This window comes from Alnus glutinosa, chromosome 12, assembly GCF_958979055.1.
Source record: "Alnus glutinosa chromosome 12, dhAlnGlut1.1, whole genome shotgun sequence".
NCBI classification, from domain to species: domain Eukaryota; kingdom Viridiplantae; phylum Streptophyta; class Magnoliopsida; order Fagales; family Betulaceae; genus Alnus; species Alnus glutinosa.
This window is the reverse complement of record NC_084897.1, coordinates 24,002,790-24,129,383: the sequence shown is the minus strand read 5'-3', so window position 1 is coordinate 24,129,383 and position 126,594 is coordinate 24,002,790. Positions and strand designations below refer to the sequence as shown.

The following is a 126,594-nucleotide window of genomic DNA, read 5'->3' as shown; positions in this document are numbered from 1 at the left end:
AGCTTCCTATAAATGAAGGCGTCATCATATGAGTGGCCACGCATAAGTTCTAATCTAAGGGTTCAACGCTCAATTTTCATAGTTTACAAGTGCAATTGAGACAAGGGTGGACAACTTAACATATCAAACTAAATGAGTTAGACACATAGCTCATCATGTCAAACACTAGAGCTACCAATGTCACCACCCATATAATGCTAAGGCAATCCTCCATGTTTACTGTGGACAAATGCGTCACCAATAGAAATGGTCACGCACGTTGATTTTAAAGGTTTGGTGCCCAAGATCTTCCTCAATATACATCCGAGTGTAGCTCCCCACACACTACATTGGGCAACGATAGAGTTGCTTTGAGTCAAAGCGGCTAACATGGGACATAGCTTTACGAGATGGCCAGGTTTACCACATCAAAATCATATCTATGATTCAACACAACACATACACCAAAGTGTGGCTTCCCACAATTGGTGCACAGCGTGACACCAAAGCAGCTCGCAAAGACATCCTCTTCTCCAAGGAACTTAGGCCACAACTAATAAGTTGCTTCTTCGGCAGTGAGGAAGCATGAGCTCCCAATGGTAATGACCATTTTCTACTCAAATGATTCGTGGTCAAAGGTCCATTAATGAGGAGTGCCTAAAATCACTACTAACAAACAATTTTCCCGACAAAAGGGGAGGAGGAGGTAGAGGCACCTAAAATCGCTCTCACCTTTATTACCCACTAAGGAATCCTCTTCCTCAATGCGTATTGACATTGCTTGTCTAGGCTGCATGGCTTGTCTATACAATGAAATACCACATAGACAATACTGCGTAAAAAAGATTACATGCATCATAATACTCATACAATGCACCTAAAAAGCTTATTTTAAACCGTTCCCCGTCTAAGCGATATACTCTACACAATCACATTGAAGTTAACCTATAATGTGAAAGTGAGAGGTAAGCTAACTATATGTAAATCAAAAGATATGCATCACAAAATCCATGTAATGCATATGGAGTATTACATTTTAATTTCCTATCATTGTTGAAACTTTTAAGATTTTCTATAGCTCTTTTGTTACACTTAAACTCTGACACAATCTTAGGTTTCCGCTTTCCATTTTTCCTATCCAATCCTGAATTTAACTGCTCTGATACCATTTTTGTGACGACCCATTTTTTTTTTTTAATGGCCGTATGTGTATTTATGTTAGGTTTGTCTTTCATTTACTCTTCTTGTCTTTTAGTCTTGACTTTTCCTCACATAGCTCTACATTTTTCTCTTTTTGCCGACATGCCATGTTTCTCTTTTATGGTCTTTGTTTACTTTATTCATTTTCTCATCTAATCTCTCTTTTCCTTTTAAACAATCTTTTGTTTAGTTTCTTATTATTTCATTTATCTTTTATAATATTTTCTCATTTTTCTCTTATATATAATTTATTTCTTTGGATCATAAAATATTATTTGCGCTTCCTATTGTATTTGCTAGTCGTCAAATTAATCTTAGTCATTTGACTCATTTCCATTGAATTTTATTCTTAAAATGATAAATAATATTCGGGACATTACACTCATAGTTAGCCTATTGAAATTTAAGGCGCATCTTTAATCACTGTCGCCAACTGCCTCAGTCATCGTCGTCAACCATCAATAAGGAGGAGAAAAAAAAGAACTTATTGTAAACTCAAGCTTCCAAATTGTTCAACCTTGAGTTTGAGGAGATGTTAGAGTATATTAGGGGATTTTATTTAAGAAATTTATTATAATTATTATTATCTCCTATAAATCAGATTTGAAGGTAATCAAATATGATTGATTTGATTGTAATTAGATTTGATGGTAATCAAATCGCATTGATAAACTAGCAAGAGAAATAAGATTTTAATGTAGTCCTTTGAGCTTTATCCTGTGGATATAGTCATAGACCGAACAACGTAAAATTTTTTATCTCTATTTTATTATTCCACACTTTATCTTTAATTTCTTTTAGGTTTATCTTTTCTTTCAATTATTTAATTATATTTTTAAATGGCGCCAAACTATAAACACTGTTATGTAAAATAAGATCATAAAATCTGGATAGTGATTTCCTGAGCTAAAAAGCTACATTAATTCCCATGATCTCCTGATATGATTATATATACAAATTGCCAGTTATGTAAATTTCTCTTCTTTCTTTTTTTTTTTTGTATTTTTTTTTTTTAAGTAATGTAAATTGAACACAAAAATAAATGGAAAGGTTCATAAATAAGTCCAAATTATGTTTCACATATTCAACTCCCGATTCCCATTAAAAAGCAAAACAATAATTAAAACACTTTTACACGAACTTGTGTATTTCACGTGTACACGTACTATAATGGATACACACACAATACGAATTCTAAATGGCACTTAACTAATTAAGCACACCTACTCTCCCTTAGAACCAAACACGCAGTGTTCTTATTTTGCATCAAAGGGTCGTCACTCATTAACTAGCGGCCGGGTAAACAAAGCCGCAAAGAGAGACTAGGTTCTAGAAGAAGACGAAGAAGAATAGGAGACCTCACCTACAGTGCAAGTTGATAAGCCAGCAAGGAGAGAATTATAGTCGCTGATGATCTTCATGCGTTTAACGACCCGCCTCTTGAAGGCTTGTAGTGATCAAAGGTTCACTGGAGCCGACTAATGCTATCGGTACATGATACATGGGAGCAGGCATCTGTGTTGGAAGATTTGGTGTTGTTGCATCAAAATTAAGAACGTGAATTGCTTGCCTAATGGAGGGCCTCAGACTTCGATCAGGGTGAACACACCAAAGTCCAACGATCATCAAGCACTCGACCTGTTTTTCGTCAAAATCATTTTGCAGCTTCCCATCCACTGCCAAAAGAAGATCTCCTCTCCCATAATGATTCCATACCCACTGAACCAACCCTACGTCAGGGTCCTCTTCCATAGGATAACCTGACCTTCTTCCAGTAGCAATCTCTAATGCAACCACCCCAAAGCTATACACGTCCGACTCTTTACTAGCCCTACCAGTGCTTATGTATTCTGGAGCCATGTATCCTAAAGTTCCGGCCAATCCGGTTGTTTGGGGACCTAGCTCGTGATCCATAAGCCGGGCTAACCCAAAGTCACCAAGCTTGACAGCGAAACTAGAGTCTAGCATCACATTACTGGATTTGATATCCCGGTGCACCACACATTGCTCCCACTCTTCATGAAGATAGAGCAACGCGGAGGCCAACCCAAGAGATATCTTGTATCTCACTACCCAAGGGAGAGGACTCCTCTTCCCAAAGAGGTGAGCATCAAGGCTACCATTTGGCAGACAAGTAGGAACTCACCTCTGTCATGACACCATCCTATGAGTTGCACAAGATTCCGGTGCCTCAGCCGGCTAATGATCTTCACCTCGGTGATGTATTCTTTCTTCCCCTGTTTAGACCCCCTTGAGATTTTCTTCACAGCGATTGGCATGTCTAAATCAGTTAAATACCCTTTGTAAACGGCACCAAACCCTCCTTCACCCAACTTCCTCTCATTTGAGAAGTTGTAGGTAGCTGAAGCAAGCTCGTTATAATAGAACCTTCTTGGTCCTACTCCTCTTTCTAGGTCGTCGTTTATCGATATTACGTTCACCGTATCTGCCGTTCCCTTCTTCTTTCCCTTCCATGTCCACAATATTACAAACGTTGCAATTGCCCCTGCTATGATCATAACACCACCTGAAACTGTTAAACCAACCACTAATCTCTTCTTTTTTGCATTATTTCCATTTTTTTCCTTAATGTCTAAACTTGAACTGAATTCCCATGATTGAATTTTAACTCGTTCTCCATACTGACTTGTAGCGGCTGAAAATCCAACTGTGACCCACTCAGGAAGAATTTCCCTCAGATCAATTTCATAAAAAAGACCGGTATTCTCCCAAGTATTAGAGGTCGTTTGGTACTTCCAAGAGACACTCAAATTCTTGGTAGAAGCATTGTAGGTGATCCATACATCAGCAGTGTCTCCACTGTGCAAGCTGGCATTCCATGGGGTGTAAATAGCAGAAGCAATTGAGTTGGTGTTAATCCCCACATGCTCAACTGGAGGATCCCATTCAGGGTTCGGGAATGAGTCGAACTCAACAAGAACAATTTGGTTCCGAGATGAATCAGTAGATTCAGTACTGGTTGTGGTGTTGAATAGGCCTAGAAATCCACCAGATGAATTTGGCGGGATTTCAAACCCAGCAGGAGCCAAGAAGAATGCTAGCCCACTGGCATAATGGGGAGCGCCTTGGGTGTTGATAGTGAAGGAGTAACGTGAAGTAAAGTTAGTGAGCTTTCTCGTATCAGAGTCCCAGAGCGGCACCCTCTTAGCATAGATGGCCCAACCTACTCGGCATACATATCTATATTTGTTGATCATTTCAATGGCTCCAACAGAAGGTACAGCATCACCCAGATACAGTATGTCGGTGGCAGTGGGTTCAAATCGAGTTATTTGGAAAGAAACTGGATAAGCGGTGGGAAGAAGTATAAGGAAGAAGAAAAGAGGCAACATAGGTATGTCCATGAAAGAGATGGCCACGGCTTGGGAGGGGGAGAGAGAGAGAGAGAGAGAGTAAAGGCAAGTTGGAAGCGAGTAATCGCGTGGAAATGACACCTGAACATTCTGTTTATATCCTGATCGATGGTGCTAAAGTTCCAGCCACCAGCTTTATTTATTTATTTATTATTATTTTTTTTTTGTAGGTACATTGAAACCGAACTACAAACAAACTTAAAAGCATACAAAAGTACTATAAACCTAATAAACTAGTGGGAGGTGGATCTTTCCCACTTACAATAGGAACAAAAGAAAGAGGTGGAAGAACAGTGGGAATGCGGCTAGAAAAAGATCTGGCTGCGGCCCAATGTGCTACTGCATGAGCACAGAAGTTTGCACTTCTATTGACTTTCCTAGCACTCCAAGAAATGGATACCGGGATAGAGCCAATGATATCATATATAATAGGAGAAATGCGCCAGTCAAGAGGGTTCTGAGGATGTTGCAGAGACGAAATAACCACCTGAGAGTCGCCTTCAATAATATAATTATTGGAATTTAGAGAGCATGCCAGAGAAGCAGCTAAGCGTGCTGCTAAGGCCTCACCATAATTGGGAAGACAAGGAGGGCTTATTTGGGAGATCATATGTAAAATATGACTTTGATGATTTCGGCAAACCACGGCTTGAGCTGAGAAGGTATCACGTATAGCAGTATCAAAATTGAATTTGCAACTAGGAAATACTGGAGGCATCCAGCGTTCCACATGTGATGGGATTTGATTCCAGGCTGTGAAGTGCTCCAATGAAACCTTATTGATATGCTGAGAAACTTGAAGAGCAGTAAATGATAAAGCATCATGGAATGCTTTATTTCTGTAATACCATAGAAGATCACAAGACACTGCTGCAAAAATCTGGAATTTATGACAGTCAAGAGAAGGAATCCCTAACATATTAGGAGAAATTATCAGCTTGACCCAATCTATTGTATTAGAGAAATTAAGAGCAGCAGAATCCAAAGGCCAAGGCGAATTGCGCCATATAATCCGAGCAAAGGAACAGTTGAAAAATAAATGCTGAAGAGAGTCTGTTGCCGATTTACAAAGCGGGCACTCTGACTGAATAGAATATGGAAGAACAGCACTTATACGGTCCTTTGTCGGAATAATGTTCCAGGCAATTTTCCAAAGGAAATTACGAAGCCTATCATTGAGGTTAAGCTTCCACAAAGATTTCCAAAATTCTGAGGTAGCATTTAGACTGCAAACAGGCCAATGAGATCTTACAAGAATAAGATAAGCTGAACTGATCGAAAACTTACCCGAGCCAGATGGAGTCCAAATGTATTGTGGTTTAGAATTTTGCATAATTCTCATTTTAAGAATTTCTCTAGCACTGATATCATCAAATACAGAATTAACAACCGAGGGGTTCCATTGTGAAGTATCAGCCACAATCAAATCAGAGATAAACAAGGATGGTTGATGAAAATTGTTTGGATATTTTGGGGATGGTTTAAAGGAAGGAATAGAAGGAATCCAGGAAGATGTCCAAATAGGCACATGTGAAGTCGTTGATACCTGAAGGCAAGCATGAGCTTGAAGCAATGGCTTACTCTTTAAAATTCCTTTCCAAATCACAGAAGCATTTGAAATTGCAGATGTAGAGAAAAAATTACCATACCTAATATATTTTTCTCGAAGATGCCGAACCCAAAGACAATCCATATCAGAGAGAATTTTCCATCCAAGTTTGGCTATGAGGGCTAAATTTGTCTCTTTCATAAGACGAAACCCTAATCCCCCAAGTCTGCGAGGGGTACACATTGAGCTCCAGGACTTTAGACATAGATTCCTTGATTTACCTTTGGGAAAGCCCCACCAGAAATCTTTAAACATTTTATCTAGTGCTGAGCAAACAGAATCTGGAAGAAGAAAAGTACTCATAGTATACGACGGTATAGTAGAAGCTGTTGCCTTTATAAGAACTGCTCTTCCAGCTTGAGAAAGAGTTTTAGCCCTCCAACCATCAATTTTCCCCAAAACCTTAGTTAGCAGAGGTTGAAATGCTTCCATTTTCGATCTCCCAATTAGCAGAGGCAGTCCTAGATAATGAGGAACAGATGCTGAAGGCTTAAAAGGAAGAATACCTGTGATGCTAGAGATTGTGGTAGGTGTAGAATTTTTGCTGAAGAGAATTGAAGATTTCGAGCTGTTCACAGCTTGACCTGACCATTGGCAATAAGAGTCCAAGCTTGACTTTATAGCAGAAGCTTCTGTAGATGTGGCCTTAGCAAAAATAATAAGATCATCCGCAAAAAGAAGGTGAGTAATTGGAGTACAATTCTTGGCAATTCGTATACCCTTGAGAAGACCAATGGATTCCTGATGATGCAAGAGACGAGACATAACCTCAGTGCCAAGGATAAAGAGAAAAGGGGATAAAGGATCTCCTTGGCGTAATCCTCTAGCCGGAGTAAATAAACCAAAAGGGCTGCCATTAATCAGCACAGAGAAGGATGTAGAAGTGATACAAACTCGAATCCAGTTGATCCAAATATCACTGAAGCCTAATTTATGTAATATAGCCAAGAGGAAAGACCATTCCATTCGATCAAAGGCCTTTTCCATATCAATCTTAACCGCCATAAGACCTCCACGACCTCTTTTTGATTTGATAGTATGCAACAATTCATGTGCCAAGATAGAGTTATCTTGTATACTTCTAGAAGGGACAAATGCAGATTGATAAGGAGAAATAAAGTGATGAAGCAAACCTTTAAAACGATTAGCCAGGATTTTGGAGATGATCTTGTAGATAATATTACAGAGACTAATCGGCCGAAAATGACTGACTGAAGATGGTCCCAATTGCTTTGGAACAAGAGCAATAAATGTGTGATTTTGCTCCTTCAGAAGATGATTTGTTGAGAAAAAATCCCAAACACATCGTAGAACCACATGCTTAACAATATCCCAATATTTCTTGTAGAAAAGCGCTGTAAAACCATCCGGGCCAGGAGCTTTAGAAGATCCAATACTTGAGAGAGCAGACAATATTTCCTGTTCGGAAGGAAGGGTACAGATTTCTTGGTTCTCTTCAGATGAGATAGAAGTATCAAATAAGTTCAATAGATCATTATCAATAGTAGGCTCAGAAGAAGTAAACAGTGAAATAAAATGATTTGTAAAGCTGCTACCAATAGTAGCACGATCTGAAACCCAGGCACCAGAGGAAAGTTTGAGAGTACTGATAGCATTCCTCCTCCTTTTAATCAGGGTGGATGTATGGAAGAACTTCGTATTTAAATCTTTGCATGTGAGCCATGTTTCCCTGGATTTATTTTTCCATAAAATTTCTTCTTGCAGGAAAAGATTAGTCAAGTCTTGTTTAATTGAAATTTCAGCTTGTAATGACTGATCCGAAGAGGTGGATTGTTGGATAATATCCAGCTGCCTAGTGAGCGAAGAAATCCTTGATTGGATATGACCAAAATGATGCTTATTCCAGATTTTGAGAGCATTTTTAGTAGCCTTCAATTTCTTTGTAAGAGAATAAGCTGGAGAGCCAGCAAATACAGAGTTCCATGCAGTGGATATAACATTTCTACAAGAGGGATCCTTAGTCCAAAATTCCTCAAATCTAAAGGGTCGAGGGAGGTTATTTAGTGGAGTAGCAGTTTGCAATAGTAAGGCATTATGGTCAGAAGTGATGGCAGGGAGATGTTGTACAGAAAAAGATGGAAATAGATGAATCCACTGGGGTGATGCTAAACCTCTATCTAGCCTTTCTTTAATAAGATGAACACCATCTCTATTATTGGACCAAGTAAATGGATTACCAGAAAAACCTAAATCTACCATTCCATTATTATTAATGAACATACGGAATGGATCTGAAGATGAGCAAGCAAAGGGTCGCCCACCGAATTTTTCAGATTGATCTACTATCATATTAAAATCTCCTATACACAACCAAGCACCATTATAATATTCACCTATTTTTGAGATAGAATCCCAAAAATCACATTTATTTTCTCTGTACGGGGGGCCATATATACAAGACAATAACCATGGTTTATCAAGAGGATCCGAGTAGCACCAAGCATTTATCATATTATCAGTAGTCAGAAAGCAAGCAAAATTTACATCATTGTGCCATGCCAACAAAAGGCCTCCCTTAGAACCAGTAGGAGGGGCATGGGACATCAAAAAAAACCCCAGTTGGTTTAAGATTACACAAGCAGTAGTAGGAGATGTTTTTGTTTCTGTCAGAAATATTACATCAGGTGAAAGCTTTCTAACCTTAACCCTTAAGCTACGAACTGCCGAGGCACGGGTCAACCCTCGACAGTTCCAAGATAAGAGTTTTATGTTGGAGGAGGTGGCCCTGCTGGGCTCACCTCTGTAGAAGTAGACGATGCAGTTGATGCAGAACCTGAGACTTTCTGGAAAACATCAGAAGATATAGCTGGATAATTCCTCCCACTTGATGACCTAAGAAACCTGCGGCGAATGAGGGGTGGATCCACCATCAGTGCCTGAGTAGAGGTGACCACTTGAACAGATGGAAGAGCTCCTTTCCCTGGCCTGTTCAGAAACCCAGAATTGGATCCAAAATGAGTGAGATCCGATGATAGATCAGTTAGACCAGGTTGGAAAGGAGGAGTAGCACTAGTTTCCATAGGTAAATTTGAGTATTGCATCGCCGTTAAGGAAATAGCAGCTAGTTCCATTTGGGAAGGAGAGTCAGAGTGAGATTTGCGGCTGATTTTGGGTTTCTTCAAAAAAACAATAGGCTCAGTGTCTTCAGTGTATGTGGAACGTTTCTTTTTGATAAGTGAAATATCAGGGGACAGTGGGGGGGAAGGTGCTGGGGGAGGGGAAGTAACCGAAGCCATAGGAGGGGAAGAGGGTTGGCTGGATGGAGAAAGAGACTTAGGGAAAAAAGGGTGAAAGCGGGAAATCTTTGAAGCTGGGGTAATGGGTTTTTTATTGCAGATGGGTTGAGGTGATAGACTGAGATGTTCGGATTTTTGGCTAAGAGAGACGGTCGGTTCAGATGAAGAAATGATTAAGGGTGATGTTGGGCTTGAATGAGATTGTGAGGATTGGGCTAGGACAGGAGTGGATTGGAGTTTTGCTGGATTGGGCTTTGGGAAGTCTGGAGATAGAACCATGGGCTCCTGTTTCTTGAGGCAAGGAGGATTTTCAGTGATAGAGAGGCCAGGCCTTGTAAAAGGGTTGGGCTTTGAAGGAACATTGGCCCAATGAGAAAGAAAATCCTGGAATTGGGCTGATTGAGGTGGTTCAAAATGAACTAGATTAGATTGGATTTGGGTGACAGTATGCTTGGCCGGGAACAGGATTGGATAAGCAAATTCATCTGCATTGATTAAAGGATAAGGCAAGGGTAATGTTGTCGGTGATGTGGCATACAGGAGAGACTTACCTTTAGCAGACGGTGTGGGGGTTGTCGGATACTGTGTGGGAGGACTCCATGCAACTGTGGATGTGTCCATCTGGGAATGGCCAAGATCAAACGGATTGGAATTCAGGGGCACCAGACGAGAGGATCCAGTCGAAAGCCTGGAGTTTTGATAGGGAGATGCCACGTGGTGAGCAAAGGATGCTTTTATAATTTGCCCTGCAGTGCAGCCACTACTATTGCCGGGATCGGAGAAAACAGGGCTTGCCGGTGGAACCACATCAGACGTGTTTCCAGAACCAGAAGCCTCAAAATTCCCTGTTGAAACAGGACGAGGGCTTGTAGAAGCCACGACCTTGAGTGACATCCCAAAATTCTCCAGGGGAATATTAGAGATTGCCGTAGGACAGTAAAAATTTCTATGACCTATGAGTCCACACAGAGAACAATAATCTGCCAGCCTTTCATACTTAAAGCTTACCCAAAGTGGTTCCTTATCTGGGCGAGGAATGAGAAAGCCTGGAACCAAAGGAAGGTCTGTGTTGAGAACCACCCAAAGACGTAGATGTTGTCTACAGATCAATCCAACAGAACCTAGATTTTCCACTTCCAGCAATTTCCCAAGAGCTTTCCCAATTCTAACAGCATTCCGACGATTCATGTTATGCATAGGCAACCCATGCACTTGAATCCAGAAAGAACATGAGTGTAAATCAACCTCCTCCAAAGCTAGATCAGCAGCCCAAGGTTGTAGAATCAAAAGGGAACCACGAATATTCCAGGGCCCCTGCTGGGTTATACGGTCTACATGGCTTTGTAATGGAACAGCAAAGAGGAACTTGTTTGGGGCTAAAGTCTCCACTGCAAGAGGGGAGGCAAAGCTCCAAGCAGAGGCCATTGTGGTGCGAACAAGCTGAGCATGAAGTGGTTTAGGAGAGATAATCTTACCAATGAGAGCAAAACCCTCATTACCATGAAGATTATCTTCAACATCAAGTTGTTCAGGAGAATCCCACTTTAAGGCTTCAGTTTCTTCAATTAGAGCTTGGAGATCAAGCTGATCTTGATTCATGGCTAGATGAAAGTGGAAGGCGGGGGCTGAAGATAAAGTGTGTAGAAGAGTGGAGAAAGATGGAGACAGAAGAAATGAAGTGTTTAAGAAGGAGAGTGTCGTAGAACAGTGAGACTACCAGATAAAACAAATCTAATAAAAGACTGACACCGGAAATTCAATCTCACAAAAATTGACACCGGAAGAACAAATCTCTGAGAGACTGACAGAAGGGGCTTAAATTATAATTTAACCTTTCAAATGGTCAATTGTTATGCAAGTGGCTTTATGAACCGTTAAGGCTTTGAATTTTAGCTGCTTAAACTATCAAAAAAAAAATTTAAAAATGCTAATTTTGTCGAAATAATACTCCTGTCATATTTAATTTTTCAATTAAAAAATAAAAAACTAAAAATTTAAAAACTAAAAAAAAACTAATTTATTTTTTAAAAAAGAACAAAAAAAAAAAAAGGTGTTTGGGGGTGGCTCGCGACCACCCCCGGCCCTAGGGGGTGGCTCTTGTTTTCTTTTCTTTTTTTTTTTAAAAACAAAAAACAAAATTAGTGTTTTTTTTAGATTTTTATTTTTTTAATTTTTAATTGAAAAATGACACGTGGGAATGGTATTATAGGCATATTTAGATAAAATATGACTTGTTAAAACTTTTTTGTAGTTTTGGGGCCAGAGTCCAAGCGTTGGCAGTTCGTAGACCTACTTATAAAACGGCTAGCAGTATGAATGGCTAAATTGTAATTTTTTCAAACATAAAACAAAACAATTTTAGTGATAACTTTAAACATTTTAAGTACCCAGTGATTACGTCTTAAGCTTAATTAGGTGAATGATAACCCGTAGGCCTTAAATAATAGAATGGGAAAAATATATATAGTTTAGCCTCTTAAATTATTACCATATTTTCATTTACGTTTCAAAAATTTAAAAACTAATAGCAGAGCCCCCATGCTACTACTGCGTATTAAATTAGATGCTTTTACATTTTTATTCTAAAATACACTTGAAGTTGTTAAGAAAAAATTGAAAAATAATTAAGGGGGTTAATGTGAAAAGGACAACCCGTATTTGGTATTTTTAGTTTTCCTTTTTTGATTAATTTTTTTCAAATGGTAATTTTTTATAACTTTAAGCGTGTTTTGTAGAGAAAAATGCAGAAATGTCTTAGAAAAATGCAAAAGGGTATTTTGACTCGCAGCAGTAGGGTTTTTTTTCTTATTATTTATTATTATTATTATTATTATTATTAGAATCGAGCGCAACTTGTAATAAACTAACCATTTAAGCACATGCAATGTTCAACGTAGATAATATTATAAATATATTGAAAAACTTCCTTTACGAGACGGTGAGCCGCAACACCGATCTAAACCCCATGGCCAAATTGATAAATACCAAAAAAATAAGTGGTCTTTCGGAAGTTTGAAAGATGAAAGACAAAAAATGGGTGAACGTTGCCCCGACAATATTGTTGTCAAAGTCATCATCACTAGTGGGTAGAGTACTCCTGATTTTTAGATCCTAGGTTAGTGCTAAAGTCGTATAACATGGGAGTTTCAAAAAGTAGCAGTACTATTCTGATCACGATAATTTTAAATTTTCTAGAAGTTCTTCAAACATCATTACGACTGACGTCATTGCATTTGAACATCTCCACCATATATATATATATATATGTATATGCGTATTTCTACACGGTGTACGCGGTTGCACATGTTGCATAATTTCATGGAAATTATGGCATCTCATAAATCAGATCGAGGTGATGTTCACCGTATGGAAGAAACCGGCCATCGACTGATGAATTTTTGAGAATACATCAATGTAAGAAGTATACTTGGACTGACGGAGACCATATTGTAAGAATTAAGTCCAGTGGCACGTACTGTGTCTTTAGCATAATAATGATTTCTTAGTGACAATTGTAAAGTTTGATGGTTCTTGGCCAAGTTTAGGAGCATCAATAAGAAGAAGGAGAAAAGGTCTTTAAAACGTTTCTGGAAGCATTGAAATGTTACAGGGATATTACCGTTTAATTAAGCTAGATCTTGTCTTGAATTTTCTAGGATTATAAAAAATAAAGCAATGCTCTTTGCTTAATTTCTTGGAATTGCTCATTTAGAGCTAATGAAATTAATTTGGGATTTACTTGGATGAACAACATGACTGAGGATTGGATTTTCCTTTTAAATATCATCAAACATTCTAGCATACGATGTATTGCAAATTCTCAAACTCAATATTTTCATTCAAGCATTGAAGATTCTGCCTTGACTTTTGAAGAACACTTCTCACATCATAATTAATGTTGATGTTTTAATAGATCAATTGAAGCCCTCTCTAGCAAGGTAATTAAAGGCCCATCAAGACCATGTACGACAAATGATCAATTGAGAACGACAACATTAATTAAGTACTCCCTCCCACGTTATTAAACCGAAAATCTTGTTGTTTATCCGTGATTTTGCCTCCAAACCGCAAGGAAAATAAATCACAGGCTTCTCTGAGTTCTCTACCCGATGGCTGAACCAGGGGATCGACCGCAATTTGCACCTTCAATTGCAAACCAGGCTCAAACAAGTCCCTAATCAAAACTCTAAATCAAAGCTAGACATTTTTTTCAAGGTTCAAATACGTACAGGATGATTCTCAAATCACCAATAATTGAAAGAAGAATTAGAAACATGTTATTAATGGTAATATCAACCACCTATTAAAATTGGTGTATCTGATACATAGATGCATGTGTATTTAATCTTGGTGTCATTTTCAATGATGTCGTTTACAAAAAATGACGCCAAATGGAGGACTTTACGTCCTTTAATATATAACAAACTGCGTTGATTTGCGTCGCATTTAACAAAATGAAACGTATTAAAATAAAGATATATGATTCACTGTCAACTTTTTACACAACTATCTTATGTGGCAGGGAATCATTAGCTCTTTGAAGAAAAAAAAAAATCACAACTATTCTACGATTTCCTGCCACATAGGATAGTTATGTAAAAAGTTGGTAGGGAATCATATCTCTAAAATAAAACGACGTAAAATTATTATTTTTTTCTCGTCCATCCTCACTTTATTTGCATCGTTTGTACAATAATCGACGTGAATCAAATTAATAGCATCGTTTAAAATTTAAATCATAAACGACACGAATCTTTGTTGAAAATTCGCACAGCTCAAGAATTTTCTCCCATCCCTCTCTCTCTCTCTCTCTCTCTCTCTATCTTCGCAAACCATCCACCGCCTACGTAACAATTGTCGTCGACTCCATCACCTACAACGTTCCGGCTGACCACCTACACGCCCCCACCCATTTCAAGCAAGTCCGGTTCTCTCTTTCTGTCTCTCTCAAGCAACTTCGATTGATGAGTGTTTAGGTTTAATTTTTGAATTTTATCTTGTAATCCTAGTTTGTTTTATCTTTAAATTCAGCGATTGAAGTTGGTCTTGTTTTTAGTTTAATCTTCTTGGTAAATATTGGGTTTATTTGATTAATTGAATCTGGTTCGAAATTGTAGTGCTAGAGAGGAAAAAGTTGTCACATTGCAGGTGTTTAGGTTTAATCAACTTCATTTGCAAAAAAAAGAATCTGTAAAAATTTACAATTTTCTGCAATCTCTTACCCTCTCAAAACTTTAAGCCTTTAATCTTATACAAAAAATTTGTTAATTACTGTGAGGTTCACCTTTTCTGTAGAAACAGAATGCTAACATTGTTGACAAAAATAGAGTATCTAATAAATTTAATTCATTTAATAATCAAAGAGAATATAAAATAATATTCTTGTTATGAATCCTAAATTGTATTCCTCATAGAGAAGCAGTTGTAGGCAACACAAGAAATACTCTGCTTACTAGATGTGATTATGCTAGTTTTGAAATATTAACCCTTACAGATGTATCCATATATAATTAAAACAGATATATCTCATTTACCTCAATTCTAATTCTAGCCAGGCTAAACTGATTATGCTAGTTTTAAAAACCAAGATGGTTCACTTGTTCAACGACCATGCTGAAGGCTTGAAGTTATGGAAGGTTCAACAGAACTGACTGCTAGTGTAGGTACATGATACATGGGAACAGGCATCTGTGTTGGAAGATTTGGCATTGTTGCTTCAAAATTAAGAACGTGAATTGCTTGCCTAATGGAGGGCCTAAGACTTCGATCAGGGTGAGCACACCAAAGTCCAACAATAATCAAGCACTCCACTTGCTTTTCGTCAAAATCATTTTGCAGCTTCCCATCCACTGCCAAAAGAAGATCTCCTCTCCCATAAAGATTCCAAACCCACTGGACCAACCCTATGTCAGAATCCTCTTCCATACGATCAGCTGACCTTCTTCCAGTAGCAATTTCTAATGCAACCACCCCAAAGCTATACACGTCCGACTCTTTACTAGCTCTACCTGTGCTTATGTATTCTGGAGCCATGTATCCTAAAGTTCCCGCCAACCCGGTTGTTTGAGAACCTAGGCCGTGATCCATAAGCCGAGCTAACCCAAAGTCACCGAGCTTGACAGTGAAACTAGAGTCTAGCATCACATTACTGGACTTGATATCCCGGTGCACCACACATTGCTCCCACTCTTCATGAAGATAGAGCAACGCGGAGGCCAACCCATGAGATATCTTGTATCTCACTACCCAAGGGAGAGGACTCCTCTTCCCAAAGAGGTGAGCATCAAGGCTACCATTTGGCATAAACACGTAGACAAGTAGGAACTCACCTCTGTCATGACACCATCCTATGAGTTGCACAAGATTCCGATGTCTCAGCCGGCTAATGATCTTCACCTCGGTGATGTATTCTTTCTTCCCCTGTTTAGACCCCCTTGAGATTTTCTTCACAGCGATTAGCATGTCTAAATCAGTTAAATACCCTTTGTAAACGGCACCAAACCCTCCTTCACCCAACTTCCTCTCATTTGAGAAGTTGTAGGTAGCTGAAGCAAGCTCGTTATAATAGAACCTTCTTGGTCCCGCTCCTCTTTCTAGGTCGTCGTTTATCGATATTAAGTTCACAGTATCTGCCGTTCCCTTCTTCTTTCCCTTCCATGTCCACAATATTACAAACGTTGTAATTGCCCCTGCTATGATCATAACACCACCTGAAACTGTTAAACCAACCACTAATCTCTTCTTTTTTGCATTATTTCCATTTTTTTCCTTAATGTCTAAACTTGAACTGAATTCCCACGATTGAATTTTAACTCGCTCTCCATACTGACTTGTAGTGGCTGAAAATCCAACTGTGACCCACTCGGCAAGAATTTCCCTGAGATCAATTTTATAAGAAAGACTGGTATTCTCCGAAGTATTAGAGGTTGTTTGGTACTTCCAAGAGACATTCAAATTCTTGGTAGAAGCATTGTAGGTGATCCATACATCAGCAGTGTCTCCACTGTGCGAGCTGGCATTCCAAGGGGTGTAAATAGCAGAAGCAATTGAGTTGGTGTTAATCCCCACATGCTCAACTTTAGGATCCCATTCAGGGTTCGGGAATGAGTCGAACTCAACAAGAACAATTTGGTTCCGAGATGAATCAGCACTGGTTGTGGTGTTGAATAGGCCTAGAAATCCACCGCATGAATTTGGTGGGATTTCAAACCCAGCAGGAGCCAAGAAGAATGCTAGCCCACTGGCATAATGGGGAGCGCCTTGGGTGTTGATAGTGAAGGAGTAACGTGTAGTAAAGTTAGTGAGCTTTCTCGTATCAGAGTCCCAGAGTGGCACCCTCTTAGCATAGATGGCCCAACCTACTCGGCATACATATCTATATTTGTTGATCATTTCAATGGCTCCAACAGAAGGTACAGCATCACCCAGATACAGTATGTCGGTGGCAGTGGGTTCAAATCGAGTTATTTGGAAAGAAACTGAATAAGCGGTGGGAAGAAGTATAAGGAAGAAGAAGAGGGGCAGCATAGGTATATACATGAAAGAGATGGCCACGGCTTGGGAAGGTGAGAGAGAAAGAGAGAGAGAGAGAGAGAGAGAGAGAGAGAGAGAGTAAAGGCAAGTTGAAAGCGAGTAATCGCGTGGAAGTGGATCCTGAACTTTCGGTTTATATCCTGATCGATATCGATGGTGCTAAAGTTTCAGAAACCAGCTTTATTGTCATTGAAAACAAAATAGAGAGAATTTAAAAATATGAATATGATTATGATACTACTATTTTTTTTAAATAAATTATATTTTTTTTAATTTTTTTTTAAAATAAATTATATTTTATTCAACTTTTTAAAAAATAAATTATATTTTATTCGATTGTTTCTAAACAAATCATATTTTATTCAATTTTTTTAAAAAAAAAAAGTTAAACCTCAAAATTCGAACACTAAATAAAAATTAAATTCTAATTTCAAAAATTCAACCTCCATACGCATTGTAATGCATGCATAGTTTCCTTACCAGCTAGCACAACAATGTCAACACATTAAAAATGAAGATAAATTATTCATCTCATTCTAGCGTTGTTTAGTATCCTTCTCAATCATATGAATTTAATAAAAAAAAAAAAAGAATTATCTCAAAAAGTCACATAAGAAATCAAATTTTTTAAGTTAAAAAATTAAATCAACATATTCTAAAAAGACAAAAAAAAAATAAAAATAAAAAAGAAAAAAAAAAGGCTAAAAAAAGCTATAACATTTTTCAATAATTAAATATAAAACAAAACAATTGTAGTGATAACTTTAAACATTATAACCCAATGGTTACGTCTTAAGCTTAATTAATTAGGTGAATGATAACATGTAGGACTTGGGTTCTAGCGGTGGCGGAACTAGGATTTTGGTTGAGGTGTGGTCAAGATTTTATTTTTTTCAATTTGATAAATGAAAAAAAAAAAAAATTATGAAGTTAATCAAAAAAAATTAATATGTAACTTACAATTTATTTTGTCATACCTAGTGTTCATTTATTCAGTTTTCCTCTACGAACCTTCATATATACCTTGAAATTGTTACATGATTTATTCATTGCTAACAGTTTTAAATATATCATTCTCAGTATATGTAACCAAACAATTATTCATCAGACTTTTAATAGAATTACATCAGAACACTTCAGTAATCTCATAACTGTGTACCTATAAATAAGTTGCTGCCTAGGTATAAAATTACTTTCTAATCTCTGAGTTTACTTTACTCTCAATACTCTCAAAATTATCTTTTAAAACTGACTTAGGCATCAAAGTGCATCAGAGTGGGGTCAATCGACATCCCTGACAAGCTGTTTATTATTTTACAGATCTCTCAAAAGACAATAAGGCACATCAACATACCAAAAACCTTATCAATATCAAGCAATATATATTAAAAAGAAGTGACTTCCTTTAACAAAGTTTTGCTTTAGACAATCAGAGATTCCACGCCCCTCTTTTTCAACCAAGATATATTAAAAAAAGTGACTTTTTTTTTAAAGAAGCCTTGCTTTAGACAATCCATGTCCCTCTCTTCTTTTTCTTTTTTTCTTTTTCTTTTTCTTTTAAAAATTTAACCTTTGACAAATCAAGTTTTACGGCTTTATTTTTTAAAATTAAATAATATTTAATTTTAAATAAAATGCCTCACTTAAACTTTTTGCGTAAAGTCTCAAAATATATCGAGTCGGCTCTGGTGAGCAAGTAGTAAGTCTAATATATTTTATATAACTAAGTGACTATAATATAAGTATAATATATAACTATTGTTAATAATGTGTGATGTGATATGTGTCTATATGAATAATTTCACATGTGCTATAAATTTTCATCAAGTGTCCATCAAATAATGATGTGACTTTTAAAATTATCATTTGATTAAATTCACTATTTGATCAATCACACATCAAATGGTAATTTTAAAAGCCGCCTCATTTTTTTTTTTTTTTGAACACTAACCGAAGCTACTTTCATTACTAAACAAAGCCAGAATACATTATAGAGACAGAGAAGAGGTACAAGACCCTTACATCCTAAGCTAGAAACAAAGTCTGACTTGAAGCAGCTGCCTAAACAATACACAAATATTACATGAACACCATTTTGAGCCTCTCTTACAAATTAGTCCAATAAACATTTGTGCATTACAAAGGCACATTGTGAAAAATAAAAGAAACTAGGGAATAAACACAAACAACAGTAACAACATCACTGCCAACATCGGAGGAGAAGCTGTAATGCCCCAGATTTTAAGAGATAACGTCTTAAACAGAATTTAAGACTCGTGGCGATCAATCCACACTTTTAGTCGCTCAATCGATCGACCGATCGGTTGATCGACCACTTCTACCAATCGATCGACTTATTGCTCAACCAATCGCTAGACCGACAATACCTGTCGCTTGATCGACATGTCGAACGATAGTCACGTTCTGTCGCTCGATCGACATTGCTCTGATGAGAGCATAACCATGTGCCACTTGTCCTACATGGTTGTATGATTAATCATTACATGCTATGACTCATGCAATGACTCACACCCAGCAACTAAGAATATTATTATACTCTAATAAATATTACTGAGTTATTAAATAGACAGATTGATTATTTAAGTGACCAAATTAATAATATTATTGGTATATAATATTACTATATAATATTTATTATTGACACAATATTATTTAGTATAATGATATTGTCAGTAATATAATATTATTGGGATAATAATATTTACAATAAAATGAATTAGACTCAAAACAGACTTACAATAATAATTTTAGTGAGACAAACTAGATAAAAAGGACGCAGTGTAAAATATTCACAGATTAATTGTATCTGTGGATTAACTTTACAGCACATCAGGGAATATATTCCTAACTCTACGTGACTCACCCTCAGTCATGATTATTATCATGACTCACAGATTCTGTTATTCTCTCTTTCTTTCTTCTGATTGGTCTTTCTTTTTCTATAAATCCTTTTTCCTTTCTTATTCTTTCTCGGATAGAAACAATTTGTAAGGAATTTCATACGACCTATATATAAAATTGACATGTGTCCTTTAAATATGTAAGAAAATACATGTTATTTTAATAGCATGAGAGAACTAACATTAATAAAAAAAAAATATGTGCTTCTCACATGTTTAAAGGACATATATAAAATTGACATGTATCCATTGGCATGTGAGAAACCCATGTTGATTTAATAGCATGTGCTTCTCACATGCTTTTTTAATAGCATTAATAAAAAAATATTTGCTTCTTACATGTTTAAATGACAAATGTCAATCTTATATGTGTGTTGTAGGAAATTTCCTACAAACCGGTTTGTAAGAAATTTTTGTCCAAAAAATATATACTTTAGCCTCATGAATTATTATCGTATTTTTATTTACACCTCAAAACTTTAAAAACTAATAACAGGGCCTCATACTTTCACCGAGTGTCAAATTATATATTTTTACATTTTTATTCTAAAATACCCTTGAAGTTATTAAGAAAAAAAATTGGAAAAAAAAAAAATTAAGGAGGGTTAATATATTTGAAAAGGGCAACCCCTAGTTTTCCTTTTTTTTTTTGTTTAATTTTTTTCAAACAGTAATTTTTTATAACTTTAAGCGTATTTTGGGAGAGAAAAATGCAAAAGGGTATTTTGACACGCAGTGATATGTATATTTTTTTTATTATTATTATTATTAGAATTTTTTGAAAGGAAATACTTCCATTAAGAAACAAAGTCATTACAGATAATAGACCAAATCTCTTTAGGACAAACATTAACCCACACATGATTACTGTAAAGGGAAACAGCTAATTTTGCTAACTTGTGGGCAGCCTTGTTTCCATCACGACGCACGTGATTTACACTCCAAGAGCTAAAAGACTCTAAAAGACAACGACAATCCAGGAGCACATTGTGCAGTCTAGCACTACAACCAGCTGGGTTCCTTAAACCTAACACAATCTCTTTTGCATCACCTTCAAGCACAATAGAAGGGAACCCCATCTTCTGACCCAGAACTACAGCCTGGCGAGCTCCAAGAGATTCAGCTACAGAGGGATCCGAAACATAGGGCAAGGAAGAACACAACGCTGCCTTCCAAGCACCTGTAGCATCCCTGGCCACCACCCCTACGCCCATAATCTTCTTCGAAGGACACAAAGCTGCATCCCAGTTAATCTTAACCGTACCAACACTCGGTTTGACCCACTGAGAAGAGATGGCAAGGCGATCAATTGCAATGCTCGACGCTGTTTTCTAACTAAGACGAAAATCTTCCAGCATTTCTGTGGCCCCTTTCAACAAACAGGAAGGAGGCAACACCAAATCATCAAACAAAACTCTATTCCGACGGAGCCAAAGCTTATAAGCTATGACTACAAACAGCTCTAACATCTCAGTAGAAAGCCTGTTACTCAGATACTCAAAAATGCTCAAAAAACTATCAGAAAACACCACACTCTTCTGTAAATACCCTCCACTCAAACTCCACACCGCACGGGCCGACTCACACCACCATAAGATGTGACCACTCGTCTCAGGTTCCAGACCACACATCGGGCATAGAGGATCAGGAACAATCTTCCGTTTGAACAGATTACCCCTCGTAGGAAGGATTTTATTACAAGCTCTCCAAAAAAACACAGTGACAACCCTTGGAATTTTCAAACTCCAAATTCTCTTCCATAAGGATGAAGAAGACAAGGCATTCGAAGGACCGCCCTGTTCCCGACTCCTGCGATCAACCTCCAAATGGTATGCACTCCGGACAGAGAAAATGCCCGATTTGGTTCCTGCCCATATCAACTGGTCCTCCTGGGATCGAGGACAAATGGGGATGCTACATATCCTCTCTACCGTATCCGCCGGGAAGATATGCTCGATTAAAGGTATATTCCACCAATTTTGCTCCACATTTATAATTTCCGCTACCTTTGCATCACTGGATAAAACCCTTATAGGATCTTGAATTTTTTGAGAAACAGAAGATGGAATCCATTTGTCTTCCCAAATCTTAACATTCAAACCATTCCCCACTCTCCACATAATCCCTTCTTCAATCAATGGTTTTGCGTTCCAAATGCTTCTCCAGGCGAAAGAAGGCCTTTTGCCTAACCTTGACATCAAGAAGCTTGACTTCGAAAAATATTTCTCCTTAAGCACTCGGGCTGCAAGAGAATCTGGAAATTTCAATAATCTCCACCCCTGTTTAGCTAGCAATGCCATGTTAAAACAATCCAACTCTCTGAAACCCATCCCACCAACCTCCTTCTTTTGTCCCAATTTCTTCCAAGAGCACCAAGAAATTCTGTTGAAATTATCTTTAAAGCTCCACCAGAATTTACTCATCAGAGAATTAATCTCTTTAGACAAAGTTTTTGGAAGACGGAACACACTCATTGTGTAGGTAGGGATTGCTTGAATGACTGACTTTAGAAGAATTTCCTTTCCAGCATGTGTAAGAAGCTTCTCCTTCCACCCATTAAGCTTAGACCAAATCCTCCCCTTTATATGATTAAAAGAAGAAACCCTAGAACGGCCAATGAGGGTCGGTAAACCCAAATACCTTTCAAACTGCTTGGAACAACCAACACCAATCTCCTGAGAGATAGCCTCCCTCACCTCCTGTTTAGTGTTCCTACTAAAAAACAGGGCAGTCTTCTCTCTATTAATCTTCTGTCCCGAAGCAGCTTCATAGGTGGAAAGGACCCCTTGAAATCTCCTCCATTCTCCCATGTTGGCTTTGCAAAACAGAAGACAATCATCTGCAAAATATAATTGATTAATACGAATTCCTTTTCTAGAAATAGGGATTCCGTGTATATCACCATCCATCACAGCCTTATTAATAGAAGAACACAGAGCCTCAGCACATAAGATGAACAAATAGGGAGATAAGGGGTCTCCTTGTCTGAGACCACGGGATGGATTAAACTGACCATTAGGCCTACCATTAATAAGAATAGAAAAGGACACCGATCTAACACAAGACATAATGAGATTGATCCATTGATCTGCAAAACCTAGCTTCCTCAACATTGCCTCCAAGAAGTCCCATTCTATTCTATCATATGCTTTACTCATATCGAGTTTCATCGCCATAAAACCCTCCTTACCCGAAAGCCTAGAAGCCATGGTATGAAGTGTTTCAAAGCCCACTAGAACATTATCAATAATTAACCGGCCCGGAACAAAGGCACTCTGCTCCGGAGAAATAATATGAGGCAAAATAGATTTCAACCGATTAGCTAACACTTTAGAGATTATCTTATATAAAACATTACAAAGACTAATAGGCCTGAAATCAGTTATCTGAGAAGGAGAGCTCACTTTAGGAATAAGGACAATATTAGTAGCATTCAAACTGGGATCAAATTGACCACCATTTAAAAAAGATAAAACTGTACAACACACATCCTTACCCACGATATCCCAATTCTTTTGATAAAAGATTGCTGGGAATCCGTCTGGCCCCGGAGATTTTAGAGGGTGCATCTGAAAAAGCGCTGCCCTTACTTCATCATCTGAGAAAGGATGTAGAAGCCAAGCGTTCATCTCCTGCGTAACTTTAGGAGGCACTGATTGTAAGCATTCTTCACCCCGGATTGAACCTTGAGAGGAATATAGACTCTTAAAATACCCCACAATAACCCTGCTTATATCTTTATACTTTCTCCAAACCTGCCCCTGCTCATCATAAATCCATCGGATACTATTGATCTTCCTTCTATGGTTAGCCCAAGAGTGGAAGAAAGCTGTATTTCTATCCCCCTGACTGAACCAATGCTGTTTTGCTCTTTGTTTCCACTTCATCTCTTCACACTCCAGCAGGTCATCAAGTTCATTTTGAAGCAATTTAATCTGATCAACTCTAGAAGGTAAAGCACTTTGCTGCAATGCCAGCAATTGTTCAGACTTCCTTTTAATCAAGTCCTCTACATTACCAAACTTGCCGCAACTCCACCTAGACAAAGCCTCTTGACAGCCCGCCAAACGGTTCTGAATAGACCTCATAGACACTCCCCCTTCCGCCCTATTACACCATGCTTCTTTGATAACTTCAAAGCTCCCCTTGTCTTTCATCCAACAAGCCTCAAATTTAAAACCTCTCCCAACAGAGCACCTCTCAGGAGGGCACTCCTGAAACTTCACCACGATGGGGTTATGGTCTGAAGATCTAGCGGCTAGAATCAACACCGAGACAATGGGGAAAATGGAACACCATTCCATGTTTGCCACTGCGCGATCTAGTCTTTCTCTAGTGAATGTATCATCCATCCTTCGATTAGACCACGTAAAGAAAGGCCCAACAAAGCCTAAATCACCAAGTTGACACTCCTCCAAAGTTTCCCGGAATTTAACCATCTGAGCCTCCCTCCTCACTGCAAAACCCTCCTTCTCTGACTGGTCTACTATTTCATTAAAGTCACCCGCGCAAAGCCACGGGATCGGACCACAGAGCTTCAAATGTTGAAGGATGGCCCAAGACTCATCTCTTTTGGAGCTGTCAGGGTGACCATAGAAGCCAGTCATCTTCCAAATTGGCTGTCCCCCCACATCCTTCACAACAGCATTAATGTGCCTTCTAGAATAATTAAACATTTCCAGATTATCCTCCTTATACCACAATAACGCCAGACCACCACTCCTACCTACAGGGTCCACCACAAAGAGATTATCAAAACCAAGTCTCAATTTGATACGGTCCATATACTGCTTTGAACACATAGTTTCCATCAAGAAAACAAAATTGGGCCTCCTTTCCTTCACCATCTGGTGAAGATCCCGAATTGTCCGGGGGTTCCCAAGCCCCCGGCAGTTCCAGCTTAAAAGATTCATTTCGGTTGGCTGGGCTGGAGACCAGCCACCGCCAAATCCCAATTTGAATACTCTTCTTGAACCACCCTTCCCTTCTTGACTTGCGTCTCTGCATCATCCCCACCAGAAAGAATATCTTCTATGTTCCTTTTACCCCCTTTTGCCAACCCCTGAGATTTTAACTGAATTCTGGTCCTGCGAACCCAGGTCTAAGGGTGAGCACCTCCATCTTTGGATTTTCCAGCATTATCGTCAAAACCAACAGTGGTCACACCATCTTGCTGAAGAACCATCTCCTGTGCCCTGCTGATCTCTGAAGCTAGCTTAAGTCCATCCCCTGTCGACTTTACATTTTTACCCTGATCCACCTCATAATCCTTAGCCAAAACAAGCATAGGATATTGATTTCCTGCTTCCACTAAGGGTATATTTGGCAAAGAATCCAAGTCTTTTGAATAGTCAACTTCGTATACCTTAGTACTGGAATCTATTAAATGCATTAATTCACCTTGTCGACTTATACTCTGATTCTGCCCCTCCACCACAGAACTCATCTCTTGTGACTTCTTTTCATCAGTTTCTCGTACATCACACCCCTCCACACACATTCCAACACTCAAAGTACCCTCCACTCTTGGAATTACCGTTTCTAGAGGCTCCCATCCAGCTTCACCCCCCTCACTCTCCTGTTCACTACTCCTCCTCCCATCCCCGGAATCTCCTCCGCCTGAATTGAACAATGCACCCCTCCTCTGCCAATCAGACCTCCCTCCACCAGTCCAGAACTGTCCTTTATAACTCCTCAGATCATCTGCCCGGAGCCATGAACCCCATTGCCTCGATGAATCCCCAGCATTCTGTCTAAAACCCCTTTTACCATCACATGACTCCTTATCATGGACAATTCTTCCACAAAAATGACAGAAATAAGGTAATTTTTCATATCTAAAACTGACCCATATTGGTTTACCATTAAGGTCAAGGACACGGCCACGCTCCAATGGCTTGGTTATGTCAACTTCCACCCGGATTCTCAAGCAACGACCCCAACCAACTCCCTCCCCAGTAATGTCCACCTCTTCCACTGCACCTATAGAAGCTCCAATCTTGTAACCCACTTCCCTATTCATACAAATAAGAGGCATATCATGCACCTGAATCCAAAACAACGAACTAGAAAAATCCATTTGGACTGGAGCGACATCTTCAACAACCTCCTTCAAAACCAAAATATTCCTGTCAAATAACCAAGGTCGACCCTCCAAAATTCTACGTTTATCATCCCCATTAGAAAACTCAATCAGCCATAGATTAACATCTAACTCTTTAAAAGTAACATCCCCACGCGTTTTCCACAACCTAGCCATAAGCGTTCTGAAAGCTTCCTTTTGGATTTTCCTTTCGGACATAATTCTTCCAACAAGACATCTGCCACTCCTCATTCGCAACTCTGCAGTATCATCTTCAGTAATCAATATTCCAGCCTTTTCCTTTTCCAGTAACTTCATACTACTGCACACTCCTTCAATTAACTCTTCCATCCCTTCTACGGAAAGAACCAGCCAACACCAATACCCTACTGTCGATCAGAAAAAAAAAAACCAACACACCTAGTTAGCACAAGCCTAACCAGGGACTACAACACTCACCTCTCAGAGAGAAACACTTAGAGAGAGGACTTTAAACTACGCAAGAGTTATTATTAGAATTGAGCCCAACTTTTATTAAACTAACAATTCAAGCCCATGCAATGTTCAACGTAGATAATATCATAAATATATTAAAAAAAACTTCTTTTGCGAGAGGGTAGCTGCACCATATATCCATCTAAACCCATGGCCAAATTGATAAATACTAAAAATTAAAAAAAAAAAAAAAAAAAAAAAAAAAAAAAAAAAAAGGTGAACGTTGCCATGACAATATTGTTGTCAAAGTCATCGCTAGTGGGTAGAGTCCTGATTCTTAGATCCTAGGTTGGTGCTAAAGTCGTGCCCTAACATGGGAGTTTGAGTTTCAAAAAGTGGAAGTATTCTGATCACGATAATTTTCTAGATGTTCTTCAAACATCATTTCGACTGACGTCATTGCATTTGAATATCTCCACCTTATATAGATGCCTATTTCTACACGGTGTACGTACGCGGTTGCACATGTTGCATAATTTCATGGAAATTATGGCATCTCATAAATCAGATCGAGGCGATGTTCACCGTATGGAAGAAGTATACTTGGACTGACGGTCGACGGAGACCATACTGTAAGAAGTCCAGTGGCACGTACTGTGTCTTTAGCATAATCATGATTTCTTAGTGACAATTGTAAAGTTCGATGGTTCTTAGCCACGTTTAGGAGCACATATATAGATAAGAAAGAAAAAGTCAAACGTTTCTGGAAACACTGAAATGTTACAGAAATATTATCAATTAATTTAGTTCGATTTTGTCTTGAATTTTTTAGGACTACAAAAAATAATGCAATGCTCTTTGCTTAATTTCCTGGAATTCCTCATTTAGAGCTAATGAAATTTGGGATTAATTAGGGGGATGAACAACATGACTAAGGATTGGTTTTTCCTTAATTTTAAAGATCATCAAACATTCTATAGTATGCTGCATTAATTGCAAATTCACAAACCCAATATTTCATTCAAGCATTGAAGATTCTGCCTTGACTTTTGGAGAACACTTCTCCTAACTAAAAGGAATTTCTTTTCATTTTTCATTTTTTTTGAAAAAAAAAAACAAAAAACAAAAAATTATTACGTGTAAAAATTGAATTGCATTAGCACCCCACCCCAAAAAATTAAGTTTAAGAAAAACAACTTTACCATAGGCATTTTAGAGTTGAAATGTCATGTGCGCTTGAAGTAATTTCAATCCAAGCAGACAGAAAAACTTAATGGATCAAGAGTGCAAAGTGTTACAGTTTGATAATTTGTAGAGTTCAATTGTCAAATTTTAAACTTTAAAGATAAAAATGTCAAAGTAGTAATACTTAAGGAGGCAAACTGTATTTTCCCGCAAAATGATCAATAATGAAACCAAAAAGGCAATAAAACTATATACGGAAGTTATGATCTTAATTAATTAACAAGTTCTAGAAACTGATGTAGGAGCAAAATACCAAAACCTCGGAGCATTTTGTTGGGATGCCAATTTGTTAGTTCTCAGTAGATCAATTGAAGCCTTCTCTGGCTAGCTAGGTAATTAAAGGCCCATCAAGACCATCTACGACAAATGATCAATTGAGAACGACAACATTAATTAAGTACCCCCTCCCACGTTATTAAACCGAAAATCTTGTCGTCTATCCGTGATTTTGCCTCCAAACCACAAGGAAAATAAATCACAGGCTTCTTTGAGTTCTCTCCCCGATGGCTGAACCAGGGGATCGACCGCAATTTGCCCCTTCAATTGCATGCCAGGTTCCAATATTTAAACAAGTCCCTAATCAAAACTCTAAATCAAAGCTAGCATTTTTTTCAAGGTTCAAATATGTACAGGATGATTCTCAAATCACCAATAATTGAAAGAAGAAATTAGAAAGACGTTATTAATGGTAATATCAACCACCTATTAATCTTGGTATATCTGATACAAAGATGTGTATTTAATCTTGGCGTCGTTTTCAATGATGTCGTTTACAAAAAATGACGCCAAATGGAGGATGTTACGTCCTTTAATAACAAACTGCGTTGATTTGAGTCGCTTTTAACAAAATGACGCGTATTAAAATAAAGAGATATGATTCTCTACCAACTTTTTACACAACTAAAAACATAACTATCTTATGTGGCAGGAAATCATTAGCTCTTTGAAAAAAAAAAAAAAAAAAAATCACAACTATCCTACGATTTCCTGCCATATAGGATAGTTGTATAAAAAGTTAGCAGGGAATCATATCTCTAAAATAAAACGACATAATTTTTTTTTTCTCGTCCATCCTTACTTTATTTTGCATTGTTTGTACAATAATTGACGCGAATTAAATTAATAGCATCATTTAAAATTTAAATCATAAACAACACGAATCTTTGTTGAAAATTCGCGCAGCTCAAGAATTTTCTCACATCCCGCTCTCTCTCTCTCTCTCTCTCTCTCTCTCTCTATCTTCACAGACCATCCACCACCTACGTAACAACTGTCATTGACTCCATCGCCTACAACGTTCCGGCCGACCACCTATACGCCGCCACCCATTTCAAGCAAGTCCGGTTCTCTCTCTCTGACTCTCTCAAGCAACTTTGATTGGTGAGTGTTTAGATTTAATTTTTGAATTTTATCTTGTATATCCTGGTTTGTTTTATTTTTAAATTCAGCCATTGAAGTTAGTCCTGTTTTTAGTTTAATCTTCTTGGTAAATATTGGGTTTATTTTTAAATTCAGCCATTGAAGTTGGTCCTGTTTTTAGTTTAATCTTCTTGGTAAATATTGGGTTTATTTGATTAACTGAATCTAGTTCGAAATTGTAGTACTAGAGAGTAAAAAGTTGTCACATTGCTGGTGTTTAGGTTTAATCCACTTCATTTGCAGAAAAAGGAATCTGTAAAAATCTACAATTTTTTGCAATCTCTTACCCTCTCAAAACTTTAACCCTTTAATCTTATATTAAAAATTCGTTAATTGCTGTGAGGTTCGTCTTTTCTGTAAAAACAGAATGCTAACATTCTTGCCCAAAATAGAGTATCTAATAAGTTTAATTCATTTAATAATCAAAGAGAATATAAAATAATATTCTTGTTATGAATCCTTAATTGTATTCCTCATAGAGAAGCAGTTGTAGGCAACACAAGAAATACTCTGCTTATTAGATGTGATTATGCTAGTTTTGAAATATTAACCCTTACAGATGTATCCATATATAATTAAAACAGATATATCTCATTTACCTTAATGCTAGCCAGGCTAAAGTGATTATGCTAGTTTTAAAAACCAAGATGGTTTACTTGTTCAACGACCATGTTGAAGGCTTGAAGTTATGGAAGGTTCAACAGAACTTACTGCTAGTGTAGGTACATGATACATGGGAATAGGCATCTGTGTTGGAAGATTTGGCATTGTTGCTTCAAAATTAAGAACGTGAATTGCTTGCCTAATGGAGGGCCTAAGACTTCGATCAGGGTGAGCACACCAAAGTCCAACAATAATCAAGCACTCCACTTGCTTTTCGTCAAAATCATTTTGCAGCTTCCCATCCACTGCCAAAAGAAGATCTCCTCTCCCATAAAGATTCCAAACCCACTGGACCAACCCTATGTCAGAATCCTCTTCCATACGATCAGCTGACCTTCTTCCAGTAGCAATTTCTAATGCAACCACCCCAAAGCTATACACGTCCGACTCTTTACTAGCTCTACCTGTGCTTATGTATTCTGGAGCCATGTATCCTAAAGTTCCGGCCAACCCGGTTGTTTGAGAACCTAGGCCGTGATCCATAAGCCGAGCTAACCCAAAGTCACCGAGCTTGACAGTGAAACTAGAGTCTAGCATCACATTACTGGATTTGATATCCCTGTGCACCACACATTGCTCCCACTCTTCATGAAGATAGAGCAACGCGGAGGCCAACCCATGAGATATCTTGTATCTCACTACCCAAGGGAGAGGACTCCTCTTCCCAAAGAGGTGAGCATCAAGGCTACCATTTGGCATAAACACGTAGACAAGTAGGAACTCACCTCTGTCATGACACCATCCTATGAGTTGCACAAGATTCCGGTGCCTCAGCCGGCTAATGATCTTCACCTCGGTGATGTATTCTTTCTTCCCCTGTTTAGACCCCCTTGAGATTTTCTTCACAGCGATTAGCATGTCTAAATCAGTTAAATACCCTTTGTAAACGGCACCAAACCCTCCTTCACCCAACTTCCTCTCATTTGAGAAGTTGTAGGTAGCTGAAGCAAGCTCGTTATAATAGAACCTTCTTGGTCCCGCTCCTCTTTCTAGGTCGTCGTTTATCGATATTACGTTCACAGTATCTGCCGTTCCCTTCTTCTTTCCCTTCCATGTCCACAATATTACAAACGTTGTAATTGCCCCTGCTATGATCATAACACCACCTGAAACTGTTAAACCAACCACTAATCTCTTCTTTTTTGCATTATTTCCATTTTTTTCCTTAATGTCTAAACTTGAACTGAATTCCCACGATTGAATTTTAACTCGCTCTCCATACTGACTTGTAGTGGCTGAAAATCCAACTGTGACCCACTCGGCAAGAATTTCCCTGAGATCAATTTTATAAGAAAGACTGGTATTCTCCGAAGTATTAGAGGTTGTTTGGTACTTCCAAGAGACATTCAAATTCTTGGTAGAAGCATTGTAGGTGATCCATACATCAGCAGTGTCTCCACTGTGCGAGCTGGCATTCCAAGGGGTGTAAATAGCAGAAGCAATTGAGTTGGTGTTAATCCCCACATGCTCAACTTGAGGATCCCATTCAGGGTTCGGGAATGAGTCGAACTCAACAAGAACAATTTGGTTCCGAGATGAATCAGCACTGGTTGTGGTGTTGAATAGGCCTAGAAATCCAGCGCATGAATTTGGTGGGATTTCAAACCCAGCAGGAGCCAAGAAGAATGCTAGCCCACTGGCATAATGGGGAGCGCCTTGTGTGTTGATAGTGAAGGAGTAATGTGTAGTAAAGTTAGTGAGCTTTCTCGTATCAGAGTCCCAGAGTGGCACCCTCTTAGCATAGATGGCCCAACCTACTCGGCATACATATCTATATTTGTTGATCATTTCGATGGCTCCAACAGAAGGTACAGCATCACCCAGATACAGTATGTCGGTGGCAGTGGGTTCAAATCGAGTTATTTGGAAAGAAACTGAATAAGCGGTGGGAAGAAGTATAAGGAAGAAGAAGAGGAGCAGCATAGGTATATATATGAAAGAGATGGCCACAGCTTGGGAAGGTGAGAGAGAGAGAGGGAGAGAGAGAGAGAGAGAGTAAAGGCAAGTTGAAAGCGAGTAATCGCGTGGAAATAATGGATCCTGAACTTTTGGTTTATATCCTGATCGATGGTGCTAAAGTTTCAGAAACCAGCTTTATTGTCATTGAAAACAAAATAGAGAGAATTTAAAAATAAGAATATGATTATGATACTACTATTTTTTTAAAAATAAATTATATTTTATTTAATTTTTAAAAAAATAAATTATATTTTATTCAACTTTTTAAAAAATAAATTATATTTTATTCAATTGTTTCTAAACAAATCATATTTTATTCATTTTTTTTTTAAAAAAAAAAGTTAAACTTCAAAATTCGAACACTAAATAAAAATTAAATTCTAATTTCAAAAATTCAACTCCAAGACACATCGTAATGCATGCAGTTCCCTTACCAGCTAGCACAACAATGTCAACACATTAAAAATGAAGATAAATTATTCATCTCATTCTAGCGTTGTTTGGTATCCTTCTCAATCATTTGAGTTTAATAAAATAAAATAAAAAGAATTATCTCAAAAAGTCACATAAGAAATCAAATTTTTTAAGTTAAAAAATTAAATCAACATATTCTAAAATGACCAAAAAAAAAAAAAAAAAAAAGGGCTAAAAAGGGCTATAACATTTTTCAATAATTAAATATAAAACAAAACAATTGTAGTGATAACTTTAAACATTATAACCCAATGGTTACGTTTTAAGCTTAATTAATTAGGTGAATGATAACATGTAGGACTTGGGTTCTAGCAGTGGGGGAACTAGGATTTTGGTTGAGGTGTGGTCAAGATTTTATTTTTTTTCAATTTGATAAATGAAAAAAAAAAATTATGAAGTTAATCAAAAAAATTTTAAAATAAAATTAATATGTAACTTACAATTTATTTTGTCATACCTAGTATTCATTTATTCAGTTTTCCTCTACGAACCTTCATATATACCTTAAAATCGTTGCATGATTTATTCATTGCTAACAGTTTTAAATATATCATTCTCAGTATATGTAACCAAACAATTATTCATCAGACTTTTAATAGAATTACATCAAAACACTTCAGTAATCTCAGAACTGTGTACCTATAAATAGGTTGCTGCCTAGGTATAAAATTACTTTCTAATCTCTGAGTTCACTTTACTCTCAATATTTTCAAAATTGTCTTTTAAAACTGACTTAAGCATCAAAGTGCATCAGAGTGGGGTCAGTCGGCATCTCTGACAAGCTGTTTATTATTTAACAGATCTCCCAAAAGACAATAAGACACATCACCGTACCAAAAACCTTATCAATATCAAGCAATATATATTAAAAAAAAGTGACTTCCTTTAACAAAGTTTTGCTTTAGACAATCAGAGATTCCACGCCCCTCTTTTTCAACCAAGATATATTAAAAAAAGTGACTTTTTTTTTTTAAAGAAGCCTTGCTTTAGACAATCCATGTCCCTCTCTTCTTTTTCTTTTTTCTTTTTTCTTTTTTCTTTTTTCTTTTTTTTTTCTTTTAAAAATTTAACCTTTGACAAATCAAGTTTTACTGCTTTATTTTTTAAAATTAAATAATATTTAATTTTAAATAAAATGCCTCACTTAAACTTTTCGCCTAAAATCTCAAAATATATCGAGTCGACTCTGGTGAGCAAGTAATAAGTCTAATATATTTTATATAACTAAGTGACTATAATATAAGTATAATATATAACTATTGTTAACAATGTGTGATGTGATATGTGTCTATATGAATAATTCCACATGTGTTATAAATTTTCATCAAGTGTCCATCAAATAATGATGTGACTTTTAAAATTATCATTTGATTAAATTTACTATTTGATCAATCACACATCAAATGGTGATTTTAAAAGCCGCCTCATTTTTTTTTTTTTTGAACACTAACCGAAGCTACTTTCATTACTAAACAAAGCCAGAATACATTATAGAGACAGAGAAGAGGTACAAGACCCCTACATCCTAAGCCAAAAACAAAGTCTGACTTGAAGCAGCTGCCTAAACAATACACAAATATTACATGAACACCATTTTGAGCCTCTCTTACAAATTAGTCCAATAAACATTTGTGCATTACAAAGGAACACTGTGAAAAATAGAAGAAACTAGGGAATAAACACAAACAACAGTAACAGCATCACTGCCAACATCGGAGGAAAAGCTGTAATGCCCCAGATTTTAAAAGATAACGTCTTAAACAGAATTTAAGACTCGTGGCGATCAATCCACACTTTTAGTCACTCAATCGACCACTTTTAATCGATTGATCGACCGATCGGTTGATCGACCACTTCTGCCAATCGATCGACTTATTGCTCAACCAATCGCTAGACCGACAATACCTGTCGCTTGATCGACATGTCGAACGATAGTCACGTTCTGTCGCTCGATCGACATTGCTCTGATGAGAGCATAACCATGTGCCACCTATCCTACATGGTTGTATGATTAATCATTACATGCTATGACTCATGCAATGACTCACACCCAGCAACTAAGAATATTATTATACTCTAATAAATATTACTGAGTTATTAAATAGACAGATTGATTATTTAAGTGACCTAATTAATAATATTATTGGTATATAATATTACTATATAATATTTATTATTGACACAATATTATTTTGTATAATGATATTGTCAGTAATATAATATTATTGGGATAATAATATTTACAATAAAATGAATTAGACTCAAAACAGACTTACAATAATAATTTTAGTGAGACAAACTAAATAAAAAGGACGCAGTGTAAAATATTCACAGATTAATTGTATCTGTGGATTAACTTTACAGCACATCAGGGAATATATTCCTAACTCTACGTGACTCACCCTCAGTCACAATTATTATCATGACTCACAGATTCTGTTATTCTCTCTTTCTTTCTTCTGATTGGTCTTTCTTTTTCTATAAATCCTTTTTCCTTTCTTATTCTTTCTCAAATAGAAACAATTTGTAAGAAATTTCATACGACCTATATATAAAATTGACATGTGTCCTTTAAATATGTAAGAAAATACATGTTATTTTAATAGCATGATAGAACTAACATTAATAAAAAAAAAAATATGTGCTTCTCACATGTTTAAAGGACATATATAAAATTGACATGTATCCATTGGCATGTGAGAAACCCATGTTGATTTAATAGCATGTGCTTCTCACATGCTTTTTTAATAGCATTAATAAAAAAATATATGCTTCTTACATGTTTAAATGACAAATGTCAATTTTATATGTGGGTTGTAGGAAATTTCCTACAAACCGGTTTGTAAGAAATTTTTGTCCAAAAAATATATACTTTAGCCTCATGAATTATTATCGTATTTTTATTTACACCTCAAAACTTTAAAAACTAATAGCAGGGCCTCATACTTTCACCGAGTGTCAAATTATATATTTTTACATGTTTATTCTAAAATACCCTTGAAGTTATTAAGAAAAAAAAATTGGAAAAAAAAAAAAATTAAGGAGGGTTAATATATTTGAAAAGGGCAACCCCTAGTTTTTCTTTTTTTTTGTTTAATTTTTTTCAAACAGTAATTTTTTATAACTTTAAGCGTATTTTGGGAGAGAAAAATGCAAAAGGGTATTTTGACACGCAGTGATATGTATATTTTTTATTATTATTATTATTATTAGAATTGAGCCCAACTTTTATTAAACTAACAATTCAAGCCCATGCAATGTTCAACGTAGATAATATCATAAATATATTAAAAAAAACTTCTTTTGCGAGAGGGTAGCTGCACCATATATCCATCTAAACCCATGGCCAAATTGATAAATACTAAAAATTAAAAAAAAAAAAAAAAAAAAAAAAAAAAAAAAAAAAGTTTAAAGTTGCCATGACAATATTGTTGTCAAAGTCATCGCTAGTGGGTAGAGTCCTGATTCTTAGATCCTAGGTTGGTGCTAAAGTCGTGCCCTAACATGGGAGTTTGAGTTTCAAAAAGTGGAAGTATTCTGATCACGATAATTTTCTAGATGTTCTTCAAACATCATTTCGACTGACGTCATTGCATTTGAATATCTCCACCTTATATAGATGCCTATTTCTACACGGTGTACGTACGCGGTTGCACATGTTGCATAATTTCATGGAAATTATGGCATCTCATAAATCAGATCGAGGCGATGTTCACCGTATGGAAGAAGTATACTTGGACTGACGGTCGACGGAGACCATACTGTAAGAAGTCCAGTGGCACGTACTGTGTCTTTAGCATAATCATGATTTCTTAGTGACAATTGTAAAGTTCGATGGTTCTTAGCCACGTTTAGGAGCACATATATAGATAAGAAAGAAAAAGTCAAACGTTTCTGGAAACACTGAAATGTTACAGAAATATTATCAATTAATTTAGTTCGATTTTGTCTTGAATTTTTTAGGACTACAAAAAATAATGCAATGCTCTTTGCTTAATTTCCTGGAATTCCTCATTTAGAGCTAATGAAATTTGGGATTAATTAGGGGGATGAACAACATGACTAAGGATTGGTTTTTCCTTAATTTTAAAGATCATCAAACATTCTATAGTATGCTGCATTAATTGCAAATTCACAAACCCAATATTTCATTCAAGCATTGAAGATTCTGCCTTGACTTTTGGAGAACACTTCTCCTAACTAAAAGGAATTTCTTTTCATTTTTCATTTTTTTTGAAAAAAAAAAACAAAAAACAAAAAATTATTACGTGTAAAAATTGAATTGCATTAGCACCCCACCCCAAAAAATTAAGTTTAAGAAAAACAACTTTACCATAGGCATTTTAGAGTTGAAATGTCATGTGCGCTTGAAGTAATTTCAATCCAAGCAGACAGAAAAACTTAATGGATCAAGAGTGCAAAGTGTTACAGTTTGATAATTTGTAGAGTTCAATTGTCAAATTTTAAACTTTAAAGATAAAAATGTCAAAGTAGTAATACTTAAGGAGGCAAACTGTATTTTCCCGCAAAATGATCAATAATGAAACCAAAAAGGCAATAAAACTATATACGGAAGTTATGATCTTAATTAATTAACAAGTTCTAGAAACTGATGTAGGAGCAAAATACCAAAACCTCGGAGCATTTTGTTGGGATGCCAATTTGTTAGTTCTCAGTAGATCAATTGAAGCCTTCTCTGGCTAGCTAGGTAATTAAAGGCCCATCAAGACCATCTACGACAAATGATCAATTGAGAACGACAACATTAATTAAGTACCCCCTCCCACGTTATTAAACCGAAAATCTTGTCGTCTATCCGTGATTTTGCCTCCAAACCACAAGGAAAATAAATCACAGGCTTCTTTGAGTTCTCTCCCCGATGGCTGAACCAGGGGATCGACCGCAATTTGCCCCTTCAATTGCATGCCAGGTTCCAATATTTAAACAAGTCCCTAATCAAAACTCTAAATCAAAGCTAGCATTTTTTTCATGGTTCAAATATGTACAGGATGATTCTCAAATCACCAATAATTGAAAGAAGAAATTAGAAACATGTTATTAATGGTAATATCAACTACCTATTAATGTTGGTATATCTGATATAGAGATGTGTATTTAATCTTGGCGTCGTTTTCAATGACGTTGTTTACAAAAAATGACGCCAAATGGAGGACGTTACGTCCTTTAATAACAAAACTGTGTTGATTTGCGTCGCTTTTAACAAAATGACGCGTATTAAAATAAAGAGATATGACTCTCTACCAACTTTTTACACAACTAAAAACATAACTATCTCGTGTGGCAGAGAATCATTAGCTCTTTGAAAAAAAAAAAATCACAACTATCCTACGATTTCCTGCCACATAGGATAGTTGTGTAAAAAGTTGACAGGGAATCATATCTCTAAAATAAAACGACATAAAATTATTTTTTTCTTCTCGTCCATCCATACTTTATTAGCATTGTTTGTACAATAATTGACACGAATTAAATTAATAGCATCATTTAAAATTTAAATCATAAACGACACGAATCTTTGTTGAAAATTCGCGCAGCTCAAGAATTTTCTCCCATCCCGCTCTCTCTCTCTCTCTCTCTCTCTATCTTCACAGACCATCCACCGCCTACGTAACAGTTGTCGTCGAGTCCATTGCCTACAGCGTTCCGGCTAACCACCTATACGCCACCACCCATTTCAATCAAGTCCAATTCTCTCTCTCTGACTCTCTCAAGCAACTTCGATTGATGAGTGTTTAGGTTTAATTTTTGAATTTTTTCTTGAATATCCTGGTTTGTTTTATTTTTAAATTCAGCCATTGAAGTTAGTCCTGTTTTTAGTTTAATCTTCTTGGTAAATATTGGGTTTATTTTTAAATTCAGCCATTGAAGTTGGTCCTGTTTTTAGTTTAATCATTTGGTAAATATTGGGTTTATTTCATTAACTGAATCTGGTTTGAAATTGTAGTACTAGAGAGGAAAAAGTTGTCACATTGCTGGTGTTTAGGTTTAATCCACTTCATTTGCAGAAAAAGGAATCTGTAAAAATCTACAATTTTTTGCAATCTCTTACCCTCTCAAAACTTTAAGCCTTTAATCTTATACAAAAAATTTGTTAATTACTGTGAGGTTCGTCTTTTCTGTAGAAACATAATGCTAACATTCTTGCCCAAAATAGAGTATCTAATAAGTTTAATTCATTTAATAATCAAAGAGAATATAAAATAATATTCTTGTTATGAATCCTTAATTGTATTCCTCATAGAGAAGCAGTTGTAGGCAACACAAGAAATACTCTGCTTATTAGATGTGATTATGCTAGTTTTGAAATATTAACCCTTACAGATGTATCCATATATAATTAAAACAGATATATCTCATTTACCTTAATGCTAGCCAGGCTAAAGTGATTATGCTAGTTTTAAAAACCAAGATGGTTCACTTGTTCAACGACCATGCTGAAGGCTTGAAGTTATGGAAGGTTCAACAGAACTGACAGCTAGTGTTGGTACATGATACATGAGAACAGGCATCTGTGTTGGAAGATTTGGCATTGTTGCTTCAAAATTAAGAACGTGAATTGCTTGCCTAATGGAGGGCCTAAGACTTCGATCAGGGTGAGCACACCAAAGTCCAACAATCATCAAGCACTCCACTTGTTTTTCGTCGAAATCATTTTGCAGCTTCCCATCCACTGCCAAAAGAAGATCTCCTCTCCCGTAAAGATTCCAAACCCACTGGACAAACCCTATGTCAGAATCCTCTTCCATACGATCAGCTGACCTTCCTCCAGTAGCAATTTCTAATGCAACCACCCCAAAGCTATACACGTCCGACTCTTTACTAGCTCTACCTGTGCTTATGTATTCTGGAGCCATGTATCCTAGAGTTCCGGCCAACCCGGTTGTTTGAGAACCTAGGCCGTGATCCATAAGCCGAGCTAACCCAAAGTCACCGAGCTTGACAGTGAAACTAGAGTCTAGCATCACATTACTGGATTTGATATCACGGTGCACCACACATTGCTCCCACTCTTCATGAAGATAGAGCAACGCGGAGGCCAACCCAAGAGATATCTTGTATCTCACTACCCAAGGGAGAGGACTCCTCTTCCCAAAGAGGTGAGCATCAAGGCTACCATTTGGCATAAACACATAGACAAGTAGGAACTCACCTCTGTCATGGCACCATCCTATGAGTTGCACAAGATTCCGGTGCCTCAGCCGGCTAATGATCTTCACCTCGGTGATGTATTCTTTCTTCCCCTGTTTAGACCCCCTTGAGATTTTCTTCACAGCGATTAGCATGTCTAAATCAGTCAAATACCCTTTGTAAACGGCACCAAACCCTCCTTCACCCAACTTCCTCTCATTTGAGAAGTTGTAGGTAGCTGAAGCAAGCTCGTTATAATAGAACCTTCTTGGTCCCGCTCCTCTTTCTAGGTCGTCGTTTATCGATATTACGTTCACAGTATCTGCCGTTCCCTTCTTCTTTCCCTTCCATGTCCACAATATTACAAACGTTGTAATTGCCCCTGCTATGATCATAACACCACCTGAAACTGTTAAACCAACCACTAATCTCTTCTTTTTTGCATTATTTCCATTTTTTTCCTTAATGTCTAAACTTGAACTGAATTCCCACGATTGAATTTGAACTCGCTCTCCGTACTGACTTGTAGTGGCTGAAAATCCAACTGTGACCCACTCGGCAAGAATTTCCCTGAGATCAATTTCATAAGAAAGACTGGTATTCTCCGATGTATTAGAGGTTGTTTGGTACTTCCAAGAGACACTCAAATTCTTGGTAGAAGCATTGTAGGTGATCCATACATCAGCAGTGTCTCCACTGTGCGAGCTGGCATTCCAAGGGGTGTAAATAGCAGAAGCAATTGAGTTGGTGTTAATCCCCACATGCTCAACTGGAGGATCCCATTCAGGGTTCGGGAATGAATCGAACTCAACAAGAATAATTTGGTTCCAAGATGAATCAGCTCTGGTTGTGGTGTTGAATAGGCCTAAAAATCCAGCACATGAATTTGGCGGGATTTCAAACCCAGCAGGAGCCAAGAAGAATGCTAGCCCACTGGCATAATGGGGAGCGCCTTGGGTGTTGATAGTGAAGGAGTAATGTGTAGTAAAGTTAGTGAGCTTTCTCGTATCAGAGTCCCAGAGCGGCACCCTCTTAGCATAGATGGCCCAACCTACTCGGCATACATACCTATATTTGTTGATCATTTCAATGGCTCCAACAGAAGGTACAGCATCACCCAGATACAGTATGTCGGTGGCAGTGGGTTCAAATCGAGTTATTTGGAAAGAAACTGAATAAGCGGTGGGAAGAAGTATGAGGAAGAAGAAGAGAGGCAACATAGCTAGGTATGTCTATGAAAGAGATGGCCACGGCTTGGGAGGGGGAGAGAGAGAGTGAAGGCAAGTTGGAAGCGAGTAATCGCGTGGAAATGACACCTGAACTTTCGGTTTATATCCTGATCGATGGTGCTAAAATTCCAGCCACCAGCTAGCTTTGTAGTCGCTGAAAACAAAATAGAGAGACTTGTATATATGCAGATCCCTCGCCAGCACATGCAATAGCGTCAACACATTGAAAATGAAACATAAAACAAAACAATTGTAGTGATAACTTTAAACATTATAACCCAATGGTTACGTCTTAATTAAGCTTAATTAGGTGAATGATAACCCGTAGGCCTTCAATAATAGAAGGGGAAAAAAAATAGTTTAGCCTCCTGAATTATTACCATATTTTTATTTACACCTCAAAACTATAAAAACTAATATATAGCATGGCCCCCATATTACAACCGCGTGTCAAATTAGATGCTTTTACATTTTTATTCCAAAATACTCTTGAAGTTATTAAGACAAAAATTGAAAAAAAAAATTAAGGGGGGTTAATACGAAAAGGGCAACCCCGGCCTTTTTGGTATTTTTAGTTTTCCTTTTTTTGTTTAATTTTTTTTTATAACTTTAAGGGTATTTTAGAAAGAAAAATGCAAAAGTATCTTAGAAAAATGCAAATGGATATTTTGACACGCGAAATTAACCGAGCGCAGCTTTTATTAAACTAACAATTTAAGCACAATTTTTAACATAAATAATATCAGAAATATATTAAAAAACTTATTTTGCGAGAGGGTGAGCCGCACCATCTATCTAAACCCATGGCCAAATTGATAAATACTAAAAAAAATAAGTGAACGGAAGTTTGAAAGAAGAAAGACAAAAATGGGTGAACGTTGCCATGACAATATATATTGTGAGTAATGTTACATATTATCTCCTTGTCCTCCTTTTATCCTTCCAAAATTGATGTGGCTCTTGAAATCACCATTGAATTTATGATAGATATATCATTATTGGATTTTGATCCAATGGTGATTTTAAGAGTCACATCAATTTTGAGGAGACAAAAAGATGATATGTAGCACATTACTCCAATATTGTTGCCAAAGTCATCACCAGTGGGTAGAGTCCTGATAGTTAGATCCTAGGTTGGTGCTAAAGTCGACAGACTCGTAACATGGGAGTTTCAAAAAGTGGCAGTATTCTCACGATAATATTCTAAATGTCCTTCAAACATTGCATTTGAATATCTCTAGAGACTGTTCTTCAAAGAAATAATGTTCACCGTCTGGAAGAAACCAGCGACCGATGAATTTTTGAGAAATATTCATCAATATGTAACTTATGTAAGAAGTATACCTGGACTGACGGTCGACGGAGACCATATTGTAAGAAGTCCAGTGGCACGTACAGTGTCTTTAGCATAATCATGATTTCTTAGTGCATGACAATTGTAAAGTTTGATGGTTCCTGACCAAGTTTAATTAGGAGCATAGATAAGAAAGAAAAAGTCTTTAATTAAAACGTTTTTGGAAACACTGAAATGTTACAGGGATATTACCGTTTAATTAAGCTCGATCTTGTCTTGAATTTTCTAGGATTACAAAAAATAATGCAACGCTCATTGCTTAATTTCTTGGAATTGCTCATTTAGAGCTAATGAAATTAATTTGGGATTTAGGTGGATGAACAACATGACTAAGGATTGGTTTTTCCTTTAAAAGATCATCAAACATTCTAACGTACGCTGCATTGCAAATTCTCAAACTCAATATTTCATTCAAGCATTAATTGAAGATTCTGCCTTGACTTTTGGAGAACACTTCTCACATCATAACTGTTGGAGAAATAATTAGCTCCAAAGACATGTGGGCCAAGCCCATCGGGTCAGCCCAGCAAGATTAGACCCAATTTATAAGACCATTCGTTATTTCCAAAAAGACGTATATCCCGAGTATATCAAGATAGACTCCTATCCCATCAAATATGGGATAAGGTACCTAATAGAATGACATTAGCTAAAGAGAGTGTCATATCCAGTTTGGACTCTACTACCCAATTTGAATTCTATGAAGATTAGACTCAAGACTATGTGATCTAGGACTCAGACTCCTAATTAGAAAGATAAAATTAAAGACTATGTGATCTAGGACTCATACTCCTAATCAGATTATGCTCCAACTATTTTAGCAGTTTTATAACTGTGAGCCTATAAATAAGACTACTACGCCAGGTATTAAAGAACAGATTCTCTGAACTCTTGAGATTACTGATATTCTCCTGAAAATAAGTTTGAACTGACTTTGGCATCGGAGTGGGGGTCCGGTCGGCACCCCCGACGAGCCGTTTGTTATTTTGCAGATTACGAGCAGAACGAACATCGAGGAAGGCAACGAATCACAAGGCAACACGTCACCGTACCGGAAACTGTACCAACAGTTTGGCGCCGTCTGTGGGAAACGACGAGTCGTTTCTTGCAAAAAAAAAAAAAAAATATCCGCAACGGTGACTACGCGATAAATCATGGCTGAAACTGGCCTGTGGTTTCTTCCTTCAAAGATCATCGCTAGACCAAGACAAATCTATATAGATCTACAGTCATACATAGTAGATCACGTTCAACTATGACATATCAGTATTCAATTGGCATCGAATCAGTGCTCGCCTTCGTCAGAAAAACAAGATAAGTCCATACTTTTCTTTTTATTTCGATTTGTTAAATTGTGGAAAGAAATTTTGGGGTGTCAAATCTGAAATTCTCTTAAGACCAAGATCAATAATTATTGTGGCCTTGTACGTTTACAAGCACTTCGTTAAAAAACATGAAGCCTTTCAACTATACTGTGAGTTTTGGTTGGAATGGTGTTTCTCTTCTAATACTTGTTGATTTTTGATATTTTTTATTGGTACTACAAGACAAATAATTGGGTTTATAAAAGAAGAAAAAGATTATTGTGATGATAGATCGGAATTTGATTACACCAAATCGATGCTGACAGTAAACAGATGTTCTAGATTTATATTCAGAAGTAACGACTATACATGGGTGCACAAACTCAAGAATTTTTTCGGTGAAGATGGGCCAAGAGGCAGGGAGTCGGCCCAAAACAAAAAAAAAAAAAGAAGACAAGAAGCAACCTTGATTGCTCTGAAGCTACATCAACGGCCCAAAGGAAAAAGAAGAGAATCCACGGGTGCCTAAGTCCTAACCCGATCCGGTTCATGCTTTCTTCTTCGAAGAAGACGCTGGGTACGAGCTCCAGGTCCTTGTCAAGGGAAGATCCACTCTGGCTCATTTCAGTTCAAGTTCAGATCCTCTCCAATGGGGGATTCGCCACCGTTAAGGTCCAGCTTTGGATCCTCCCTGCTGACTCCGAAACCACCGAAAGCCCTGGTGACCGGAACCACAAGATCGACAAAGATCCGGACCTCCGAGACGACGGCGACGGCGACTCTCCACTCCACTCAGAATTCACCGAGTCAAGAAGCCCTTGAATCCCTCGTGTCATCCGAGGCCGACTAAGTCGACCAATCCTCCAAGACTCGCAGCATCTACTAGTCTCCATCAAGCCGTGTTCCCTGACTTCCGAGGCAGAAGCAACGAAGAGATTCCACTCAGAATCTACTGAGTGGAGTCGGTGGACCTTAGGCCCAAGCCAGACGTCGGACGGTGGACATCTCCGACCTGCACGAAGATGAAAAGGATGAAGAAGACGGTTTTGCGTGGGTTGCGTCGGCCATAGGAAGGGGGTGGTCTCTGCCAGTAGGGGTTCAGTGTGCTTGTGCTCACCACTAGAAGCTCCAGGAAGCGAATTTCTCAGCTGTGTAAAAAAAAAAAAAAAAAACCAAGTCACCAAAGATCTGGAACCCGTGGCGGCCCTAGATCATAGTCCAGGCATCCCTTATCTACCGAGTCATGGTTCTGGACTTCCAAGGCAGCGGCGACACAATGTAATCTAAGACTCCCCTCAAAATCCACCTCTGTTGTTCGGCCAACGCCCGGAGCAGAACCTGCATGGCACCGGCACCATCGGAGTGTCGAAGGGGATTCAGCGTGATCCACTCCCACCAACTCTGTGACCATCGAAAGCCCCGGTGATGTGAACTACCGAGGCGACAGTAGATCCTCAAAAACCGGCCTTTGAGTTGGCTAGAACCGGTTCTTCCACGAACGTTGGACTCAGTCTCGAGTATCTGGCCCAAGCTAGAAGTCTGATCTTAGCCGCTGGATATCAAGGTAGCGGTAACCAACTTGTCTCCACCGCAAATCGGCAGTAACCTGGTGAAGAAGAAGAAGTGTGGTGAGAGTTAAGAGATCACGTGGTTAACAGCCACGTACCATTCAAGTTAAAGAGAGAACAGGTGGATAAGATGCTAGAAGAAAAGTCAACCGAAAAAGGAGAAGATGGGTTAAACAAAAACAAAAACAAAAAAAAAAGTGGTAACAACTGAAAACAAGCGGTGTAGTCGTGGAGGGCCCAATTCAGATGGACCAGCAACGTGACAAGAGCTCGGGTCTTTGCCAGAGGACCGAGGAATTCACTCTCAAAGCCTTGAATGGCGTGTGCCCGTACTCAAAATGTTCATATTTAACAGCGAACCAAGAAGTAATCGAGCTCTGGCTGTGACTCGCCAAAGCCTGAACCAGATCCGGAACCGCCAATGTCTTGAAGAGATCGGACAGTGCGAGATTTAAGGAAGATACTCTTATTAAAGCAAGACAGAAAGAAGAACAAGCTTAAAAAAGGGAAGAAAGTATACTCCGAGGCAACAGTAACGGAGAGACTACCAAAAGGTTCTAGACCTTTGAGGCAGACCTAAACTTCCGAGACAACGAGAGACTTCCCCAAAAGTTTCTAGACTTTCGAGGCTTCCTTGTCAAAAAGAGAGCAGGATGTCATTAGAAGGGAAGCTTTGCTTAACAAGGAACAGCAAGACCTACTTATTTTACAGGAAAAACTTGCAAGCAAAGAATCTGCCAAAGTCCAAAAAATCATTGCCAGTCATGAGAATGCTTTGAGAACAAGGAAGTCAGAATTTAATGCTGAGCTGGAGATGAAGCGAAAATCTATTGAAGATGAAATCGAGACTAAGAAGCGGGCTTGGGAGTTGAAGGAGATGGATCTTAGGCAAAGGGAGGACCTAATGTTGGAGAGAGAACATGACTTGGAGGTTCAGTCAAGGGCATCGGCAGATAGGGAGAAAGAAGTGGCAAAGACATTGAATCTGCTTGATGAGAAAGAAAAACGCCTAGGGGCTGCTGAAGAGGAGTTTGAGAAGAAAAAGAAGTAGAGCTTCAGAAGTCATTGGATTCATTGGATGACAAAAAGAAGCTGGTTGATTATGCAAAGGAGAAGTTAGAGGCCATGAAAACCGAAACAAGTGAGTTATCAGTTTTAGAGATGAACCTTAAAGAAGAAATAGATATGGTTAGGGCTCAAAAAATGGAGGTCCTCACTGATTCAGATAAGTTGAAAATAGAGAAGGCAAAGTTTGAAGCTGAATGGGAGTTAATTGATGAAAAAAGAGAATAGCTACGGAGAACGAGTTGGTGCCTTGAGCATAGTCTGCAAGACTGCTGAGTTATGCCAAGAACATGGGACTCTACGGAGAACTGTTTTGAAAAAGACGTGAAGAATTAGAGAGTGATTTGAGGGAGAGAGAGAAAGCTTTTGAGCAAGAAAGGAAAAATGAACTTCATTATATAAGCTCTCTCAAAGTACAAGTGGAGAAAGAGTTGGAACAGGTTGCTTTAGAAATGAAAAGGCTCGAAACTGAAAGAATGGATATAAATTTGGAACGTGAGCAAAGAAACATGGAATGGGAGAAGCTAAATAATTGCATTGAGGTTCTTAAGGTCCAAAGAGAGAAAATACTCCAAGGAGTGTGAAAAGTTAGATCTGAGGTGTTTTATTGAAGCTGAAAGGTAGATCCGAGGTGATTTATTGAGGTTGGAAAGTTAGATCCGAGGTCATTTATTGAGGCTGAAAGTTAGATCCGAGGTGTTTTACCGAGGCGAAAAGTTAGATCCGAGGTGTTTTACCGAGGCGAAAAGTTAAATCCGAGGTGATTTATTGAGGATAAAAGTTAGATCCGAGATGATTTATTGTGGTGAAAAGTTAAATCCGAGGTGATTTATTGAGGCTGAAAGTTAAATCCGAGGTGATATACCGAGAAGAAAGTATAATCCGAGAAGTTTGATCCGAGGGTATTCTACCGAGGCGAAAAGTATGTACCGAGATGACACATACCGAGAGTATTATTCCGAGGGTACTATCCTGAGGAGACTATGCCCGAGCTCCTAGTTCCAAATAGCACACTTTGAGGACCCCTCCAAATTTGCCATCCTCCGAAGTGCACAGTCACATGCCGAGGAATCAATCCGAACCGAAGGTCCAGCTTGAGGAACTCTCCCAAAGAGCCCCATATCGAGTGGCGTGCAAGATAAGGAACTCCAAGTAAGACGGTTCATCTTCATCGAATTCACCAGATAAGTTCATACTCTTCTTTTACAAACATGATTTATGGATAAATGTTGGTTTTTACCAACCAGGAAAATATATATATGAATGCACTTGTACGATTTGCCGAAATATATATATTTTGATAAAATAGACTCATGTGTTGAGGTTTCACTCCTGTCGTGAGTGAAAGGATCACAAAATCATCCCGACGGATAAAAAGAATATATGGTGCTACTGTGCATTCTGCTATTTTTAGTATATGCAGTACTTCGTTAACCCTTTTTGCAGAAAAGATACGGGGAGACAACCCCTACAACAAATTAAACAAGGAAAGTCTCTCGGTCAGTCCAACACCGAGAGCCAAGGAGACAACCTTGCAGAGAAAACAAGGAAAGTCTCTCGGTCTATCCAACACCGAGAGCAGGAAAAGTCTCTCGGTCAGTCAACACCGAGAGCAGGAAAAGCCTCTCAGTCAGTCAACACCGAGAGCAGGAAAAGTCTCTCGGTTAGTCCAAAACCGAGAGCAGGAAAAGACTCTCGGTCATTCAACACCGAGAGCAGGAAAAGTCTCTCGGTCAGTCAACACCGAGAGTAGGAAAAGTCTCTCGGTTAGTCCAAAACCGAGAGCAGGAAAAGTCTCTCGGTCATTCAACACCGAGAGCAGGAAAAGTCTCTCGGTCATTCAACACCGAGAGCAGGAAAAGTCTCTCGGTCATTCAACACCGAGAGCAGGAAAAGTCTCTCGGTCAGTCAACACCGAGAGCAGGAAAAGTCTCTCGGTCATTCAACACCGAGAGCAGGAAAAGTCTCTCGGTCAGTCAACACCGAGAGCAGGAAAAGTCTCTCGGTCAGTCAACACCGAGAGCAGGAAAAGTCTCTCGGTTAGTCCAAAACCGAGAGCAGGAAAAGTCTCTCGGTCATTCAACACCGAGAGCAGGAAAAGTCTCTCGGTCATTCAACACCGAGAGCAGGAAAAGTCTCTCGGTCATTCAACACCGAGAGCAGGAAAAGTCTCTCGGTCAGTCAACACCGAGAGCAGGAAAAGTCTCTCGGTTAGTCCAAAACCGAGAGCAGGAAAAGTCTCTCGGTCAGTCAACACCGAGAGCAGGAAAAGTCTCTCGGTTAGTCCAAAACCGAGAGCAGGAAAAGTCTCTCGGTCATTCAACACCGAGAGCAGGAAAAGTCTCTCGATTAGTCAACACCGAGAGCAGAAAAAGCCTCTCGGTCAGTCCAACACCGAGAGCAAGAAAAACCTAACGGTTAGTCCAACAAAGGATACAACGGCAGGATTGCAGGTTTTCGGAAGGACAAGAACATCCAAGATAGAATCGGCCCGAGTCCTTTCCTCGGACGACCCGAAATGGTTATGGAAAGGACACCAAGACAAGAAAACCTCTCGGTTGGAGGTCTCCAGACGTTAAAAGATTGGAGCATTCAGAGATAAAGAAATTAAAAGGTAAAGATTTCCGAAAAGAAAGGTAAAGCTCAGCGACCTGACTACCCACCTCGAACGACTTAACCTGCTGTCGCAGACTAAAGTTATGGGGGGTAGCTCAGAAAGGTAAACAGGATAATAAAGCTTCAGAAAGAGTTTCAGTAAAGATTCAGGAAGACAAAGCTTCAGGATGATAAAGCTTTAGGAAAACAAACAGGAAGGTAAAGGTTTAGAAAGACAGATCTTCAGGAAGGAAAAGGTTCAGGGAGATAAAGTTTCAGAACGACAAAGCTTTAGGATGACAAAGCTTCAGAATGAAAAAGTTTCAGGAATGAAAATCTTCAGGAAGGTATGAGGATAAAACCTCTTTAAAAAATCATCAAGTAAGACTCAACAAAGTTAAAGCTTCTACAAAGGGAAAATCACCGAAGCTACACCAAACTCTCAAATTAAGATCTCTCAGGAGCAACTCGAACAAAGATACGGGGAGACAACCCCTATAACAAACCATACGGGGATATCACCTCTACAAAAAATAACCAAGTGAGTTCATCGCTTCTAAAAGATTTTTTCATATCCTCCTCGGTCATAACTTACACAAACCGATTGTTTGTTTAAGTTAAGGAGGATAACTCAAAGTAAGATTTTTCTCTCCTAGTCACGGAGGTTAAAACAAAAGATTTTTTCTCTCCTAGTCACGGAGTTCAAAACAAAAAGATTTTTGAAACAAAAGATTTTTCTTACCCTCCTCAGAGTTAACTTACGCAAACCGATTGTTTGTTCAAGTTATTAGAGGATAAATGAGAATTGATTTGTCATGGAAAGTTTTTCCATAACAAAGAATTCAAACATTACAAAGTTCGAAAATAAAGATATTCACAGGTGAGACCAAGCTAGATGGTATTCAGATTAGAAGATTCAGTACGCCAAGCACAAAACCTCGGGCCACCAGAAGCCCCTAGTCGTTATAAGTCTCGGACAACCAAAGCCTCAGCGCTAGTCTGGGCCTCCGAAGCCCCCAAGAGAGATTTTTGTGGAAGCGGTCTACGAAGCGCTACCGATGAAGAAGCTTCGGAGTGGCATTTCACCACAATCTTGGTGAAATCAACTACATCAGTCCGATCCATCTCCTACCGAGAGTAGGAAATCATTTTTACAACTTTGGCCCGACCGACAATATTATGTAGAGGCATTTATGAAGAAGATATCTATGAGAAGTTGCTATTAGTACTATGACAGATTACAAGTTGGATCCACTCAACCCGATCCAAGGAGGAGATAAACATTTAGCAACTACTTTAGGGAAATCAGGTATCAGTTATCCCTGGTAGAATTGGGATAGGACTTATGGTCCAATCAGATAAGAAGAATGATCAGATCAGAAGTCTAAGAAGATATCAGATTAGAAGTCTAATAAAGGGTCAGAGTCCAATTAGAACTTTGACAGCAGTTCTAGATCGACAAGGAGCAGGAATTCTAATCCTTCCAGAGATTCGAGGAATTATTCGTCATAATTACTTTGAAAGAGGCGGCAATTGTCAGATACAGATTATGGAAGATCCAGATTCAGAAACTGAGGTATTTAATTCTCTTACATTCTAAATTCAAATAAGAGAATTAGGGGGGTAACTGTTGGAGAAATAATTAGCTCCAAAGACATGTGGGCCAAGCCCATCGGGTCAGCCCAGCAAGATTAGACCCAATTTATAAGACCATTCGTTATTTCCAAAAAGACGTATATCCCGAGTATATCAAGATAGACTTCTATCCCATCAAATATGGGATAAGGTACCTAATAGAATGACATTAGCTAAAGAGAGTGTCATATCCAGTTTGGACTCTACTACCCAATTTGAATTCTATGAAGATAAGACTCAAGACTATGTGATCTAGGACTCAGACTCCTAATTAGAAAGATAAAATTAAAGACTATGTGATCTAGGACTCATACTCCTAATCAGATTATGCTCCAACTATTTTAGCAGTTTTATAACTGTGAGCCTATAAATAAGACTACTACGCCAGGTATTAAAGAACAGATTCTCTGAACTCTTGAGATTACTGATATTCTCCAGAAAATAAGTTTGAACTGACTTTGGCATCGGAGTGGGGGTCCGGTCGGCACCCCCGACGAGCCGTTTGTTATTTTGCAGATTACGAGCAGAACGAACATCGAGGAAGGCAACGAATCACAAGGCAACACGTCACCGTACCGGAAACTGTACCAACAATAACGTTGATGTTTTAATAGATAAAGGGATCCTAGCTAAAAGTAATTTCTTTTCATTTTTCTGGTTTTTTTTTTTATACCAAAAAAAAAAAAAGAAAACACAAAAACTAATTATGTGTAAAAATTGAAATGCATTAGCACCTCCCCCCCCCCCCCCCCCCCCCCCCACAAAGTTTAAGAAGAACAAACTTTACCCTGAGCATTTTAGGGCTGAAATGTCACATGCGCTTGACGTAATTTCAATCTAAGTAGACGGAAAAACTTAATGGACTGAGAGTGCAAAGTGTCATAATTTGATAATTTGTGGAGTTTAATTGTCACATTTTAAACTTTAAAGGTAAAAATGTCAAAGTAGTAATACTTAAGGAGGTAAATTGTATTTTCCCTTAAATGATCAATGAGCCTTGTTAGTATGCTTTGTGTTTTATTCTTTTTATTGAATTCTAAATTACTTATTTAAGAAATTAAAAAATAAAGGAGAAATTTCACTTGACCCCTCATATGTTATGAGTTTTCAATGTTAATTTCGAATTAATTATCAAAAGTGTTGCAATGTGGGTATCCTTTTTTCAGCCCCTTTTAATTTCACCCATTCATTAGAATTTTTTATTAAATCTTAACGGTGATGCTAAAATGACCAAAATACCTCGTTTAAAATGAAGTGAAAATTTGCCTCCCTAGTGACCCACGACCAGCAATGCATGGGTCACCCCACCAATGGAAGGACTAGTTTAGTTTTTGTTTAAAACAAAAATTAAGGATAAATTTGTATTTTATAATTTTTATAGTGATATAAGAGACATTTTACTTATTAGCGGTTTGAATTAATGCAAAACCCCAACAGGTAGGGGTGAAATTAAAAATGATTAAAAAATGGGATACTCACATTATAACTTTTAATAATTCAAGATTAATATTGCAAAACTCGATCGTGACACATCAAAGGGGATAAGTGAAGTATTCCAAAAACAAAAGATATGCGTCCAATACCTTTTAACTTTAACAACATACTAGATAATATGTGGGGCGATCACCAAAGTAATTGCATTTTAAACCAACCCGTAAGTTTAAAATGCATATATACCCCACCAAATGTTACGTTCAACCGTACCACTTGTTTTGAACACTGATTCAGCCAATAAAAAAGCCTAACATATTTGGATAAAGAATTTGAGAAATTTCTAGAATATTAAAATCTAAAAGTTAGAGTACAATTGGTAGCTAGCAATAACAACATCAATGCAATAATTAATGAAAGTTAAATGTTATGGTTTATATATATGAGCAATAACAGGGGAAAAGGCCAGGAGAGGGATCGATATTAATGATGGTTTTTCCAACTCTTGATTTTGAAAGAGGAAATAAAAGAAAAAGAGACCAGAGAATGCGACCATAACAATGATGAGAAGCGGCTCATTTGGCAACTATAATTAATAATAATGAGGAATTAATAAAGAGCACAGTGATGATTGTACATGTACGTGGTGAAAATTGTGGTTATAGTGTTGGTGAAAGCTGTGCCAAAATCTTCTTATGCATGGTGAACAATTAATGGGGTTTCTGGTGGCATGCATGAAGATATATAATGGTGTTCGTATAGAGATGGGGGATAGTAATGGTGGTGGTAAAGATAGTAAAGAAGATGGTGATGATGACAATTTGAAATATAGGAGTATCATAATATTGATAAATGATAATGATGGTAGTTGGTTGTTAGAATATAAATTAAATTTTTGGAATAAGTAGTAATTTAATATAGTATTAGAGCAGATTGAGATTATGAGTTCTCGAACTCTGGCCTACTTTCATCATTCACCTTCCATTTCAATTAAATATTTTTCGTATTGGACCTCACCTATTAAGAGAGCGTTTGAGCCTACACTTAAAGAAGAGTGTTAGAATATAAATTGAATTATTAATTTACCATTTCCTATCAACTTAAGCTTTTAAAATAAGTAGTGGTTTAAAGTTGGTTAATCGATTTTCATGATCAGGATTTGTACAAGCCAGGCTTAAAATCTCAAATTTAAAATTTCACATAATTCTCAAACGGCAAGATACAGAATATATAGAACATTTGCAAATATACACAGACTGAAGAGATCGATCGATGCTACTATTTAACGTCCGACTTCAAGGTTTGACTCAGTTATGAAGGGATTAGGAGATATAAATGATTCTCCAGGTACATGATACGTAGCAACAGGCATTTTCATCGGAAGCTTTGGCAGCGGGGCTTGAGAATTAAGAACTTGAATTGCTTGTCTTATTGAGGGCCTCAAACTTCGATCAGGATGAGCACACCATAGACCAACAATCATTAGATGCTCTACCTGCTTCACATGGACATCAATATCCAGCATCTCATCCACACCCCACAGAAGCTTTCCCCTTCCAAAAAGATCCCAAATCCACGCTACCAGTCCCGTTTCAGAACTACTCTTGTCAATCGGATCAACTGACTTCCTTCCAGTAGCAATTTCCAAGACAACCACCCCAAAGCTAAAAACATCTGACTCTTTGCTGGACTTGCCTGTGATTATGCATTCCGGCGCCAAATAGCCCAAAGTTCCGGCCAAACCAGTCGTCTGGGGACCTAGCTCGTGGTCCACAAGTCTAGCTAACCCAAAGTCACCAAGCTTGACGTTGAAACCAGAATCTAGCATTATGTTGCTTGATTTAATATCCCGGTGCACAACACACTGCTCCCACTCTTCATGAAGATAGAGCAATCCAGACGCCAAGCCGAGAGCAATTTTGTGCCTCACACCCCAAGAAAGATGACTCTTTTTCCCAAAGAGGTGAGAGTCAAGGCTTCCGTTTGGCATGAACTCATAAACAAGTAAAAACTCACCATTATCATGGCACCAACCGATGAGCTGGACAAGATTCCGGTGCCGTAGCTGGCTAATGATCTTCACCTCGGTTATGTACTCCTTGATCCCTTGTTTAGAACCTCTTGAAAATTTCTTCACAGCAACTGCCACTTTCGAACAAGTAAGGTAACCCCCATAAACCTCTCCAAACCCACCTTCACCTAATTTCCTCTCCTTTGAGAAATTTTCTGTAGCCGAAACAAGATCTGTATAAGAAAACCTTCGTGGCCCTGCTCCTCTTTCAAAGTCATCACTTATCGATGCAACATTAATTCTGTGTAGTGTTGTTTCCTTCCTCGTCTGCTTCAGCCTCCACAAAGTTCCAGAAGTTATAATAAGCATCGAAAGTATCACGGCACCAAATACAACTGCTACAACTCGTATTATCATCTTCGTGGCATTTTTTCCATTGTTTTCCTTTGCATAATCTAAACTAGAATTAAACCCCCATGATCGAAGCGTGTGTTGCTCTACATTATAACTAGTAGCAGCTGAAAACCCGATCGTGACCAACTCAGGTAGAACCTCCATCAGATCAATTTGGTAAGAGAGGCTAGTATTTTCTCGAGTACTAGAGGTATTTTGGTAGGTCCAAAAGACAGTAAGATTCTTAGTAGTACCATTATAAGTAATCCATACATCAGCAGGATCTCTGCTATGTAAGCTAGCATTCCACCTGGTGGAGAGGTTAGAGGCAATTGAGTTTACGTTGATTCCCACATGCTCATATGGAGGATCCCAGCCATTTGAATGAGAGTCAAACTCAACAAGAACAATTTTGCTTTTGGAAGAGATATTGGTTGTGTTAAATAGGCCAAGAAAACCACCGGCCGAATTCGGTGGGATTTGAAAACCTACAGGAGCAAGGAAGAATGCAAACCCAGCCGCATAGTTTTCATTTCCTTGGGTGTCGATGGTGAAGGAGAAGTGGGTGGTGAAGTCAGAGAGTTTCTTATTGTCAGAGTTCCAAAGTTGTACGTTGTGAGCATAGGTGACTCGACCAACCCGACTTACATACCTGACATTGGTAAATTCAATGACTCCGTTAGAAGACATTGCATCTCCACCATACAATATGTCAGGCATATCTGGGTCAAAGCGAGGTATTTGGAAGGAGATGGAAGTAGCAGAGGGAAGAAGAATACAAAAGGAGAGGATGAGAAGTGGTACAAGTAAGTGGTAGAAACAGTTGGCCATGGCTTGAGTGAGCGAAGGAAGAATTAAACCAGAAAGTACTTCAAGCAAGCAAACGAGCTAGCTAGCTACCACATGCACATGCAAGTAAAGGTTTATATGGATGGAGAGTTTTTCAAATAAAAGTTATGTTTTAGCATAAGATAAAAAATTATCTTCTAGCTTTGGAAGTTAAGAGGCCAGTTTCCTTTGAGGCAGAATTGCTTTAATAATATTGGCTTTTGGCTAAATGTTTTATGATAAAGGTGATCATGCCCTTTGGCTAAATATATGGTTGCTTTTTGTATAATGGCCTTTGGCGTATGTTAACACGCCTGTCAAAAGAGGAAGAGTTGAAGCGTGAGTGCAACATTAATGAGGGAGAAAAAGAGAGAGACATTTATCCCCAATAAAAGAGATCGAAATTTGTTCTTTTGTTTGTGTGTATTAGAGTTTTTAGGTTCAGAGTGATTTTTCCTTTACTATTTTTATTTTCCATCTTAGATAATGAATTTATTTGTAATTGTCTCCGTCTCCTACTTCACATCGAAGAAACTATGCAAATCTTGGTGTTTTCTTATGCATTATTGTTTTTTCATATTTACCATAATTATGATCTTTTTCACAACAGAGTTGATAAAACGTACGATCTCTAGCTATTTAATTAGGTGGCCTTTTTTGTAATGTTGTTTCTCCATATTCAGGGGCTATTCTGATTTAATTAATTACTTTTTTCTGGTTGGAGTATGATCACATGTAAAGATGAAGAGGTGAAAATGTACTGTATTAATTAAAAATCATATTAATTTGTATTTGATTCAACAAATGGATGTAAAAAGAAAATATTGATTAAGAAAGAGTAAAAATAAATTAACACATTAAGTCACAATCTAAAAGGCAAAGTATAAGGTAGTAATTATTTAATAAGATGAATTACAAGACGCCAATAATTACAAATGGATATTTCTAAACTGCGAAGAGACACTATATATCAGACTATAAATAATTAAACCAAAAGTTTGCTACTTGTACGTAGACAATAGATTTTAGAATTTTAATTTCCTTTTACTTTTCCTCTGGACTCTTGTATATATGGAAAGAATTTGAGAAACAAAAAACAAGTTGACAATTAGCAAAGTATAAAAATCTTAGATATATAAATGATTATTTAATTTAGATACCCATCATGATGACTATGCATGATGAGTTCAAATTAAGCTTCTATGCTTAACCCAAGAGAACAAGAAATTAATCAAGTGATAAAGAGTGTGAAACGACTAAGATAAGCGAACAGACATAAAAGATGCATGCATGGGAACTTCTAGAATATGAATCAACACATGGCACTTGCTTAATTGTATGTTACACGCTTTGATATTACAAGTTAAATCAAACTAATGGCATGCACCAGAAACTTATGTATATGCAGGTGTTATATTTTATTAAAATTAAAAAATAAATTACTTGTTTATTTTATTGTTATTTTAAATAATTTATGAGTTTTAGGAAAGATTTCCCTCTTTTGTTGAAATTAAAAAAAAAAATTTAAAAAAAAGATATATATATATATATATATATATATATATATATATATATTATTTAAATGATGTAGAGAAATAATAAATAAGATGATGAATGATGTCTTTTAAAATTCATTAACTAAACTAGGTAAAGTATGTTTTGATTAGCCATTTTACATGTAGAAATGCATAAGTCGTTTAAAGTACTTTTAGAGGACTTCCACATACCTTTAATTAAGGCCAAATCACTCCAAAATTGTTGTCTCTTTTCTCTCTCCACTTCGGCACTTCTTTCACACATTTCATTATATATTAATAGTTTTACCCTAAAATAAAATAAAGTTTTTTTAAAAAGTCTCAAAAGATTAAAAAATTTAAAACAAAAATAAAATGAAAAACTTCACTTATAACCCCTGATATTTCATTACTTTTTAAAAAAAAAATGTACCAAACTTTAAAAAGTGTTAATTTTTAGGATATCCATATTTCATTTTTTTTTTTTTTTAATTTCAACCCCCATTAGAATTTCCCATTAAATCCAATAAAAATTCCTAAAGTACCATTGTGTTTATTTTTTAAAAAAACATTATAAAAATTTTCAAAGATTCAGGCATTGGTATTTTTACAAATTTCGTTAAATTCTTACTAACACCTAAATCTTAATAATTTTTTTTTTCAAAAGAAATGAGGATTATTTTAGAAATTTTGACATGATTTAACGGAAGATTGAAATTGACACTTTTTAAAGCTTAAGTATTTTTTTTTTAAAAGAAAAGTAATTTTTTTTAAGAAATGATGAAAGATTAAAAGTTATAAATAAAGTTATGCTAAAAAAAAAAAAAAAAAAAAAAAAAAAAAAAAAAAAAAAAAAAAAAACTGAGATGGCGATTGACTAATTAATGTGTTTAACCAATATTTGGTTGGTGAAATTTTGGGCTGCCTGATAATAAATGAAAAAATAGTTGACTAATACCCTTGACCTCCAAACCCCATCTACCTAGAAAGACACAGGTCCAAGACCTCTAACCTACTCGGGCTTGGGTAGGCAATGGGCCCATGGCTAGAAGCTGCCATGAAGATACGGCGCGTTCCAGTTCAGTGACTATATAAGGGAAGGGTCTCCTCTCGCCAAGTTGGGCCTAGCCCTAGCCCTAGCCTCTTCCTCAGCCCAAGTCTTGGCTTGCCAAGGATCTCCATTCAACTGAAGAGATTATACTTCTTGTTTTGAAAGTTTTTGACACAATTTGTTAATTTCATACATGCAAATTCAGCGTAAAATTAGTGGGTTAGATTAGGATTAAAATGTTTGATATTTTTTATTAAATTAGTCGAATTAAAATTTATCTATATAGTCTTATAAAGTTATATTTATACATTAACATAACACACACTCAATACGCAACTACAAATTGTCACTCTAAACTATATACTTTGTTGATTGTTTTTATTTTGGTTGTTTTCAGCCGGCCTCTTGGTCCCAAAAAAAAGCAAAACACTAGGTACTTTCCAGCAATTAAAGGTATGTATCGTCATTCATTGCATATGCACTGTGCGGGACAATATACCATTCAGATCTTCTAAAGAAAGAAAATATTGTTCTTTTCCCACTAGCTGATCATAGGAATTAAACCCTGGAGCAGAAATCCGGGTATCTTTAATATATATATATATATATATTAAGAAAACTTTACCCAATGGTACGGACCACCCAACTAATTTAAGGAAGATATATAGAATCACTTCATTTGAAAGCCAATTGAGAGACAGTACTAAGCTCGTCAAATCGATCATTTCAGCTTAGACAGTATATATATAATGTTGGAGCACTTTGAGAAACAGATCCAACTTTGTACGTTTTCTGTTAGGTTCACAAAACAGAAAGATTTCAAGAATTATATTCGAAGTTGATGTTCTTGAATAGATGCAATTATATATATTCTCCACCACCAAGTGGGGGTGATCCTAAAAGATGCAATTGTATTTAGACGTTTTACATCTGACAATTATATTCCTTTAGATAGCAAGAAGCAACTTGGCAGCAGAGATGCCCCACATGTCCGTGTATATATATATATGCTTGTCAAACTGGCTTTCATTGTCATCAAAAGCGAAATGCCATGACTGATGAAGTTTTATCAACCGTTGTTTCCACATGAGCTACAGATCGAAGAATGAGAGGAAAGAGATACAAAATCTCCAACACAATTAAGCACAACCACGATCTGTTTCTAGCTCAAGAAAAAAATCAAAGTTATATTCTAATTTACGGAATAGCTAGAATATAGATTATTAGAAATTTCTACTCTACATCCTTAATATGAGTAAAAAAAATAATAATAATTAAAAAATACAAGTATTTTGAAGGTGCAGCGTGCCAATGTGTATCAATGTTTTGGACATGATAGGGCACAATTGAAACACTTTTTGGAGTGAAGAGAAAAGGTAGAGACAAACCCTAATTAACATGGGAGCTGGCTAGGTTGAAAAAGAAAAGCTGTAAGCTATAGACAAACCCTAACATGGGAGCTAGGTTAAAGTGTGAAATGGCAATAGTATAGGAATATATTCACATTCTTCGAGCCAGACATTAAAATCACTCCATGCACAGGTACTGAAAGTTTTGTCAAGCATTACGTGAAGTGCAACTCTGCCCGATTCATGATCAGCATGTGAGTTGAGGCATGACAGGGACATACATCTCCTTCCCAAAAAAAAGCCATACTATCGGAAATGAAAGTAAATTATGATGAACCCTCATGCATGTGCTCTCTTCTTTGTTTTTATGTCACTGTAGTTTGCATCAGAGACTTAAAAAGAAGTAATTTTCAATTGTGTCCTGATTCAGTGAAGCGACATAATCCCTTGTTGGGATGATAAACTTGATGCAAAATCACCTTTTTCTTGGTGTGTGTACGCTTTGTACACATATATGATTTTCTGATGATTGACACCTGGCCAATTAGCTCGTGGTTGGAGGGATTAGTCTAATCTTGAAATCTGCGTCTCCTTAATTCAAGGGCCGCATTGGAATTTCCAGTGAGATCGAATCTTATTGGTTAAACAAATCACATTCACGTGGGCTTAGCCAATAGAAAGTTGTGTTTAGAGACAGTCAACAGAGACCTTCATGATTATTGGTGCGTTTTAGCAGCCGCCTAACCACTATGTTAATGCAAATAGTAAAGTACTACGTCTTAGCTTCATCTAAAGTGATATCATGCCCATATATAGTAATCATAGGGTTTTCTAATTAGGAAATCCTTTTATGGGCAGACAAAAACCCGCACACCTAGTGCTTGGTGGTAAAGATTGTTTGCCATTGGACTAAGCCCGATAAAGCGTGGGAAGACCTCCATCGATTGGCGGACGGGGACTTCAGTCCTAAAGACACATTCTTAGCAGGGTAACCTTACTTTGTTTTTGTTTTTGTTTTTTTTTAATAATTATATAGAAACAACGAGCTAGGTAAAGTGTTATGGTTATATATGTGGAGTTGGGCAAAGGAGAGATATGTGTAGGTTTTGAGAATTAAGGAAGGTATATAGAAGAGGAAAATTATGGTTTCGGTGTGAATATGCAAAGAAGGAAAAATGTGGGAAAATATGAGAGTCAGAATTTTAAATTGCTCGATGAGTCAACATGTTCGACAAGAAGCAGATCTCAAGGCATGATGATTGATGCGTTTGTCGAGGCATGGATCTTGAGGCAGATGTGGCATGGTGTGATGCAACTTTGGAGAGTGAAGCAACCAGCTGGAGTCCATTTTATAACTGAGGCGGAGAATGCAAAGCATTTGAATGTGTTTTGTAGATTTGTGTTTCATATTCTGTAGTGTGCGTTTTGTAATAGGCCGGCTAAACATATATAGTGGACTTTCTGTTTTAGTTGCTAGCTATTTGGATTAGCTGTAATAATTTTTCTTTTCTATTCTTTTCTTTTCTTTTCGAGTAAATACAGGAAGAGGGGAAAGGGCTATAGACAGGCATACACAAATGAGATTTTTTATAAGGATAAAGACCAAACAATCCATGATTAATTGGCTGCCCATTTAGCCACCAAGTGAGCCCTTGAATTTGTTTGTCTATGAACCTTTGCAACATTATAGACTAGAATATGAGAAAGAGTGAGGAGGGTATCTCTAATTATAGGATCAATCTTTCAGTTTCAAATAAAAATTGGCATCTTGAGAACCATAACAATAACAAGTGAGTCTCCCTCTAGAAAAAGCTTGTCAGCACCTAAAGAAAAAGCTAAATTAGGTGTTAAGAGAGTTGCAGTAGCCACGCCAATATTAACCTTAGAAGTTAGAAGAATTTATCTTTAGTGAACCAGCAGCTAGAACTTGACCTGTATCATTACAAACCACGACCGAAGCCACAAAGAAGTTTGTTCTAAAAGCAACATCAAAATTTGCTTTTAAAGTGCCTGAAGGAGGAGGCATCCAAAGATGACATTCAACATTTAAACTATCTCAAGCTTAAGTATGAGATTAACAGCATGTATAATACCTCTTAGAATAGAGTGCACCTCCACATAAACATTTGGCTTCGAAAAAACCAAATTTGATCCAAAGCAATAGAGGCAAAGATCTGAAAATTAAGACTCTTTTTTAGGGATAGCTAAGAATTTAATTAGAATGATTAACAATAGCCTTAATCCAACTAGAGATATGCAAATCAACAAAAGCTTTTACATTTAAAGGCCAACTTGAATTCCTCCATGTAGTCCTAGTAATACCATAACCTAAAAGGAGGTGATTTGCAGTCTCCAACTTTGAATCACAAAAGGGCATAACCATACCTCATCATCCCTGTTAGAAGAAGCAAAAAATCTGGCAACTTATGTTGACTGAATAGGCTGTTATAAAAGATCAAATTCATGGGAGTTAGAAATCAAGAAAAAGACTAATCAATGCAAAGTGTTTGCTTGCATGTTGAATAGAATGTGTTTTGTAGATTTGTGTTTCATATTTTGTAGTGTGCGTTTTGTAAGAGGCCGAACAAGGGGACTTTCTGTTTTAGTTGTTAATTGGATTAGTTGAAGTAATTGTTTTTTTCTTTTATTTTATTTTAGAGTAAATACAGGAAGAGAGGAAAGGGCTATAAACAAGCATACAGAAAATAAGGGAATTCTGGGGATAAAGTCCAACAAACCATATGATTAATTGGCTGCCCATTTAGCCACCAAGTGAGCCCCTAAATTTGCTTGCCTTTGAACCTTTGCAACATTCCAGACTGGAATATGAGAAAGAGTGAGATGGGTGCCTCTAATTATAGGATCAATCCTTCACTTTCCAATAAAGCTCGATGAGTCAACATGTCTGACAAGAAGCAAATCTCAAGGCTTTATGATTGATGCGTCAGACAAGGCACGGATCTTGAGGCAGATGTGGCCTGGTGTGATATGACTTTGGAAAGTGAAGCAACTAGTTGGAGTCCATTTTATAACTGAGGCAGAGAATGCAAAGCGTTTGCATTGTATGTTGAATAGAATGTGTTTTGTTGATTTGCGTTTCATATTCTATAGTGTGCATTTTGTAATGGGCTAGAGACAAGCATACACAAAAGAGAAAAGAGATGAATTATGAGGATAAAGTCCAAACAAACCATGATTAATTGGCAACCCATTTAGCCACCAAATGAGTCCTTCAATTTGCTTGTCTATGAAACTTTGCAACATCCCATAATAGAATATGAGAAAGAGTGAGGAGGGTATCTCTAATTATAGGATCAATCCTTCTTTTTTTGTCAAAACTGGCTTTTTGAGATCCATAATAGTAACAAGTGAGTCTCCCTCTAGAAGAAGCTTGTTAGCACCAAAAAAAAAAAAGCTAAATTAGTTGCTAAGAGAGTTGCAGCAGCCTCAACAATACTAACCTCAGTGAAATTTATCTTTAGTGAACCAGCAGCTAGGGTTTGACTTGTATCATTACAACCACAGCCGAAGTCACATAGAACTTTTCTCTAACAGCAACATCAAAATTTGTTTTTAAAGTGTCTGAAGGAGGAGGCATCCAAAGATGACATTCAACATTTAAACTATCCCAAACTTGAGTATGAGATAAATAGCATGTCTAATACCTTTTAGAATAGACTGCACATCCACATAAACATTTGGTTTCTAAAAAACCAAATTTGATCCATAGCAATAGAGGCAAAGATCAGAAAATTAAGACTATCTTTTTAGGGATAGCTAAGAATTTAATTAGAAGGATTAACAATAGCCTTAATCCAACAAGAGATATGCATGCAAATCAACAAAAGCTTCTACATTTAAAGGCCAACTTGAATTCCTTCATATAGTACTTGCAATATCATAACCTAAAAAGATGTGATTTGCAATCTCCAACTTTAAATTACAAAAAGGGTAGAACCATACCTCATCCTCCCTGTTAGATGAAGCAAAAAATCTGGCAACTTATGTTGATTGAATAGGCTGTTATAAAAGATCAAATTCATGAGAGTTAGAAATCAAGAAAAATACTAATCAATTTAAAGTGTTTGCTTGTATGTTGAATAGAATGTGTTTTGTAGATTTGCGTTTCATATTCTGTAGTCTGCGTTTTGTAAGAGGCTGAACAAAGGGGACTTTCTGTTTTAGTTGTTAATTGGATTAGCTGTAGTAATTGTTTTTTTCTTTTCTTTTCTTTTAGAGTAAACACAGAAAGAGGGGAAAGGGCTATAGACAAGCATACAGAAAAGAAGGAAATTATGAGGATAAAGTCCAAACAAACCATATGATTAATTGGCTGCCCATTTAGCCACCAAGTGAGCCCCTACATTTGCTTGTCTTTGAACCTTTGCAACATTCCAAACTGGAATATGAGAAAGTGTGAGATGGGTGTCTCTAATTATAGGATCAATCCTTCAGTTTCTAATAAAGCTCGATGAGTCAACATGTCTGACAAGAAGCAGATCTCAAGGCTTGATGATTGATGCGTCTGACGATACATGGATCTTGAGGCAAATGTGGCCTGGTATGATATGACTTTGGAAAGTGAAGCAACCAGCTAGAGTCCATTTTATAACTGAGGCGGAGAATGCAAAGCGTTTGCATTGTATGTCGAATAGAATGTGTTTTGTTGATTTGCATTTCATATTCTATAGTGTGCATTTTGTAATAGGCTAAACGTAGTGGACTTTCTATTTTACTTATTCGTTGAATTTGCTTTAGTAACTATTTTTTTTTTCTTTCCTTTTTGAGTAAATACAGGAAGAGGGGAAAGGGCTATAGACAAGTATACATAAAAGAGAAAAGAGAGGAATTATGAGCATAAAGTCCAAACAAGCCATGATTAATTGGCAGCCCATTTAGCCACCAAATGAGCCCTTCAATTTGCTTTTCTATGAAACTTTGCAACATCCCATAATAGAATATGAGAAAGAGTGAGGAGGGTGTCTCTAATTATAGGATCAATCCTTCCTTTTTTTGTCAAAATTGGCTTTTCGAAAGCCATAATAGTAACAAGTGAATCTCCCTCTAGAAGAAGCTTGTTAGCACCCAAAGAAAAAGCTTAATTAGTTGCTATGGGAGTTGCACCAGCCTCACCAATACTAACCTCAGTGAAATTTGTCTTTAGTGAACCAGCAGCTAGGGTTTGACCTGTAGCATTACAACCACAGCCGAAGTCACATAGAAGTTTTCTCTAAACGCAACATCAAAATTTGCTTTTAAAGTGCCTGAAGGAGGAGGCATCCAAAGATGACATTCAACATTTAAACCATCCCAAACTTGAGTATGAGATAAACAGCATGTCTAGTACCTTTTAGAATAGACTGTACATCCACATAAACAATTGGTTTCTAAAAACCCAAATTTGATCCATAGCAACAGAGGCAAAGATCTGGAAATTAAGACTTTCTTTTTTAGGGATAGTTAAGAATTTAATTAGAAGGATTATCAATAACCTTAATCCAACAAGAGATATGCATGCAAATCAACAAAAGCTTCTACATTTAAAGGCCAACTTGAATTCCTTCATATAGTCCTTGCAATATCATAACCTAAAAAGATGTGATTTGCAATCTCCAGCTTTGAATTACAAAAAGGGCAGAACCATACATCATCCTCCCTGTTAGATGAAGCAAAAAATCTGGCAACTTATGTTGATTGAATAGGCTGTTATAAAAGATCAAATTCATGAGAGTTAGAAATCAAGAAAAAGACTAATCAATTTAAAGTGTTTGCTTGTATGTTGAGTAGAATGTGTTTTGTAGATTTGTGTTTCATATTCAGTAGTGTGCATTTTGTAAGAAGCTGAACAAAGCGGACTTTCTATTTTAGTTGTTAATTGGATTAGCTGTAGTAATTTTTTTTCTTTTTTTTTCTTTTCTTTTAGAGTAAACACAGAAAGATGGGAAAGGGCTATAGACAAGCATATAGAAAAGAATGAAATTATGAGGATAAAGTCCAAACAAACCATATGATTAATTGGCTAACCATTTAGCCACCATGTGAGCCCCTAAATTTGCTTGTCTTTGAACCTTTGCAACATTCCAGACTGGCATATGAGAAAGAGTGAGATGGGTGTCTCTAATTATTGGATCAATCCTTCAATTTCTAATAAAGCACAATGAGTCAACATGTCTGACAAGAAGCAGATCTCAAGGCTTGATGATTGATGCGTCTGACGAGGCACAGATCTTGAGGCAGATGTGGTCTGGTGTGATGTGACTTTGGAAAGTGAAGCAACCGGCTGGAGTCCATTTTATAACTGAGGCGGAGAATGCAAAGCGTTTACATTGTATGTTGAATAGAATTTGTTTTGTAGATTTGGGTTTCATATTCTATAGTTTGCATTTTGTAATAGGCTAAACGTAGTGGACCTTCTATTTCAGTTATTCGTTGAATTTGCTTTAGTAACTTTTTTTTCTTTCCTTTTTGAGTAAATACAGGAAGAGGGGAAAGGGCTATAGACAAGCATACATAAAAGAGAAAATAGAGGAATTATGAGGATAAAGTCCAAACAAACCATGATTAATTGGCAGCCCATTTAGCCCCCAAATGAGCCCTTCAATTTGCTTGTCTATGAACCTTTGCAACATTTCAGAATAGAATATGAGAAGAAGTGAGGATGGTGTCTCTAATTATAGGATCAATCCTTCCGTTTTTAGTCAAAATTGGCTTTTTGAGAGCCATAACAGTAACAAGTAAGTCTCCCTCTAGAAGAAGCTTGTTAGTACCCAAAGAAAAAGCTAAATTAGTTGCTAAGAGTTGTTGTAGCCTCACCAATACCAACCTTAGTGGAATTTATCTTTAGTGAACCAGCATCTAGGGTTTGACCTGTATCATTACAACCACAACCGAAGTCACATAGAACTTTTCTCTTACAACAACATCAAAATTTGCTTTTAAAGTGCCTAAAGGAGGAGGCATCCAAAGATGACATTCAACATTTAAACCATCCCAAACTTGAGTATGAGATTTAGCATGTCTAATACCTTTTAGAATAGACTGCACATCCACATAAACATTTGGTTTCTAAAAAACCAAATTTGATCCATAGCAAAGATCTGAAAATTAAGACTCTTTTTTAGGGATAGCTAAGAATTTAATTAGAAGGATGGACAATAGCCTTAATCCAACAAGAGATGTACATGCAAATCAACAAAAGCTTCTACATTTAAAGGCCAACTTGAATTCCTTCATATAGTCCTTGCAATATCATAACCTAAAAAGATGTGATTTGCAATCTCCAGCTTTGAATTACAAAAAGGGTAGAACCATACCTCATCCTCCCTATTAGAAGAAGCAAAAAATCTAGCAACTTATGTTGACTGAATAGGCTCTTATACAAGATCAAATTCATTGGTTAGAAATCATGAAAAAGACTTATGTTGTATTCATTACTTTGGAGGTCAAAACACCTCGAATAGCTTATTGTATTGTTTAAGAGTAATGCGATACACAATCTCACCCACACAATCTTTGACATGACTTTTAAAATTGTTAGGAAGAGAATCGCCTGAAAAGTCCACCAATAGTGGTGTACTTAAGTATATATATTAACAACTCGCACTCACAACAAATCTCTACCTCACATGTGAATCTCTTCTGCGTTAACCCAACTCCCCATTGCGTGTGAGTCCTTTTACAAATCCAATAATGTCACGTGTACAAGAATTGCACCAATTATGGGCAACAGAATGACGACTTTGCTCTGAAAGCCATCCACACTCTTTAATGGAACCAAACCAAATGTGTCAAATACCAAAACACTCATTTAAGCGGAAGCTAACAGTAGCTTTAATACCAATTATTAGGGAGAGAATGAGGGTAGCCTCAAGGGGGTGCTACTTGAGAGGAGCGTGGAGAATTACCCCAACATGAAGTTGAAAGAAATATGTACTAGCTTCTACATGCACCTAGCTTCTAGGAGAAAGAGGGGTTGCTGCTCTGTTTAAATAGATATATAAAGCAAGTTGAAAGTTAATATGCGGTTTGTGTTTGGTAGGAACACCTCCAACCATGTGTGGATATGGCCTGTAAAGTGTTTGGATATGGCCTTTGCCTTTTTTCTTTTTCTTTTTTCCATTTTTGCAAGTATGGCCTTTGCATTTGGACATGCATGAATTTGATCTCTTTCTTGCCTTTTTTTGCCTGACACATGGACCGAAAATTTCACTGTTTTACATATATATATATATATATATATATATACCACCTCCAAATTCACCTGCGCTGTATTGCTATAGTTTCTGTATTAACAGACTTATAATACATGTAGAAATGCGCGCAGGCAGACCATGCATAATGTCCCTCCCTTTGTTTTTTCAATGGCAAAAGTGTCGGACCATTAATATTACAACGACAAATATAATCTGGGTTTTTCTTTTCGAATTCGATCGATGATTCACTCAAATATAAAATTGTGAAGCCTTTGATGATAATGTTTTCAAATAAAATAAATACCGAACAATATTATAGCTAGGTTAGGACGCAAAAACCACCAAACGACATGGAACGTGATGGATGCAGAAATAAAACTTTCTTTCATGTAGAAACGTACTGTGCCATATATATAATATTGTTTACTGTGCCTGCTGGAAGGCCATTAGAGCCATTAAAATTTTCCTAACATAGTACCACTAGTAGACGCACGTGTCACTGATCAATGATACCTAGCTCAGATCGATGCCGCCATCAAAATACTTGGATAAAATATGAATATATATATATATATATATATATACTGGAGTATTTAATTCACTTTAGAAAGTATAGATGAGAGCATTGATAATTAATTGTTTATGTACCTCAAATCACTCTCCCCATTTACCGGCCATTTCTGTATATATTCACCCCCCCTAAGCCGTTTTCTCTCCTATGAACCTAGCTCAAACGAACACCATCTTGTCAATAGTAAACAAAGCCTGTTTTTTATCAGTCTCAAGTACCAGGTAAGCTTTGATCATCAAAACCTGCTTTCTAGTCTTACCCTATTGATCTTTAAACTATATATATATATTTATTAATGTCTTTATTGCAGCAGGAACCCTAAAAGTATAGAAATTAAGCAGAAGGGGATGGGGAGAGGGAAGATTGCAATTGAAAGGATCGGTAACTCAACGAGCAGGCAGGTTACTTTCTCAAAGAGGAGAAAGGGATTGATCAAAAAGGCCAAGGAGCTGGCCATTCTTTGTGATGCTGAAGTTGGTCTTATCATCTTTTCCAGCACTGAAAAACTATATGAATTTGCAAGCACCAGGTCTGGACTCTCGCACAATTTTAGCTCATATATATATTTCAGATATTGTGATGAATGATGATTGTATTACTTGAACGCTTTTTCTTTTTTCTTTTTTTCTTGCAATTTCTTATTACTTTTCTTTTCTGTCAAAAAATATGTTTGTCATTCTTAATATAGGCTGATATTATTTATGGATATATCGATCACAATGGCCTTTGGCCGGATGATCTTCTTTGGGAATGCTAGAATCAAATTAACCTGCTATATATATATATATAGTACTGGGACTGATTTGCATTTTGGATATCACATATTTCACTCAATCAGACATGGCAGAAGATGCCTAAAGATGGAAAGTGATCATGATTTATAACGTAGATGTTATCAGGTAAAGAGAAGTAGCTGATGAAATGCATGCTTTTTTCCTAATCCGTCGTAGTCTCGTAGATCGATCGCACCAGTTACTCTCTTAGCTAGGTTTGGAAGTTCCAAACGAAACAAATAAACATATATATATCTATATATCACGGATTGTTAGATTGTTTATCTAAGAATATTCTACTGATCATAAGTTAGGCATTACGAAGACTAGAGAAAAATGCATTTTTGGTATAACTAGGAGCAAAAACAAGGGAGTACTAGTACTGAAATGATCAATTGCAAGCAAGTACTTTAAAAAATTTTAAAAAATAAATAAATTATAAATAAATAAATAAAAAGACGAAGAAGTTAATTTTCATTATCTTGGATCAATTTCTAACAAGGAATGGGAGATAGAAAAGGGTATTTACTCAAACAAAAGTATCATTAAGGATACAATTAATGTTACTTTTCACATTTATGTATCACACCTATTTTAAACCTATTGACGTAGCATTTCAACAACTTAAAACATGTCACATTATCAGCCAGTTGACGCCGGACAGAATAGCGATTATTCTGCAGGCTATTTAACAGGCAGTTTGCAAGGAAGAAGACAAATAAATTATCCCAAAACACAGAAAGAAACTCTGAGAAAATATCAATATTCAATTCATTAATTGTTCCATTACAAACGTTTCCTATTTATAATAAAGCCCTAATGGCTACTAAAGGAAATAAAATCTCCTAAGACTTGAAATAAATACAAATAAGCATATTATAGAAATACTTGATGCCAAACAATATCTCCAAATTAATGAAAAATACTTGGTGCCAAAAAATTACCATATTAGGAAAAATATAATAATTATAATATTACTTGACGACAACGTAAATATAAATATGGGAATTCTTTTAGAAGATAAATCAAGAGATTTGTCGATAGTCTCTTCTTTCCTTCTTGGTCTTTCCCTTGATGGATATTGACAACTCCGTAGAAAATATCTTCTAAATCACAATTTCCCAAAGGTCTCTTCTTTCCTTCTTGAGTAGTTGACCCTTTCATTTCTTACTTAAACCAAATCAATCTCATCGCCACATCATAGACCAATTAATTCTATATTTGTGTTTGATTTTCTCCTGCATCACCAATATGAAATGAATGTAAAGAATATCACTACTCAAACTGTTATTTTTAAGTAAAAAAAAAAGATACTATTCATTTTTGGTCGCTTAAATAGTGTCGGTTGGAAAACGAAACTAGCCATATGGTTTGCATGGACTCTTGATTAGCGTCGTTTATTATTCAAATGACATTAAATTTAAATTTTGAATGTAGTTTACTATTCAAATAGTGTCATTTGAACAATAAACGAAACTATTTAGCGTCATTTTGTACAAGCGACACTAAACCAAACGACACTAAACAACATTTTTTTTTTTTTTGTGACACATGAGTTAAAATCTATCTTTTGATCGAAAAAAAAATAATAATAATTTTTTTTTAGGTTGATAATTTGAGGAAGGTAAAACAAATGTTTTTTTTTTTTTTTTTGAAAACAGGTCAAACAAATGTTACAAAAAGCATTAATCTATTAAAAATTTACTAAGAAATACATAATCGACTATAATCAAATGCAGAATTAATAGGACCCATGGCCTATTACTTGAGATCGAGTTGAATTAAATGGCTCTTTGAATAAAGGAACCCCCATCGGCGCAAGAGTTGTAGCTCAACTTTAGATATATCTTTTCTACGTTTTCTTTCTTTTCATTTTTCCTTCTTTGTCTTTTCAATATAACGTACACATGAGATCGATGTAGCTCAACTCATATACATTCATTCAGATCTTTCTTTCTTATTTTCTTCTTCTTCTTCTTGATCTCCTTTTTTGTCAATATATAGAACTTGCCTCTCATGATATATCATATCACACATTATTCACCTCATGCATGTGTAAGCTAGCTCCGGCCCACCAGATATATATAAATATGTAAGGAATCTCCAAATGAGACTTTGATATAATATGATTTGACACTACCCTCTAATTCATATGTTTAAACTTATAAGTTTGGACCCGGCCAACAATAATTTATATATTATTTAGTATTATGATTAATACCTAATATGGGATTTAATTTAGTTACTCGCATATGATACGGTTAATATTATAGTAGAGACGTCTTGAGTTTAAATCCTTCATTTCGATCAGTTAAATAATCAATGTATTGATGAGTCTCATTTGTTGATGAAGAGTTTAAGTTTATACCTTAGGAGAAGTGTAAGAATATTTAATTAAATAATTAAATTTATCATTAATTTATTATCGGCTTAAGCTTATTGAACATCAATTGATTTAATAAAACCTCTTTAGTTTCTTATTTCATGTGTCCAAAAGTTGACTTTTTGCCATTTATAACAGGATGAACATGATAAATTGGGATGATTCCGATTCCAAAACCTAGTATAATTACATAGTGATGCTTCTAGCAACGTAAAGATTGATTCTAAATATCACACAAACATCTTACAAATATTCTACAAAGCTAATTGACATATATAGCAAGATCTAGTAACTTTTGGATCAACCTGGTTTAAAAATAAATAAATTCACTGGCTATTAGACATTACCTCATGATCAATTTTGTGAGATATTGTGGGATGAGTATATATGTAGCATTCCTCTACTCTAAATCTCTAATGTAATATAATATTGGTTCTGGTAATATTAGCGGTTTGGATACCTTTATTGAGATCGAGTGTGTACATGATAAGGATAATGATCACTTGCATAGATGGATAACATTTGTTTAATTTTGAATGCAAAAGTGATCATTATCCTTAATCATCAGTACACAATCATAATGAATAATGGATGGTGGTAGCATGTGTGTTAGCCGTTAGGTAGCATACATTATCACAGCAGCTCAAAAAGCTATGTTTGAATTCTCATTTTAGGATCCATTTACATTTTACACAGACATGTTGCCTTAATCCTTTTTTTTTTTTTCTTTTTTTCTTTTTTTTCCTTTTTGCAATTGAAAAGCCTTCTTCTTCATTCACGAGCTTCTTTCGGCCTGTTGGCACAGTTTCTGATTTGATGACATGTCACCTTTTGATACGCTCTCTCCAACACCTACAAGTAAGCTCAACACAAGAGCTTGGCAGATGTGCTGAAACCTCTGATGCCTAGGTCAAATTATAATAGACAAATATTTGGGACTATGAGAGCACGTTAGAGATCAGAGAGTTTTGATATTTGGAGTAGCAGCTTATTTATAGGCATGTAGTTCTAATACAGTTTGAGTGCTCTGACTATAATTCAATTAGGATTCTAATCCCTAACTCGTGTGGGATTAAACCTTATCTTCTAAAGAGTCCAATTCGAGTTGGACTAATTATCAACCAAATCTAAATAGGCTTCTTATACCATATCTTGTGGGATATGATCATTTCGGAAAGAGTAATGATTCATTGCCACCTTTTGATACAACTTTACACTACCTTACTTATGTGGCAAAATGATTCCCTACTACTTTTTGAGTTTTAAAAATAAAATGAGATAGAGAACTACCTTGCCACATAAGCAAAGTAGTGAAAAGTTGTATCAAAAGGTGGCAATGAATCATTACTCTTTCGGAAAATCCGAGAAAGAGTCATTCTCATTCTATAACTATCTAGGAATTATGAATTAAATCTTCTCATAATTACTTGCGATAATTCCGGAATAAGCATTTCAGCATATTTCATCCATATCACCTTGTGATAGTCCCGAGAAATCCGTTTACGGGACCAGCTGGATATGAGGATTCCGTATGCATTCTTCACGTGTTCCTAGGGTAAAGATGTTCCGAGCCATATCAACTGTGTTTATCTCCAACTCTGGTAATCGAAGATTTTCATAAGATTCTATAAGAAGTATCCAAGACCGTGATGACCAACCGGTCTTTATGGGTCTTTATTCGGGTCGGTTGGACCAACTGGGCCAAAGCTCGGTCATGGGCTTACTTGGGCTTTGAGAATGATAATTTCCTCAACACTGCCAATTATATATAGAAAAGTTTTCCATTTTTTTTTTTCCATGGGAAGATTCGTGCCTGTAGAAAACTAAGAACAATATTAAACATGTCATGACCTAATTCTCGTGAAAATTATGAATTAAGCAAGCCATTATATTGATACCTTTATGGAGCCGAAAATTTTGGTATGTCATTGTGGCTACATTGCACCAATATCTTTCATAGCCTGCTTTTGCAAGTTTGATAGAATAACCTATGGTATAATTAGGTTGATTCAACTTTTTGAATAAAATTAACGAGTTTCCATACTCTCTGATACGTCCTAATTGTATATCCTGTGTAACCATTAATTAGTGGCTTAAGCTAGCTTTTGCCCCAATTCAAAGGCTCCAAAAGATAACACTATTAGTTTAGTGTATATATGATATATACCTAGAATTAAATCGTTAATAAACCCTAAATGGAGGGACCATGTGCAGGAAAGCATGCAACAAGATAGCCGAAAGCATTCTTAGAAAAGAAAAACAGAAAAATAAAATAAGGTTGCGATTCAAAGAACCTAATGGCCGGTACTAATTCCTCACATGCACTTCAGACACCTACCCAAAAGTGAAAGCTTGAAAGTCCATCCATTATCAATGTCGAGAATTGTACGTAGAATTAAGAATGCTTCCATCATTTCATGCGACTAATTTCAGACTAACTAAAGGTCGAGCTAACTGCACATTTTGAACTGAGCTATTGAGATTTACTCTTAAATTCATAGAAATAACTTACGATCTTCTAGTTGAGTGATACAAGGGAGGAGGTTAAGGATTCAATCTGTGGATGTGGAAATTTAGTCTACCAGAGAGAGAGAGAGAGAGAGAGAGAATCTAGGCCATGTCTCACCTTAAGATTGTCATGACTCATGAGTATAACATTATGTTTACACCAAGCATGATATTTTCTTCTGGCTTTACTTTAACAGGAACATGATGTTTTCTTCCACTATGAAGGGTGTCTCATGCATGGCTAGCTGCTCTATTTACACACTGATACATACAGCAGTAACAAAATTGCAAAATCTGATTATTCTTTTTAATTTCATCAGCATGAAAGCAATAACTGAGAGATATCACAAATCAAAGGAGGGACATCAGCAACTGCAGAATCCAGAATCAGAAGCCAAGGTATGCTCACATTAAGCTCCCTTCAATCCTTCTCGCAAATTTTCCACAGTAACTGGAGACTTTGCATAAGCCGTCTGCCAAAACTTGTTTGTATAAGTTCATGATCATATACACTCTTTATCATCCCATTGTCAGTGATCACTAACAGAGCAAGTGAAGTACTGATCAGGAAATTCTAAGAGAACAAGACTTGAAAGCACTATATCACTCCATAACTTGGAATATTGTATGGTGTTAATTGCCCTGAAACCTCCACCTCCGTGCTCCCTTCTCAACTGTTTTCTAAATTAAGAACACATACATTTGCTGTGTTGGTCATTTGAACATGACTTGCAAGACTGCATGCCACACCCACTGATAACATCCGAACTTCAAAATTTTACTTTTCAATAATTATATATGGTTCAAATTAAATTTCACATATCCAATGATGTATATATTTTCATATGATGAATATATTGTCACTTCATTTAAAAGTTTTAAATAATGTGGTGCTATGTACACTGTTATATGCAACAATAAAACAATTAAAATCTTGACCATATGTAAAATAGATCCTTTCAATTTCACTTAATTTGGAGAGGATGCTTTTCCCATTGAGTAGGAGGTATGGGGGTGGGGAGCTTCATTTAATAGAGATTTTCCTTCTCGAAGACTTGTCTGTAGCTTATGCTCGGTCCCCCTTTACTGTTTTTTGTTAGGGCTTGCATTTTGCAGATCTGTTTGCTTCTTCTTTTTTTCATAAAATTTTACTTATAAAAAAAAATTAAAAAAAAAAAAGGAATATAGAAATTTTGATTTAGTTTGTTAATTCAAAGATGGTTTGTCCAAGAATTATACCCTTTATCCTGAAATGTCCATCTCATGCTACCCTCAAGTCCAAAGTTAAAGCTTGTACTTCAAGCTTGTGTCCAATACGTCTAACCCATAAGTGTCCATTTGAACACAAGCACAGCCCCTTATCGTTTGTTCTCACTACTCAATTGCAAGCATATTTGTGCATTTTGTGCATAAGGTTGAGATCTTGAGTAATGCTAAAAGTCACTTTCTTGTTACTTTGGTATCCCTTCAAAAATGATGTAACTTTTAAAATCACTAGTGAACTTGTGATTGATCATTATTGAATTTTAATCAAGTTGTGATTTTAAAAGTCACATCATTATTGAAGGAACATAAAAAAGACACAAGAGTAACTTATAGAATTACTCTGGGATCTTATGGTCCCCAAGGCAAAGTACAGTGATAATCACTAAAGTCGGATTGAACTAGTTCTTCCTAATAGAAAGTAGTGGATTGGTTTCCTAAGTAAAGTTGTACAAAAGGATGACAATGTATAGTCAGTGAAGTCAGATTTAACTTTTTCTTTTTTCTTTTTCCTATTTTACTTTGAGTTAATTAGCATGGCAGAACAAAAACGAACCTAGGTATCAGTTTCACATCAACATATTCTCGCTCGTTGAGAGCTCCTTCTGTTGACTCCTCGTCCTCTTTACAAACTGTTTATCCAATAGAAAAGCAAACAAAGTACTGGACCTAGGTCAAAAGTCGCATGCACAACATAAGTTCACAACTTTCAAATAAACCTGCCAGCTTATCACTGACATCTGCACTCATCATGTACATGGTAGCGAATAACAAATCTTTCCATCAATGCGAGCATATGTAGGAAAAGAGGTTACCAAATTCAAATGCTTATTATCTGTAGCTGTACATGCTTATTATTTGTACTCCATAACCACTAGGCCAATAAAGTATGGAAGAACGGAGCACAATTCAACAGGTCATTACCTAACTCTGAATCAGATATGACAATTACACCTTAAATGATTGCATACGTATATGTAAGAAAAAAACACAAACTTGAGCTACTAAGAAATTAGTGTTAGTTAATGCATTAAAAAATCAAACATATCAAAGAGAATCATATACTGACTACATTACTTGTTGCCACTGCTCTTAAACAGCCCAATATTGCTTTAGTAGCTTGGCTTTAAGCAATTTCAAATCAGCAAATGGTCATAGTTAAAATTCTTGTCTTATATGTAGTAGTTTATGGACACATTTTTAAATCTCTTTGTTTCCTTTTAGTCAGGATGCAGAAAAGAATCTCATAATTTTACTTAATTGTGTTACTGTACTTTCTAGTTTTGGCAAAGGGAGGCGGCAACCTTAAGGCAACAACTAGAGAACTTGCAAGAATATCAGCGGTACAATCTCTCTCTTTAGCTTCAATTACATAATTTCACAACAAAAAGGAAAAGTTGATTAACCTGAAAATATCAGAAATGATAATCCACAAATGAGTAGACTATTTCTGGGATGCTGATGCTATGCACAATGCTTGTACCTTGCTAACCTAGGAATTATTTGAGTCCAACAAAAATAAGAGCAACATAATATCACAGTAAGAAATGTATATTAAAATATTTGCTGACACTGAAAAGCATCCATTGACATCCTGGAAGTGATAAGACAAATGAGGCATAATTGATAATTCTATTAATATAAACCCCTTAGAAAAAATAAAAAATAAAATAAAATAAATATAGGGGGTTGACAGAATTACAGTCAATTTCTTGCTTTTTCAACACATACCCAGTCTGTCAAACACAGAAAAGATAGACCAAAAAAAAAAAGGCTCTGCCAGTAGTAAAAATAAATAAACATCAAGTAAATAACAGATTCAAACTCTAGTTTTCAGAAGTTCAAACTATTACATAAGATCAAGATAAATGTGCACCAAGTGAAACACATCAAAAACCAGTTGCATTACTATGTCTTTCCAACACTAACAGTATAATCATGCAGTTTACTCGAAACTATATAAACCATGTAGTAGCAAATAATATATATGCTTCAACGACAATGAATAGACCTCATGTATCTCAGCTAGCTAGTTATCTTATAATAGATCCAAGATATAGAATATAAATCTAACCCCTAATGGGTAACCTAGAATTAAAATAATGTCACGATAAGACAGGCATATGATGGGAGAACAACTTTATGGTTTGGGCATCAAAGACCTACAAGATCTGGAGAATCAACTAGAAATGAGTCTGCAGGGTGTACGACTGAAAAAGGTAAGAAACTTAATATTGATGGAATGCTTAATAGCACCTGCGTGACTCTTAACATGGTCTTTTAACTTCTGCAGGAACAAATCTTAACCGATGAAATACAAGAACTAAACGGAAAGGTCTTCTTTCCAGAAAAAACATTAGTTGTTCTTTGTCACAATTTTCTGTAAAGAATTATTTCATCTATAAAACCTACTCTTTTTTATTACAGGGAAATCTTATCCATCAGGAAAATCTAGAACTGTATAAGAAGGTAAACCTCATACGTCAAGAAAACAGGGAATTGTACAAGAAGGTATTCTGATTTATAACACCCGAACTCCAAACATCCCTCAAGAATTTATAAACCATCCTTACATCCCTTGAAATGGTAAGATATGAGACTAGTAGACTTCTTGAGCATAACAATCAGACTCGTGTCTCAGGTTTACAGCACAAGGAACATGACTGCAGCAAGCATAAGTTCATTCATTCCATATGGAACTAACATCAGTGAGGACTCGCATGTCCCTATCCATCTTCAGCTATGCCAGCCCCAGCAACAAACTTATGAGATACCAGCAAAAGAAACAGAGTAAAAGTAAAAAAATTCTTTCACACCCTTCATAAAAGTTATTGGAGACTGAATTTCATTTTTTCTTTTTCTTTTTTTAATACATGAAACTGCAACAGAGTATAACTACATCAAAGAAATGCACGGAGGATTATGAACAAATATTATTCGACTTGCTCTGAACAAATAATGAAGACATGCTTCCTGGTGTGAGATGAGCTAGATAAATTGAATCAGGACAATCACCAGTATGACATTTTGTCTCTGAAATTAACCACAAGCTCAGTTGTGATATTGGTGAAAGCAAATATCTGGTGTATCTTTGTAAATTACATTCTGTGAAAATCTGAATGAAATCTTTTGGGACATAAATCTTTTTCAGCTCTAATTTATACTCCTGCTGTTTTATCATCATCATTATTATTGACCCTTTTTATTGATAAGATTTAAGCCTAAGACCTATCCAACCTTACTCCACTAGATTACGCCTAAGCCATAGATTGAGATTATGTGCATAGTGTCTGAATTGAACTCCATTCTTCTAGTTGAGTTTGGTAGTAAATCAAATACAGATATATATAAATCAGAAAGATTAACCAAATCAGAGAACTGAAGACAATTTTAATAGAGATCTATAACAAAATGTCATCTTGAACCAGAAAGTTCTTATAAGCAAAACTCATCCGAAACCTGTATCAGAAGAAGAAATGTATGATGACAGCAGATACAAAAACCAAATCAGAAATACATCAGGTGAACCCCTTCTCTAAAATACCACTCAATAATGACTGTACCTGATCATAAAAAGTAGATATTTGAAGGATATCAACCTTCAGTACCTTAATTCTCCCACTTCTCATCAGATACTCAGTAATCCTATTGCAGGGGTGTTGTTTGAGCTTTTGATTGTTCTAGTGTCATCCACTCCCTTGTCATGTTTACAGATATGGTATCATGGGTTCATTTTTTTTCAGAAAAGGGGGTATCTCAATGGATGAGGCATTGAATATATATGCTGTACAAATTACAATTGGCATGTACCAATTATTACACATCAAGGGACAATTTTTCCTCCTTCCCCAGTGGTGTTCGTGAACCATGTGACTGATGTGAGCAGAAAAACTCTGCGTATGATTTGGCACCCTTCTTCTCAAAGAATGAAAGCAACCCTTTAAAACATGTCTATTCAGCTGAGGATTTGGACAAACATTAACCAGAGAACTAGAGAAGTCCCGTGAAACCGAACTGTGATATTTTCCATACCCCAAAAAAAAAGAAAAAAAAAAGAAGCTTCATTAAGGCCTCGAATTGAGCTTTCCGATACAAACCAGAGATGGCCAAGAAAATTTCCCATTTCGTATTGAATAGAAATTGCATCGAACAAATCATCGAGCACAAGGAAATTGCATCAAACGATCACATACATGCATAGACACGAGGAAACTTGCCAAAACAATAAACCCATCATAGTAAAGGTGAATTTCTACATAAATGCTTACACAAACACACGTCGATCAATTACGTACAAATTGTTTTGTGTATATACAAACGTGTGCGTGTCATACATGCACGAGTTGAATGACACGGACACTGATGATTAATCCCAGAAAGACGAATCATGAATGAAAAGATTATGAGAGAAAAGGTCGTTATTGAGGAGAATGAGCTTCAGCTATCAGAGCTAAGGAGAAAAAAGACAAGGATCTGATTCGAACCTGGACAGAGCCACTTTACGTCGGTAGATTAGAGCGTGAAAATATCTAGAAGAGCAACGGCACGGGAGATTTAAATACAAGGTGGTGTGGGGAATGAAAGAGAGGAAATATCTTCCCACTTTTCTGATTCCCCATGCATGATTAATTGGGCCTAGCCCAGCCTTGCTAACAAAATCCTTTTCTTGGACCCAAAAAGCACAGTACTTTTCTTTCTTTTCTTTTTTTTCTTTTTTATATTCTTTTTTATGTCAAAATTAAGAGATTTCTTTTTAGAGAAATGCTAAGTTACTCTATTTTTTACTCCCAAATGCAATTCTGAAAATGAACTTGTCATATACTCATATAACTATAAGCATGGTCATGGTTGTATTCGAGTCGAGTAGAGTCAAGTACTGAATGTTTAAAGTTGTCTCATTTAATTTTATTTCGAACACGAGTATAACTCGAACTTATCACAAAACGAGGTATTCTGTTTAAGCTTGGCTCGTTTAATTTTATTTTGAACACGAGTCGAACTTGATCTTATCATCATGAATTGCTCAATTAACTTATTCATTTCTTATATAAAGTAAATATCATGATTGTTTACATTTTCGTAAATTCATACTAATCATTAATTAATTAAATATTGTTAAAATTTTATCATTTTAGTTCACTAAAAAAATTAACTTGAATCTTAAATAATATAATCTCGAGTTTATATGTATATACATAAATTCATTATACACATATACAAATTATGTGCGTGCATATACGTACACACATATAACTATACATACTCACAAACACACTAATACACACAAATCTATAAAATTAAACTTACAACAATAACTCAAGTTATATCTATCATATTATGAAGATAATTCATTTTTACTTAAGATGTTTTTATTATAAAATTAAAATAATACAAAAAAAAATTATAAAAATAAAGTTATACGAGTTTATACAAGTTTATCTGAGTCGAACCGAGTTTATACGAGTATGTCTCGTTTAATATTTGAACATATTATTGTGTTCACTTACGGCTCATTTATTATTCAAACTGAGACCGAACCAAATTTAACCGAGCTAAGCTAAACCGAATTTACGAGCGGTTGGGCTCATCTTACACCCCTAAGCATGAAGAGTTAATCAAGTGATATAGAATCCTATATGATCAATCAAGGTGTGATAGCAAATATATTAAATTAGGGAAAATATAAATTTAATCTCTTTAAGTAATTGTGCAATTTTAAGTGATATGCCATGTCAGTTAAATTTTTTTTTTAATAAAAATCAGAAAACAAAAACAAAAAAGACAAATGAAATAACCACTTCAACAAGGGAAATGATTGACCGTCCCCCAACAATCCATTAATAATAAAAAATTAATTTTTTATTAAAAAATTGTTTCTTATGTATTTTTTAATGAAAAATTAATTTTTTAATATTAATGGGATGACAGGGGACGGATGACAGTCCCTTGTGTAGAACGGCTCCTTCAACAAACAGGCGGCTCGCGTGACTACCTCAAATGTAAGGGTTAACATGTATGTATATATATATATATATATATATATACACATCAACCCACCACTAGAGGAGGATGGCCCGCGCAACCACTCCCATTTCTATTGCTTGGACTGGTTGCATGCACGAGCTACTCTTTTGTTGGAGGTGGCCACCTCTTATCTGTTTCTTTTTAATTTTTTTTTAAAAAAATTAAAATTAAAATTAATCTGTTTTAATAGAGTAAAAATAATATTTAACTCACGTGACAAAATTAAGTCCTTCGAATATGAGACAGTCCGTACTCTGTAGTATCATGTCAACGTCACAGTCATGAGATGAAGGCCCAGTGAAAATGGAGAATAATACAAAAATAAGCCGATGCCACACTGCCGTCAGTGTTGTGGCCTTTAACTTGTGTAGGGCTGGCTTTCCCCAGCTATGTCATGTGGGCTGCCTTAACGCCCACTATATAAAGTCACTACCCCAAAAGAAAACCATATTGCAATTATTCTGTATTAATTACATGCCTCACCTTCATATGTTTACAAAAATTTGCTAATCTTTGGGTGGTTTTTTCAAGTAATACAATGATCCCCTAATAACAAAGAATTTCAGCCATACCGATCCATTAATTACTAAGTTATTAATAATAATTGAGGGAGCGCGTGCAAATCTTTCCCATAATAAGCCCGTTTAGCCCATTTCGATATTAGTTTCTCAGCGGATAAGAGCCTACTATAATCATACATGCCCAAATGGAATTGTCAAACCGGTCTTTCTTTTCCCATACATATATAAGTTGCTAATGATAATTTAAGAAAATTTCACTTCCCACTTCTATTTTTTATTATTTTTGTAATTATATCTTTAAACTTTAAAATGTATCAATTTAGTGTATTTATTTTTTAATTTTTTTAATTTCATCTAGCTCTCGGTTGAGATTTTCTCGATTAAATCCAGTTAATTTCCAAAATATTATTATTTTAAGATGTATATTTTAAAAATTTTGACACAAATCTTCATTAAAATTTACCCAAAAAAGTGAAATATTTTGATCGCCAAATTAGACTAAACACTAATGCCCAGGAAATTAGCATAAGTGGGTGAAGTAGGATAATGACAAGTGATTTGAATGCATTGCAGGGAATAACACTGTAGCGGATCAGCATCCGAATATCGACAACAGCCAATTGATGAGCAGCTAGCGACTAAATTTATATTCTTCTTTTCTTTTAAGCCATAGAAGTCCAAGAGAACAGAGAGAATTTAAAGACAAAGCTTAGAAATTAGCTATACGTAGATCGATCCATTATTTTCTACTTAGTACTACTAGTAGCAGCATATTGTACATCAATGGCGCATTCCAAAAAGACAAAAAAGCATATATAATATATGAACATGAGAAGAAAAGGCATTAATTTCTAACACGTATGCGATGGATCTTAAGAAGATTACATTACTCATGGAAATCCCATCTAACATCTTGAAACACTACAGAATGATGGCGTCCTGCAGGCACTTCATTGTGACACCCATCATCGAAGTTCTGAGAATAGCTAACAGCATCATAATGGAAAGACAAAGGTTTAGACCCATATAAGTTCTTACCGTCTCTGACAAGCCTCCTAAGAAGATTTCGCCATCTCCAGCTTCTTTTGTTATGGCTGCTGCTGCAGTAGCAATGGATGCGAGAGTATCCCGTTTCTTCATGCACGGGGAAGCACGAAGGCGACATCGTGGCGCACCCAGACAAGTTTGAGGATCGCCGCGGGTGGGTGGATTCCCTCTCCATTTCAACACAAATGTGGGTTTCCTTCCACAATGCTGCCTGCACCCTTCCCATATGGTTGCTCAATAATTTCATGAGTGACAAGAAGATGCGTTTCTCTTGTTGGTGCCAAGCATCTATGTAGTATTCAATCCTTTTTTGTACAGACTTTGTGGGCCTTAATTCGCAGGGAGTCCTTTTTTCGTTTATCTTTTATTTTATTTTTTTTCGCTTTACTCACAACCTTGTCATCTAGCCTCTATTCCTATTAGAGTTTTAAAAAAAAAAAAATAAATAAATAAATAAAAAAGACGGACATATTATGGACAAAGGCAAATAAAGTTGAAAAAAAATATTTGGGTAGTTTGACTTTTTGAAATAAAATTTTTAAAAAAATGAGATAAAATATTATTTGAAAAATTTGAACACCGCAGCAAATAGAATCAAAATTCTCCTCGTTTTCAAACATAAATGTCTCTAATTCTTATGGACTCTTATTAGGGTACTATAATTTTTTATTACTAAAACGTGGATGGTCATGTAGGATTTATTTTTATCAATTATATATAAATTGTTACGCGAGTTGGCCTGTAATAAAAATTGGTATGTAACAATCAAGAAAAAACGTTAGTTATATTTGAGCTACCACTTCAAATAGACTAGTCAATTTTGTGTTATGTAGAATCACTTATAAATTGTCTAGTCTCACATAATAATGAACTAATTAATGTAAAACTTAACATTTATGAGTGCGTTGTTCATCTTTCGTATATGAAACTGAGGTATTAATAACAATCTCCGCTCTTAAATTCTTGACGTTCTTATCGCTGTCACGTTAGTTAGTGCTCTAGTATCAAATGCTAGTTCCACCTTCAAACATCTTTATTCTGATAAGCTAATAAATTTAAGAAAAGTAATAACAATACTTGTCTAACAAGAATATTGCTCTACAGTTACAAAAGGATTACAATTCAAATCAACTTATTTTTGTCACTTTTATATATGTTATCTCTTTATCCCAATTTCTTCCTTGAAATGATTGTTGCTTATCACATCAACTTATCGTTATCCATCTCCAAAAAAAAAAAAAAAAAAAAAAAAAAAAAAAAAGAAAGAAAGAAAGAAAAAGGTTCATTGGTGGTTTAGAAGACGCTGTCTGAATAAGTTAAGTAATTGATATTTTACCATAGTTTGTTGGTAATCAGTGATTCGAGGTTTATATAATAATGGAGCCGATCGATCGGCCCCATATGAAGTGATCATTACCATAATGAAGTTTTGGATACTAATAATCGACACTTTGTCAGTTGAATTGACACATCTGCAGACAAACAACTGCAAGATTTGATGACAGCATTGACCTTTAATTTGTTATATATCTGTTACTTTATCTCTTTTAATTTTTGATGGTAAATATATTGGAATAATGTGGACTCGTGATACATTCTTCTAGCTACATGAATCCTAGCTTCCTTCAGATAATGGAAAGATCAGATCAGAAAATCTCCATTAGTGATGATTTATTGCTTGAACAGCTCGATTGTTATTTCTTAAATAAGATTGAGTGGCAGTGGTTGTCTAAAGAAGTGTTTGGCACCTCTATTTAAATGTTAAAGATTCTGGCAAATCTTGCAAGCGCATAATATTGATCTTTTCCTGAAAATTCTACTGGCATATATATAAGAAAAACATTAAAAAAAAAATCTCCTTTTATAAAAAGAAGAAAGAAATCTTAAAAAAAAATGTAATTTTTTAGTTAAAATGGAGAGTATTTACTAAGCCTAATGTGAATACACAGCATGTGAGTTTGGAAGAACCACGTACAGCTTCACCTGTCACACCCACCAAAATTTGTGGGGACTTGCTACTTGTCGTGTTTCTAAAATCTTGTAAGGGCCGGAAGAGATAAATAAAGCAGAGGAGTGAGGGGACAGGGCCATATGCAAACATTTTAGCCCCTAGGATTTGGTGTCCATGGTTCCAACTTCCATATATGTCATGTTATCTTGTTCTGACCCTCTTGGATTCCTTTTATCCCTCGGCCTTCAACCAAAAGAGTAATTATTAACGTTAACCATCTTATAGCTGTTGCATGCATGATTACTTTTGGTTGATAAACGATATTTGAATTGACATAAGAGTCAATAATTAACGTAAACCATCTAAGGGGATGGGATGAAAAGACTTTCTTTCTTGATCTTAACTCGTGGAATTAATGTTATTTAGCAGTAGTACTAATTAAGTTATGGTCCCTGTGTCGTCTCGATCAAAATTAACATGTCTTTGAATTCTTTAATTACTTGTACCTGTCCATTTTGAGAGATCGATTCATGACCTGCGCGCTCGTACAAATCGAAAAGCATTAATTTGAACAAGACTTTTAGGGCACATGTTGTGGAGAGGATGTCCGCCGACAAAGGCACATGAACAAGCCAGTGTAATTGCCACTGTCCTCTCTCTCTCTCTCTTGAGGGATGGGGCGCAAATCGGTGTGGTGTCTGATAGCTAGAGAAACAAGTGTTTATGCTCTTCATAGACCTGAGTGTTACATATATTAACACCATCCCATATAATGTCATTGACCCATTAATGAACTCAATGGCATTTCATGGTTTCTTCACTGCTTTTTTATTTTTTTCCAAGCAATAAGAGGGGAGGGGAGGATTACATGCACTAAAACAAAAGACGTACAGCAAAAGAGTTTGACAATCCAACAATAAGTATCGGTACTGTTGGACAAATATCTCGAGATCTACACGTTATCAAACTGAAATTTGTTCTAACAAATATAATATCAGTGTGAATTAATCAACATAAAATGAAAAAAAAAAATGTACCAAATGAATGACAGGACTATGTAAAGGCCGTCAATTAAGGCATATAAAAAATGACACGAATTTTAAAAAGTTTTTCAACCATTTTCAAACCCCCCAAAATAGCAAGAAGGGTACCGACGGAAATCAAAACAAAGTCACCAACAGAAGGCACCAGTACAAAAGTCTCATTTACTGGATCAAATCATATAAGCACATGAACTCAAAATCTCACAAAAAACAATAGCAAGAAGGGCACTAACGAAGGTCAGAACAAAGTCACTGGCAAGAGGCACCAGCACAAAAGTCTCATCTACTGGATCAAATCACATAAACACATGGACTCAAAATCCCACAAAAAACAAGAGCAAGAACCAAAGGGGGGACTGACAGAGGTCAGAACAAAGTCATCGGCAAAAAACGCCAGCATAAAAGTCTCATATACTAGATCAAATCACATAAGCATATGGACTCAAAATCCCACAAAAAAACAACAAAACTTGAAATACAACAGTAAAAAAACACCCAACACCTGCTGCAGGGTGGAGGAAAAGTCTCCTTCAATTCACTGCCTATTAATTAATGACTCTTCTACCAAGTATCATCCAGGGGTCCCATCTTCTTGAATATGTCGGTCCTTATAGATTTTATCATACCGAATATCCCGTGATATACTGCTTCAGATTATTCAGCAGCAATTTTAGCAAATCATACTGCTCTGCAAGAAGATTTTCAGTTCACATTGTTACCGATTGTAAATTGGACAAGATAATAAAGTTATATGAATACACATATCAACACGCTGGAATAGCTCAGTTGGTTAGAGCGTGCGGCTGTTAACCGCAAGGTCGGAGGTTCGACCCCTCCTTCTAGCGCGTTTGTTATTATTTTTCGCTTTTCTACTTTTAACTTCTTAATTGCGCTGAAAAAGCCCAGGCCCGTTTCTCGCCAACCCATACACACGGCCCAAGTCAATCTGTATATGGGCTAGCTCAATTATTGGGCTAAAAGGCGCCGGAATAGGTTTTTACGTAAAATCCCAAATAAGATGATACAGCCCAAGCCCGTATCCTTGTGATCCTCCCAGTGAATTCGTGGCCATGGTTAGCTGAAGCTGATTTTGTCTGTAGCCAGCCATGATCTGACCATCTCCAAGAAAACGAGCTATTCAAATCACAAATGCTTAGGTGGCCAAGTCTGTCTCTCAAACATGGCATCCTATCTGGTTATATCCTTCAGGACTCGCTTTGTGGCTACCAAAATCCCAAGTTCGGATAGGGTTTTCATGGCTGGCGTATCTCTATTGTAAAAATTTCTTACACAACCTCTTTCTGGCTCTTCACCTTCAACTGGGCATCAATTTATGCTCATAATAGTTTTGGCAGTTCATCCATCTGATAACACTTTTCCCTTTTTCATTCATTTTGTTTTCTCTTTTGAAAACGACATAAATATTAACAAATAAGTAAAATAGGCAGTCAAATATGGGTATTTCAAAAAGTAGGTAGATCAGACGGATGTCATTGCTCTAACGAATAGATCGGCAACGACCAGGTAACCAACCTCGGACAAGGACAAATCCAGAAAACCAAGAAATTTTTCTCCAACCACCAAAATCTCACCCACATACCAGACAACGATAAATTACCACAGCGAGCGAGCCGAGAGAGAGAGAGAGAGAGAGAGGGATGGCAATGGCAATGGCGCTTCGCAGGATTGCCTCTTCCGTCGACAAGCCGATTCGCCCCCTCTTCAATGGCGCCTCCCTCTATTACATGGTTCTCTCTGTTGCTCTTTACTATTTTGAGTGCCTAATTAGTTCCTTATCTCACAACTTGTTGTCGTTCGGATTTTTTTTGTTTTGCAGTCATCGTTGCCAAACGAGGCTGTCTACGAGAAGGAAAAAACCCGCGTCACAGTGAGCTCATGAATCCTTTCTCTGTATTCATATATTCATACACACACACACTGACTCACACATACGTACTTATGTATGTATTGGTCTGTTTTGGTAGTAGTAATTTATATATTTCAAGCATATGTATATGGTTTTTTACAGTGGCCAAAGCAATTGAATGCTCCGCTAGAGGTTGTGGATCCGGAGATTGCTAACATTATAGAGCTTGAGAAAGCTAGACAATGGAAGGTAACACTTGCTCATTTAGTGTCAAACTTAAGGTTGAATTTTTTTTTTTTTTTTGTCGAAGATTGTTAGGTTGACTAGGATGAGAATGGGATAAAAAATTGTTTGACCAAGTGATAGAATTTTTTTTTTCTTGCTCTTTTAGTTTCTGTTTATTTTCAACTGTTAATATATTAATTTAAATTCTTAATTCTACAATTTTCTATCGGCTTAAACTTTTTAGATAATTAGTGATTTAATATAATATCCGAGCACACTCTAGTGTTCAAAATCCAATTCTACATTTTATCTATATTTCAGTTAAATATTTTATTTGTTGAACCTACAAATTCAGAGAGAGTGTTAAGATATTAATTTAAATGATTAAATCTACAATGTCCTATTAACTTAAGCTTTTAGAACAAGTGGTGATTTAACATTCACCAATCTCTCTTAAGAGAACTAAGGAAAATAATTGGAAATTATATTTTCTTTTTCTTTTTTTGGATAAGGTGTGGTCTCCAGCCAATTGTGCTAGGTTAAATTAAAATTTTAAAACCCAACTTAACTAAGCTGCATAGTTGTATTAGTTCCATGGACAAAATTTCAGAATCAGATTTCCCTTTTTTCCTTTTTTTTTTTTTAAATATATTTTATCAGTGATTAAGTGTTTTTCTAGAGCATGAATTTCTAATCACATTTTATTATGCGATCTTATTTCTTATTGGAGTTCGTTATTGTGTTGGTAAAGGGGCTAGAACTTATACCCTCAGAGAACTTCACCTCTGTCTCTGTAATGGAAGCAGTTGGATCTATCATGACTAACAAATACAGTGAAGGATATCCTGGTGCTAGATACTATGGAGGAAACGAGTACGTGGGATCTTCTTCATCTCTTGCTTGTGCTTGTCATGGATGTTATTGCGATTAGCTTTGCTGTTGATCCTTTAATTTGTTATTTTTGGACTGCTTGGTTAAATTTTGATAAAGAAAAGCATGGAACTCTCTCACGTTTCAGGTACATTGACATGGCAGAATCCTTATGCCAGAAGCGTGCTTTGGAGGCATTTCGGTTGGATCCAGCAAAATGGGGAGGTAAATATGTTACTTTTGTATGGCGATGAGCCTCCAGCTAATTTTTCTTTTCTTGCTTTTGTTTTCTTTCTTTCATTTGTAGGTGGCTGTTGATACTTCCTGAAAACACATACATGTGCATAATTTCTGAATCACATACCTATGAATATGTGTATGGATGGAATCCCACCTGAAATTACCAGTCATAATGACTAATGGATGTGATTAGAACCTTTCCTTTGCTCGCTAATATTGTCAACCTAATAGACTTGATTTTCTTAGAATGTGATCATTTACAAGCTTTCCTAAATCTAGTATCACCTTTGACATTGCAGTGAACGTGCAGCCTCTATCTGGGTCTCCAGCTAATTTTCAAGTTTACACTGCGTTGTTAAAACCTCATGAAAGAATCATGGCACTTGATCTTCCTCATGGTGGGCATCTTTCTCATGGCTATCAGGTGCTCATAGCTTCCATCAAGCCTAGCCTCTGCAAAATTACTTCTTTTATCCTGATTCCTGATCATTATAGATCTATCATGCATTGACCTAAGTCGTATTGGATTTTATTTCCTTTGAAGATCTAGTCATCATTTCCACAAATTTCAGTAGCATTTCTTTTTATTTGGGAAGTCATCAAAGTTTTGTGTAGCGTACTGTGATCATAAAATTTATCTTGTTGAGGTTTGAACTTTGAAGTGGATTTTGTCTACTTGAGTTTTAACAAATTTTTATTAGCTTTCCTTGTTTATAACACTATTTTTGGGTTGTCTTTATATGGATCTTAAATTGTTTCTCTTTGCTATTGTGCAGACTGACACCAAAAAGATATCTGCAGTCTCTATATTTTTTGAGACAATGCCATATAGATTGGATGAGAGCACCGGCTATATTGACTATGACCAGGTAGCTTTGCAGCTCAACTCCCACTTCTTCTTTTTTCTTTCCTTTTCTAATTCTCAAATTCGCATCTCTATCTGTAAGTAGAAGCTTTGTGTGACACAATAAAATGTGAATTTTAGTTGGAGAAAAGTGCCACACTCTTCAGGCCAAAGTTGATAGTAGCTGGTGCTAGTGCTTATGCGCGACTGTATGATTATGCGCGTATTCGCAAGGTAACCTCCCTTAGATTGATCTCTAGCAATAAATTATCATGTATTACTGTATATTGGTTTTTAGCTGATGTGATGGTCTTGAGGAACCAAGGTTACATATTTTTGGTATTTGACAGGTCTGTGACAAACAGAAAGCTATATTGTTGGCAGATATGGCACATATTAGTGGGCTGGTTGCAGCTGGTGTCATCCCATCACCTTTTGAGTATGCAGATGTTGTGACCACCACAACTCACAAGTCTCTTCGTGGGCCACGTGGAGCCATGATTTTCTTCAGGAAGGGATTAAAAGAGATTAACAAACAAGGGAAAGAGGTGAGTTTCGTTGAAAAATCACATTATTTACTCTTTCCGTGTCAAATCCAGTTTTACTTATTGTCATCATTTCTAGGCCTCTTTCTGATATTGAGTTAAATATATGACATAGATCAAAACTTTATACTGTTTACTTTGCCTGAAGGTTTTGTATGATTATGAAGACAAAATAAATCAGGCAGTTTTTCCTGGACTTCAAGGTGGCCCACACAACCACACAATTGCTGGTTTAGCAGTTGCACTGAAACAGGTTTGCCTGCTAATAAGATAATTGTGATAATTTTTTGGGTAATTATTCCCATTTTCATAGCTTTTGCTCTAATTACTCATGGCAGAAAGGGATCCACGTCACTGACTTTTTGGTTAGGGTTGGGGTTTGTTCTGTGGAATAGTGACCATACCCCCAAAATGGTTGTTGCAGACTAAAGTAGACATAAAAATGATTTGAAGTTTGAAGTACCCATCGAAGTAAATCATTTGCTCTAGTATTTTATTTTTTTCTTCTTGTACACATTATCAATACTTATAGGTTAGTAATGTATGTGTTGTTTAATGGAATGGTTGACACACACTGGTCACTGAGGCGTTATTGCATGAATTGGGCTTTGTGTGCTTGTTATGAGATTCACAGGATGAGATTGGAAGTGCCAAATTGGTTTATTTTATTTTATTTTATTAAAAAAAAAAAAATCATAGTTTGAAAGGCAGTGTATTGAACGCAATTTTAAGGAAGACTGACTCCCAAGTCCCAAGTGTCTCTACATATTTCCTTTTATATGACCAATACATGGATCATATCCTCCAAAACACACCTCCTCCCTCCCCGCTTTCCCAATCCCACCCCACTCTTGAAGTATGTTTTTCCAAAATTACCAAAATCAGCTTGTCATTTCACTTGAATGCTTTTCAATCTTTTTGAATTCACACTCTTCTTATTTTCTTAATCTGGTCTGGATGCAGGCTACAACTCCAGAATACAGAGGCTATCAAGAGCAAGTTCTCAGTAATTGCACAAAATTTGCACAGGTATAAGATTGATGGATGCAGCAAAATTTATTCTTTACTTAAAAATCTTGTAAATACAACTTTATCTTGTTGAGTTATCTTGGAATTTTAATCTATATGATGTTCTCTCATCAATATATGGATCTAATTAATTTGCTTCTGGTGTTTTAATTATTGAAACTTGACAAATTTTGCAGCGTCTGATCAATAATGGCTATGAACTTGTTTCTGGTGGTACTGAGAACCACCTAGTCTTGGTGAATTTGAAGAACAAGGTAATAAGCTCTTTACTATTCTAGAGAAGCTTCCATGCTACAGTTTGTGTCTTATGGGATCATCCAACTCTAATTACATTGTTCAACAACTTTGAAATTAATCTATTACTGACTCTTGGTTGGAAGATAATACAAAGTATCCTGATAGAATCATTATAGATGTTGGCCCTCTCTGTCAAATGTAGGATTAGGTTAACACAACTGTTATTCTCTTTCTACAGGGTATTGATGGCTCCAGAGTTGAGAAGGTGTTGGAATCTGTTCACATTGCAGCCAACAAAAACACTGTTCCTGGAGATGTGTCTGCCATGGTTCCTGGTGGCATCAGGATGGGTAAAGACTCTTCATTGATCAGTTGTTACTTCTTTTACTTTTTGTTGGTAATTTAACCTGATGAATCCTTGTGTACTTCAGGAACCCCGGCTCTTACTTCTAGGGGATTTGTTGAGGAGGATTTTGCTAAGGTAGCAGATTTCTTTGATGCTGCTGTGAAGTTGGCATTGAAGATCAAGGCAGAAACTAAAGGTGTCTAAATCTTTGATAGTGAAAATTTCATCCTCCTTCGGCTTGTGCTTGTCTGATCACCACTCATGTGGGCATGTACACATGCTTGTGCTGTGAAATGGTCGACAGGTGAAAACTTTAGCGCTTGAATCTACTAATACAGGTTAATTTGTGATGTGTAAACCAGGAACAAAGTTGAAGGACTTCTTGGCTACAATGCAGTCCGCTTCTCACTTTCAATCTGAGATCGCAAAGCTCCGCCATGATGTTGAGGAGTATGCAAAGCAATTTCCTACTATAGGGTTTGAGAAAGAAACCATGAAGTACGGGAACTGAGAAAGAGATTCTCTTTGTGTTTGGTAAGTTACCACGTGAATGTCATTGGAGTCTTGGGTTGGCGTTGATGAGGGTTTTCATAGAAGAGTTGCGTGTGACTTTTGAGAAAAACAATGGCAAGTTGTAGATGGGGTACATTTGAAAATATTCATCCTAGCATAAAAATGTGTCCTTGGGGCTTCCATGCATCATTGATAGTGTAAAAATGGAAAAGTAACAATGATATTATTGATTTGATCCAAAGAAAGAATGATCTATACATGCAGGTTTTCTGCACATTAGAGAGAAAATTGATCACTTATTTTCAGGTTCCCAAACTAATTTCTGATGCATTTGGACTTCGGTGATACCTAGAAGTAGAAAGAAATGCCTTGTTCTGGTCTTCTTCTATTACGATTTGTCTACATTTTCATTGCATCTTTGTTTAATTTCCTTTGGTTACTACTTCTGTGGTATGTGGCAGATCACATCTTGTTCTGTTTATTAGTATTTTGGTAATGTTCTAATCCTTCTCTTTTTGGAACAGGCGCTGTAAACAAAAATCATTCGAGTTTTCCCAGTTGACAAAGGGAAAAGGCCATATGTCAAGGATGTGCATTTAGAGCTTTTATTGTATAAATCCATCAAACCTTGATTTAGAGCTTCATTAATGTGTATAAACGTATTAACTGAGGCCTTGCCATGTAATAAACTTGCTTTGATCTGAAATGCAGCTACTTCTTTATACCTATGATGTAATTAGCATTGCAGATGTTGATATGCTCTCTTTGTTGATGATGATGGGCATTTATAACTGAAAAAATTCGTTTATGAAGGAACCCTTTGGTAACACTTACAGGGACTCTACAGGAAGTATTTGTTGAGGCGATTATATTAGTTTGCCTCAAACAGAGAATCAATCATAAAGTTACAAAGTTATGGTTTGTCATTTCTTTTTCAAGATCGATTGTTGTCACCCAAAGAAAATGTTGGTCGTCCTTAGAGCTATGGCTTTGCAAAAACAATGTTATGGTTGTCATGTTTTCATTAACTAACAGGATCAACGTTTCTTTTTTTGGTAGCCCCCAAAAAAAGAAACGTATCCAAGACTTCTTAAGTCGACGTTCTTCGTGTAGCTTCAACCTTCCGCCTTTATATACCACTAGCCTAACGAAATTCACGTACGTATGGTAGCGTCACGAAAAAGAGAAATGCTACACTTTTTTGTTCAAAAATTCTTTCTCAAAAACCACACATGCTCCGCTTCCACAAGTCCCCTACGAGGTTCATCACCGGGCAACATTCGCTCTCACCCCGTCAACTACACGCAAGGTCCAGTCGTCGTTGCCGTCCCAAGAGCGAGAACGACGACAATGACGAGAAGATTCGAAGAAGACAGGAGAAACCAGAGACGCATATGCATCTATACAAGAGCAGGGGCCAACACATCCTCACCAACCCAAGAGTTCTTGACTCCATTGTCCGAAAATCCCATGTAAAGCCCACCGATACAGTCCTGGAGATCGGACCCGGTACCGGAAATCTCACTCTGAGGCTTCTAGAAGCTGCCGAAAAGGTTGTCGCCGTTGAAATTGATAGGCGAATGGTTGAGATTCTCCACAAACGCGTAGCCGAGCGTGGGTTTCAAGATCGACTCACTGTAAGTTAACTTGCTTTTGACGTATTCGATGAAATGTTTAGCTGAAAATTTTGAGCCTTTTAAACGAGTCCGTTGCTGAGAATAAGCTGCTCTCGCAAATGGGTTTTGCAGGTTATTTGCAAAGACGCATTAAAGACCGAGTTTCCTCAGTTCGATCTTGTGGTGGCTAACATCCCGTATGGGATATCTTCGCCTCTCGTGGCTAAATTAGCATACGGGGCGAACCCATTTAGGAGCGCCACGCTTCTCCTTCAGAAAGAGTTTGCACGGAGACTGTTGGCTAATCCTGGTGACTCAGAGTTCAACCGCTTGGCGGTAAATGTGAAGCTGGTGGCTGATGTAGAGCTCGTCATGGACGTCAGCAAAAGGGACTTTGTTCCTTGTCCAAAGGTTGACTCCTCCGTGGTTATTATCCGTCCCAAAGCTGAAGTTCCTGATGTGAATCTGGACGAGTGGTGGGCTTTCACGAGAACCTGTTTTAGTAAGAAAAATAAGACGTTGGGCGCTACATTTAAGCAGAAGAGGAAGGTATTGGATTTGTTGAGGATCTCCAGAACCTCTTGCTCAAATGGTGAAAGTACCTCCAATGACAGCAATTATGATTGCAGCAATGATGCTGCTGCTGCTGATAATGATGAAGAAGGAGTGGACAGCGATGAAGAAGACATGCCGATGAGTACTGTGTTCAGGAAGAAGATCCTAGGAGTTCTAAACTCAGGTGGTTTTGAAGATAAGAGGCCTTCAAAGCTGTCTAATGAGGAGTTACAGCATTTACTCGCATTATTTAATCAAGCTGGAATATATTTTCATGATCACTCAAAGTCTAGGGATGCAGACAATGTAAAACTTGCTGCAGCTTTGAGTTCATAGCAATGTCACCTTCTCATTCTATTATTTAGTCATTTTCTGTTCTACTGTTCTCCCTTGCAGGTTTGGTAACCGTAAGAAAAAAACACATGCTTTTGGTATGTGGACGGGATTAGGGAACTAAACATGTTGATAAAAAGAGCAAAAAACATATACATATGAAACGTGTCGGGTATGACCAGCTTTACATCTTCTTTTAAGCACCATATATGGTTTGTTGATGCTATGATTTTGCCAAAAGTTGTTCTGAGGGAATTGCTGTGACTTTTTTTTTATATATAAAATTGTTTAGTAAATGTTTTGCAGAAGCAGCTTTAAATGTTCAATAAATTTGTTTAGGAACTGCTTCTCTCTCTCTCTCTCTCTATTTTTTAGAGAGAGAAGCTCTCCACCCTTTTTTTCAAAATCCTCTGCTTCCCCCCCCCTTTTTCCTCCTTCTGTGGCTGTTCCAGGGCCTCTTCCCTCCTCCCTTCCTCTTCTCTTCTTTCCTCCCTTCCTCTTCTCTTCCTTCCTCACGTCTTCTTCTCTTTCCCTCTGCCTCTCTGGGTTCTTAGGGTTTTTCTTTTTCTTGGGTGTACTTCTCGGTAGTTGGGTCTTCTCCGGCTTGTTCCGGTCTCTTCCGTCGACGCTGTTTTCGTGGTTGGCCGCTGCGCTGTCGTGCGTGGGTTTTGGTTCTTTTACATCATGGGTTGTAGATTTACTATGTTTGGATTCTCCTACCAGTGCACGTGCTTCACCGAGGGTTTCACCGTCATGAACCGGCTTTCCCAATCGTTGGCGTTGCTACGAGTGGATGCCACGCGCCGTCCCAACATGCGTGGCCAAGGGGTTTTTTTTTTTAAGTTTGGGAGTTAGATCTACGGTGTTGGGGACCTCTTCGCCGCGCACACACCCCTCCGACGACTTTTCCAGCAGATTCTGCGACTTCCAACAATTTTTCTGGCTGGTTCAGCACCATGCACCGGTGCCAGTGCGCGTGGCGTCATGCGCCACCGACTGTAGTTTTTTCTTTTTCTTTTATATTTGGGGTTTGATTTGTATTTTAGGTTTGCTTTTTAGATGTAATTCGGGCTCTTTTGTATTTTTGGGTTTGTATTTATGTTGGGTTTGGGTGCTTTTGGATTTGGGTGAATGTTGGGAGACTTTTTTGGTTTTTTGGGCTTTGGGTTTCTTGTGGTTCTAGGTGTTGTGGGTGCTGCATGCGGGTTTTAAAGTTGGTCTTTATGGGTTTTGTTGAGTTTTTCTTTTTATGGGTTAGCTTTGGCTGTTCCTGTGTATACTCCCAATGTACTTAGGGGCGCCTTACTCTTATATCTTACTTATCAAAAAAAAAAAAATTGTTTAGGAGTATCGTTGAGCTTAAGTTATTACTAAATTAGATTATATTATTTATATACTTACAAAAACTAATTTCACCGATTTGTACTTTGTAACAAATCAAATTATTTTTTTTAATCATAGAATGAACTATTTATATATATATTTTATGACTTCAGCGTTCGGTGCTTCCCCTTCATTTTAACTTTGTAAGTTTTCAAAACCCTAATATTTTATTTTTTGGTCATATGGTTAAGAACTGAAGAGATAGCTGAAAACTTGACTTACCGCCTTAGGGCGAAAATAAACTGAAGTCTAAAGAAGAAGTGAAGAGGAATAAGGATTATTGGCTTTTAGAAGAAGCTAGACTCAGGTGAAGAAGAGTCTTGAAAATAGGAGAAAAGTCGAGAAGGTGAGTACAAAAGAAAATAGAAAAAACTGAGAAAGTCTACATAAGACTCTAGTCGAACAAAAGTGACAAGTAGTCGTGAGAGTAAAATAGACTTAAAGAAGGAAAATATTTAAAAATAAAATAAAATAATTACACTTAACCCCCCCGATTTATCAACGGTGTGGCGATTTACCCTCCAATGTACCAAAATTGGTACATGACCCCCCCGAACTTGCCAACGTGTGGCAAAATCAACCTTCCGTCCAATCGACCGTTCGTTTAGACGGAAAGTCGGTCACGTGCAATTCACGTGACTTGGGGAGGGTCTCTGTCTTAAACAGTCACGTGACTTGCACGTGACCGATTTTCCGTCCAAACGAACGGTTGATTGGACGGAAGGTTGATTTTGCCACACGTTGGCAAGTTCGGGGGGTCATGTACTAATTTTGGTATATTGGAGGATAAATCACCACACCGTGGATAAATCAGGAGGTTAAGTGTAATTATCCCAAAAAAAAATTTACACTAACCCAACATTGACTTCTGGCTCATTTTCTCTTTCTCTCCTTTCTTTTCTTAATTCCTGGAAATCGATACGGGCTGATTAGGGTTCAAAGACGGATTTGGGGATTCCTTTTATTTTATTTTTTCATGCTTTGGCTTGGGATATGATATATTTGCGTTTGTGAGTCTCACTCGATACGACTCATCGTTGCTTTTTCTGAAGAGAGAGAGTGTGTAGGAAAAAGGAAAGGCAAGGGTTTAAAGTTGGAGAGAAATAGAGGAAGCAAAGGTCGGGACTCGGGAGGAGTGGAGAAGAAGAAAAGTGGAGTCTAATTATGGGTTTAAATAAAGTGTTATTATTGTGACTCATTAGGAGAAGAAGACAAATTTTGTACAAATTTTTTTTTTTTTTTTTTTTTGAACAAACACCTTCTTCATTGCCGGAGCAAAACGCTCGGAAACCACCCAAAGGGTACAGAGAACATTACACAGAAAAAAACAAATCACAAATAACAGAAGGCATTACAAACGCCCGTAGGCGAAGCTGAAACAAGGCCGGCGGCCGATGGTAGTGAGTAGAGGTAATGAACCTCTAATCACAAAGCAAGGGAAAACCCTAGCTTAAAGCAGCTACCGAAGGTCGGTAGACTGTGATTACAGGGTAAGAATTTACAAACAAAGCAAGAAAAGTTCTGGAATACAAGCACAGGAAAACAAACAGCCGGAGAAACCAAGCGCGTGCAGAACACACGGCTCCTCCGGGAACCCCCCAACAACGGACGACCCCCAACAAGTCCAGATCGGCACCTAGCAAAGCCGGAAAAGCAAGCCACAACCCGCACGCGCGGGGGGCAGGAAGGGAGACCCCCGGCGTGTGCTGATCACGCGCCGACCAGGAAAGATCTACACGACCCGCCAGGAAGCCAACAAGACCGGAGAGGGCCGAAGACCGCAACAGGAAGGTTCATGTCGAACAAGGACCAACCGAGGTTAACAGATCTGACTTTAAACACCATCTCCGCTGGCCATTCTCCAACACCCGTCTATCTCCTCGAACCAGCAACCAAAACCTCTGCTTGCTCCCAACAAAGACAAAGAAAACAGAAGAAAGAAAGACAAAAACAAAACAACCTCCACCAGTGCAAACACTGGGAGGAAAGAACTCCAACAGCCCTGAAGGCTTGGAGACAAAACCCTGGCCTTAGCGGCCAAGGGAAAGCAGAGCCAACAAAACAAAGCCGGGAGGAGGAGGCATGAAGCCTCCCCCCCCGGAAGACAGGCTTCCTTCGCTAAGCTCTCTCCGACTAGAAGATTCTCAGACTTTCTCTCTCTACGCGAGAGAGATTGTTTAATGTTCAAATTTTGTACAAATTGAACAATGAGAAGTGACGTCTGATGAAGAAGTAAAAGTCAAATTTTGTACATTTTTTTTTTTTTTTTTTTTTTCATTTGTGTGACTAGTGTGTGTAGTAAAAATCATTTGATTTGTGCGATGATTATTGAATAACTTATTGACAAATTTTTTTATTTTTTTTTTCAATTTTTACTTTATGGTATTATAAAATTTTGATTTTAATTTTTTTTATTTAATATGAGTTTTACGACATAGAATAATAATTAATTCGCAACATTAAAGCAGAGCAAAATTACTAATACAAATCGCACTTTTTGAGGTTAGTTTTCTAAGCTCAATTCTTAATATAATTGGTATTGTAATTTCCATATTATGGTTATTAAATATTGAGAATATTTGTTATTATGCTTATAAGTTTAAACAATTAATTGGAGAATTTGACATGTGAAAGCTATTATATTCTATTGTTCTTTATGTGAGTTCGTTAGTTGCTAACTTAGAATTTTTTCTTCTTACTTTTCTAAAGACTCTAACATAATCATGTAAATTTATTTTATAGATGATTTTTGTGATTCAAAAAAACGACAAATTCCATTTTAATAGGTGTTTTAATTAAATTTGATATACTATGAAACACTTATTTTGTTTAATTTTTGTTGTCAAAATTAAATTTATGCTAATTTCATTTTTATATATTTATTTCATCCTCAATCTTAATATATTTTTTATTTATGTTTTGTTCCCTATCTCTATTTTAATATATTTGTAACTCATACCTTGACAGCTTGGTTTCAACTCATAATACTTTTTAGTAGGGTCGTGAAGCCTCCTTCCTCGTACACAAAGATGCTCTCTCTCTAACCCTCTCTCTCTTTCTCTCTCTCTCTCTAACCCTCTCTATCTTTTTGTCTTATTTGCACATTTGCTACAAAAAAGTAGATGCCTAACCGGCCAACCCTTCAAAGGAATCCGATAAAAACATGCCGCACATCAAACTCATCTCAGCCGTGATTATGTCTGTCTAACCCATCGGCACCGTCCACGTGGAAAACCCACCAAGTGGCCCCACATTTAACACCATCAGACTTTACAATCCAACCGTGTGATAGGATCTATTCGTAGACAGAGAGAAAAAAAAAAAAAAAAAGAGAAAATGAAGATTATGATGGAAATACCAAACAGAGCCATACTAGGAAGCCTTCTTATAGTCAACATGTTAATGGCTACGCGCATCTCTATCACCTGCTCAATCCACCCACTCCTGAAGCGCACTCCTCGTTCCCTTCTATCTCCCAAGCTATTCCCCAAATCCTATCCCTGTCCCCTCTGGTCCTCGTCGTTCTCCTTCTGCCTCCACACCCTTCATAAGTCTACCTCTAGAGCCCCTTCTCTCTCTCGCTATTGCTCTTCGCTTTCTGCTCTGTCAATGGCGGCATCTACTGCTGTGGACGAGCCCATCGAAGCCAACCCTCTTATACGAGACTTTGACTTCCCACCCTTCGATGTCGTCGAAGCCAAACACGTTCGCCCCGGGATCCGTGCGCTCTTGAAGAACCTCGTATGTTTTGTTTTGTTTTTCTTTCATGTTACAGTGTTTTGGGTGATTTTGTTTGGTTTTTTTTTGTTTTTTTGTTATCATTTTGTTGTGTTTTTGGGTTTATGGTTTCGTGTGTTCAGTTCGGGTTTCTGGGCTTTTGATGTTATGTTTGCATGTTTCTGGGTTTTTGATGTTATGTTTGCATGTTGAGGGTTTGAGGGTTTTTTTTTTTTTTTTGAACGTTTGGTTACTGGGTTTTTTCGAACTTTGTCGTGGTTTGGTTTCTGGGTTTTTAGTGGTTTGTTTGGTTGGTTGGGTTTTTAATCATTTTGTTGTGTTTTGGTGACTGGGCTTTGAATTTTGTTGGGTTTTGATAATGGGTTTTGTAGGAGGGTGATTTGGTGGAATTGGAGCGCACGGTGGAGCCGTCATGGCCGAAGTTGGTGGAGCCACTGGAGAAGATTGTAGACCAGTTGGCTGTTGTCTGGGGGATTGTTAATCATCTTAAGTCTGTCAAGGATTCTCCTGAACTCCGTTCTGCCATTGAAGAAGTTCAGGTATCTATATGTTTGTCTATATTTATGCTTGCAGTGCCATTTTAGGCGTAAAAACTTTGGATTTTTTATTTCTTAATTTTAACTTCAAAATTATAATTAAAAGGCGGGGGGTCAATGTTTCAAGATCAATTCTTCTTCATGTCGTGGGTGACTGCTGGAAATTTGTTACATTCCTGTTTTTTTGAAAGGATTCAACATTACATGATGTTGGTCTATTGACTTAATTCATTATTATAGTATCCTTAGCTTTAGAGTGGCTAAGCCAAGAACTTGTAAGCACTCTTCACAGATCAAACAATTTGAACTTGATTGGATGGGTCTCAGGTCCATTAGTTTGTGCCTTCTTTTTCACTGTTATACTCTTTAGTTAGTACTTAGTGCTCATGTGGGTTAATTGTTGTTTGCAGCCTGAGAAGGTTAAGTTTGAGTTGAGGTTGGGACAAAGTAAACCTATTTACAATGCGTTTAAAGCTATTCAAGAATCTCCTGATTGGCCATCACTGAGTGATGCTTGTAAACGTATTGTGGAATGTGAGTATCTCAAATATCTTATATCATGTTTAGCAGAGTGGGTTTCTGATTCTGTTCTCTTCATTTGTTGAATTTGTGCTTAACTTTTCTACTTTTTTTTTCCTACTCTTCTTGGTTCTAATCTTATAAGGTTAGAGCACTTTGCTTGTCCATAAAAAAGAAAAAGCACCGCTTGCAGGAGTTTTTCTGTCAAGGGTGCTATGCATCTTCAGTTTAGGTGAAATATCATTGCTACTTGATTACATTTAGTAGTGCACATCTTTACTTTATATTCAGTTTAGCTGAAGTACACATCTTATCGTTGCTACCTCGATTACCTCCGCCATCTAGCTTTGTTATTGTAAACTTGATTGCCACTATTTTTATGATTTTTTTTTTAAGATGCGTTTATTTGGATAACCTAGTTCTTTGTTGAAACTATATCATCTAGAGTGTAATTGCTACCCTTAATTTAATTAATCAATTTTTTTTACATGTTTTGGATTGGTATTGCATTGTCTGATACGCAACAGTAACTTCTTTACTTTGCATGCAGCCCGGATAAAGGAAGCAATTCTTCATGGTGTTTCTCTTGAAGATGATAAAAGAGACCAATTTAACAAAATCCAGCAGGTATGCTTTAAGGCTATTTCTCCATTTTGAAGTCAATTCTTGCATCAAGTAGTCAGTTATTTTAGAATTTTATGCTATATGTATGCGTAGTTGCCCATGAAGCTGACTATATCTCTCATCACAAAAAGAGGGTATGGTTATTGTCTCCAAACTGAGGATGGGAAAGGGTCATAATGCCTGCTGAAGAATCTTGATCGTTTCTTTGATTTCTGCATTCCTCGGAAGTTGGCTTTGTTTTCCATTTACAACAAATTCATGTATCCATTCGTATAATAGGAGGTTTTACTTGAATAATGTAGGCCTTTGTTTATAATGATATGCTAATGTATGTCATGGCCTTTTGTTGGGTATATAACAGAATCTCTTTTGTAGGCTCGTAACAAAGAATCTCTTATTTCTTCTTAAAAGATAATGCTTCTTCCTCCATCTATAATTTGGTAGCAATAGATGTCAAAATTATTAACTTGGACCAAACAAGGGCGGTGATGATGATTCTTAGCATTTTAGTTTAGATTGCCACTTGGCTTGGCCATTACTTATTTTCACCTTGACTTCTTTGCATTTTGACTTCATTTGCAGGAATTGGAAAGACTATCTCAAAAATTTGAGGAGAATGTTTTGGATGCCACAAAGAAGTTTGAAAAACTAATTAAGGATAAGAAAGAAATTGAAGGGTTGCCCGCTACTGCTCTTGGATTAGCAGCACAAACAGCTGTGTCTAAGGTATTCTTTGTTGAAATCCATTTTATTTTGGTTATTTAATATCTGTTTTTCTTTCCTCAGGTCTGCTGCAATCGATATTTATCTTGTCTAGTGTTGCTGATGCATCTCTACGTATCTCACCAGGGTCATGAAAATGCTACTGCTGAGAATGGGCCTTGGATAATAACGTTGGATGCTCCAAGTTTTATGTCTGTTATGCAACATGCTCGAAACCGATCTTTGCGTGAGGAAGTCTACCGTGCTTATGTAACTCGTGCCTCTAGTGGAGATTTGGATAATGCAGCAATAATTGACCAGATTTTGAAGCTTAGGTTGGAAAAGGCTAAGCTTCTCAATTACAATAATTATGCTGAGGTATGTCCTATTATGTTTAACGTTACTTTCCTTTCCTATGGTAGACTTGCTGAAATATATTTTATCAGGTAAGCATGGCAACCAAAATGGCTACTGTTGAAAAAGCAGAAGAGCTTCTAGAAAAACTTCGAAGTGCTTCCTGGAATGCTGCGGTTCAAGGTAGTGCAGTGTATGCAGTTTCTTCATAGTTGTAAATGGGTCACTATTTATATGATCTTAGTAAATGTTAGGTGAAACTTAGTTCTCGGTAGGCTTTACTGCTTGAAATTATATAAGTAATTGGTTCTAGGCCATTGTTTACTTAAATTCTTTGTAATTTTGGAAACATGGTCTGGTTATTTATTTATTTATTTTTAATTTCAATATGCACTTCATTTGCCATGCTGCAACTCAAAACTTTACTCAGTTTTAACTCTAGAATACACGTCACAATTATGCCTGATGCACTTTTTGTAAAGTTACAAATTTAGTTGTAATGGTATTTTGCTCTCAAAAGAAGATGCTTTTGTTTTCCCAAGTTTTGTATGTTTTATATGTCTTTAATATTTTCTGAAAACAATGCCTAAATTTCCATTCTTAATGCGATTGTTTTTATACAAATGCCTTTTTATGTTGGAAATGCCTGAGGCTTGGATTGTACACTTGATCCTTGCAGATATGGATGACATAAAAAAATTCTCCAAGAATCAGGGTGCACTAGAAGCTGATGATTTGAACCATTGGGACATCAACTTTTGGAGTGAGAGGCTTCGTGAGTCAAAGTTTGACATCAATGAGGTTGAAACTGGATCCGCTTATTCCAATACTTTATTAAAAATGTTAGATGGGCAGGAGTGTCGGCTAGACTCAAAGTATTCCAATCTGTTCAGCACCTTTTCCACTCTTGTTCTAGGGTTCCCCATGAAAAACGATGATCTCTATTCTGTGTTTGTGCGCGATGTATGCATGTGTCCTTTTGCTCATTTCTAATCCCATATCTGTTAGAGACCAGTAGACAGTTCAGCTTCCACTTTCCAAACTGTCTGAAATTCTGTAATTGTTTTCTGTCTCTTTGATTTTGCTATTGTACTAGTCTCATTCTGAATGAAGACAAGGATATTTGTCTATGTTATGCCTGTCAACCATTTCTTAGAAATACTCTCTATAGTTGAAAAATCGTAGGTGTATTTTGTATATGTGCATATCTGTGTGTGTATGTGTATGTATGTGTATGTATGTGTATGTACCTGGAGTATTACTTTAAATGTTGTCGAATTCTTGCTTTCTTGTTACTTTGCTTTGAGAAACTTAAGTGTCTCCTGCTTTTATATTCTACAGGAAGAACTACGTCCGTTTTTCTCCTTGCCAAAGGTTATGCATGGCCTTTTTGACCTTGCAAAGACACTGTTTGGAATTGATATTGAGCCAGCTGATGGTCTAGCTCCGGTATTATATTGTAGTTCCTTCATGTTCCACTTTAAGTTGCTTCATTGTGTTGTGCTTTGGTTTCTGTAACTTTTAGACCATTAATTTCACATCTCTTTAATATATGGTTGTTATTGTTAGGTTTGGAACAAAGATGTTAGATTCTACTGTGTCAAAGATTCCTCAAGTAGTCCTGTTGCGTACTTCTATTTTGATCCATATACTCGATCATCTGAGAAAAAGGGAGGTGCATGGATGGATGAGGTTGTTGGTCGAAGCCGTGTGTTGTCACGTGATGGTGCCTCTGCAAGGTTGCCTGTTGCCCACATGGTGTGCAATCAATCACCACCAGTTGGGAATAAACCAAGCCTCATGACATTCCGTGAGGTAAACTCTACTAAATTGGCTTTTAGCTTATTGTCTATAATTTGCAGTTCTTAAGATGGTACAGAATGGCACTAGAGGATTCGGCTGCCTGTTATGCTTGTGCCAAGTCAAAGTCAAGGGCAGGCCTAGAGAGTCTGTTTGTCAGAATGTTTTGATTTGTTTCACAGCTTTGTCCTGAGTTTTTTATTTCTTGCCTATCTCAATATAGGATTTATAAACTATGTCATTGTCATATTTTGTTTAATGGTGTTGCTTGCAGCTTTGTGTATATGCTGGCTTCAGAATGTGATGATTTAAAAGCAGTCATTTTCAAAGAACATGGTCCAATTCAGTCTTATACCCAATGGCTGAAATGGAGTTGGTACATTTGAGTTACTCGACCATTTAGTTAAAAATAATGGGTTTGGGTCCATTCATCTGGTGGACGGCTTGTGGAGGGACCCTCTAGCTTGATAACAAATGTAGCGGGTTTGGCTTATGCCCTCGTAATAAGAACCTGAAGTGATTATTGGTTTTCAAATATTTTTAGTCCTTTTTTTAGTAATTTGCTTAATCCATCTCAAATTTCTCAAATTGTTATGATCGGAGGGTTGGTTTAGAAAATCATTTAGCTTATGATATAAAATAAAATAAAAAAACATAAAACTTGTGTCTGGGAGAGGCCTAGACGAATATCTATATGTATGAGCAGTACTGGGCTTGCCCCTAGTGCCATTCTCCTATGGAATTAAAAGTGCAAACATGTCTTACCACTGAGGATATGTCCCCATTTCCATGTAATTCGGTGACTTTGAAGGCAATGATTATCAATGTAAAAAGAAATGATCTTCGAAAATTCTGGATGAATACTTAGGTTTCTGCAGTTTTATTTATTATTTGTTGTCATATTCGATAATTACTTTTTTGCAGGTTGAGACAGTCTTCCATGAATTTGGTCATGCACTTCAGCATATGCTGACCAAACAGGATGAGGGTCTAGTTTCTGGTATTAGGGGAATTGAGTGGGATGCCGTTGAATTACCTTCTCAGTTCATGGAAAACTGGTGTTACCATAGGTAATTATGTCTTCATAGATTTTTACTTTGGTGCATCAAATTTTATGATCTTTTCATCTGTGCTCAGTATGATGAGGGATCTCTGATCCATAGTGAATCAATTCTATTCCTATATTGTACTTGATTAAACTACCATGTTGCATGCTATCTGTTAGTGGTTCTTGACATGTACAATGCAGGTCCTTGGTTCTCACCCATAATGTGTCTTTTCTTTCTGTTAGTTTTTTTGGGGGGTGGGGGCAGTGTCGGACCTTACTGGTTATTAAAAATGATCTCATCTATTAACCTTTTTCCTATATATATATATATATATATATATATATATATTTCATTCTGATAAATTTGTAGTATAAGGACCCAAATGGGGACCCTGTGTTTTTCTCTATTATACTAGTATCATGTAACAATATACAGGTTACTATCATTTCGATGCATTATAATTATCTCATCATTTATTTTTTATTTTTCGGATGGATCTTTAGGGATACTTTGATGAGCATTGCAAAGCATTATGAAACTGGGGAGAGTCTCCCTGAAGAAGTGTATTTGAAGCTTCTTGCAGCTAGGACTTTTCGTGCAGGTTCACTAAGTCTTCGTCAGGTCAGTACATTTTGTTGGTGTTATTTTTTCCTTCCATGTTCTCTGTTGCCATTCATTTGTGGTATATTCTTTTTTACTTGTCAAAAAAAAAAAAAAAAAACTTTTGTACTACCAATGTGAATTTAGTATTGGGTTTTCATTTCAGTTCATATTCTGTGATAAGTGGCATCTTGCGTTCCTGTTCCTGTTCTGCATACCTAACCTATTTGAGCCTTTGTAACTTAGGAAAGTCCATGTTGTCATAACTGAGTGTGATTTAACATACAAGTCTTACAGAGGTGAGATGTGAGTAAATGTGGTATAAGAACCATTGGGAAAGAAGCTCGTTAAAGCCATTAGAAATCTTTAGAATGTGGTCTTACATGGAGTTTGAGAGTGCTGCTGCATAATATGCAAGCCTGGCTTGTGCATATAGAAGTGCAATGCATATTAGCTCAACTATCAAGCAAGGTTTTCCCCTTAACACTCCAATTAATCCATATTTTCAATTTATTGGACCGGGTATTCGTAAGTATAAAAGCTATAACATATGAGATTGGCAGAGGGTGATATTAACATTTAGGGAAAACTTCACTTATACCTCCTGATCTTTTATCACTTTTGTAATTAAGTACTCAAACTTTAAAAAGTGTCAATTTAGGGTATCTATTTTTCAATTTCAACTATCCGTTAGAATTTTTCGTAAAATCCTGTCAAAATTCTCAAAATGACCATTTTTTTTTAAAAAAATAAATAAATAAAAAATAGAAATTTTTTAAAGATTTAGGCATAAATATTTTTGTAAATTCTGTTAAATTCTTACCAATGCCTAAATTCTTGCAATTTTTTGTTTTTTGGGAATTTTGATAGGATTTAACGGAAAATTCTAACGGAAGGTTGAAATTAAAAAAAATTGAAAGATGGATACCTTAAATTGATACTTTTTAAAATTTGAGTACTTAATTATAAAAGTAATGAAAGATCAGGAGTTATAATTGAAGTTTTCCTTAACATTTATTCTGCGTTAATATATTTGATGAAAGATAACAGAAGCCAAATAGTTATATATTTTGATGGGTTTGGTACTGTTTCAAGGTGCTCTGTCACCGTGATCACCTCCTCCGTTTAAAGTATTCTTAACTTAACATGCAATTTTAAAGGACATATGATGAGGCATGAGGCTTGAATGGACATTAGAAAAGGTTGATCTCACGTTATCAAGGGATTTTGACTCTGATGCTGATAGAATCAATGGCAGGTAGATTAATGTAGTGTTTTTTTTTTTTTTAAAAGTAATAATGTAGTTGATAGTTAATAATGAAGATTGGCATTTTGTATCAGTGGAAACATTTAACGTTGGACGTGGAGTGTCATGTTAACGTCTCCTTGCGATTATTATTATGTTTCTTTTCCCAAAATTTTCTACTTCAAAACAAAATTTGTTAATGTTCTCTTGGTACGTCTTGATTTTAATTTTTTTTTCCTTTGTTTTTCTCATGGAAATCAGAATTATGAATCTTTGTTACTCTTTGCGTGATTCTATTTTGATGAGTCTCGCTTATGGTTCCAATGGAACTAAAGTAGAATTTCTAAAGATATTCATACAGAGGACTGGCTTTCTAAGGTCTTTGTGTTTTATTGAAATTTTGCAGATAAGGTTTGCTAGTGTAGATTTGGAGCTGCATTCAAAGTACGTACCTGGTGGGTTGGAAACCATCTATGATGTTGATAGGAGGGTTTCTGAACGGTCACAAGTGATCCCCCCGCTCCCAGAAGACAGGTTTCTTTGTGGTTTCAGCCATATATTTGCAGGTTTCCTCTCCATGTCAGATTTACCGACTTTCTCAGCATCATTTCTACTTATTTAGCAATTAGCTGCAGCCTTACCTTGTGATATTTTACTTTATATAAATTTTTGTGAATCAGGTGGATATGCGGCAGGATACTACAGTTACAAGGTATTTTTTATTCCTGTAGTATACATAATTGTATTTGTCTCTCATACTGTGATTCCTCCTTGAACTGTCAGCATGCTCTTTACTGCTCTCCTGTTTTACCCTTTTTTCCTCCATTAGACTTTATTCTGAAAGTGTATTTCTGCATTTGGCAGTGGGCTGAGGTATTGTCAGCAGATGCCTTCTCTGCATTTGAAGATACTGGACTAGATGACATCAAGGTATGTCAAAAAAAGCTGTCTAGAAGGACAGGCATTTTATATTCTTGCAAATTACCTTGATTTATTACCTCTTATACTTTCATTTATGCATAACGAATATAGTTTCTAAACTGGAGTACGTCTCCATATTGCACCTGATTGATCTCTATATTGGTAGTATCCTGTTTAACTGATGGTGCAGTGGGGCACCTCATTGAAGACTTGGTAACATTGTCCATTGCCTTTTGGAATCTGTACAAATTTGTCATGGAATATGAAGCTTTGATAATTAGCTACAATTTATGGGTGGTAGATCAGGTCATAGCGAGGCCATGATATATGGGGGGAATCCACATAGGAGTTCAGGACAAACATGCCAAATTAAAGTTTCTTGTTGGGGTCATCAGCCTTAAGTTTGTATACAGTATACAGTATTCATGTTCATGTATCATACCTCGTGTAGTATACGGTGACATATTAGAATTCTGGAGACTAAATACTTACAAAAAAAAGCTTCTGAAGGCTTGTTATGGAGGTGATTTTTTTTTTTTTTTAAAAAAAAAAATGGTGCATTTGCCCTGACTTGTTAATCCCCACTCCATAACTTGTTCCCAATCTGTGCTTGAATCACCAACTAAACATCTCTTCAAAATCTCCCTCCTCCATATTCTCTTTTAACAATTGGCAGTCAGAGCTCCCTAACATTGTAGACAAGTCTGCTTATTTTTACCACATTTTACATCAAGAGTGAGTGATTATGTCTTGCAACAGGCCGTGAAAGAAACAGGGCACAAGTTCCGAGAGACTATCCTTGCTCTTGGAGGCGGCAAGCCGCCGCTAGAGGTCAGAATATAATCTTTTGTTTTCTTTTTCTGTCTCCAAATGGAATAAGAATTTGGATGGCTTTGTCTTAATTAATTGCAACATAACTTTCCAGACATGTCTCATCTGATGTCCATAATATAATAAAACGTTGTTGCGTCCAGGTATTTGTGGAATTCCGTGGGCGCCAACCTTCACCAGAGCCACTGCTGAGGCACAATGGACTGTTACAAGTCCCAGCCTCTGCATAAGCATCCATTATCATAAAGGATATGCTCCAACCCAAATGAAATTTCTCTTGGTTGTAAAAGCACTTACAAGTAATTTTATACAATTAATGCCAAAATGATTTGTCTATTCAGTTCTCTTTGTTAAATATCATGGGTTTTTCATTTTCGTTTTTATTTTTTTGTTACATTTTGGGGATTATTTCTTATTATTTATGTCGTACCATAGTCACTTTTTTTTTTTTTTTTTTTGGTGAATGTTATTTTTTAAGGGACACTGTCACTTAGACAATTAATGACTACTACTACTATTAATATGACTAATGTATTAAAATCCTTTAAATTGTGGTAAAATTATTTTTAAAATGTAAATAATTTCCTTTCAATCAAATAATTTATATTGTCATCTTAAGATACGTTAAAATATCTTATTGTTTTAAGAGTAATGATTCACTACCATCTAAATATACAACTTTTTCACCACCTTATCTATGTGGCAAGGTGGTCTCCCACCTTAATTTATTTTTAAAAAATAAAAAAACTCAAAAAGTAGTGAGTGACCACCTTGCCACATAGGCAAGGTGGTGAAAAGTTGTATATTTGGGTGGCATTGAATCATTATTTTTGTTTTAAATTTGAGAAATGATTCTTCACCACTTAAATATACAATTTTTTACCACTTTGTCTATGTGACAAGATGGTCCATACTTTATTTTATTTTTTAAAAATAAAAAATCTCTAAAGTTAGTAGGGGACCACCTTGTTACATAGACAAGGTGGTGAAAAGTTGTATATTTAGGTGGTGGAGAATCATATCTCTTTAAATTTATTATGCCTCAATAAGATCATTGAATTGAAATGACAATTAAGATCTAAGGATATTTGTCACGAAATTATTTTTTAAAAGAAAGTACTCGACAAAATCTCAAGCCCAAAAAAGAAACAACAAATATTTCAAGTTTTTTTTTATTATTATTTAGAAGTACATTAACAAGAAATTATAACAAATAAAAACATTGGGCTGAACAATCTAACAAAGAGCCTTGAATTAATCTTATCAGTGATGGTTAACATAAATTAAAAGGGAATGCATTAAATAAATGACGCGGCCCTATATATTCTTAGTATAAAGACCAAGAAAAGTGGTCGCCAGTTAAGGCGGTTTGGTACACAATGAATAGTGCAATCTAGAGGCGCAATAAGAGCCACAAATATTTCAAGAACTTGAACTTTGGGTTACATGTTTTTCTTATTTTATTTTGAAAAATTATGGTAGACATCTATGATGTTTAATTGTATATCATTTTTATCAAGTCACTCTCTAAAGGAGCACCAACAGCTTTTTTAAAACTCATTTCATTCTCTAAATGTAGGGAAAATTCATTGAAACATATTCTCTTGTTGTTCCTTAAATTAATGAAACCAAAAGTTGTACCTTATAAATTTAAGGAATAAAAAATAATTAAATTAACATTATTTTAATATAAAAACATTATTTCCTCTCGCATTTGTTTGAAACAATATTTAAATAGTTTATCTTTGTTCTCTCTTTTTACTATAATTTAATTTAAATAATATTTAAATGGTATAAGGAAATGATAAGGAAAACTATTATGAAGTTTATTTGAATAAAAACACTAGCAACAGTTTTCCTAAATCACATTCCCTTCCCTAGATCAAGGGTTGTAAACGAGTCGAGCTCATTCGTCACGAATTCGAGCTCATTCATCAAGAGCCCGAGTTGATCTCGGGCTCATTCATCACGAGCTCGATCCGAGTTCGAGCTCATGGCGAGTTTTAAAAATTTAGTTCAAGTCAGCTAAATAAGCTCGAGTCGAGCTCGAACTCATGATGAATTTAAAAAATTAAATTCAATTCATCTGAGTTGATTGTAAGTTATATGGTTTATTTAACATACAAAAAAAATAGGTGAGCTCATTTAAAAATTAATATTACATTGTATAATATATAAACAATATATATTTATATTGTATGTTAAATAAACTATATAACTTACAATAATAAATAAATGATGTAATAATTGTTAAATATCTAATGATGATACTTATAACATATAATAAAGTGATTACATGTCATATGGCACAATATTACATTATTATATGATCGTATAATCCTATCAAGTCGGGTGAGCAGGTTAGGTCGAGTTTTAAACGAGTTAGGCTCGTGAGCCCCTATCGAGTTTTGTCGAATGAATCGGGTATGTATCACTCACTAATTGAGCAAGTTTCTACAGTAACAAGCGGGTTTGTACAGTGTCGAGCTCGAGTTTAATCGGGTGGGTATTGAGTGAGTTATCGGACGTACTGGTTTATTTACATCCCTATGGCCCAGCTTAGCTAGATGTAAGGAAAACTCCTAAAAAAAATCTTGAATAAGATTTCTTTGTTGTTCCCTAAACTAAGGAAACATTAAGAGAACCAAAAATTGTATCTCAGATCTAGGGAAGCAAAAATGGTTTCCTTAACATTATTTTAATATAAAAAAAAGTTTAAAATTGACCAAATCACTCCTCAGCATAAAATTGACGAAATTACTCCTTAGCATATGCTCTGTTATCAAATCACTCCTCTAATGGAAATTGTGACACATAGGCGAAAAGTCCTGTTAGACCCAATAAGATAGCTCTACGTTTACAAAAATGCCACCTCAACTTGACACATGGCAAAAAAAAAAAAAAAAGAACAAAGAAAAAAAAAAGGGAGAGGGGTAGGGAGGTGAGTATATATAACTCTCTCTCTATCTCTTCTTTTATTTTTTATTTTTATTTTTTTAGGGTGTTATATAACTAAAAAAAAATTAAAGGGCAAGGCTGCCTAACTAGTGGTGAGAATGCTAATTATGACTGCTTGGCTTAGAAGATGTATCAAGGAAAAGCAAGTCAAACTAACAAGTAACAACCCAACCGCAGAAACATACATATATCTACCGCCCCAGATATTCTCTTGCTTGTATAATTGCATTTTCTCCTTTGAAATTGAATGCCATTCACTTTCCTCTGCTAGATCTCGGACCCATTAGCCAATCCATAGCAACAACTCTCTCCCAGTGAAGAAGAGCCAAAAACGAATGGCAAGGGCGGGAGGGATCACAAACGCAGTGAACGTCGGGATAGCGGTGCAAGCGGATTGGGAGAACCGAGAGTTCATCTCTCACATTTCCCTCAATGTTCGCCGCCTCTTCGATTTCCTTGTCCAATTCGGTACCCATTTCTGTTCTCTCCCTCTACCTTTCCTGAGTCGTAACAGCTCGTAGTAAATGCTTCTTTTCTTTCTTTACTGAATTGGGTGTGATTTAATTGCATCAATATATGGAAATTATAACCCCATCACCATGTTATGAATGCCCACCACCCATTTTGTAACTTTTACTCTAACCAAAGTTTCAGCTTTTGGGTGGGTTCGTGGTGTCATACAATTTTCACATAGTATGCTTCTTTTGTTGTTTCAGAGGCTACAACGAAGAGCAAATTGGCGTCATTGAATGAGAAGCTTGACACGCTCGAGCGGCGTCTAGAACTCCTTGAAGTCCAAGTGGGTACTGCGACGGCCAACCCGTCTCTTTTCGCCACATGATGTTCGGAACATGTTGTTGTTGCAATACGGCTTCTCTGTAAGCATAATCTTGTTTGTGTTGTGAATGTGGACAGATTTCTTACTTTGTGTCACCGTTTGAAACTAATGTATTCGGCTGTTTTCGTGGTTATATAACATGATCTGTGATTCAGGTAGTATGAATTTTGTGCTTGTGGTCTAGCTGCTTTGTGCATATATATATATATATAGACTTTGAATAGAGTATACTATATGTTTAGGATCTTCAAGCCATTTTTAGAATCTGCCAATGGAACAAATTTGTCCTGAGATCACTAAGATATTCAGTGGCGTTGTGGATAAATGTTGATAGCACAATAGATTGCTATGTAAGTCAATTCATTGAGGCATTGTGCCACCAAGTTCTAATTCGAATAACACCTCCTCCCCTTATAAGAATAGGATGGAAAGTGAGATTGCAGGTTCAAAATCTAATGGTTCGTTTGTAACCTATCAATAAAAAAATAAAAAAATAAAAAAATAAAAAGAAAGAAAGAAAGAAAGAAGAAGAAGAAGATAAAGAAAAGGCAATATACTGTTGCAGTTATCAGCCATGTTCTCTTATTTGTCATGAAACTTGCTTTTCCACTGACTGCTTTTTTAGAAGTAATTCATCATATGCCCGGTTCTTCTGACATTTGCACAGTTAGGAATGGTAATAAGTGGCAGTTGGCATTCCTTTTGATATAGCCAATTTTATTCTCTCCTCGTCTGTAATTAGTGCCACCTTCTCTAGGGTTGTGCAACGGTTCTATCAGACTCTTAAACAACTTTTCTACTTTCCGCCTCCGCCGGAGTCGGAAGTGTCAGAAACCATCTGTCCAGTGGGCTTTTTCGAAGATGAAGATATGTTCTTCGTTCTTCGTCTTTGAAGACGAAGATTTCTGGAACCTACAAAGGTGAGGGGTGAATGGCGGTGGAGAACGGATATGGTGAGGGGTGAATGGCAATGGAGATGCCTAGATGGAGAAGGAGATGTTGAAGGGTGTTGGCTGATGAGAACTGAAGATTTGAAAGGGAGACTGAGTTGGGGGGCTGTGGGTTAAGGTTTTGGGTTATGAGAATGAGATGAATATATAGCCCCACCAAAACAACGCCATTTAGTCTTAGAAAATATCTGATTTCAAAACTTACGTACAAAACGACGCCATTTCTGTAATTTTTTTAATCATATTTAATAGTCAGTTCGAGTCAAATAAATCAGGATTTTTTTGTCATTTCCAACTTCTGACCTGACTTTTGTTAGAAATGGGTAAAGGCTTCAAGCCCGACTCTGGTCTGAAGCCACCCGCCTGGGTCGGAAGTTGAGGGTGTGGTTTTTTGCAAACCCCTAACCTTGTCATCTAAACTGTATTGGTTGTGTGGGCTTATTGTGTCTCACCTTTTGTTCATGGATCATTTGGTTGCTAGAAGTATTGGAATTTTCTTGTATGGGAAGCTATAGCTAATTTGATCTACTTCTGACTTAGATTTAAGGGCCCCTTGAACTTGGTTTGGAATGCCTTTGATTATGAGCCATCAAGTTTCTTTTGTTGGATGAGTTAAAATTTCATTACACAAAACAAAGATACAAAACAAACACTACCACCTCTGCTTACACAACCTCACTACTGCCCTTTACACTTAAACCCACTACCATAACATAAAAACAAAAAAACAAAACTCAGTACAAAATATCAAGGGTCAAGCCCCAGTTTGTACAAATTTTTACATTCAAATCACTCTTCTTATAAGTCCCCTTACTCCTTATTCTATACTTTACATCCCACACCACATCTAGCAGAAGTTTCTCCTCAGTTTTAGGGGCCTTACCATGCCTAATGTCATTTCTCTGTCTCCACAAGTGATAAACAGCAGCTCCCCAACATAGTTTGCACATAACAGCTTGAAGGCTCTTCTTTTTCCATGGTACTACTCTCAGCAACATGATATCATTCCAAGCAACAAGAGGATCAGCCACCGTATGTCCATATGCCTTCTCAAGAGTTCCTGCCAGTCTTTTACTGAATCTGCAGTGAAAAAACAGATGACGAGCCATCAAGGTTAACGCATGCAGATTATTGATTAATCTGATTCATCTAATTAAAGTTTACTAACAACCTTCATGATGACAAGTTTCTGAAAAGCCTATATTTCTGCATCATTTTTGTAAACAAGGCCATCTAGTTAAGGGATAAAACTCTTCCTTCACAAAACACTCTCGTTAATGGTCATGGATAATGCAAATTGTAATTTCAACTTGTCACAATTTTGGGGATTGCTTTTAATTTCTTAGAGGGTATTTTCTCTGTGGAGCATATGATGCCTAACCTCATCCACCAGCTCAATAAACAGTTGTGGATGACCCTTGGTTACTGAATCTGTTCACTCATTTGCTTGGAAGAGTTTCCTCCTATCTTGTACATCCATGTATGCATATGCACATACATGAATATGAATATGACCATTTGGGAGGATTTTAGTTCAACCCATCATGGCAGGAGAGTGTTTGGGAAGGGGAAGGGTTACGTTCACCGAATAATCTAACAACTAGCATATGACCATTTGATTAAAGAGCCAAAAAAGGGACATTGATTTCCATTATAGACTCGATCCTTTAATCCAACAAAGTGCCAAGTGCCAAGTTACCATTTTGGTTCACAATATCTTTAGATTCTGTAGAATTTGTGTACCCTTTGATGTAGGGCTGATCAAATACCCGCATCCCCCGCCCCAACCCGCCCCGCCCCGCACAATACCCACCCCGCACAGTTAAAAATAAAAAAAAATAAAAAAAAATATCCTACTAACCCTAGCAGTGCCCCGCGCCCCCCCCCCCCCCCTCTTTTTCCCATTTTTTCCTTTATTTTCTTCCTAATCCCTAGCGCCGCACCCCTTCCCCTCTTCTTCTTCTTCTTCACGATTTCCGTCGTGCTGCGTCTGCTCCAATGGAATTATGGAAGTCGATAGGCCTTGCCGAGTCACCGGTTCTGTGGGAACGTCATGAACGGTGGGAACGTCAGGGTTGGCGAGGAGACCGGGAACGGTGGGAAGATCGTCGACGCTCGCTTCAAGAGGCCTCGCCGAGTCGCCGATCTTGAGGTCAGTGGCCTCTCATCCCTTTTTTGTGATTTGTTTGAGTCTGGTTGTTGTGATTTGTTTGTGATTTTCTTGTTTGAATTTGATTTTGTTTGAATCCGATATTGTTTGAATCTGATTTTCTTGTTTGGTTCCTGAGAAAATCTAGCTTTGGTTTGGTTTCTCATTTTTCTAGATCTAGGTATTAAACCTGCATATCCCCGCATAACCCGCACCCCCCACCTCGCATCACCCCCACCCCGCACCGCACGGGTTCTCCCCATTTTGTGCCGTTTGCGGGTGCGATTTTCGCAACCCGCAGGGGTGCGGGGCGGTGCCAAAAAAGGGGCATCCCCGCCTCCCCCCCCTGCCCCATGCTCAGCCCTACTCTGATGTGGTCGTTTTGTGTACAAAAATATTAATAATAAAATTATCATTCGTAATAGTACGAATCCTTGTAGGATAGGGCTATATTGAGGGTGTCAAACCTCAAGGACTGCGTAAGTGTTGTTATCAAGATTTTCAAGATTAAATATAACTTAATTTAAAAGATGTTTGATTTGATTTTTGTTTTCTAAAAATAAATTCATAAAAGTAAAAGACATAAATGTAAAGAAAATAGTGATGAGAGAAAGAATAGGGGATTGATTTCACCACTCACCGCATAACAATGGTCAATCATAAATTAATAAGAGAAATTCATACTATGCATGATATAAGGGTCGTCTCACTCGAGTAGTCAAAAAATTACCTTTAAAGAATAAGTATAATCCATCTTCGGTTGGCACGGACCGTCCACTTAACCACTAAGATGTAGTACGACCCGTCTTCCCTAGGTATGGATTAGCTACGTCTTTAATATGATACACACAATTAATGGAATAGTATAACCCATCTTCGGTTGGTATGAACTGTTTACCTAAATTACACTAAACTAGGGTGTAGTACAATCTGTCTTCCCTAGGCATGGCCTATCTAACCATCTTGATCATATGTCAATTAAAACTGTTGTATAACAATTATTCACATAATCTCAGAAAATATGAAGTATTGAGTTCAATCAATATAAAAGACTTTCTAAGACAAGATAAGAAATTCATAATGATTGAATATAAACATTAAGATCAGTTTTCACAGTTATATAACCATCATGCATATAAAAAATTTCAAATTAAAATACAATTAAACCATTGTTACTTGAAAAGGGCTACATCAACACCCTATTATGAATTTAGCCGCTCATCATGGTGCTGGGATGGCCTCCTGCCATGTTCTTCTCCTCTTCAACTTGTCAAGTCTCCAAGAAGAATTTTTTGTCTTAAGCTAAGTACACCTTCTCTTGAAGCTTATGGGTCTATTTATAGAGATTAGGAGAGGCCTAAAAGCCCTAGGAATCCAAGAAAAATCGGAACTTAGTCTCTTAGTCTAAGTAGGATATTGAAAATTCAATCCAAGTAGGAAAATGATTCCAAAATTCGTCCAGATTTGCGGTCTTTTATTGCGGGACGATTTTAGCATAGTAAGCGTCTGAATTAGGAAAATGTTATTTCTAACATATTTGTTTCATTTTTTATTATCTTTCCAACGCCACCAATTTCATTGCAATACCAAACTTGAGCATAAAGTTGTGATTAAAACGCTGAGACGTGTGCAGAATCCAAATTGAAATCCAATCCAATTTTGACTATTATTGGAGAAATTCCGATTTAATCATTCCATTGATTTGATTAAACTTAACCATATCATATAGGTCTTCTATTATGATTGGTTAAGCTTAAACATATCTTCTAGGTCTTCTCAAAGTGTGCTTTAAGCCCAAAATCAATGGAATTAATTGCATCTTTATTTAAAACCTGAAAACAATAAAACAACACAAAATCAAACAAATAATAATGCTAAGGAATTGACATATATTATTTAATCATTTGTTGGGTCAAGCACTGACAATGTATATCTATAATTTAGATAAGGATCTCTAGTAATTTGCTTCTCAAATTACCCACTTGCCAGGGTGGCGAGTAGGTGGTTGGGCAGCCTAAAACGTATTTATGGGTACATCCTATATGGTCTTAAGTTGTACTAAGTTGCTAGCAGATTGTGGATCCCATATTTATTCACTCTCAAGGTGCTTATACAGATTGTACTAAGTTGAGTCAGCTCAAGGAGATATTTTAGCTAGCCTCCCCATTTTTAAATTAATTAATTGATTTATTTTTATTTTTCATTCATCCTCCAGACTTAGGTTCCTGTCTCCTTAGTGATCAAGGATACAGAGGCACAAGCCTATGGAACAGATCCTGTTCAAGGTCCTGTTTTAGGTAGCCTGCTGTTGCATGAATAGTTTGGCTCTCCAAGTTGATCTTTTCTCAACTTCCAAGATGAGCAGCACATTTGATTTTGGCAATTTATTCTGAAAATGATGCAACTCATTGCCCATAGTATATCATTCAATATCATTTTGGCACAAATTGAATGCCTGGAATTTTATAACCTAAATAAAATTGAATAAACAGCAAGATACATAATCTCAAGAAGAGTAGTGGGGGGGGGATTAAACCCATTTTCTCTTTTATCTTTAGCGTACTATGTGCCTAGAACCATTATCATTCACATATCAATTCCTAACTGAAAAAAAGAAAGAAGAAAACAGAAGTTCCATCTTTCACATATTGATGAAACATCACATTTCACCCATTTTACTATCTTGGCTGTGGAGGAGACGGGCCTTGTGGCAGAATAGGCGATGGCTCTGATGGAGATGATGAAATGGGTGGTAGAACAATCCTTTTTTCCATGACGATAGAGAAGCGATTAGAGGAAGTTCCCAAACTGTCTATGGACCTCATGTATTCAGATGCATTGGTTTCTATAATCAAAGCTTCGTCTAGCTCCCGGAGTATGTCAATCATGAATGGTCGAGAAGCAGCATCAGACTCAATGCATGTCGATGCCACCTCCACTACTCTCCACATTGCCTCTGCATGGTACCCACCCCTAATGCTAGGATCCACCATTTCATCAATCTGTGAATCTCTTATATAGGCTTTGGCCTGCATGCAAAGTTGTTCCACTATTAAATTTAGTCTTCATTAGGATATTTTGGATCTTGGGGGTTAAATGTGTAGTAGAAACTCTATGCATTTACTGATCATTAGGTAAATGTTGTTCCATGTGTTGGGCTTTACTATTGAGAAAGAGTTTGAGCCCACACGTCACGAGAATAAAATATTAATTAAATGATTAAATTCATTATTTCTTATTTGCTTGAACTTTTAGGATAACTAGTAATTTAACACATCATATGTCATTGATTCATGTGACACCTAAAAGAGCAGCATTATAATATCAAATTCTTAGAAGCTAGAGAACATGAAATTGGACCGTACCCATTCAACCAAGCTCCATTCATTGCGTGGTCTATGTATGTTGAGAGGCTCCCGACCAGTTACAATTTCAAGTAAAACCACACCAAAGCTGTAGACATCACTTTTATCAGATAACTGCTGCGTCGAATAGTACCTGAATGATTGATTAAAAACACGACCATGGTTAAATTTCCTATGGCTATAGTTGCAGTCTCTCATACTTATATGGACCAACTTCAAGTTAGATGGAAAAACGTTGGATTCTTCTTGGGTGTTGGGGGCCAACACGGTTTATATAGCATGTGGAGGCACCACACAACCCAAAAGCTTAAGCCTATGGGTTTGGGCTCAACAATGCTATATAAACCATTCACTCTTCTTACATTTTAACAATGTAGGACACTTTACAAGTGCACTCAACATTGGGCAGTTACAATCTACTTAAGATTCTAAAAAAAATCCTCTCTATGCATAAATTTATGAAGAAGACTAAGTGATTGATGGCCACGAACTAAGTAAAACCAAATCTGTTGCTAAAAGTGACTGAAGAGAGTGACATTTGAATACTTCAAATCAGAACAAGCCTAAGAAACATTGAGACTTACTCTGGATCTAGGTAACCAGCTGTCCCTCTCACTTCCAAAGAAACACAGTCTCCTTCTTGAGGAGCATATTTTGAGAAACCAAAGTCTGCAACCTTAGCGCACATGCTATGATCCAAAAGTATATTGCTTGATTTCACATCCCTATGTATTATGCATCGCTTGGCATTTGTGTGAAGATACGTCAAACCTGAATAACAAAAAAACTCATTCAAACATGCTGGTATTAGGCAAAAAAAATAAGGAAAGAAAAATAAAAGTGGTGGAATCAACCAAACAAAAGACAATCAACTGAAGCAATTTTAGAAGTCAGTACATCAGAAATTCCATTGTCGCCTATGATAGACTACACTTTCCACAGCACATAATGGATTGGTAGTTCAGAATAGGTCATTTCCATCTTTGTTCTCGTGTGCTTTTCAATCCATCCAAATTCAACCAATCAAAAATCACTCAAGGATCATAGCCTTGTTGGCACCGTTAAAAACTCCTTGCCTCTAACATCACCAAGCCATCCATGGCCCACCTATGAAGCATAACTGTTATTGATTCATCATCCAAATCATGATAATTCCTTCAATGAGCTCAATCAGTAAGACAAGGTTGGCCTACTTTTCTTGACAAATTTGTTGCTGTATTGGTTTCAATCTCTGAAGCTCTGTTCATCTAGTAATTATGTAATAGTTTTATTATCTTCTTTTCTTTTTCTTTTTCTTCTTCTTCTTTTATATATATCTAGGATACTAGTAGGATACATGATGAGGGTAGCCCTTCTTCCCTGATAGGTTGAACACTAGATGGTTCCTGACAAACGGTACCACTAGCTACAAATTTTACCATCAACATAATGTAGTTTAGATATAGCACCATGTAGCAAATCTCGTAATCGAGTTTTCCATGGCTTTTCTGAACATTAAGATCTCCTTTGCATCTTCTCTTTACTTTCTCATAAATTAGAGCAAGAAAACAATAAAAACTGAATAACCCATTTCACTTGCCTCTAGCAGCACCAAGAGCAATAGAAAGTCTGGTTGGCCAGTCCAGAGTTTTTCTTTTTGCTGGTTCCCCTATGAACAAACTGGTGATTAGGCATTAATGTATTTCAATAGATATTAGCCAGAAGAACGAATGATGTGATATGTACCATAGAGGCGATCTTGTAGAGAGCCATTAGACATAAAAGGATAAACAAGAATTTGTTGGTCATTTTCGCTACAATGACCAAGAAGAGGCACCAGGTTCTCATGCCGAATTTCTGAAAGCAGGTTTAGCTGTCAAAACATTATCAAGAGTGTCAGCTGGGAAATTTTTTATGCAGGTTAATGTCATAATTGAAGATCGGTTGGACCCATAGTTTTTACCTCATTCTCGAATTCCCGAGTCCCCTGAGTGGATGTTGCTGACCGAACCTTTACTGCCACTTCCTGACCATCAGATAGAGTACCACGGTAAACAGATCCAAAACCTCCTTCACCTATCAATGTTTTGTAGTTCTCGGTGGCTGTATCTATGTCTTCAAGAGTAAACCTCTCAATAGTTATCGACTTTATACTGATATCATCTTTGCTGGGTAGATAGATAAGTACATCTGCATATTTTAGGAGAATTACTTTTTTGAGAAAAAAAATCATCCACAACAGTTGAAACTGAGCTCAATTAGCTGGACAACCTAAATTATGTTCTTGCTTGAGTGACATTATCTTTTATCCCTACTCTTGAGTGAACAGTGTAAACATAGTAAGTGATCTTCGTGCACCACCTGGAAGACAATTTTCTTCCATCTGGATGCATGATCTATGAGGAGGGCATAGTGAATCTATTAGTTTCTACTCGTCTGCTTGGGTGTTAGATGGGATTTGTTTTTCTCATCCATGCTCATGCCTTCATGATTCATACAAAGAGGATAGGGCTTTCATCTATGTATTATTTAGAGGATAAGATTTTCATATATGCAGTAGATCCTTTTTCATGTCTTCGTGTATATGCATGCTTCCAACAAGATTTCAGATACCAATGGATATCAATTATCGGAGAAAAGATCAGCAGACTCACTCTCAGTCAATTGGTGTCCTTTCCCATCAAATCTTCCTCGAGGCATTGATTTTTTTCTGTAAATGCAAACAAAAATGACCCCGACTGTAACGGTAAATAGGAATGATCCACATGCAACAGTGGCAATGACGCTGACTCTGACGCGTGGTGATTCATTTGAATCACATCTTCCATTGCTGAAAAATAGATTTCACATCTCAGAATCTTGATTTTTCTGTTTCTTATAAACATAATTGTTCCAGTTCATAGATAATAGAATTCATACTCTGTATGTATTGTGCTGTTGAAGCTGGATTGAGGTTCTTTGTCTAAATAAGGATTGCAGCCGAAATATCTGGAGCAAGCGCATAGTTTAATCAATGAATGGCAGTGGATTTCATTAAACAGGAGTCAGTTTAAAACTTACAATGATTGCAAATGTGGCAGTGAGATTAGAGATTCTGGAAGTGACCCCGCAAGATAATTGTGGCTGATATCCCTGTTAGTTATCGTAAATTAATCAACAAAAGAAACATGGTATTTCTCATGTGCAGTACCTCTATGGAAGTTACTCATTATACTAACTAGAATCTATGTGAAGGAAGAAAAGAAATTAAGAGATCTGCAGAACATGTAACAAAATTGAGATGGTGCTCCCAAAGCATTTAAGGTCAAGGTCATTGCACATCCACTTTGCACTCTTTTTGGGAAAGGAATGTCTATTTGGACTACATCAGCAGAATTTGGCGGATTTAAAGGCTATATTCAATCATCAGTAGCTCAAACTCGAATTGATTAAAAAGAATTACACTGATTTCAACATGGAGGAATCAGGAAACTCTGGGATACTGCCATTGAACTGATTGTAGCTCATATTCCTACATATCATAAAAAAATTACATCAATAATTTTTTTTAAAAAAAAAAATCGTAGTCCAAGCTACTCAAGACAAAACGACACTGACAACTCAATAGAAGACAGCAGTGTGAAACATACAGTGTTTCTATGTTGGCCAGTTCAGTAATACTGTGAGGGATTGACCCTTGAAGATTCATTGAAGAAAGATTCCTGGAAGAAAGTGTGATGTTGAACAGAAACACATGGAATTGAATACCTCATCTCGAAAGAAGAACAAAAAGAACAGAAGAACTTACAGACTGGTAATGATAGCTGAACCATTATGGAGCGCACAAGCCAAACCCTGCCAGGGTTTTGGAAGACATGGGTCTCCAGACCAACTCTCCAACACTGCATTCGCTTGGTTAGATACCAACAGCTCATTCCTCACCCTCCAAGCCACTTCCACTGAAGAAAGACAATGTTTTGAGAGAGGGAGAAAGAGAGAGAAACCCAAAACAAATATACAAGTGTTCTATAAGCAATGAAGAATGAAATGTTTTATCATTGTCCACTCCCCACAAAAGAACCAAGCATAAAATGTATCAAATTGAACTCACCATCTTTTTCGTCAGTCTGCTGCACCTGTAAATCGAACTCACCATAGCTTTGATTAATCTCTCGCACCTGCAAGATCTCATAGGCATTGCAAATGGGCCCAAACAGAGACCCGGAGGCTTTGATCAAGGTCAAATTAAGAGACCCATTAGCTCTAACATCCCAAACAACCTCCTTGTAGTTGTACCCATTAGCCAATATCTCAAAATTCTCCTTTACTTTCTCATTGTTAATGTAAATATCAAACACCCTATCCCCATGTTTAGAAGTCTTATTGAGCTCAAAGAAGTAGAGGAACACACGGTACTCGTAGTCCCTTTTGTCTAGGGATTCTTGGAACTCCAATCGCTCAGAATGGTATAGAGCTGTTTGGAGGACTTCTAGAGGTGGTGTGGCATTATTAGCACTGTAGTTGGAAACGTTGACAGAGAGTCTTGATCCCCTGGCTGTTGAATTTGTATCTGGTTTCCAAATTCTGTCGCTTTTGTCCGATGGGTACCTGAAATTTTGCAAGTGTCAAATATAGGCATGTGAGCTGGACAGTTGCTTGTGTTTTCTTCAATTAAACCGAATTTTAGTGTGATTTGTAACTTTTTGGATCCCAATTTTCCCGATTTATTCTCAGGATTGCTAACAAATGTGAAAGAATCTTAATAGGGTCTAGATCTATTTGTCCGAGACATACTCATTAAGGTGAGCTCCATAAAGATTATCTTACGTTTGCTATTCAAATTACTAACAATTCGAATAGCAAAATTGTTAGAATCTCATTCCAATTTTTCGTTGCTTGTTGTCTGTTTCCTATTCTTAGCTGCATTGCTTGCCATGTGGTACCACTATAGACTAGCAAACTATAAAATAGATGAATACTATTTAGTGTATTGGTTTTTGACTGTCATACAACTTAATAATATGGTAGTGAAAATCAACATTAGATCAGCACTCGTAACAAAAAAAAAAAAAAAAAAAAAACAAAGGGTTGATTTTTACTGTCACGTCATTTTAGTTGTACGACAATCAACAATCATATTCTAGTCTACTAAATAATATTACTCTATAAAATAAGCATAATAGGCATAAGGAAATGGGAGTTGCCTTTTTATGTTGGGAGACAATTAATGACAAAAACTGGTTCCCTTAAACAAGATTATGGGGAGGGAGAGATGAAGATGGCTCTAAAATTCCATTTGGTAGTTGTTCAACTTATCAAAAAAATAGTTGTTCTAAATAAATCTTTCCATTCAATATTTGAAAACTTATTAAGCCAATAATATCTATGATTTTTTATACTCTAATAATTTTATTATACTCCAACCAAGTTATGATCTTTAAAGGAAGATAAATGCTAGAAACCACACTTTTATTCAGTAAGTGAGATAATTGATATTACTCTTGTTGTTTAACTCTTGCTCATATCATATCGCGACCATTTAAGATGATCAACTTTCTCATTTTTATTTATATATTGGCTTCAAATAGAGTAGAAGCATACCTGATGTCTACTCCTGTGTTCCCCACATCAATTCTATGAACACTTTTCAGAACAGTGGTAGAAGAAAAGTTCTGCAGATAGTTCAAATCTTTCAGAGGCCTCAGTTCAAGTTTTGAAATATAAGGATCACCCTGCACCTTCTCTAAGCAAAAGTCTATATGGTCTTTAGTAGCTCTAAAAATCCCCTCCACTTCTGAGTCCTCCGACGAGTTTACTCGGCTTATTCCGGTAACACCAACCAAAACATCAAAGGAAGTGTCCAAAGTTGTCCTCAGTAAATCACCAAAAAGAAATGTACCCCTTACCAGATAATCTTGCTCCTTAATACTTGTTAACCTATAACATCTCTTCCCTGAATCTATGTTGAATATTCGGGCTTTACCATAGTCCTTATGTTTCTTCCATGCTTCAATATTAGGTTCATCTCGGCAACCTGTTTTGTTAGGGAACCAGCTATCATCTGGTGTCCAATTTATACTGGTTATTTGGTCCGTGAAGTTTGAATCAGAACAGCATCTTAAGCTCACAAATCCTGCATGAAATTACATTATAAATATTTGTATTAATCTCCGGTTAACATGCATGCATGAATTAGCACAAAAAATCAATTTTAACAAAAGAACACTTAAATTATCTACAGGTCAATTTAACTTGTCTTTGTTAAGATCGTCCCTTTTTTTTTTTCTTTTTTTTTTTCAGGAAAGAACAAACACCAAGAACTAATTAAGATCTAGGTATTCCTTCTTCCCACGGTCGATAGGGATGGAGCTAGAGGTGGAGTTAGTGGAAGATAGGAAGGCATCCAAAAAAATTGTTTGGAGGCCGTTCATTTTACCACATGGCGATCGAGCGTATAAGTTGGCACTTCTGTTATACTTTCTTGGCTTCCCTTTTGGAAGAAGTTGAAAGAGTAATAATCAAGATCATGTTGAAGACGATGGAGGAGATCCGCCAGCCGGTGATGAGGGCAGGGTGGTTTAGGCTAGGGCATGCAGCGTGTTAAGATCGTCTTAGACACAACTTAAATATACAACTAATTAAATTTCTTCAAAAAGTAGTTCGATCCCCATCTTAATTTGCAGTGAATCTGCCTTAATTTATAATAATGAAAATCATTATTACATGGATCTAGCTAATTACCTCGAGCTCATGACTTTGCCTAAATATATATCCTTCGGTTGTAAATCTTCATCAAATAATTAGTTAAGCAAACTTATCAATTAACAAGATCATTGATTCGATCGATCCACCGTTTCAAAATGATTTTAATTATCACAATTTTTGCAGTTAATTAGTTTGACTTGCTACATGGCATATTAGAAGTTTTTTAGCTAATTATTAGTTAGAGATGGATCCTTTTCCCTATCTACCTAGATTCTTAACCTAGATCTTAAGGTATTTAATCATATCAAAACCGAATGATCTAATAATAATTTTTTTTTTTTTTAAAAAAAAAAAAAAAAAACTTCTCAACAAACTAGTACTCACGATATATAGCATTGATGATCTAATAAAAAAAAAAATGTAAACAAATTAATTAATATACTAACCTTCTTGTCCACAGGTTGATCGAACAAGTATGAAGAAGCAAAGGATAAACCACTCAAGCAGTCTCAGAATGAAATAATCCGATCCCTCCATCATCGTCTTATATTGTATGGAAGTTTCCCCATTGGGTCATCAAGCTCATATCCAGACCAGCTAATCAAGTTTTCATGCAACTTCCAGTACTAATTAACCATGCACCAACAAAATCTTTTGGAAATCCATGAATTCAATCTTTTCTCGCATGCATGGACAGTACTACTCCAGATTCTTCAGATTTCCTGTAACTCAGAAAGATCGAAGACAATATTGTGACGTACACAAAGAAAGTCCTAGCTAGCTAGAGAGGTTCTTCACAAAAAGAATGATCAGCACGTACAGAGAGCTAGCTAGCTGCAAATTAAGACAAAAGAGCATCACAAGAAGGTTAGCAGAGAACAACGCGGGGTTTGACTTGGAATGTGGGAATCATTGGAGAATAGGGAGGGATCGAGATGAAAGAGCTAGAGTTTAATTGATTTAGAATAATTCAAATTTGATTATCACTGTATAATTGTTTGTTTAGTTAATTAATATTATTTGAGATATTAATTATAATTGTTGCTTTCTTGTGTTGGTTGGGGTAATGACTCTATTTAACTAATATGTTTTAAAATAATAAGGTGGGAGCAACCTAGCTTCATCGGTCCACCTTCGTCCCTCTCTTTGTCTGTTTACCATGCTTGAATTGAAACTTCATGGAAATGGGTTTGCTTAATTTCTCTACAATTAAATCAATATATTTTTGACGTGTAATGGTTAATTA

General features: G+C 36.6%; 11 protein-coding genes, 1 non-coding gene and 1 pseudogene across 14 annotated transcripts; 6 read left to right on the top strand and 7 right to left on the bottom strand.

The window, feature by feature from the left end:
• Positions 1-2,568: 2,568 nt before the first annotated feature.
• On the bottom strand, positions 2,569-4,642 carry LOC133852456 (L-type lectin-domain containing receptor kinase IX.1-like; annotated as a pseudogene).
• Positions 4,643-14,943: 10,301 nt separating this feature from the next.
• On the bottom strand, positions 14,944-17,009 carry LOC133852018 (L-type lectin-domain containing receptor kinase IX.1-like). Its single transcript, XM_062288679.1, has one exon. It carries the CDS (start codon positions 16,956-16,958, stop codon positions 15,021-15,023), a length of 1,938 nt encoding a protein of 645 aa, XP_062144663.1. The 5' UTR covers positions 16,959-17,009; the 3' UTR covers positions 14,944-15,020.
• Positions 17,010-20,670: 3,661 nt separating this feature from the next.
• On the bottom strand, positions 20,671-21,087 carry LOC133852690 (uncharacterized). The gene has a single exon (XM_062289449.1). It carries the CDS (start codon positions 21,085-21,087, stop codon positions 20,671-20,673), a length of 417 nt encoding a protein of 138 aa, XP_062145433.1.
• An 8,505-nt stretch (positions 21,088-29,592) lies between these two features.
• Positions 29,593-31,655, bottom strand: LOC133851054 (L-type lectin-domain containing receptor kinase IX.1-like). Its single transcript, XM_062287353.1, has one exon. It carries the CDS (start codon positions 31,638-31,640, stop codon positions 29,715-29,717), a length of 1,926 nt encoding a protein of 641 aa, XP_062143337.1. The 5' UTR covers positions 31,641-31,655; the 3' UTR covers positions 29,593-29,714.
• Positions 31,656-38,431: 6,776 nt separating this feature from the next.
• Positions 38,432-40,519, bottom strand: LOC133851053 (L-type lectin-domain containing receptor kinase IX.1-like). The gene has a single exon (XM_062287352.1). It carries the CDS (start codon positions 40,517-40,519, stop codon positions 38,594-38,596), a length of 1,926 nt encoding a protein of 641 aa, XP_062143336.1. The 3' UTR covers positions 38,432-38,593.
• Positions 40,520-52,654: 12,135 nt separating this feature from the next.
• On the bottom strand, positions 52,655-54,892 carry LOC133852292 (L-type lectin-domain containing receptor kinase IX.1-like). The gene has a single exon (XM_062289024.1). It carries the CDS (start codon positions 54,713-54,715, stop codon positions 52,763-52,765), a length of 1,953 nt encoding a protein of 650 aa, XP_062145008.1. The 5' UTR covers positions 54,716-54,892; the 3' UTR covers positions 52,655-52,762.
• Positions 54,893-67,451: 12,559 nt separating this feature from the next.
• On the top strand, positions 67,452-77,457 carry LOC133851104 (MADS-box transcription factor 23-like). Of its 3 annotated transcripts, none has more exons than XM_062287415.1 (9): positions 67,452-67,610; positions 67,700-67,918; positions 73,374-73,452; positions 75,598-75,659; positions 76,436-76,535; positions 76,610-76,651; positions 76,744-76,785; positions 76,958-77,112; positions 77,205-77,457. In XM_062287415.1, the coding sequence occupies exons 1-8, from the start codon at positions 67,537-67,539 to the stop codon at positions 77,108-77,110; spliced, it is 771 nt and encodes a 256-aa protein (XP_062143399.1). In that variant the 5' UTR covers positions 67,452-67,536; the 3' UTR covers positions 77,111-77,112; positions 77,205-77,457. The 3 variants fall into 3 exon arrangements, with proteins under 3 accessions (XP_062143399.1, XP_062143397.1, XP_062143398.1); XM_062287413.1 differs by having other exon boundaries at positions 67,453-67,610; positions 76,744-76,827; XM_062287414.1 differs by having other exon boundaries at positions 67,454-67,610; positions 67,703-67,918; positions 76,744-76,827.
• Positions 77,458-85,673: 8,216 nt separating this feature from the next.
• Positions 85,674-85,747, top strand: TRNAN-GUU (transfer RNA asparagine (anticodon GUU)). The gene has a single exon. It is a non-coding gene; the product is annotated as a tRNA-Asn (tRNA).
• A 364-nt stretch (positions 85,748-86,111) lies between these two features.
• Positions 86,112-92,346, top strand: LOC133851102 (serine hydroxymethyltransferase, mitochondrial). The gene is made up of 16 exons (XM_062287411.1): positions 86,112-86,650; positions 86,740-86,790; positions 86,932-87,018; positions 87,746-87,867; positions 88,013-88,089; positions 88,404-88,528; positions 88,881-88,973; positions 89,090-89,182; positions 89,299-89,496; positions 89,642-89,746; positions 90,457-90,522; positions 90,699-90,776; positions 90,998-91,109; positions 91,191-91,301; positions 91,468-91,639; positions 92,143-92,346. The coding sequence occupies exons 1-15, from the start codon at positions 86,561-86,563 to the stop codon at positions 91,614-91,616; spliced, it is 1,557 nt and encodes a 518-aa protein (XP_062143395.1). The 5' UTR covers positions 86,112-86,560; the 3' UTR covers positions 91,617-91,639; positions 92,143-92,346.
• A 116-nt stretch (positions 92,347-92,462) lies between these two features.
• Positions 92,463-94,315, top strand: LOC133851103 (ribosomal RNA small subunit methyltransferase, mitochondrial). The gene is made up of 2 exons (XM_062287412.1): positions 92,463-93,255; positions 93,367-94,315. Exons 1-2 carry the CDS (start codon positions 92,851-92,853, stop codon positions 94,123-94,125), a joined length of 1,164 nt encoding a protein of 387 aa, XP_062143396.1. The 5' UTR covers positions 92,463-92,850; the 3' UTR covers positions 94,126-94,315.
• Positions 94,316-98,859: 4,544 nt separating this feature from the next.
• On the top strand, positions 98,860-108,765 carry LOC133851218 (probable cytosolic oligopeptidase A). Its single transcript, XM_062287549.1, has 17 exons — positions 98,860-99,246; positions 99,615-99,782; positions 100,190-100,313; positions 100,849-100,925; positions 101,505-101,648; positions 101,772-102,002; positions 102,071-102,161; positions 102,658-102,779; positions 103,320-103,427; positions 103,548-103,793; positions 104,703-104,848; positions 105,331-105,448; positions 107,080-107,239; positions 107,354-107,385; positions 107,538-107,603; positions 108,354-108,425; positions 108,569-108,765. Exons 1-17 carry the CDS (start codon positions 98,902-98,904, stop codon positions 108,653-108,655), a joined length of 2,337 nt encoding a protein of 778 aa, XP_062143533.1. The 5' UTR covers positions 98,860-98,901; the 3' UTR covers positions 108,656-108,765.
• Positions 108,766-111,512: 2,747 nt separating this feature from the next.
• Positions 111,513-112,404, top strand: LOC133851219 (protein BRICK 1). Its single transcript, XM_062287550.1, has 2 exons — positions 111,513-111,851; positions 112,100-112,404. Exons 1-2 carry the CDS (start codon positions 111,719-111,721, stop codon positions 112,222-112,224), a joined length of 258 nt encoding a protein of 85 aa, XP_062143534.1. The 5' UTR covers positions 111,513-111,718; the 3' UTR covers positions 112,225-112,404.
• A 5,351-nt stretch (positions 112,405-117,755) lies between these two features.
• LOC133851283 (nodulation receptor kinase-like) lies at positions 117,756-126,300 on the bottom strand. The gene is made up of 15 exons (XM_062287620.1): positions 125,795-126,300; positions 124,245-124,776; positions 122,755-123,251; positions 122,452-122,602; positions 122,294-122,365; positions 122,107-122,175; positions 121,725-121,796; positions 121,584-121,652; positions 121,319-121,494; positions 120,628-120,854; positions 120,411-120,537; positions 120,265-120,333; positions 119,270-119,456; positions 118,686-118,818; positions 117,756-118,349 (listed from the first exon to the last, which is right to left on the bottom strand). The coding sequence occupies exons 1-15, from the start codon at positions 125,886-125,888 to the stop codon at positions 117,999-118,001; spliced, it is 2,826 nt and encodes a 941-aa protein (XP_062143604.1). The 5' UTR covers positions 125,889-126,300; the 3' UTR covers positions 117,756-117,998.
• Positions 126,301-126,594: the final 294 nt, after the last annotated feature.

Bases quoted from the DNA above. Each gene is read 5' to 3' on its own strand.
- LOC133851102 (XM_062287411.1), top strand. From the start codon at position 86,561: ATGGCAATGGCAATGGCGCTTCGCAGGATTGCCTCTTCCGTCGACAAG. The intron at 88,974-89,089 runs GTAGCTTTGCAG...TGTGAATTTTAG, and splicing joins GCTATATTGACTATGACCAG to TTGGAGAAAAGTGCCACACT. The intron at 90,777-90,997 runs GTAATAAGCTCT...CTCTTTCTACAG, and splicing joins TGGTGAATTTGAAGAACAAG to GGTATTGATGGCTCCAGAGT.
- LOC133851053 (XM_062287352.1), bottom strand. From the start codon at position 40,519: ATGTTGCCTCTCTTCTTCTTCCTCATACTTCTTCCCACCGCTTATTCA.
- LOC133851103 (XM_062287412.1), top strand. From the start codon at position 92,851: ATGCTCCGCTTCCACAAGTCCCCTACGAGGTTCATCACCGGGCAACAT. The intron at 93,256-93,366 runs GTAAGTTAACTT...TGGGTTTTGCAG, and splicing joins GGTTTCAAGATCGACTCACT to GTTATTTGCAAAGACGCATT.
- LOC133851283 (XM_062287620.1), bottom strand. From the start codon at position 125,888: ATGATGGAGGGATCGGATTATTTCATTCTGAGACTGCTTGAGTGGTTT. The intron at 123,252-124,244 runs GTATGCTTCTAC...GCAAAATTTCAG, and splicing joins AACACAGGAGTAGACATCAG to GTACCCATCGGACAAAAGCG. The intron at 121,653-121,724 runs GTAAGTTTTAAA...CGCTTGCTCCAG, and splicing joins CTGCCACATTTGCAATCATT to ATATTTCGGCTGCAATCCTT.
- LOC133852018 (XM_062288679.1), bottom strand. From the start codon at position 16,958: ATGTATATACCTATGCTGCCCCTCTTCTTCTTCCTTATACTTCTTCCC.
- LOC133852690 (XM_062289449.1), bottom strand. From the start codon at position 21,087: ATGGGCGTAGGGGTGGTGGCCAGGGATGCTACAGGTGCTTGGAAGGCA.
- LOC133851104 (XM_062287413.1), top strand. From the start codon at position 67,537: ATGAACCTAGCTCAAACGAACACCATCTTGTCAATAGTAAACAAAGCC. The intron at 67,919-73,373 runs GTCTGGACTCTC...TAATTTCATCAG, and splicing joins TATGAATTTGCAAGCACCAG to CATGAAAGCAATAACTGAGA. The intron at 73,453-75,597 runs GTATGCTCACAT...TGTACTTTCTAG, and splicing joins ATCCAGAATCAGAAGCCAAG to TTTTGGCAAAGGGAGGCGGC.
- LOC133851219 (XM_062287550.1), top strand. From the start codon at position 111,719: ATGGCAAGGGCGGGAGGGATCACAAACGCAGTGAACGTCGGGATAGCG. The intron at 111,852-112,099 runs GTACCCATTTCT...TTGTTGTTTCAG, and splicing joins CGATTTCCTTGTCCAATTCG to AGGCTACAACGAAGAGCAAA.
- LOC133852292 (XM_062289024.1), bottom strand. From the start codon at position 54,715: ATGGCCAACTGTTTCTACCACTTACTTGTACCACTTCTCATCCTCTCC.
- LOC133851054 (XM_062287353.1), bottom strand. From the start codon at position 31,640: ATGCTGCTCCTCTTCTTCTTCCTTATACTTCTTCCCACCGCTTATTCA.
- LOC133851218 (XM_062287549.1), top strand. From the start codon at position 98,902: ATGTTAATGGCTACGCGCATCTCTATCACCTGCTCAATCCACCCACTC. The intron at 99,783-100,189 runs GTATCTATATGT...TGTTGTTTGCAG, and splicing joins CTGCCATTGAAGAAGTTCAG to CCTGAGAAGGTTAAGTTTGA. The intron at 101,649-101,771 runs GTATTCTTTGTT...GTATCTCACCAG, and splicing joins CACAAACAGCTGTGTCTAAG to GGTCATGAAAATGCTACTGC.